Source organism: Lagenorhynchus albirostris, chromosome 15 (genome assembly GCF_949774975.1).
Source record: "Lagenorhynchus albirostris chromosome 15, mLagAlb1.1, whole genome shotgun sequence".
Taxonomy (NCBI): domain Eukaryota; kingdom Metazoa; phylum Chordata; class Mammalia; order Artiodactyla; family Delphinidae; genus Lagenorhynchus; species Lagenorhynchus albirostris.
This window is the reverse complement of record NC_083109.1, coordinates 25,834,577-25,956,472: the sequence shown is the minus strand read 5'-3', so window position 1 is coordinate 25,956,472 and position 121,896 is coordinate 25,834,577. Positions and strand designations below refer to the sequence as shown.

At 48.6% G+C, this 121,896-nt stretch overlaps 2 protein-coding genes across 9 annotated transcripts; both read left to right on the top strand.

Moving 5' to 3' along the window:
• Nucleotides 1-2,622: 2,622 nt before the first annotated feature.
• Nucleotides 2,623-53,035, top strand: MAPRE1 (microtubule associated protein RP/EB family member 1). Of its 8 annotated transcripts, none has more exons than XR_009535780.1 (12): nucleotides 2,623-2,701; nucleotides 7,649-7,772; nucleotides 18,212-18,357; nucleotides 20,064-20,271; nucleotides 24,151-24,272; nucleotides 29,060-29,212; nucleotides 30,862-30,965; nucleotides 42,289-42,375; nucleotides 42,860-42,911; nucleotides 45,303-45,396; nucleotides 51,541-51,782; nucleotides 52,782-53,035. XR_009535780.1 is itself a non-coding variant. In XM_060124857.1 (8 exons), the coding sequence occupies exons 2-7, from the start codon at nucleotides 7,652-7,654 to the stop codon at nucleotides 30,916-30,918; spliced, it is 807 nt and encodes a 268-aa protein (XP_059980840.1). In that variant the 5' UTR covers nucleotides 2,623-2,701; nucleotides 7,649-7,651; the 3' UTR covers nucleotides 30,919-30,965; nucleotides 37,128-37,771. The 8 variants fall into 8 exon arrangements, 3 of the variants coding, with proteins under 3 accessions (XP_059980840.1, XP_059980839.1, XP_059980838.1); XR_009535777.1 differs by having other exon boundaries at nucleotides 45,299-45,396; XR_009535778.1 differs by having other exon boundaries at nucleotides 42,286-42,375; nucleotides 45,299-45,396.
• Nucleotides 44,222-79,419, top strand: EFCAB8 (EF-hand calcium binding domain 8). Its single transcript, XM_060123900.1, is given in 19 exon segments — nucleotides 44,222-44,227; nucleotides 45,228-45,396; nucleotides 51,630-51,766; nucleotides 53,988-54,088; nucleotides 56,519-56,654; nucleotides 59,363-59,468; nucleotides 59,689-59,773; nucleotides 60,308-60,432; nucleotides 62,383-62,456; nucleotides 64,464-64,594; nucleotides 68,280-68,347; nucleotides 68,673-68,824; nucleotides 70,212-70,349; nucleotides 71,739-71,799; nucleotides 71,802-71,848; nucleotides 73,003-73,230; nucleotides 73,997-74,067; nucleotides 74,892-75,096; nucleotides 79,234-79,419. Coding segments are annotated over 19 exon segments (2,067 nt in total). The 3' UTR covers nucleotides 79,261-79,419.
• The last annotated feature ends 42,477 nt before the right edge of the window (nucleotides 79,420-121,896 follow it).

Below are 121,896 nucleotides of genomic sequence, written 5' to 3'. Positions count from 1 at the left end.
CTCTCTCTCTCTCTCTCTCTCTCTCTCTCTCTCTCTCTCTCTCTCTCTCTCTCTCTCTCTCTCTCTCTCTCTCTCTCTGTGTGTGTGTGTGTGTGTGTGTGTGTGTGTGTATGTTTGGATCCTGAAATTACCTGCTGGCCTTTGCAGCCTATGGTACAATTTACCTTTCTTGCTTCTTTCCCTTCTTACTTTTTTCCAGCTTACCTTCCCTCCCTCCATTCTGCCTTCTTTCCTTTCTTCCTTCTTTCTGTTTAACTTTATTACTGGAGTTGGGACTACTTACTCTGAGTCTTTGCATGTGCTGTTCTCTGCCTGGAACAGCCTTCTCCACTTTGCCAGACAGGTCCTCCAGTTCTCACCTCTTCCAGGAAGACTCCTTTGCCTCCACTCTAGGCAGCATTAAGAGACATCCCCTAATCTGAGCCCTCCTTCCCTGTGGACAGATAGAAGAATCCATCTCAGCACAAAGCACTCTGTATTATCATTTCTTACTTTTGCAGTCCTCTCCTCCATGAGCTTGTGAGGTCCTCAAGGCAAATGAGACCTGACACCATTTTTTAGTTCAATAATCTTGTCATACATTTGGAAAACTCGGGTCTTGAAGTTATAGTGTTTTGGTTTTGTTTTCGGAGAGGAGACTCACGATATCTATCTGGGAAAATGAGATTACCTCATACTTTAAAACGGTAGCTTAAAGACGCATAGTAAAGTCTCCCAAATTTCACCTGCTGGATGGAAGTTCTTTTTTCTGTTTACCCTCTGGCCTTTCTCAGTCAAAGCTTAATCTGACCCAGACAACCTTGGCTAACCGCTTCAGGGAGGAGGGTGGAGCCTGAGGAGATCACGTGACCCTCGCTCTTTGGGGAGCTGTCTCCTGGGAGGGTAGATGAGTTTTATTTCAGAGGCCCTCGCTCAGAAACCTGTGATGTCCTGTGTCTCCAGAAACAGGTTCAAACTCTAGACTGGCACTTGAGGCTCTTCTTGACTTGGCTTTCATTCCCCACACCCATTCCTCCCCCACCCAAAATGGCTTTTAGGTACTGCTGACAACAATCAGTTGACAGTAATCGAACGTTGACATTAATCGAAAGGGACTTCGAAATCACTAACATTTATTGAACACACACTATGTGCTAGGAGTGGTCTAAGAACATTACACACATCATTTGATTCTAACTCCTAGCAGAGTCAGGATTTGAATCCAGGCCTGCTGGCTTTGCTACTTATGAAATTCACTGAAACTGTTGGAAACTTAATGTCCTTGTGTATAAGATGATAACACATTATATTGCCCAAATCACTTATGAATATCTTTACTCAATTATCCAGACTTCGTATCAATTCACTATAGTGCTAATATTACTACTACTGCTGTAATCATATGGTTACAGGGCTCTTTGCTGCATCCTCTTGTTTGTCTATTTCTACCCTTACTCTTGTGCTGGGTTAACGTCTCATATTTTAGGACAACTATCAACTCTGAGAAGCCTTCCCATACTCCTCAGGTGAGGTCAGGTCTCATGCTGCACTCTTGGAGCGCTGCGTACCAGAGAGACTACCCAGATGTATACTGGTGGTTAAAATATTGAAGTGCCTCCTGGCCAGTTGATAAATAGCTCCTACCCCAAGCTCCCCAACCTATTCTTCCCTGAACATCTCTCCAGGCCTCAGGGGAGGGAGAGACCCAGCCCAGAAGAGGCCTCCGGGACCCCACCTCTTGCAATGCAGGTGCCATCACTCCTGCCACAGCCTCCTCCTGCCTAACACTGTCTGGTTTGTAATTAAACAGTGATGTGTAATTAGTTATGTGCTTTGCCTTCCCTGCTGGACTGGAAACTTTAAGAGCTCAGAGGCTATGTCTGGTTCTTGGTCATCACCAAAATCCTAGGGCCTGATTGATCAGGGAAAATAAATATTTGTTGAACACAAGAATAAATGATATTTGGACAAGGAAACCAGCTAGAAACCTGGATCAGTCTTTGTGATGCTGGGCAGTTGACCTCTCTGACACTCAGTTTCCTCTTCTGTAAAGTGGGTGTAATTCATTCTTTGAGCAAGTCTCTACTAAGAACCTCTGTATCAGGCTCTGGGACACGGTGGGAACAGGACTGAGAAAAGCCTTGCTTCCGTGGAACTAACGGAAAGGCAGACAATAAAGGCATAAACAAGATGATTATACTAAGAAAAAAACGGATGATGAGGTTGTAGGGTCATTCTAGATAGAATAGTCACAGAATGTGTCTCTGAGGTGACTTTTAAGTCCTTCCTCAAAGCCCGTATTGATTTATTTTTTATCCAATAACTCATTTTTGTAGAAATTCATTGTAAAACCAATTTTTTTGGCTACTGGGGGTGTAGAATTTGTAACTGGATCCCGCCTTCTAGGCGGAGTCACACCGGCACGAGGAGGGATCTCATTGGTTGCGGCAGACCACGCGGCTGCATTGCCCCGGCAGCCGGCGCCCCGCCCCTTGGGCACTCCAGCCGTCGATCAAGTGTCGGGCTCCGCCCCCAGTGCGCGGCTTAGTCCCTCTCTATAAAAGGAGCCGGCGGGCGATGACGAGCCTTTACGTCGGCGCGTAACGGGGGGGTGCGTGTGAGGTCATCGCGCGGGCCGGCGGGCGGGGTCAGGCGGTTTGAACGAGACGAAGACGGAACCGGAGCCGGGTACGGGCAGCGGACGCGGTCCAGCCGAGAGCCGGTGAGCCGGCTAGCGGGCACGGGGCGGCGGCCGGGGGCGGGCGGGCGGGCCTCGGGGCGGGTAGAGCCGGCGGGTTCTGCGAGCGGTGCTCGGGCCGCTCCCCTCAGCGGTGCCGTTCGGGCCGGGTGGGGGAAGGGCGGGGCCGTGACCCGGCGCTCGCTGGCCAAGCTGGGGGAAGCGCGCGGGCCAGGCTGGGGGGCGCGCGCTCTCCGTTCTGCTGGGGGGCGGGGCCTCGGGCCGGAAGTGGGGGCTGCTGCTCGGCGGCGTGGGGGCTTATGGGCTGCGGCCGAGGCGTGGATCCCGGACGGCGGAGGCAGGAGGTTCCGGGGTGGCTGTGCCGGGTAGGGGGCGTGTGTAGTTGAAGTGGGTCCTGCTGGGAGCTCTGAGGACCCCCACTGTAGGAGACGGTGCTGCCTGATTAAGAGTTCGGGTTTTGGATTCATACCTGTATTGAATTCCCTGCTGTGCGATCTTGGGCAGGTGTTTTAATCTCTCTGGGCCTCAGTTTTCTCATCCGTAAAACGGGGGACAAAGATACTACATGCGGAAAGCTCTCGTCGTGGTACATAGCAAAAAAGCAAAAAGCAGGCCAGCTCACTGGACTTCCTCCTTTCTTCATCGGTATTTGTTGAGCGTCCACTAGGTGCTAGGCACTGTGCTAAGCGCTGGCTATACACCCAGGAGCAGGAGGGCAAAGACTTGCTTTCTAGGAGTCTACATTATGGTGGGAAGACAGGAAATGAGAAAATTAATACTTGGAAAAGATAATTTTATATGCTCACTGGGAAGATAATATAACAGGGTGACATGAACAGTGCTTTTTCAGTCCCTGCTTCACAGCTGACCTGGGGTGCTGCAGGGCAGAGTTTGGCTTCTCCTCCATTTTGGGAATGAGACTCCTGAGGCCTGTTGAAGGAAGGTACACCGGCCCTGCCATCCACCTCTGTAATGGGGTATCTCTAAGAGTAGTAATAATAGCTGTTTGCTAATTGGGCACTTGCTGTGTGCCAGGTGTTGTGTGGCATTATGTCATTTAATATTACACTGTCTCTAAGAGTTATTATCTTCAGTTTACAAATTAGGGGACTGAGGCTCTGAGAGATGATTTGCTTTATGGTGTCCAGCAAGTGGCTGAATCCACGTCTGTGACTTTCTTTTTTTTTTTTTTTGCGGTACGCGGTCCTCTCACTGTTGTGGCCTCTCCCGTTGCGGAGCACAGGCTCCGGACGCGCAGGCTCAGCGGCCATGGCTCACGGGCCCAGCCGCTCCGCGGCATGTGGGATCTTCCCGGACCGGGGCGCGAACCTGTGTCCCCTGCATCGGCAGGCGGACTCTCAACCACTGCGCCACCAGGGAAGCCCGTCTGTGATTCTTGAGTCCAGGCCCTTAACCTCTGTATTATGCTGCCTCCCTGAGGATCAGATCTAGAGGGCATGTTTTATCCAATGTGCCCTTTGCGGTGGTGTGTCAAAGTGTGTAGTGGTTTCTGGCACATAAGGAAGCTTAGGACATGCTGTGCTTTCACTCAGATTCTCATTTAATCCTCACCACCACCTTGTGAAGATATTGTTCATCTTTTACAGGTGAGCTCTTTGTGATCCGGAAAGGTGAAGTATTTACTTAGGGTCACATTGCTTTTTTTCTGGTGGCACCTTCCTCCCCCTCTTTCCATAGGGCTCAGTATGGTGCCTTGAAAGTAATAGGTGCTCATCAGCCATCAATGAATCAAAGTGGGTTTGGGGGCCTGCTAGGAGACCTGCTGAAGGAGAAGAGATACCTGGAGAGGCAAGGGGGAGCTTTTTTCAAGGCACTTGAAACATGGATCAAGGAGCCTTTTAAGGGGGTGAGGTTTGCGTGATGGTCATGGGGTCTTCCATTGAGGCCAAGCAGTGGGATCCTTGTAGAGGAAGAGTGAGCTGTCACGAGCTGTAGCTGAGGCTCTGAGAATTGGGCTCTGTTTTGATTGCCTGGAAGAGCCAATTAAGTAGTTGAGTTAGTGGATGTTTACTGCACATCTACAGGGTGCCTAACCCCGGTGGGGTTAGTGGCTGCAGAGTTTGCAGAGCACATGGGGCCAGGTATTAATGTACTGCTAATGAAAGAGTTTTGAATTATATGATGATGAAAGGCCATTAATGTTTTCTGAGCTGGGGTGTGGTCAGGAGACACACGTGGCTTAACCAGCTGCTTACACTTTATGGCAGCGTGACACACACATTACCCGATGTATGTATATATGAATGTCACCAAAATAGATTACAAGTGCTCAGCCTGGGACCGTGGTGGTTTTTATTTGGATGTGTCTCACCTTGGTACCTGATAATAGCATTTTGCGCACAGTATGCATTTCATTTATTCATTCATTTGGGGATTTTAAACAGAGGAGACCCTTGGTCTGATTTTTGATCCAGAAGATTCTCCCTCACTGCTGTGTAAAAACAGTTTGAGTTAGAGACTAATTTGATGGCTGTTGTGGTGGATGGAGATGAGAGATGGTGGTGGCAAGTCTCAGGCACTGTTTTTGGCGCTGGAGATAGGAGGATGAGTGAGACAAGGTCCCTCCCCGCCCTGGCGCTTGTTTGTTTAATACGAAATAATTTTTTGTGCATTATCTCATTTAAACCTCACCTCACCCTTTTCAGATAGGTAGCATTAACTCACAAGATAACTGAGGTGTATTGAAGTTAAGTAACTTGCCCAAGGTTATACAACTAATGAGTGACAGCCTCACGTTCAAACCCAGGCTTCAGATACTCAGCTCTTGGTATGGAGCAAATTGCCTACTGGTCCAGATCTCATCCGGGAGTGATTCAGAAATGAAGAGGTAATGACAGTTGCAGAGGTTTGAATGAAGTGCTGTGGGATTAATTTCCCAGTGGAGTTAGGAACTAAATTGTATTGGCTCCTTGTATAACGTGGTTTTCTCATTTGAGTTTAAGTAATAGTGTTGATAGTTTGCTTTCTGAAAAGAGTTCACACAGACACATTTTTCTCTCTACTGCCAGCCTGAAAACAGGTAGCATTTACTGAGCCCGTTGTGTGCAAGTCAGTGTGCCGAGTGCTGCGGGGAATGTGGGATGTGAGGGCACAGACCTGCCAAGTCATTTATCTCTCTAGACCGCAGTCACCTCTGTTCATAAAAAGGGGATTGGATGGGAGATCTTCATCTTCTGGCTCTCACATTCTGTAGCTGTGTGACTCGTGAGGCGTGCAGGAGACACGTGGAAGTCTAGCTAGTTGCTAGGTGAAGGAATGAAGGGCCACAAGAGAGCATGGCGGCCCATGGTGGTTCCAAATTTGCTCTGAGTTTTTTTCCTCCTGTTGGTCATATTGATGTCACATGAAATGAGGAAAATTTAAATGTCAAGATCATCTTGAAATTTAATATTTTATAGTCATGTGTCCTCATGGTAATTGCCCAGGGATTTCATTTAGATCTGGATACACCTCCCCTTATCTCATATTGCTTGAGTCTTCCCTTCCCACTGTCTGTTCTCCACCAGCTGTCAGGGTGATCTTTTTCTTTTTTTTTCTTTTTCTTTTCTTTTTTTTTTTTTTTAGCCACACCGTGCCAGCGGGATCTTAGTTCCCCGACCAGGGATCGAACCCGTACCCTTGGCAGTGGAAGCATGGCGTCATAACCACTGGTCTGCCAGGGAAGTCCCAGGGTAATTTTTTCAAACTTAAATGAGAGTGTGATTCTACCCCACTTAAATCCCCACAATGGATTCCTTAACAGTTAAAGAATAAAATCTAAACTCCTCAGCACAGCCTGCAGTCCTAACAGGATCTGGCTTCTTCACTTCTTCTCCCACTTCTGTTCCTGCTATCCCTCTGCTCACTGGCCTGTAGGCACCCTTCTTCCACATCTTCGCGGGGCTGCCTCCTTCTGATTCTTAAGCTCAAACATCAACTCCGAGAGGCTTTCCCTGACCACATTCCCCTCCACCTTCATTATGTAAATGGTTGCCTGAAATGACATTTGTGTATGTGGTCAGTGTCAGACTTATACTAGAAAGTGAGCTTCCTGTGGACAGGCAACTTGTCTTTCCTGCATATCTGTTTCCCCTAGAACAGTGCTTGGTAAACATTTTCAGTTAATGTGTTTCTCTGTGCTTGTTGTTTTGAATTGGAAAGCCTGGCAGAAAGGTGAGGGGCAGATTTTCTAGGGGCGGGGAAAGAATGTGGATGATGGGGCCGGGCAGACTTGGCTGCCAATTCCTAGGGCTTCTGTGCTGCACCTTTTTCCTTATCTGTAAAATGAGGAGAATAAAGTGAGCCTTGCAGTGAGTTGTTGGGTTAAGTGACAAGTGTCTGCTAAGCTCCTGGTGCTTAGTAGGCCCTCAGATGCCCTGTCTTCAGGAGGCTCAGCAGAGAATTGGTACTAAGGTCTCTTCACTGTGAGGTCATTGCCAACACCTTGTAGTACTTAGGTTATTGAAAAGGTAATTTACTTTTTTGATTATAAAAGTGGACATAGTCTTTAAAGAAAATTTGGAAAACTTTATAGTGGAAACTAAAGAGAAATTAATACAAAAGCCCACCATCTGAAGAAAACTGGTGTAAACATTTTGATATGTTAGTGGACAAACTTGGATTGACGTTTTCTAAGCAGAGAACATTTTTGCTTGTGCATCAGCCTCCCTTCATAAAACAATCATTCCTTTACTTAGTGTCTTTTGTAGCTTAAAATTTTATGCCAATCACATTAAAACGGGGCCTGAATTTTAGGCTGGCTGATGTTGGGTATTTCATTTCAGGTCATGTTTATTCATGGAAATCCAGGCTTGTGGCTGGAATCCTAGTGTCTCTGGTTTGGCCTGTTGGGGAAGAAGGTGAGGCTTATAAATTGAGTGTCCCCACAGGTCTGCCCTGGTGACTCAGGAAATGCTTGCTCCTTCTTGCTGCCCAATAACACGAGTCCTTCTCTTTTCCTCACATGTGTAGAAGATGGCAGTGAATGTGTACTCAACGTCGGTCACCAGTGATAACCTCAGTCGACATGACATGCTGGCCTGGATCAATGAGTCTCTGCAGTTGAATCTGACAAAGATTGAACAGTTGTGCTCAGGTAAGAGAAATCAGTAGGCCCCTTTTCCAGGAAAGTCTGCGGGTCCTTCAGGGATGCACAGGCCCGTATCTGATTGCAAAAGGTGCAGGTTCAGGTTCTGCGTTGGGGCTGCCCGGTTTCTTTCAGCTCTGCCCTGATTCCACTTCTGAGAGGAACTGTGCTTAAAAAGAGCGTGCTCTGTTCTGGCCTGTGTGTCTACCGTCTCCTGCTGTAGAGGCTCCATTCTGAGGCCTGCAGCTTAGTCCCAGCTTCTCCATCTGCACTGTTGTGCATCCAATTTGAAGTGACTTATTTAAGGACAATAATTATAATTGTTCTAGTTCTATATTAGTTTATCAGTGGTGTTTCTTTTTTTATTTATTTATTATTTATTTTTGGTTGCATTGGGTCTTTGTTGCTGCGTGTGGGCTTTTCTCTAGTTGTGGCGAGTGGGGGCTACTCTTTGTTGTGGTGCGTGGGCTTCTCATTGCAGTGGCTTCTGTTGTTGCAGAGCACGGGGTCTAGGCGTGCAGGCTTCAGTAATTGTGGCATGTGGCCTCAGTAGTTGTGGCTCACGGGCTCTAGAGCACAGGCTCAGTAGTTGTGGTGCATGGGCTTAGTTGCTCCACTGCATGTGGGATCTTCCCAGACCAGGGCTCGAACCCATGTCCCCTGCATTGGCAGGCAGGTTCTTAACCACTGTGCCACCAGGGAAGCCCTCAGTGGCGTTTCTTATTCCCAAGTAGCACAAGCCCAAACTCAGGCAAGTTTGCCATTTCAGCCACAACTTTATTGACCTACTGTTTACTAAGAATCTGGCAGAGAGGTAATGATTTAAAACAAGAACAAAAACATGTTCTGTTTCTGTCTATACTAATTGTATAACCTTTAGAAAACTAGAGAGAAGAAAATAAAAAATGCCGGTGGTTTCATTTTGAGAAAGCCACTGATTGGGTGTTTTCTGTGCACATATATATTTGTATATATTCCAGCTTTTTTTCACTTAACATTAAATTGTGGATATTCTCTAGTTTCTTTCACTGTCTTGGAAATAATTACGTTTAATGGCTGTATACTATTTCTTTCTGTAGATATGGTGGAGTTGTTTAATATCTTCCCAATTTTTGGACATTTAGGTTATTTCCAACTTTTCTTTCTTTTTTCTTTTTTTATAAAATAAATATTTAGTTTTGGCTGAGTTGGGTCTTAGTTGCAGCATGCAGCATTTTTTTTAATTAAGTTTTGTAAACTTTCAGATGATTGTAGAAGTGTACAGGCATACCTCGTTTTTTTGTTGTTTCTGTTTTGGTTTTTTCTTAAAGTTATTTACATTTATTTATTTAGCTGCGTCGAGTCTTAGTTGCAGCACGTGGGCTCTTTGCGACACACAGGCTTCTCTAGTTGCGGCGCATGGGCTTAGTTGCCCAGCGGCATGTGGGATCTTAGTTCCCTGACCAGGGATCGAACCCGTGTCCCCTGCATTGGAAGGTGGATTCTTTTTGATTTTTTTGGCTGCGTTGGGTCTTCACTGCTGCATGTGTGCTTTCACTAGTTGGGTCTAGCCGGTGTTACTCTTTGTTGCGGTGCGCGGGCTTCTTATTTTGGTGGCTTCTCTTGTTGCAGAGCACAGGCTCTAGGCGCACAGGCTTCAGTAGTTGTGGCATGCGGTCTCAGTAGTTGTGGCACACGGGCTTAGTTGCTCTGCAGCATGTGAGATCTTCCTGGACCAGAGGTCGAACCTGTGTCATTGGCAGGTGGATTCTTTTTTTTTTCTCTCTTACATAAGTTTTTTTTTTTTTTTTTTCTTGCGGTACGCAGGCCTCTCACTGTTGTGGCCTCTCCCGTTGTGGAGCACAGGCTCCGGACACGCAGGCTCAGCGGCCATGGCTCACGGGCCTAGCCGCTCCGTGACATGTAGGATCTTCCTGGACCGGAGCACGAACCCGTGTCCCCTGCATCGGCAGGCGGACTCTCAACCACTGCGCCACCAGGGAAGCCCTGGCAGGTGGAATCTTAACCATTACACCACCAGAGAAGTCCCTGGAAGGCGGATTCTTAACCACTGGACCACCGGGGAAGTGCCCAGGGATCTTTAGTTGTGGCATGCGAACTCTTAGTTGTGGCATGTGGGATTTCGTTCCCTGACCAGGGCTCGAACCTGGGACCCCTGCATTGGGAGCGTGGAGTCTTAGCCACTGGACCACCAGGGAAATCCCTCCCCTGTGAGATTTAATCTCAGTTTTATAGATAGTCAGAGAGGCTAGATGTGAAGTTGTACAGTGAGACAGGGTTGCCCAGGAGTCATGCTTATTAAACATCAGTTGCTTTGTTAGTCTTAGGCACTGGCTGTTAGTCTTAGATCCGTGCTGCTTTCCCCCTGCTTTCTGTTAATTTCCTCAGTTTCACTGCCACATCCCCATTTGTTGGAGGCTTTTAAAACACTTGTTTGCCTGGTGATTAATGGGGGGGATGAGGTCATCTTAGTTTTCTTTGGAGCCAGCTTTTTCACCAGCAGTTTCTCCCTAAAAATTACCTCTTTCTATTATAAATATACTCCAAGATGTATTTCACTTAGTTAATTCAAAAATGAGATCTCTTTTCACATGTAGATAAGTTGTATATGTGCTGATCTGGCTCCAGATTTGTCTCATTCAGACAGGGAGCTGTCATGAGTAGTCAGGACTTGGCATGAAGAGACTTCAGTCTGCACTGAGCCATGTGACTTTGGACGAGCCCCATAACTTTAAAAAAAATTATTTTATTCTTATTTATTTTTATTTCTTGGCTCCTCCGTGCAGCATGTGGGATCTTAATTCCCCAACCAGAGATTAAACCCACACCCCCTGCATTGGAAGCACGGAGTCTTAACCACTGGACCACCAGGGAAGTCCCAAGTCCCATAATGTTCTGGTTCCTCATCTATAAACTGGGGTAGTAGGATCTGGTTCACCTTTTGCGCTGTTGTGAGGCTCACCTGTAAAAATAGCTCTCAGATACTGATTCTGCACCAGACCCTTGAGGTGAACCTCGATCTCTCAAGGGGCAGGACACATTCTCGTTTTACACAGGAGGAGACTGCGCGGGGCACAGCTTAGACGTTATAGAGCCTGATTTTGAACCCAGGATCTTTCTGACCACACAGCCTATACTCTTTCTGCTGTATACATGCTGTTTCTTTTAAAAGCATTTGGAGGAGAGTTGAACAAATGTAAATTACATATTATCATTTATAGTGATATTGTCTCATTAAAAATCTGTGAAGAGTTTCAACTTTGCCTGCTGCCTGCCATTTTTCTTATCCTAGATAAAGGGCTTTTCCCCAGTAGAACGTGCAGAATACTTCTTTTTTTTTCTTTGAAAATTTATTTATTTATTTATTTTTGGCTGCGTCGGGTTTTCATTGCTGTGCTCAGCCTTTCTTGTTGCAGCGAGTGGGAGCTACTCTTCATTGCGTTGAGTGGGCTTCTCATTGTAGTGGCTTCTCTTGTTGTGGAGCACGGGCTCTAGGCTTGTGGGCTTCAGTAGTTGTGGCACATGGGCTCAGTAGTTGTGGCTCATGGGCTCTAGAGCACAGGCTCAGTAGTTGTGGTGCACGGGCTTAGTTGCTCTGTGGCATGTGGGTTCTTCCCAGACCAGGGCTCAAACCCGTGTCCCCTGTATTGGCAGGTGGATTCTTAACCACCAGGGAAGTCCCAGTGCAGAATACTTATGCACGTGATTTATAAACAAACTTCTGTTCACAGCTAGTTCACCTCTTGAAAGCCGTGTGGAACTTTTCTCAGAGTATGTAGAAGGTTGTGTTGTGTTTCACATTGACGTGTAGGAAATGGGGTCTCAGCTTCCAGTATGAGACCAAACAGGATGAGCCGCAGACACCGTGTCCCTGAAAAAGGTCTGCTGCCTGGGGATTGGAGTCAGAGAGAAAGTGAGGCTCCTCAGATTCTCGTGTTTACTGAGGCCCGAGGAGAATCCGAGTGACGTTTAACACTGGAGCCTGGTCCCTCCTGATCTTACTTCTGATGAGCAGGGGGTCATGCAGATCAGAATTCTCTACCAAGCCCAAGCTTTGAAAGGTAGAAATAGGTTTTTCCCTTGAGAGGGCAAAGCTCTGAGGTCGTACACTACTCATGTGCTGGCTGCCTGTGAAATGGCTGGGTTTTATCAGCATTGTGGGCTCCCTGCCTCCAGCAGTGAAGTGAGCCATTGCTTAGCCTTGTAGTGAGATAAGGTGAGGATGACTTTCAGTGATAGAGTGGCCGCTTGTTTCAGGATTCATTACATTCCGTAGTCTCTCTGTTTTGGAGAGTTAGTCAAGTATTTTGAAAAGATAGTCATCAAGGGAAAAACCCCGATCACAGAGAAAGATTCTGATGGGATCGCTTGTGTCAGAAGGGGGATGCTGAAAAAAAAAGGGAGTTCCTTGGTGGCCTAGTGGTTAGGATTTTAGGCTTTCACTGCCGTGGCCTGGATTCAATCCCTGGTTGGGGAGCTGAGATCCTGCAAGCCAGGCAGTGTGGCCCAAAAGAAGGGATGGGGGTGGGGGTGCCATTTGCTTTCCATTCCTCTCTTCCTTCGATTCCAGTTCACGATCAGGCCCCTCTGCGCTTTTCCAAGGGCTCAGCGTGGTGCTCTGAACATGTCAGGTGGCCCTCACTGAATGTTCTCGGATCCCCCTTCCTTGCCTTCTCCCCTCCATCCTGACCTCCTTCACAGTTCTGTGCTGTACAGAGTAGAAGAGGTGTTTGGATGCTCCCAGGCAAAAGCTAGGTTTCCTTTTTTCTTAGCTCATTGTGGGGCCCTGCCAGCCCTCAAGTTGATATAAAATAGCTTGTCAGTCTTGCTCCCAGAGCTGCTCTGAGAGTGAGACCAAGAGCCTGACCAGGCCTTACCCATTTTGTTTTCTGCTCAAGTTGGACTCCCTTTTCCAGACACTCCATTTTGGGCCATAATTCCACCATTCTTCTAGTGTCGCAGGCCTGAGAATCATCTTTTTAGGCTAACTCACAAAATTCTCTGTGTCTCCTGCAGGGTCTTTTGCTGTAACCCCTTCTCAGTTTGCAGGCTGCTGCCATAGTGGCCTCCTAACGTTCCCTGCAGGCTCCCCTCCCCCACTCTTCTTTTACTGTATCAGATAGTCTGCAGCCTTTCAAAGAGACCATTTTTTATTGTCACTTCTCTGCTCAAGGAAGTACCTCTTTAAATTATTTTGCCTAATTCTTCAAGTACCTCTTGGTGTTAATTAAAGCAAGAGACAAGAAACTTATTTTCTTCTGATTATAAGTAATGAGGTCTTCTTCATAGAAACATTAAGAAGAAAACCATAATCTGCTGTATTGTCACAAGTGATAGTTATTGTTATCTTTTAGCTGCATTTTTTCCTCCTAATTATGGTTTAATTTATTGAACTCTTACCATAGGCCAGGCACTTTCTAAAGTGCTTTACCTATATAACCTCGGTGTGGGGGGTGGGGGGGAGGTAAGGACTGTCATCACCATTTTATAGATGGAGAAACTGAGACAGAGAAGTTAAACAGCTTGCCCAAGGTTACTCATTTTAGCTGTACGTTCAGTATTTTCTATAATTTTAAAACATAATTGACATACTTTTTGAATAACTGAAAGTCTCAAATGGTTTACAATTCAAAAGGAACAAAAAGATAAACAGCAAAAAGTCTCCCTGTGAAAAGTAAGCCCATCTACTAGCCACCCAGTTCCCCAACCCTGAAGTAACCAGTGTTATCAGCTGGGTGGCCTCCAGAGAGAGTATATACAAGCAGAAACATCCATCTGTCTGTGTTTTGTGTGTGTGTTCTCTTCCCCCCTTTTACACAAGTGGTAGTGTTTAATTGCACTGAACACTCTGGAGAGTGTTCCATATGCATGTAGCAGGTGCCACTTTCCTTTCTTTTATGGCTGTGTAGTGCCATAATTTCCTTGGATCAGTCCCCTATTAATGGACATTTAGTTTGTTTCCAGTCTATTGCTATTACAGACTGTTGCAGTAAGTAACAAATACAAGCACACAATGTTGTATGGTTTTGTTTCTTGCTTTTAAAATTAAAATAGGATTATGTTTCACTTGTTAAAATGTCTCGAGGCCGACTTTTTTTTTTTTTTTTTGCTGTACGCGGGCCTCTCACTGCTGTGGCCTCTCCTGTTGCGGAGCACAGGCTCCGGACACGCAGGCTCAGTGGCCATGGCTCACGGGCCCAGCCACTCCGCAGCATGTGGGATCCTCCTGGACCGGAGCACGAACCCGCGTCCCCTGCAATGGCAGGCAGACTCCCAACCACTGCGCCACCAGGGAAGCCCGAGGTCGACTTTTAATGTCTGCGTTAATGACTCCTCACAGCCTTCTATTTCCAAATTTTATTCATCCTTTAAGATGACTTAAGCCTCACCTACTTCCAAAAGCCTGAACACTTTTACATTTAATAGAGTGTTTCCTTTGTGTAAAACTTTGAGGACTCTTAATCTAGAGTTTTCTGATAGGAAGGCATTTATCCTTTTTTTGGCCGTGACGGAGCATGTGGGATCTTAATTCCCTGACCAGGGATCGAACCCATGCCCCCTGCACTGGAAGTGCAGAGTCCTAACCTCTGGACCGCCAGGGAAGTCCTGAAAGGCATCTATCCTGTGTAGAATATTGACTTCAGCTTTCATCTAATTCTCCAAGGGACCCTTGACCCAAAAGGGTTGAGAGCCAGTGCACTTGAGATATTGCAAGCTTTTGGAGAAGGGGCTGCATTGTGCCCTTGTGTGTTCTGTGCTTGTAGCACAGATCCTGGCAGAATAGGGCTGCAGTCAGCGGAGACTTGGTGGTTGGTGCCATGACACAGCTGGTCCAACGCTAAGTCTGTCTGCATTTTCCAGCCACAGATTTTACATAGACCTGTTCTCCTGCCCCAGATCATTGGGACAGCAGCCATGTAAGAGGGGTCCTCTTCTTTTTTTTTTTTTTTAAATTTATTTATTTTTGGCTGCATTGGGTCGTTGTTGCTGTATGTGGGCTTTCTCTAGTTGTGGCGAGCGGGGGCTACTTTTCGTTGAGGTGGATGAGCTTCTCATTGCAGTGGCTTCTCTTATTGCGGAGCACAGGCTCTAGGCGTGCAGGCTTCAGTAGTTGTGGCATGCGGGCTTCAGTAGTTGTGGCTCGTGGGCTCTAGAGCATAGGCTCAGTAGTTGTGGTGCACGGGCTTAGTTGCTCCAAGGCATGTGGGATCTTCCCGGACCAGGGATTGAACCCACGTCCCCTGCATTGGCAGGTGGATTCCCAAGCACTGCACCACCAAGGAAGACCTGAGGGGTCCCCTTCTTACCCTGCTTATGTTGCCAGCCTTTGTTATTAAGGCAGAGACTGGAAGGAAAGCCCCTTTTAACCTCTTCTGAAACAAGCTGAGACATCTACAGGCCAGGAGTTTTGAGCCCTTTTGTAAAAAAGCAGCTGACAGACTTCTTTGTAAAAAACATTTACCTTCTTTTTTTGTGATTGATTATAAAATAATATTCATTGTAGTACATAATTAATATTTTAAAAATAGAATGTATTCAGTACCAGTCCCCAGAGATGGCCACTGTTCAATCATTTTTGATCTAAAAGCAATAACTTTGTATGGTTTAATGTAATACATTGTGTTTTTTATTTTTTAATATTTATTTATTTAATTTATTTATTTTTGGCTGCATCAGGTCTTAGTTGTGGCACGCAGGATCTTCGTTGAGACATGCGGCATCTTTCCTTGCATTGCGTGGGCGTCTCTCTAGTTGTGGCATGTAGGTTTTCTCTCTCTAGTTGTGGCACACGGGCTCTCTCGTTGAGGCACGCAAGCTTAGTAGTTGTGGCTAATGGGCTTAGTTGCCCCGTGGCATGTGGGATCTTAGTTCCCTGAGCAGGGATTGAACCCACGTCCCCTGCATTGGAAGGTGGATTCTTTACCATTGGACCACCAGGGAAGTCTCCACATTGTGTTTTCTTCTAGTCTTTTTTTTCCTATGCATATATATTAAGGTGGATATTTTTACATATATGAAGACATTTTATAGATATGTTTTTGTATCTTGCTTTTTCTTGTAATATTAAATCTTGAGCTTTTTCCCCCACAATTGAAAAAAAAATGTGCTTTGAATGCTTGCATAATATTCTCTTAGGTGAAGGTGTGCAAATTACATAATTGATTGCTCCTATTTTTGGACATATAGGTTGCTTCCATTTTTTACTCTTGTAAATAAAGTTACACAAGTTTCATGTGTAAATCTTTACTGTATTTTTTTAAAATTGGTATTACTTTATTAAATTCACTTTTTTTTTTTTTTTTGCTGCACTGGTGGCTTGTGGGATCTTAGTTCCCTGACCAGGGATTGAACCCAGGCCCTCGGCAGTGAAAGTGCAGAGTCCTAACCACTGGACTGCCAGGCTATATTTTCTTAAAAATTCATTTCCTTAGGTTGGCTCCCGATGTGTTTATCAGCTGTTTACATTTTTTTGTGTGAATTGTCCAGTTGATTTGTCTATTTTTAGTGGGGTCTCAGCGTTTTTCTTTGTTAAATCTTTTTCAGTCAGAGTGTAGCAGCATGGTATATACCTCTTTCTTCCCTGATTCGGGAAATGCTTCTTTATTCCAGGGTAGGGTGTCCTAATATGGTGGATAATGACATGGAAAAGAGCAATGGACCAGAAGTCAGGATACCTGGGGTCTGGTTCTAAGCTTGGTCTCTTGCCTCTGTAGTCTTTGGCCACAGTTTTTGGTCCTCAGTTTTTACATTTATAATGGCTATAAGGATTCTTCTATCACTAAAATAAAAACAGGTTTTTTCTGAGAAGCAGATGACTGCTGTTTTGAATGGAAAGTCCCACGAATGGCCTGAGAATTTAGTAAATGCACATTATTTTGCTGGTTCAGAAAGAATATCTTTCATGTGTAAAGCAGTGCTGTGGGTATAGATGCTTAATAGATTATCTTCTGTGTGTGTGTAAGTTGATTTGTATGCATCAGGATCCGAACCAGATCTGTATATTGCAATTGGTAAATTATGACTTTTAAATCTCCTTTATTTTTTTAAAATTTATTTATTTATTTTACTTATTTATTTTTGGCTGCGTAGAGTCTTCGTTGCTCTGAGCAGGCTTTAGCTAGTTGCGGCTAGCAGGGGCTACTCTTCGTTGCGGTGCGCGGGCTTCTCATTGCGGTGGCTTCTCTTGTTGCGGAGCACGGGCTCTAGGTGCGCGGGCTTCAGTAGTTGTGGTGCCTGGGCTTCAGTAATTGTGGCTCGTGGGCTCTAGAGTGCAGGCTCAGTAGTTGTGGCGCATGGGCTTAGTTGCTCTTGCGGCATGTGGGATCTTTCTGGACCAGGGATCGAACCCATGTCCCCTGCATTGGCAGGCGGACTCCCAACCACTGCGCCACCAGGGAAGCCCAGTGCCTCCATTTTAAGAAGCATAAATATTGCTAATTCATTGCCAGGTACGTAATTCCCACAGTATATTTCTGTTGGATGAGTAAATAGCCACCTCAAGAATCAGGCTTTCACTTTCTGGTGCTCTTTTCTACTAAGCATGTCACTCTGGTCATTGAAATGCTTCTGCTTTCTTTGTATCTTTCCAAAAATAATGATAATGACACTGTTTATGCCAGATCTGGCAGAGAACCAATTTGGCCTGATGTAAAATAAGTTGAATATGCATATTAAGATGGCCTCGTTCTGCAGAACACCTATTGCTTAGTCGCTGGATTTCTTGCCTCCTTTCCTGAAAGGGCAGTAAGTGCACATGAAGCCTGCCCTGTATTAGGAGAGTGTATTTTGGTAGGCATTAGAGAAGTAACATTCCTGGAAATATTAAGTGCCAAGAAAACACTTTTGGGGGTGGTGATGGATAAAAATGGGCAAGTGGAGGAAAAATCGGGGAGCAAATGAGATGAAATATATGCAATAATTTCTTATAGTGGCCTTTAAAATTGAAAAAATTTAAGTGGAGGAACACAAAAATGTCTTCTATTCACCTTTGTTTATAAAATAATAGGTAAGTTTATTTAGAGATGTAAAAAGCTCAGGGAGGCAAACATCTTAGAAAAAACTTTTTTTTTAAACCTGTGTCAGAGGATGGATCTTTGAAATACAGGGGAAATCCCTCCTCCCGCTGACATTCATTTTTCTTTGTAGTTGTCATTTTATTGTCATGCTGGTTTTCTTATAAAGAATAGTTTTAAAATTTCATGGGAACATTCCTCTTTTCATCATGGGGTTCCAGGTTGCAAGTGTGTTGTAGAACTTACCAGCTAAAACCACAGTCCTATTATCAATTTCGAAGTCAAGTGGTAATGAAGCTTTGGGGTTTTGTAGGTCCACTTCACAACTTTTAAAATTTAGTGGCTTAAGCAGGTTTGGGTAAATTTTCACTCTGCTGCTTTAATAGCTACTGCATTTAATGACCTAGTGTGTATTTTCTTCTGTTACTCATTCAGGGGCTGCCTATTGTCAGTTTATGGACATGCTGTTCCCTGGCTCCATTGCCTTGAAGAAAGTGAAATTCCAAGCTAAGCTAGAACACGAATACATCCAGAACTTCAAAATACTACAAGCAGGTTTTAAGAGGATGGGTGTTGACAAAGTAAGTAAACTTTATTCTTTCATTTAGGGTGTTTCTTAACTAGTGGTAATTACTAAGGATACAGATTCTGGGCCATGACTTTGGACATTTTTGTTTTTCTTTTCCCAATTTATATGGTTATCTTTTCTCCAGTTAACAGAATTTACTGGGAGCAAAGTTTCCCTCTGCTCTCCTACCCGCGGTTCCCTTACGGTCTTCTTTCTTCATTATGAAATTGGTAACTGTCTGAAAGATCAATCTGTAAATCTCTACCCATGATTTTTTTAAAAAATTTTATTACTGTTTACTCTCTATTAGTCTGAGGTCTAACTCGTTTAATCTCTGAATTTACTTCTGTAAAGCATACCATATGGTAGAATAAGTAGCTCTAATAGAGAAGATTCTAGAACTACTTGATTTTTATAGTAAAGTACAAAGAAGATGGCTGGCAGGTGCTGGAATGTTCCCTTTTGCTCCCAAGGTTATTTGAAGCTACCAGAAACACAGACCACCAGGCTTCATTAGGGTAAATAGCTTTGTTTTGGTAGATAACAGATTATTGCAAAATTAAGTAGTTTCCCCCCATTAGAAGGGCTTATCCTTTAAGCCATTTGGGGGGGGGCATTTTTTTTAGTAAAGCTTGTAATCGTCCCCTGATTATCTTACTGCTGTATCTGGTTTTTATTTACTTTGAAATCAGTCTTATTTTTATTTTAGTTTTGTCTCTGTACAATATATAAAATACACATTTGTGTTGGAAGAATATCATTTAGTTATCAGGCATAGTTTAAACTAGGTGTAGCTTATTATATGCAGTAATTTTTCTTTTTATGGAATTTATTTTTTTGAATAAGGAAAATTTTTGAAGTATATAAGTTAGAATAGTGCAGTGATCTCCCATGTACCTCAGTGATTATCAACTCAGGGCCAATTTTGTTTCATGTATACCTCTACCCCTCCCCCTGTACTCGTGGATTATTTTGAAGTGAGTTACAGACATAACATTTTATTTGTAAATGTTTCAGTATCACACAGAGAAATTTTTTAAAAATTATTTGCTCAGATGGGTGGGTATAGTTCAGATTGTAACTGGAATCCTTGAAGAGTTAAAAGATAATTAAGCTCTGGCCAGCAGTCCCACCATTTGAAGTAATACCTGATAACACAGTATTCTTGTACAATAAAAAACTTACAGGTCCTTTGAAGTATGTTTAATAGGACTGGAATTACTTGAAAAACATACCATTTTGTAGAAGTCTATCCCGGGACTGATTCCGTACGTTGACCTATTTTTAATACAGAATTTTTTTTAGCACAGTTCATCGTGGATGCCTGTGGTTAGTTTGTGCTCTGGATTTCATACCTTGTGACAGGCACCGTGGCTGTGCAAGTTCCATGGGAGCTTTACTCTTTACAGTGGAATGACATATCTTAGGATGTGTTTGGATGTGTATATGTGACTTAATGTATGATACTTGTTTCTTTTGCATTTCTGATTTCTTTTGATGGACTTGGAGGGGGACTGGCTGTTGTTAAGTTCTCTGTGGAAGGCAAATTGAATGAAACTTGCTCTACAAACTTCCAGGGGCTTACTTAACACTTAGTTCTTGCCTCTAAAATATTTTTTTCTCCTTTGGCAGAACTTTATACTGATTTGATGGACATGTTTGATGCTTGACAGAAGCTTCTTCTTGCTTTGGGCTAAATAGTCTTTTGTTTCTCTGCAGATAATTCCTGTGGACAAATTAGTAAAAGGAAAGTTTCAGGACAATTTTGAATTCGTTCAGTGGTTCAAGAAGTTTTTTGATGCAAACTATGATGGGAAAGACTATGACCCTGTAGCTGCCAGACAAGGTCAAGAAACTGCGGTGGCCCCCTCCCTTGTTGCTCCAGCTCTGAACAAACCGAAGAAACCTCTCAGCTCTAGCAGTGCAGGTAAAACAAACGAACAAACAAACCAAACAAACCCCAAAAACCCCCACACAAAAAATACCATTTCCAAATACATTCATTCTTATAGTAGTCAGTCAGAAGGGTTTGGGTAGCCGTAGGCTTAGGGAGCTTAAAGAGCATAAGCCCAGCCACATGGCCGAGGCATGGATTGTGGCATCAGGGCCCTGTGTTTGTTCTTAGATCTCTGGAGGCCTGTGTAATCACTTCACCTCTACCCTGCTGTTTCCTCCTCTGTAAAAGGGGAATTTCAGTACTTGCCCCTAGAGGGCTGTTCTTGAGGCCTGAATGAGTTACTGTATCGATTTGGCCAACACACTTTAGTTGGAATAGACGTCCCTCAGGTTAGCTCACATAAAAGAGAGTTAGTTTGAACACAAGGGCATTTCATCTTAGAGCCCTTGGATGGGAAGTTACAACCATACCTGAACTCCCAGGAACTGAAGGAGCTTTCTAGGTCTCTTGGGGACTGCTCTTGGCTCTGTGTCATTGTTCTGTCTGCAGGCCAGCTTCCTGCGCTTACTCACGGCTTCCCTGCCGTCCCTAGAGTGCTAAGTTCTGTGCTGCCAGCAGAATCTAGGAGTCAGGGGGAGGCTGTTTTTAGACACTTTCTTTAAAAGTCTTGTCCTGGTAGGTTTCCCCAAATTGTTTGCAGTAGTACACTCACAGAACATATACTTTGGGGCAGGGTGGATGTTCTGCAGATGCTAACTCCTCCTCAGAAGGTGGCAAGAACGTTACTTAAAGTCGTGTAGTACCTTGAGAGAGGCTGATCCATCTGGTAGGTAGAGAGGGACATTGAGTACTTTGTAATTTTGATAGCTTTATTGAGCTCTGATTCACTTACCATACAATTCACCCATTTAAAGTATACAATTGAATGGTTTTTAGTACATTCATAGGTGTGTTCTACTATTGCCATAATCAGTTTTAGAACATTTTCATTACCCCCCAGAAGAAACCTCATGTGTGCTTAATAGCAGTCACTTCCCATTTTCCCCCAACTCTCCTCCTTCCCTGCCAATCCTAAGCAACTACTAATCCACTCTCTGTCTATGGATTTACTTATTCTGAACATTTCTGAGTGGGATTATAGAATACATAGTCTTTTGTGTCTGGCTTCTTTCATTTAGCATAATGTTTTCAAGGTTCATCCATATTGTATCATATATCAGTACTCCATTCCTTTTTATGGCTAAATAACATTCTATTGTATGGTTGTAGCACATTTTATTTATTCATCAGTTGATGGTGATTTGAGTTCTTTTCAGTTTTTAGCTCTTAGGAACAATGCTGCTATGACCATTCATATACAAGTTTCTGTGTGGGCGTATGTTTTCTCTTGGGGTATATATCCAAGAGTATATACTCTTTTTTTTAAAAATTTTTTTTAACGTCTTTATTGGAGTATAATTGCTTTACAGTGGTGTGTTTCTGCTTTATAACAAAGTGAATCAGCTATAAATATAGATATATCCCCATATCTCCTCCCTTTTGTGTCTCCCTCCCACCCTTCCTATCCCACCCCTCTAGGTGGTCACAAAGCACCGAGCTGATCTCCCTGTGCTATGCGGTTGCATCCCACTAGCTATCTATTTCACATTTGGTAGTAGGTATAAGTCCATGCCACTGTCCCACTTCATCCCAGCTTATCGTTCCCCCTCCCCCTGTCTTCAAGTCCATTCTCTACGTCTGTGTGTTTTTTCCTGTCCTGCCCCTAGGTTCTTCAGAACCATTTTTTTTTTCTTTAGATTCCATATATATGTGTTAGCATACAGTATTTGTTTTTCTCTTTCTGACTTATTTCACTCTGTAGGACAGACTCTTAAGTCCATCCACCTCACTACAAATAACTCAATATCGTTTCTTTTTATGGCTGAGTAATATTCCACTGTATATTTGTGCCACATCTTCTTTATCCATTCATCTGTCAGTGGACACTTAGGTTGCTTCCATGTCCTGGCTATTGTAAATAGAGCTGCAGTGAACATTGTGGTACATGACTCTTTTTTTTTTTTTTTTTTTGCGGTACGTGGGCCTCTCGCTGTTGTGGACTCTCCCGTTGTGGAGCACAGGCTCCGGACGTGCAGGCTCAGCGGCCATGGCTCACGGGCCTAGCCGCTCCATGGCATGTGGGATCTTCCTGGTCCGGGGCACAAACCTGTGTCCCATGCATTGGCAGGCGGACTCTCAACCACTGTGCCACCAGGGAAGCCCCATGACTCTTTTTAAATTATGGTTTTCTCAGCGTATATGCCCAGTAGTGGGATTGCTGGGTCATATGGTAGTTCTGTTTTTAGTTTTTTAAGGAACATCCATACTGTTCTCCATAGTGGCTGTATCATTTTACACTCGCAGCAACAGTGCAAGATTGCCTTTTCTCCACGCCCTCTCCAGCATTTATTGTTTGTAGATATTCTGATGATGGCCATTCTGACTGATGTGAGGTGATACCTCATTGTAGTTTTGATTTGCATTTCTCTAATGATGTTGAGCATTCTTTCATTTGTTTGTTGTCAATCTGTAGCTCTTCTTTGGAGAAATGTCTATTTAGGTCTTCTGCCCATTTTTGGATTGGGTTGTTTGTTTTTTTGATACTGAGCTGCATGAGCTGCTTGTAAATTTTGGAGATTAATCCTTTGTCAGTTGCTTCATTTGCAAATATTTTCTCCCATTCTGAGGGTTGTCTCCAAGAATATATACTCTTGGAGCAGAATTGTTGGGTCATATGGTAACTCTGTGTTTAACCTTTGACAGAACTACCTGACGGTTTTCCAAAGTGACTGAATCATTTTATTTTCCCATCAGCAGAGTATATGAGGGTTCAGATTTCTCCAAATATTGAGTACTTTTATTCTTTAGCTTCTTAGAATGGGGAACTGCATAGATAACCCTGTGCATTTCATGTTTCAGATGCTGCTAACAGGCATGTGGAGACTTGCATTAAGTATTTAGTCTTCAGGTTAAACATATGCTAGAGATCCTCCAGCGGAAATGCCTGTTACTGTGGGTGAAAGGCCTGATGGTTATTGAACAGTTTGGGATGTCAGGAAAATGAGATATTTTTAAGCCTGGCATAATGTACAAGCTTTACAAAATACTTGCTGAATGAATAAAATCATGAATGATAAATTTACCTTGAGGTAGCCCATTCTTGATTATTCTTAATTATTTTAACTTGTAGATAGATTGGCTCCTTGTCGCTTTTTCCTCGTCTTTGTCTGTTTTGGCCATTCATACTGAGAGAAATCTTTAAGTACTGGTCAGTGTGCTGCTTTTCTCTCCTAACCCTTCTAAACACCTTTTAAAAGGGAAGCAGGACGGGGTTTTGAAGTCATTAGTGGTCAAAGCAGGCTCTACCCTCTCATCTTCCCAATCCAAGGAGCCTGAGGTTCTGAGTTAGGAGGCACCTTACTTTCCAGATGGGGAATTGTGGGCACCCCACAACAGCTGGGATTGTGAGCTCCTGGCCTGAAGTTTTCCTTTGCTCCATAAAGCTGCCCTGTCTGTGGATGTGGTTGGAGCTGGGTTAAGGTAGATCATCTGTATGTACCAGGATGACTTTGCCTCTTTCAGATGATAGTCCTGTCCACCCCAGCGGAAAAAAGGCCACGCCAAAGGACTTATTCCCAGCACGAAAGATCGTGGCTAAAATTGGTACTTAAATGTGCTGCCAGGATGAAAAACCACTTTGGGCAAACATGGGGTGCAGTCTTGCATGCTGGGCTCTCTCTGTTGGGTCTCCTCACTGCATAGCTGTGGGGGGCAGTTGGTCACAGCCTCCTTTTGTTGTCTGGTGGGTTCTTTTTTGTCTTGAAATTTCTCCTCTTAAAAAAAAAAAAAAAACAACTCTGCTCCTCTCAGCTCCACAGAGGCCCATTGCAACACACAGAACTACTGCAACCCCTAAGGCTGGCCCGGGCGTGGTGCGGAAGAATCCTGGTGTGGGGAACGGGGATGATGAAGCAGCCGAATTGATGCAGCAGGTAGGCACCTCTTGTGTCCAAGACAGGAGCCACCTTGGGGGAAAGGTGCTTGCTGCCCTGACCAGGGAGGCTTGTCTGTGTTCTTGTGGGAAGACCTGCCTTGTGTGCATACCAAAGCAGTCTTCATGACACGTGTGAGCACTTTGGAGCTGGTGGGCACTGCGAGCCTGGAGGTGACGATGGAAGAGAGAGGGACCCGGCATTTTTGAGTGCTGTTACATCTATTTCTGTTAGAAACCCATGTCTGTTTGGAAACCTGCCCATACGATGGAACCCTTTTGAAAGTCTTTGGAACGCTGTCAGGGTTCTGTGGGATTCGGAGAATGTCTCCTGAATTTTGGCTCTGACAAAAGATAGATTTCCCTTCTAAATGATAATTTAAAAAAAGATTCCGCAGTCTCTCTGCTGAAATCCTGGGCCACTAGAGTATCAAGTTGAGAGTGGAACTGGTATGCAAAGCCTATTGCTTTTCTGTTCTTAATAGGTCGATGATTTGAAACGTCTTCAGGATTAAATATCCTGAAGGTACTTGGGAGAGGTCTCTGTAGATCAGAACAAATTTTAGACTTTTAGACATTTTCTCACTAATTCTTACAGTTTTATTTGTTTGTTTGCTTTTGGATGATTCTCTTGATTAATTCCAGATTTAAAATCAAGGATGCTCTGTGATTCCTGTGACTTCGGGATTGAACCCTTTTACTTTCCTTTTAAAGCCAAGTCCTAAAGCCTGGAGGAAATGGCCTCACTTTAATCCAGAAGCTCTTGTGACCCAGATCATACTTATGGGAAATCAGGACACAAAAGCCTGCTCAAAGATCACATTTGGTCTTTTTCATTCTTTGATTTGTGTGTGCCTCATGGTCACAGGTGCCTTGGGAGCGTGGAAGTGACAGGGTCACCATCCCCATTGTTGTGGCAGCCTCAAGCACCCTGTGGGCACTGTCACTGTGAGTGCATAAGTCCTGGAGAATAAGGAGCCTTCCCTGTAACTGTTGGTGTCCAGGCACAGGTGTACACAGGAAGCAGTCTCAGTGAGAAATAGGGTAAAGAGGTGTCATTGCCGAGGCCTGGCAGCCAGCACTGGGTTGGCCTTGTGCTCTCCAGGAGAAGATGCAGTGGGTTCCATGGGACTGCTGTTCAACTGGTGTCCGGTGTGAGGGAGCACTGACTTTGGGTTGCGTAGATTTGGGGCGCATCCTGGCTCTGCCACTTAACTTCTACTTGGGGCAAGTCAGTTAACCTCTCCGAATTCACTGCCTCGTATGCAATGGGGCTAATACTTTGGTCACGGTATTTGAGCGGATTTCATGAGGTGATGTTTTGCCAAGTACCTGGAAGGGTGTTTGGGATAAATGGGGTAAATGGCAGTGGATGAAAGACAGTTGTGGTTGTTACGGTTCTTGTCTATGGGCTTGATAGAGTGACATAGGTTCTGAAGTATGTTGTTTTTTTTTTTTTTTTTTTGCCGTACGCGGGCCTCTAACTGCTGTGGCCTCTCCCATTGCGGAGCACAGGCTCCGGACGCGCCGGCTCAGCGGCCATGGCTCACGGGCCCAGCCCCTCCGCAGCATGTGGGATCTTCCCAGACCAGGGCATGAACCCGTGTCCCCTGCATCGGCAGGCAGACTCTCAATCACTGCGCCACCAGGGAAGCCCTGAAGTATGTTTTAAAAGTTCATAGGAGTTAGATTTTTTTTGGTGAAACACACAACTGTTAATAGCACAAACAAAACTACCGTTTTTAGAGTGTGAGCGCCAGTGCTCTTTTAAGCATTTTCTTTCATTTTTGTAGCAGCTGTGTGAAGTGTTACAGAGGACAGTGCGGCTTGGAGAGGTTAAATAGCCTGAGTTGAGGTTTGGACCCAGCTCACAGCCAGCTGGTCCAGCCCTGCCTCAGAACTGATTTGTTTGGCCTGAACAGGGTTTTGATTTTTATTATTATTCTTTTTAATATGAAGGATTTTAGATTCTTTCCAGGTTGCCAAAGTCCTGAGCACACCCTGTTACTGACTCCCATGGCTCATTTACATGATGTCTCTAACCCTGAAAGTATTTGAAGTGGTGACCCTTCTTGATAAAGGTGTGGAGGTCTGGGGGACACGACTGATGTGGGGAAAGTAGAGCCACATGGGCTTGGTGGGCTAAGAGGAGAACAGTGTATTCTATATAAATTACCTTGTGGTGTTCATAAACTTTGGGAGATCTGCAATGATTCCACACTGTTAAGTCATCCTGGAGAAATGTTCTTTTAGTTGATTTTAGTCCAAAGCACTGATGTTCAGTAGAAATAGAATGTAAACCAGAAATGTGAGGCACATATAGAACTTCAAGTTTTCTGGTAGCCACATTGAAAAGAGTAACAAGAAACAGGTTAGATTAATTCAAATAACACATTACCCAATATATCTAAAATATTAGCATTCTGACATGCGATCATTACAAATAATTATCAGTGAGATGTTTTACATTTGAACATTGTACTAGGTCTTTGTAATCCAGTGTGTGTTTGATCTTTACAGCCTGTCTCAATTGCACTGGCCACATTTCAAGGGCTCAAAACACCACATGTGGCTCATAGCTGCCTTATTGGCCAGTGCAGGCCCAAAGCATTCTCCTTGGGCTTCTTAGGTTACAGCTGTTACTTAACTATAAGAGAGTGTTCTAAGAGTGACGCTGATTACTGGCCACAGATTTTTAATAACCTTATAAATAAGCAGTTAGAAGAGTGCCAAGTGAAAGCTGATGACTTAGTCTATGCGTGTTGTTTCTTGTGGATTCATAGTTATTGAGTGATGTCAAGGAGGGCTGCTGCTTTGGCCTTGTGGGTGGGACCAATCCGGCTGGGTTCTGGTGCCCTTGTTGATTTGTAGGCCAGAGAAGTGTTCAGTGGGTTTGTGAGGGAGGCACTAGTGTAACGTGTGTGTACAAATGGGCTCCAAGCCACCGTGCCTCGTGAAGCTGTTTTGACTTCCCTTTCCTTCTCTTGTGACTAGAAGGCCTCTTCCCTGGCTCATGGACCTTGGGCTGAAGATCCAAGGCAGCTTCCACTACTGGGGATAGTCTACTCTTGCCCTTTTGTCCCCTTCTTGTACTCACTCCACTTTGGGAGTGACTGACAGTTTAAGGAAAGGCAACAAATAGCAGTTAAAGCAGGGGTGGGGAGGGTGGGGGCAGATGGATGATTTCGTTTTGCTGGTGACTAGGTGGTGTTAGTACTTTATTGAAACTTTCAATTATTTTTACTTATTAAAAAAAATTTTTTTTGGATTACTTTTTGGCCGTGCGGAATGTGGGATCTTAGTTCCCCCACCAGGGATCGAACCCATGCCCCCTGCATTGGAAGCGCGGAGTCTTAACCACTGGACTGCCAGGGAAATCCTTTCAGTTATTTTTAAAAGTGATTTCTGTGGTTGCTAAAGGAATAGTGAGAGGGTGTCTAGAACCTTGACTCTAGTTTGGTCTTTTCAGGCCTTTGATGTTGAACGTTGAAATTAATTCTTTGACAGAATGGTCCTGGTGGTTCCAGTCACCTGCTTCTGGATCATCTCTGGATGCTTCTCAACTGCAGGTTACGAAGGGACAGGATTTGATCCCTTCGGTTGGGTCTGGCTTCTTCATCAGGGAAGCTGGATAAGCTGTTTCCTTGTTTTTGCAGCTAGAAGTTCAGAAGGTAGACTAGATTTCTCTGGTGTTTCTGGCTCTCAGAATTCCCTGCTACCCAAATTGTTCTCAGCAGCTGTACCTTTGATTCCCTGGCTCGGCCTTCCACGGGGCCCTAGCCTGTAAGGCCTGTGAGGATTTTATGCTGCACCCTATGCCATGTATTTTGCATTCGGTGAGAGTTAAATTGAATTCACATTATAGATTTGAGTATACTGGAACGAAGACATACCGTGCTTAAAATACACAAAGGGCTGTGAGAGTTGTTACGACTTCTATTACTTGTGGCTGGATAGAGTCCTGGAGCAAGCACTGAGATTTATTTCTTCATTGCCCCTTTGTGGAAATTAGAGTCCCTCAATGGGGCTCCTGGACGATCCTGCAGCACAAGTGGTGTGAGCTGACAAGATGCTCAGGGGAGCTAGCGGTGGAATGTGGTGGGGTCTGCTCCCTGCCTCTGCTGTCTTCTCTCCCTTTTGAAACTCTCTTGGGAGAGAGAGTGATGCAGGGACCCTCTCATCAGAGGATGCTTTTCTTTTGAGTCATGGATCGCCCCCTAGCCCCAACATACTGGGGGGAGAAAGAACCATTGAGTTTCCATGCCCAGGCCTGCCTCAGTGCTAGCTGTCTTTGGCTAGTATTAGTCATCTTTAGATAGTTTTCCCCTCCTGGCTTATCATTTCTACCCTGCTCCCTTGGACCAGACCCTCTCTTACCATTGACTTCAACTTGCAGAAAGACCTGAACTTGATTGACCAAGTGCCCTGGTAAGGACTCAGTATATGATGGGCAGCCACTCTGCTGGGCCAGGTTGTAGATTCTGCTTCTGTATTTGTCTCAGGCTCCTATGGGTTTTTCTCTTTGATCTTGTCTTAGTCCCTGAGAAGTTCCTGCATGTTCCATGATATAGCCTGTCCTTTCCTGGGAATTGTTATAGTCAGGGTGCCATGAACAAGCCCATGTTATTTATCTGGGGCTGAAGAAAATTGACATTAAACTAAAGTGGGGTTTTGTCCTTGTTAGAGAGTTTGATGAAAGCCCACATCTCCTTTTGGGTTAGAAGTTTATCTGATGTGTTGTTGGTGCACGAATGCCAGGTGTCTAACCCTTTCTAATGTTTTGTGCAGGTCAACGTATTGAAACTTACCGTCGAAGACTTGGAGAAAGAGAGAGATTTCTACTTTGGAAAGCTAAGGAACATTGAATTGATTTGCCAGGAGAACGAGGGGGAAAACAACCCTGTATTGCAGAGGATTGTGGACATTCTCTATGCCACAGATGTACGTATTGACGTGAGGATATTTTCTTGCCATTTTGCCACCTAAGAGAAGATAGAAATATTTTTTCTGGTTGGTTTCGGCAAACTCAGTACTGATGCTTGCTGTGTTTCAGCATAACATTCATCAAAAGACTTCATCTTTGACCCTTAAAGTCAGCCAGAGAGGGCACTACTGCCCAGCTTCAGCCTCTGCCTTGAGGTCTGTGAGCCTTTGAGGCAGGCATAGGGCACTCAGGTGGCTGGCTGCCCTGCTTCTGTAGTTTGTGACCACTGATAGGTCATGAGTGCCACAAGGTGCTCTTAACCCCCCTATCCCCACTCCACCCCTTTCAGCTTGGACCCCTCAGCCTGAGGTCTGCCTTCTTTTTAATAGGGCCCTAGGCGTGCCCTGGAGAACCAGGCACATGACCCCTATTTGATGTCTGCTGCCCACAGCTGTCAGAGTGTACCTTTTTCCTCCCAACCTGGAGTGTATCTGGTTCCTATTTCCCCAAAGTGCTTTGTGGTCAAGTTTCTTGGGATCCATGTGTATTACACAGCCATATCTGCTGATATTAATCATGCTATGTTAGCTGAACAAGGAAAACTGATTTTCCCTAGATTTAGGATTTGACATCTTGCTGTGTCCACTGTTTAATGGCTGCAATTATTTATAATTCTTCTGCATGCCTAGCAAGGTCTTTAGGATCAAACTACAGTATATGTCTACGTGTTTCATAGTATGTGGCAGTATACAAATATAAGGCAGCATTAATGCTGTTACTAATAGTGTGCTCTAAACATATCAAGTGAATTTGGGGGGATTAAGACAGATGACTGAAAAGTTGATAATTTGTTCAATAAATCCTTATTTCGGGCTTGCTCTGTGCCAGATAATACAAACAAAGGGGTTGAAGATATAGGTGTCCTCGATCTAGTCTGAGTATTATTTTAGTAGAGTCATAGCTTAAGTAAATTTAGCCATAGATATTTAGTTAAAAAAAAGATGGGGGTTGAAGGGGAAGTCTAAATTCTTATGGCATTGTGGCCATTAGCACATGCCTGATGCCCTGGAGTAAGTTTGAGGTGGGAGCCATGGGTGTGATGTTTTCCCATGCTTCTGATGTTGGCTCAGCCTTGCAGCTATTACGTGTGTTGTGGGTGTTTTGGGTAAACAGAACACCCACAACACCTGCAGTAGCATGTGTGCATGGTTGCTAAGTGCAGGCAAAAGAATGAATGAAGGAAAAGCTGGCTGTATGGACAGTTATTGAGAGGAGATGGTATGGCACCATTATGGTGACTTCAGGGATTTTTGAGGGTAAATTTTCTTAAACAACTTTACTGACATAATGAACTGCACATATTTAAGTACAACTTGATGTGTGAGATCATCACCATAATCAAGACAGTGTACACATCCATCACCCCTGAAAGATTGAGAGTAAATTTGTGCTCAGTTTTTGCCTTTTGTGGGATATGATTCCACTGCCTAACTAATAAAATAGTGGTCACTTGGCCTTGTGCCATTAAATGCCAAGTGTGTGGTAAAGACAGGACGAACCGTTGACTTTGAGAGGCTTTAAATATGAGGAAAGTGAACCCACAGTAGAAACTGATCTTTCATTCAGCCTTGAGTAATAGCTTTCCCCTCTCATTTTCCCATTTCAGGAAGGCTTCGTGATACCTGATGAAGGGGGCCCGCAGGAGGAACAAGAAGAGTATTAACAGCCTGGACCAGCTGAGCATCATCCGAATTCTTCACTCCAAATCATGTGCTTAACTGTAAAATATTCCCTTTTATTATTCTTAGAGGACTCACTGGTTTCTTTTCATAAGCAAAAAGTACCTCTTCTTAAAGTGCACTTTGCAGAAGTTTCACTCCTTTTCCAATAAGTTTGAGTTAGGAGCTTTTACCTTGTAGCAGAGCAGTATTAACATCTAGTTGGTTCACCCAGGGAACAAAGAGGCTGACCATGGGGCTCACTGTGTGGATGCTGGTAGCACTGATGGCTGGAGAAGGGGGAGACCTCAGTAGAGAAGTGTAAAGACTGGTTTGAATTTTAAGCTAATGTGAAATCTTGACAGAGAACGTTTTAATAAATAAATGCCTTAAGAGTATTTAAAAGATGCTTCCATATTTCAAAATGTCAAATGTAACATGACAGGAGCTTCTGTGTGTTTGACATTGTGTCTGGGAAGGAAGGGCCAGAACCTGGAACCTTTGGGACCTGCTGTTCCCAGCCCTCACGGGGCTGCCTGATCCTCATAGGCCCAGACCTTGGCCCAAAAGGAAAGTTTGAAAAGTTGCTTTGTAAAGCCATTTAGTGTCCTTGACCAGTTGCATCCCTGATAAGAAGCAAGAGGCATTGTTGCCTGGATGAATAGAGGGGTGTGTTTCAGCCCTGAGACATGTTGAGTCGAAGAGCTTGATTTTCATAGAACATTTCTCTGGTGATTTTTCCAGTTATCCCTGATATTTCTATGTACTGTGTTTTGTTGTTGTTGTTTTGTTTTTTTTTTTTTTGAAATGAGGTGTGTCCAGTTTTTAAATCTAACAACTACTTTTGGGGACTTGCCCGCATCTCTGGGATTTGAATGGGGGTTGTGTCCCATTTTACTGTCTTTTAAGTTTACATTTAACATGTTTCTCTTCTCTGCTCCCCTTGCCCACTGGGGACTCCTCTTTGGCTCCTTAAAGTTTGCTGCTTAGAGTGGAAGTTCAGCAGGCAGGTGATCATGCTGCAAGTTCTTTCTGGACCTCTGGCAAAGGGAGTGATCAGTGAAGGAAGGCCACTGCTACCTTGGGATCTGCAAGGCTGGGTGTTTTCGGTACCTGCTGTCCACAGCCCTCCACTGTTATCGGAATACTTTGCCAGTGCACTAATCTCTTCGGAGATAAAAATGTTAGCGTGTTACTAAATGTTAATTTTCTTTTGCAGAAAATACAGTACCATGTCTGAGTTAATTATTAATATTTAAAATATTTCATTCCTTAACTCCCTCATTTGCTTTGCCCACAGCCTATTCAGTTCCTTTGTTCGGCAGAATTCTGCAAAATGTGTTACCCACTACTGAGATTGTTCTGCCCCTGATGTATTTGTATTGATTTGTTTCTGGTGGTAGCTTGTCCTAAAATGTGTGTAGCAAGCAGGTATTTTATGATAAAATTGTTGTGTAGTGCATGCTCTGTGTGGAATTCAGAGGAAAACCCAGATTCAGTGATTAACAATGCCAAAAAATGCAAGTAACTAGCCATTGTTCAAATAACAGTGGTGCTATTTCTCTTTTGTGGCCTTTTAGACTTTTGTTGCCCTAAAATTCCATTTTATTGGGAACCCATTTTCCACCTGGTCTGTCTTGACAGGGTTTTTTGCTACTTTTAAACAGTTTCTAAATAAAATTCTGTATTTCAAGAGTGTCATGTCTTCTGAAATTTGTCTTGCCCTGGGTATATTATTTTAGGTTCAAATGATAAGGTACCCACGCTTCCTTCTTAAATTAGGACTGATCTTTTGAAATCCTTCACTGTTTTTTTTTTTTTCAAATGTGCTTATTTGTAAGGCTGTTTCTTTTTTCTCCATTCTTCACAGTACATTTCTCAGCCTCCTGCTGTTTCACACTCTCATGTTACTGTGAGAGGTCTTTCAGAAGTCCAGGGCTTGGCCTAGCTACCGTGAAACCTTTTCAGGCTGTTTCCTCCAGAGGTATATAGGACAGAGCTTGGTGGATACCATGGGGCAATACTTTTTTTCCCTGAAAGTATGTTTCAAAGGCAGTGAACACAGTCAATCTGTAACCTGAAGTCATCACCATTTTTCTTCCCTTTTAAAATTCTGTGCTGTAAGAAACGAGTTCAGAAGGTGACGTGCTGCCATTTTCAGTATAAAAGAAAGTTAAATGGTCAGAAGGTAGTTTTCTATATGATCTGTAGGGTACCCACCACAATTATGGATGCTCTGTAAACCCAACTAGATGATGATTTTGACTAGGGTTACACCCACGTTACTTCCTGTAGAAGTTAACGGTATGAAACCTTCCTTAAAATGTTACACATCTTCAAGAAGGAATTGGAAACCACATGTGTTTGTAATTTACAAGAGGCTACCTCCAGGAGTGCATGGAGTTTGCGAAGATAATTTTGGGTAATGTCAGCTGAGACGTTACCTTGGGAAGAGTGAAGCTGTTAACTGTGTGTATCTCTGACCTAGTAAGTCCATTGGCCTGACTCTTTAGGCTGAGGCACAGTCTTCTAATGTGACTAATTCAGGTTGGGTCACTGGTGCGGTGAACTTGAATTAGCTGCTTAGTTTGCTTGGCAAGTTCTGTGTTGCATGCAGTATAGGTAAACAGATGGCTGGATTTAGGATTCACTCGTGCTGGTGGTCCTCAAACTGATGGGCTTCAGAATCACCTGTAGAACTTGATTGACATTCATTTCTAAAGTCCAATCCCAGAAATTCTGAGTCAGGAGATTAGAAATCTGCATTTTACTGTATACCTCAGGTGACCGGGGCTTAATGTAGTCCTCAGACCTGTGCTTTTTGGCCTAACATTTATGCCTGCAAGTTCAAGTCTAATTCTGGCAGGGGGGATATCAGATTGGAGTCCTTGTAGGTCCCTCCTAGCTTTGTGACTTTTGAGCTAATTGATCCCTTTTCTTGTTCTGACCTGCTAAACAGGGATGATGGTGTTGGCTGCAGTGCCTCCCTCACTGGGTGCTTGTTGAGATCAGAATGAGCTGAGAAACAAAAGGTGACCACAGCGTTAGGAAGCCCTGCATGGGTTCTTGATCCAGTCTGAAATTGTTTATAGATCAGAAAAGCTTAGGGCACAATTCAGGAGGGTGATCCTTAAGATAGACTTGGAGTATTTTGTAAAGTAAGTAACAAGTTCTTCTAATGTTTCTTTTTCTGCTTGCGGGGATTGATGAGTCCAGCTCCTTTTAGTTTTCAGACTATGATTTTCATCCTGTTTTTCCCCCAGGTGAAATCGTGTTCTAAACACACCTTTCCCCTTTTTCTTTTAAATGAAGATTCATTGATTCAGTAATTGATTCATTGATTTAAAGATAGGTATGTCTTCAGGGTTTACTCTCTAGAATATAATATGGTGTTGGAAAGGAAGCAGTTTTCTTTTGCTATAACCAAAATGAGTCTAGGGAAGTTTTTCTTTAAGGATTGTTCTGTGAGATTTGGTATGAGGAGCTCCTTTTGTGATGTTTACCATAGTTCACCATAGTCTACAAACAAAACCTAGGCTTTAAGCCTGATCAGCCTAATCAGATTAATTTGCTAGTATGTGGGTGACCCAAATCTGACTGCTGTCAACAGAGTGGAAGTAATTGCTTTGCAAGCTGAACCTGAGCCTTCGGTTAGTGTTCGTGAATCACCAGTCATTTTGCTGGTCTGGCACTGTTGCTGTTGTTTTAAAATTAGGAGTATGTCGTACTTTTGAATTCATACATTCCAGTTATAAAATTTTAAAACCCGATGAGTTCATATTTATTTCTTACACTTGCAGCTTTTTTCTCAGTTTTCATATGTGACAGTATAAATGAATATGCAGAGTCCTTGTCCGAAAGAAAGCCCACAGAGGAATTCTGTGCTTTTACATTGAACTTGACTATGCTTAGAACCATTATCCCAGATGCCTTCAGCCAGATTGTTATGCAGGTATAATTTGTGAAGGTCTGTTTCCCTTTTGGCTTAATCTGAGTTGGAAAGCAGTGTTACCTTAGCCTGGAGCACAGAGCTTTCTGTTGAGGTTGTGGTCAGGTTGCCTCATTAATTTCGTTATCTAGGTAAGCAAGTCCAGCCCTACACACACACATTTAAAGTAACCTATATTTCTTTTGTATTGGATGCTCTGATGTTCTGAATTGTAAAATGAAAGTAGCCTTCACAGACATGTTTCTGCAGGTAGGGAGAGGCAAAATCTTTGTCTTGTGATCATTTGAAAAGCAAAGCAAGTTAGCCATCAAAGCCTAGAACTTTGTGAATGGTATCAAGAGATAGATTTAGAATTACAAAGTGATCTGTTAGCAGCTTGGAATTCTGTAGGATGTCTTACCTTAAAAGTTAAAAATTTTTTTCCTTAACTTTTTCCTGGTTTACTTTGAATATTTTTCGCAGTCTGTAGGAATTGGTGAGGATAGGCTTGATGTAGGTATGAGGAAAAGGAGGAAGAGCAGTTTATTCCATTTGCTGATGTCTTTAATTTTTAGTTTTGGTGGGAGAAGGAGATTTGGGAAGCTGTAGTGAGATTCAGTCCATCGGGGTAGGTCTTAACAAAGCTGGCTTTGTGGCTCTTACTAGTTTCCAGCGGGGACAAAGATGAGTTTCTAAGGTTTGGCTTACATGGATGATTCACAAATTGCAGTTTAGACTATTAAAGTTAAGCCAAGGTCAGGCGTGCAAGTGGGTAGACTGAATATATAAAGGGGAGCCCTTCTCCAAAATGAACAAGGGAGAAGTGCTGTGATCAGGAGGCCAAGGACCAGGACCAGGGTCCTTCCCCAGGCCCTGCATCCTTGGTCTGCAGAGCATGGCTTTTCATTGGCTCACTGAAGAGATGAGCGAGGATGGTTTCCCTAGGAACCTTTCTGAGCCAGGAAAAGTTACTTAGGTCTGTAAAAGCCAGTAGGATACCAGAGCCAGAAAGAGTGGGAGAGTGCCCAGTTCCAGCAAGTGTTGCCTCTGGAGGCCAGTTTTCAACAGTTGAGAAAGTTTTGGTTCAGAGACGAGCACAATGTTTCTCAGCATCAACTACATACATTTTGCATGTGAAGTTTTGAAAAAATTTGCACTGACAATGAAATGGTTTGTAAAGTGTACATCCTTTTGTATTTTAATAAAAGTTTTGACTCTAAAAGAAGAGATTTTGACAGATGAAGTGAAAAGTGGCTCAACACATGTGTTTGGCTTTTTTTCCCACAGGCTGCAAGCTGCAGGGAGAGCTTTGCTTAATACATCCATCCCTGAACCACCATTTAGTGCAAGAATCTAAATATATTGCACCCAGGATCTGTCACCGTTTATCCTAGGCTAAGCTTGAGTGACCTTCAGATTTCTTTACTGTCTTGCTTCACAGTTGTTTCATCACGTTCATAGTTATATTTCTCCGATTGGGCCCATTTATATATTTTGGAGTAGTTCTAGTGATTTTAAGATCCAGCATACCTGAGGGTCATCTGGATTTTAGCATTCTAAAGGTTTCTAACCTGATATTGCCTTTTTTTTTTGTATTTTATGTTTTTTTACAAAATAATGTGAATTAAACGTGTAATTATATATGACTGCTGTTTTTACTTTGAAATTTTAAACCCTGCTAGGAAGAATGGAATAACCTGTTTTTTACAGGTAGCTATAGGCTAATCGCAGCTTGCCCCTGTGTGTGTGCCTCCCTCCCTAGTAATTTTAAAGGCTGAGAGAAGAAACAATAATTCAACGTTGAATGAAATAAAAATTATTTTTAGGAATTTCCTAAGAATTTGTAACTCTCTGACTTAATTTTTTTTCTTTCTTTTTTGGGGAGGAGATGGGTAATTAGGTACTGAACCACCCCAAGAATCTGCTGTTTTTCTTGAATCATGGTATTTTGAAATCTTTGGTATGTGAATCCTGAGTACTCTTTGGCAGTGTGGTAGGAAGAGCATTGTTTTAAATGTCATGTGAGTTGAGTTGTTAGTCTCAACTAAAGGTGTGATCTTGACATTAATCCTCAGGGTCCCCTCCAGTTCCAGTGGTCATTGGCTTCTGTCTTGTTTATTCGATTTTGAAAAGAAAAAAGCCTGTCTTCTTAGCTATCAAGTTGCGCCTTAAAATTTTCAATAAATTTTATAAAGCTGAGAAGAATAATTGCAGCTTTACTGAAGAGTAATTCACACATATAAATTGTATGTTAGGTTACAATTTTTGACGTTTTAAATCCCGCAGTGGTAAAGCTGGCGAGGACAGAGTTGGCGCTGCTGCTGAGTGGAGTGGAGCTGCCTTCCCTGGAGCAGTGACTGTGACCTTGAAGCCTTCCGGCAGCATTCCATCTCCGCTTTTAGGGAGCAGAGTAGAATCTCCTTAGGATCGGCAAGTGATGCCTGAACTAGTCTCAAGTAGGACTTTGAACTTTTTTCCAGAATTATTTTGTGCAGAGGTTTATCTACGAGATTTTTTTCTTCTTAAACACCTTCCCTCCTGCTTCTTGAGTTAATAAACTTGAATTATTGATGATCACGATTTTATTCGTCTTAGATGTGGGTTTTCTGAACTTTTCCTTACCTAAGAAGTAGAATGAATGCATCTTACTATTTCCCCTTTGTTCTCATGTTTCTTCTTTGGGAAGGAAAGTTACATTTATTGTGATAGAATTTAGCATATTTTGGCCCATGTAAAAATGTTGATAAACGCAGGGGCTGCTGTAAGTAGAAATGATAACATTGGATTGGAAAATGAAAGCCCCAAACCAAAAGACAGTGGGGAATAGTCAAATCGGCCTTGTCTCTGTTTTTTTTGTTGTTGTTGTTATTTTTTAAATAAACCCTTCTAGTTTATTAATACCTAGTTTAATAAAACTCTGATTTAAAAGACCTGCATCTTTTATGACATTTCATTTCATTGAAAGTCTTTTGTCTCCACTGTTGATGAAATGGGAGCAGAAATTTTTTCTGTATGTGGACGTTCTCTTTGTGGTGAAGATATGGGGAGGGGTCTTGGCTTGGTGAACAGTTAACATTTTGGTAACATCTAGGTCATCGTGAAATGTGATTCAGCTGGGTATCTTTAAGTCTGGAATCCATGTCCCTGGTTGAATTCTGCCCAAGAGATTTGCCTTTGGCCAGCTCATGCTGCTGAATTGTGCCAGGGGCAAGATTGAACAGTGCTGTATCAAGTCCAGGCCTGCCATGAAGTCTGGGTTTATAGGACTCCATCTTACACACAGTGCTCTTGTAGTCTTCCTCTTTTCAAAGAGTTGCAGCTCACGCATCTTATGTTGAGAGAGCTGCTGTGCCTTCCACTGTCCTCCAGCTGTGGGGGCTAGTTGGCCTTTTGGTTTTGCTGCTTTATCATTAAGCTCCCAGGCATTTTCCACAGTTTCCATGAGTTGTGGGCGCTCTGTGCTGTATTTGTCCTATGGGCCGTTCTCCACTCATATTTGTCCTGGCTTTGTGTGCTGTAGCTCCTCCTGTCACTGTCTGCTGTAAGTTCAACTTCATCCGTAAAAAGAATGTCTCAGATTAGATGAAGCATGGCTGTGTGGTTATGGTTTGTGGGATGGATTCTGCTGTTCCGTTTTGTGTTCTGCGTATGGAATTCTATCTCATTTTCCTGGTTCTAAGTGTGGCCAGCTGACCCTGCAGTCAGGTTGAGGCCCTCGGAGTTCACAGAGACTTCATAGAGGAGCTACTTTGGACTTGGGGACAGCTGTCAAGATGTCTCTGTCGAGAAGAAAGTTGAAAACCAATAAGCCTCTGTCAGATATAGCCAGCAGTGTTAACTGGGGAGAGCAAATTGGGTCAGGGTGAGTAAGGGTTTGGGGTTAAAGTCATCTCCAAAAGATTGGACACCTGGGCCCTAAAATCCATTTGCCTGAGATTAAAGGCCGAACAGGAGAGCTGAGCCTGTCTGAGCTAGATTTCCAGGACAGCTTTAACTGCATTTGGCCTTAAGTCATCTGCCCCTGTAAATTCTTACAAACGAATTACTTAGCAAACCAGTTTTTCTCCCATCCTCCGCCTACCTCCCTAGTGGCAGTTCTAAGCTCTCACCCCTGTTTCCAGGTTTGTACCGAACCCCACACCCTGGCCCCCTTCCCCTCAGAGGAGGCTTCCTCTGATCTTACCTGCTCTCATTCCAGATAGATATTTAACTCTACAGCTGAATCTTCTCTTCCTTCCAGTATCAGAGGACTAGTACTTCTCTTTGCTTCTTACTCTTGTGCTTTGCTCTTGGGTGTCTCTGTTGCCCTCAACCAATATTTTTTCCCCTTTGTGGCCTCAGTCCATGAACATACAGAGCTCCTCCCTTTCTCATAAAACTTGTAGTTTTAAAATAATTATTGTAGTTTTAAATAATTATTGTAGTTTTAAATAAATTAATTATTGTAGTTTTAAATAAAATAATTATTGTAGTTTTAAAATAATTATTTATAAAATAATAAAAAGATTTAAATAGTTGTGAGAATAGTATAAAGAACTCCCCTTTGCCCAGACTGACTAATATGGTGAACATTTTGCCGCATTTGCTTTATCATCGTATGCATTTGTTGAACCATCTGAGAATAAATTACAGATATTGTGTCCCTTTACCTTTAAACACCCAAGTGTGTATTTCCTAAGACCAAGGATGTTCTCTTGTATAACCACAGAACAGTTGTCAAAAGCAGGAAACAACATTAATTCAATATTATCTAAGAACGTAGTCATGTTTAAATTTTGCCGATGGTCCTAATAAAGGCCCTTAGACCTTTTCCCCACCCAGTCTAGGACCCAGTTCAGAATCACACATTGCCTTTAGTTGTTAGCTCTCTCAGTCACCTTCAATCTGGAACAGTTCCTTAGTCTTTGTTCTTCATGACACAGATTTTAAGAGTAAAACCCAGTTACTTTGTAGAATGTCCTGCAGTTTGGGGTTGTCAGGTTACGTATGTTTGCGGAGGGTACCGCGGAAGTGGTGATCTTGAGACCAGCGCGGCAGGAGGCAGGGCCTTCAGCTCCCTCATCAGTGATGTTAACTTTAATCACATGTTAACCAGGACCTTAAAGCAAAACAAAGTATACTTGATTTCTGTATACATACCAATGCTTTGCTGCTTAATATAATTGTGGTGATACACGTGCCTTGTGTTAGTGCACCTTTTTGTATTCCTTTATTCTTGGCCTACCTTTTTTTGCCACATTGGCCCCCAACTCCCCATAATCCATATGTACTCATAATTTTGTATGTACTGACAGTACAGTACCCCCTTAGACCCAGGCAAGAAGGGCCTCTGCCCCGGGCTGAGCTTCAGGGCATCCCACTCTGTCCCTCCTCTGGCCATGTCCCTCTCCACCAGATGAGGTAGGTTCGAGGGGCTAAGCGGATGGCCACTCAGGCCCCACCGGTGTGCTGCCCGCTCCCCCCACCCCCCGTCCCCTGCTCTAAGTACTGGAATTCCCCACCCAAATCACTTCGAAGCTGATTCCAGAGTCTTTGTAGGCCTGTTCCTCAGAGCGTCATTTTTGAGGGCAGCCTTGCCAAGGCTTGCAGTGACCATGGAGCAGTGGAGGCATGGGGGAGATGCAGCCTGGGTGTATGGGCTGGGGTGTCCGTCCACATGCCACCATCCACAAGCCCCCTCAGCAGGATGGAGAGGACATGGGGTTGGGCAGAGGGCTTGGAGGCCACACTGCCAAATTCTGTCAGTGAGCTGAGGAATTCAAGAGTTCTAAATTTGAACCTGGCCTTCCAGCTTGTTATGAAAGTGTATTTGTGAAGGTAGGAGAATAGAATGTATTTTATTTAGCAGTGTAATAATTTATAAACGTTTTAAATAACTAGACTTGCTATGTGGACCAATATTTGTTCTTCTGCTCTTGGCCCCATAATTATTAAGGGTAGTCCCATTTACAGATGTGTGTATGTGTACACACGTACTTATATGTATAAGCATGTACCTGTTTGTCATTCTTTTATAAATATTGGCATCATTCTGTGCATTCTTTTTGTATCTCATGGAAATCCCTCCTAGTCGTCTGCCGAAGGTCAGATTCATCCTTTTGATTCCTTGGATAACGTCCTGAGTGCAGGTATACTGATTTATTCAGCCATTCCTCTACTGATAGTCATTCACTTTATTTTTTTGCTGCTCTGAACGATGTTGCAGCAATGACTTTTTTTTTTTGCTGCACTGCATGGCTTGCAGTATCTTAGTTCCCTGACCAGGGATCGAGCCCGGGCCCCAGCAGTAAAAGTGCCAAGTCCTAACCACTGGACCGCCAGGGAATTCCCAGCAACCACTCTTGTACAGCGGTCTTTCACAGATGAGTAAATTGCTACCCACCATTCACTCCCTTGAAATAAACCTTTTTTTTTTTTTTTTTTTTGTGGTACGTGGGCCTCTCACTGTTGCGGCCTCTCCCGTTTCAGAGCGCAGGCTCCAGACGTGCAGGCTCAGCGGCCATGGCTCACGGGCCTAGCCGCTCTGCAGCATGTGGGATCTTCCTGGACTGGGGCACGAACCCATGTCCCCTGCATCGGCAGGCGGACTCTCAACCACTGCGCCACCAGGGAAGCCCGAAATAAATCTTAAAGATTGGTATGAACCTTTTTTGAATTAAAAAAAGAATAGAGAAATGCATGATTTTAGACTATAGAAATTCTCTGTAATCTCACTTGCCAGAAATAATTGACATTACATTTGGAGTTTATTTTTCCAGGCTCTCTTTCCATGCAGGTGGCAACATATACAGGTATATATTCTGAACAGAAATGGACTTATGAATACACCTCTGCAGCTTTCTCACTGGTGACCTTCCATCGCCGTGTTCAGTGGCCTTCATTTCTTATCATCTTGGCTCACTCTGGAGCATCCCAATCTTCCTGGTTGACTCATCCTGTCTTTTGTGTGTTTCCCCTCCTCTCTCTATGCCCTAAATGTAGCCACTCAAGTTTCAGTCCCCGTATTTCTAGGTATTTGTTTTTTATTTCTAATTGGACAGCCCAGCATCACATGCATTAAGCCACTTTCCCTCATTGCTCCGTTTTCTGGAAATGTTTCTGGCATTTCCCTCAGTTACCCTGGTTCCTGGCTTCCAAGTCTCCTTTCCTTTGGCTCTTCTCTCTCCTTTGGTCCTTATAGCTGAGCTGTCGCCAAGACACGGTTAGGTTAGGACACCATGGGCCAGTCTTCCTCCTCCTCTCTTCCTCCATCTTATGCTGATGAGTTTTCATAGTTGCCTTCATGAAAGTTTTCATGCCATCCTAGAGTGCCCTCTTGATTCCTGTTGGTGGTACTTGCTGATGAGGTGGATTGACACTCCAGTAATCCTAACACAATGCTGTCTTCCATCATCTGTGGAGGTGCCATTGACCCAGTGGAAATGTGCCCTTTGTATTCTCATAGCAGAGCTCCATGGAATGGACCCCTCCCACACTCACACCTGACCCCGTGCTGCGTGAGGAGAAGTCCTGCCTCCAGGGGCACTGAGGGCAGGTGCGTGCACACAGTGGAGAGTCAGGGGCCCATCTTGCCCCACCTTTGGTGCATGTGTTTGACCCTTTGGAAATGTGCTTGCCCCAGACCTTATTTCCCTAATCTGTGAATTATAGTTGGACCCCCACATGGCCTCCTAAGCCTTTTCTAATTCTGAAGAAAGGGTGACTCCCTTTAGGAAGCCTCTGGCATTAAGCCAGGAGTATAGTAACCTGAGAAGCCTCAGGGCCCCAGGACAACTCTTTCCCATCAGAGGAAAGGCGGCTCACAGGTATAATAAGCTCTAGAAAAACTCCCTGTTGGAGGATCCCCTATGAGAAGAGGAGTGCTCATCAAATACGGGCTGGGGGTCCATGGGCACGGGGCAGCCATCCTCTCCCTTGACCTTGACTTTTTTCCCACCCTCCTGTGACTCAGCTAGGTCAGCCTCCCACATGGTCCTTACAAAGACTGGAGTTAAAGCAACTATGATTCCCTATTCTAGGTCAAGACCAGTGTCTTCTGAGGACTTCAGAGAGAGCTCTTTATCTCAAAAGGTAAGAAAGCCATCAGAATTGATAACGGGAGGGGGTGTTCCAGAGCCACCAGACATCACTCATGGGCATCCAAGTCTGTCGGTTATCAGCTTATCAGCCTCTGCACGGGGAGTTGCAAGCTGAGATATTTACAAAGTAACAAGTCTACTGCAGTAGGCTGTTTTTCCCTTTTAAAGCATTGTGTGGGCCAAATGCAATAAAACTGAGGCCACCAATTTGCAGTCTCTACATGGACTGTACTTAATTTTGTCCAGCTAAGTTGTGATAATGGTGGGGTGGGCTGTACAAAGTATTATGAAGCCAGATGAGTATTTAGTGTCCATTATGTGCTTGGGGCTGGGGAAAATAGAATTAGTATAGATTAAACCAAGATAATTTTAAAATGCCCTGGCCTTCAAAGAGCTCACTGTGAGATGGGGAGTAATAACAGGAGTTCTCATTGATTGTGTAATACAATTTGTTGGGGCTTCACATGTGTTCAGGTGTCATTTTATCTCACCACAACCCTTCAAGGTGGATACTGGGGAGAGATTTTGCAGATAAGGAAACTCATGGCTCAGAGAAGTGATGTGATATGCCCATGATAAATTAGCTTGGGAGTAGGGAGCCAGGCAGAATTCTAGCCCAGAGAGCTCTGGGACTCTACAGCCGTGTGTTTCCCATCACACCTTGCTGTCACACATATGGATAGACATGCACAGGTGTCAAGCATGCAAGGCAGATAGGAGCAAAGAGTTTGGAAGCACAGAGGTGGCAATGATGACTCTCACCTGAAAGTTATTGAAAAGCTCCTTGGAGGAGGTGTCATTTGAGCCAGAGTTTGAAGCATGGGTAGGAGTTCATCTCTGGGGATGATGGTCTGTGTTGCATAGAGGGAAAGACGTGAGGAGAAGTGGAATGCTGTCTGTGTGTTGTGGGGTGGTGGAGAGCAGTTGGCGTGCCTGGACCATGGTGTCTGCATTACAACTAGAAAGACAGATCAGGGCTACATTGCAAAGGGCTTTGAGTGCCACACTCAGGAGTTGGGGATGATGGGAGTAGCCTGGAAAGTGTCAGCTGGGATCGAGTCGTGATCAGATTTGCCTTCCAGAAAGATAATTTGTGCGAGTGTTTTGGGAGGTGGATTTAAAGGGAAGACCAAATTCTGGTCCCAGTTGGGGAAGGTCATTGTACTTGTCCCAGCAAAAGGCTAGGGTTTAGGGTGGGGCAGGGATGTGGGAGAGGAGGGTCTAGATATAGGAGATGGATCATAGTAAGAATCAATAGGAAGGACAGTAAGAATGCAAGGGAGGCAGAGGGAAGAACCAAAGATGGCGGTGGGATTTCCAACCTCGGGGCCTGCGTGGCTGGTGAGAGCATTAACTAGCTCATCTGTTGGGCTCCGTGAAGGCAGGTCTCCACTCTGTTCGACGGTGTGTCCACAGTGCCTGGCACTCAACGAATATGCCTAGACCCTGAGGGAATGAGGGAAAGTTCACAGTTGGAGGAGCACTGCGTTTGGTGTGACTGGGGTGGGGAGAGTGAGTAGTCCAAACTCCACCTTGTCTTTTGACTTTCTGAACCGAAGTCTTCTTCACTGCCCAAGGCCCAAAGCAGTGCATTTCAGTGGGCAACACCCAATGGTTATCACATAGTCCACACCTGGAGTCTTTTGGGGGAGGTGGCCTTTGATGACCTGAGTCTTCAGGAACCTGCAACACTCTGCTAAGGGTCAAAATGAGTCACGTGTAGGGGCGGCAGAGGGGAAGCTTTGTTGAGGGCTGGGGGGATGGGGAAGGCTGGGTGGAGAATGCGGGAAGGTGAGCAGGAGGTGGCGGAAGCCTAGAGCCCCCGATGGAGGGGACTGCGTGAGCTTGGCTGTCGCACACAGGTGAGCTGACCTGATCCGGGGTGTCTGGGCTGGTCAGCACAGAATCACATTGGCTGGAGAAGATGGAGCTGGATTCCTTGGGCTCTTGAGTTCTGACCACTGAAGATTTGAAACTATATAGTTGCTCAACTGAAGCACCTTGTCGAGTCCTGTGATGTGTGAGGTGGGACCTTGGCTGTGTCTGCTAACCTCGCTGAGCCTCAGTTGTGGCATCTGTAAAAGGGGAACAGTAGTGAACTCCCCAGAGTCAGGAGAAGCGGTCTAGATCTTCCTTGGGCTTCCTAGGCCTAAAAGTGGTTAAAGACTTACTTGTTTGCATCAGTAAGTAACACACCACAACACTACCTACCCCAAAGGTGTGCTCTTTCAATAAGATGTGCTGAAACTGTTCAGCTCAGGAAATCACCCCTCTCAGGGCCTGGTTCCTGTAGTCAACTGTGTTCCAGGTGTCCTCTGCAGGTGGGTCCCAGAAGAACAAGGAGGTTCTCAGCTCCCCGACACCATCCGTCTCCCTTAGCCAGACATCCGACTTCCAACACGAGTCTCAGCTGTTCACTGAGCCACACCTGGCCCAGATGGAGAAAACGTTTCAAGATGAGGTCAACTCGACTGGAGGTGAGGCTACGTCATGGGCTCAGCCTCTGGCTTCTGCACAGGGAGGGACCCAGGACCTGGTGTAGGTGAAGGGTGCAGACTTGACAAGTGTTTTTATATCCAGTATCTCCTTTAAAACTTTTCATCATTATACTGTGTGGGTATTGTAAGCCTACTAGAGGCTATTTGGGACTGAGGAAAAAAATACCCCTAATCCAAACACTTGGGTAATCTCTATCAGCATTTCAGTATGTTTTCTTCCAAACAGTTTCATATGTATGCTTCATTTTCTATTGCTGTGTAGCAATATTCCCACAAAATTAGTGGCTTAAACCAGCACTTGTTTATTATCTCACCATTTCAGTTGGTCAGGAGTCTGGGCACAGCTTAGCTGGCTTCCCTGCTCAGGGTCTCACTAGGCTGCAGCCAAGGTGTCAGCTGGGGTTGCAGTATCATCTGGGGCTTGACTGGGAAGGATCCACTTTTTTTTTTGCTGCGTCGGGTCTTAGTTGCAGCAGGCAGGCCCTTCGTTGTGGCACACGGGCTCCAGAGCGCATGGGCTCTGTAGTTTGCAGCACGTGGGCTCTCTAGCTGAGGCGCAAGGGCTCAGTAGTTGCAGTGCATGGGCTTAGTTGCCCCTCGGCATGTGGGATCTTAGTTCCCCGAACAGGGACTGAACCCGCATCCCCTGCATTGGAAGGTGGATTCTTAACCACTGGACCACCAGGGAAGTCCCGGAAGGATCCACTTCTAAGTTCACCAGGTTGTTGGCAGAATTCATCTCCTTGAAGCTGCAGGACTGAGGGCTCTTGTTTCTTCCTGGCTATTAAAGGGCCACTGTTTTCAGCTCCTGGAGCCGCCCAGTTCCAGGCCCTGTGGGACTCACCAACACGGCTGATTTCAAGACTCAAGTCAGGCAGGAAGATGTGTGCTACAGTCTCATAATCATGCACACACAGTCCCGTATATCCTGTCACCTTTGCCGTATTCTGTTGGTCAGGAGCAAGTCACAGGTTCTGCCACACTCAAAGGCAAGGGATCACAGGAGGGCATGAACACCAGGAGGTGGCCATCATGGGGCCACCATAGGCCTCTCTGCCCCAGATGGCTATGTGTGTTTTCACATGTCTGTAATTGTACTTTATGTAATTTCAGACCCTTCTTTTTCTCTTAATGTTAATTCCTTAAGGGTTTTTTCATACTTTATGTGGTCTTCTGAATCATCATTAGCAGTGAATGCAAGTGCTCTACTGGTTGACTAAGCCATTTCCCTAAATGAAGCATATAGGTTTTATTGAGTTTAAATAACATTGTGAAGAACATCCTTTGTGCATCAAACTTTTTTTCTCTTTAGAGCTTGATTTATGCCCTTGGGAAGATACACATAAACTTAAATTATTCCTATTGGAATACTTAAAGTCATCTTTGTTTCTGCCCACTAGACTCTGAGCGCCAGTGCTGGGGCCATGTCTGCTTGCCCCCTCAAGTTGAGTTTTACAGCCACACCGTGTTTTGGCAGGAAAGGGTAACAAATGGTCAGTTTAAGAAGAGCAAAGTGAGGTGGGGGAGGGACAGTTTGTGTCTGACCTGAAACTGAGATTGTCCCTAATCAGAGTTCTTCGGGTGTCGGTATTTGGCGGCCAGGAGGTGCCACCACTGTGTCTTAGAGGACCCGACAGCCCCAGCTTTAGCCACAGTTTTTATTCTGTTTGTCTTTTGTTTTGAACAGGTAATATAGGCACACAGTTCAAAATTCAAAAGGTGCCGTTATCTCTCCCTCTTTTCGAAGCAGACCACGATGCAGTATTTTTACAATGCTGCATTACAAACGTTTTCCAAAAAAAGAAATTCAAAAGGCACTTTTCTCATGATACCTTTTCTTGGTATACAGAGAAAATGTCTCCCTGGGCCAGACTGTGCTGCTCCATCCAGCATGCAGTCCCTGCAGGCGTTACTGCCTTCTGTTTCCTGTGACCTTCAGAAGCACAGAGTGCCTGTAGTTGCTTCCCCCTCCTTTTCATATGCACTACTGTCTACACTGCTCTATTCCTTGCTTTTTTTCCTCCAGCTTTATTGAGGTATAATTGACAAATAAAATTGTAATGTATTTAAAGTGTGCAAAGTGATGATTTGATATCCGTATACATTGTGAAGGATCTGCACAATTGTCTACTCCTTGCTTTTTTAAAAAATAATTTTTATCCAGTTTCCCTTCTTGAATATGTCTTGACCTAATATGTCTTGAAATCTTTTCCTATCAGTGTAAAAAGAGCTTCCTCATTTTAAAAAACAAAACAGAAAACTGGCCGTGGTTTTAAAATGGAGGAAAGGAAAATTCACTCTTAGCTGATGGAGGGTAAGGGAAAATAGGACCCTTTTTCAGAAACCTTTAAAAGAGGTGAATTCTGAGCATGGGCTTGAAACCGTTTCTCGGGAACCCTGGCCATTTGTGCTTGCCTCGGAGGGAAGAGGGGAGATACATGGTTCTCTTCCCTGTTCTGCAAGTTCCCTTTTTGGGCTGTAGTGGTTTTGCTGGTCTTGAAAGTGTCCACGTACCCCTGGCCCGCTGCCCGGTGGGGCCTGCCTGGGGGAGGCTGCAGGCTGCTCAGGGGTCGTGGGAGAACCATCGGGCTAGGGGGCCCTGCAGCTCGGCCTGCAGGCAGGGGGAACTTACCTTCTGCTCAGGTGCTCCTGGATGGACGTGGGTGGCACACAGTCTGAGTGCCACCCACCCTTTATGCCAACAGACATTTTACCAAGCTCTGCCGGGCCTTCTGGTTTATATAGGCCTCTGCTGGATTTTATTCAGTTCTCCCAGAAGCCCTGTAGCAGGGGTCCTGACTGTCCGTGGGAGGCACCTGGGGGCTCTGCGCAGACAGGCATCAACCACAGGCCCTGACAGAGTGGCCAGTCCTGTGGCACCAAAGCCTGTGCCTTCTCGGGCACCCCCACCATGTGGAGCACCTCAGATGCTAAAATAGATGAAAGAAGGCCCCTTCAGTGAGAGCAGGGCTGTAAGTCCAGTGTGCAGCATCATCCTGTCCTCCATGGTCTGTGTGCTGAGAAGGGCAGGCATGCGCTCTGGACAAGCGTGGGGAACAGGTACTTATTTCCCCTGGAGGGCAGAGTGGAGGCTAGGAAACAACATTTTTCTTTTCATTTCTTTCTTTTCTTTTTTTCAATTGAAGTATAGTTAATTTGCAGTGTTGTGTTAGTTTCAGGTATACAGCAAAGTGATTCAATTACACATATATATTATTTTTCAGATTCTTTCCCATGTAAGTTATTACAAAACAACATTTTTCTTAAGTATTTTTAATTTAGCATTTATTTTTTTAAATGCTTATAAGTATATAAAAAACAGAGATAAATAATCCATTATCCTACCTCTTGGCATTACAAAGAAAGGAAGAGAAAGGGGCGGGGAGCTGGGGGCACTTGGCACTGGAAGAGTACATGGGTAGAAAGTTCAGACAACACAGAGAGGTGTGGGTGCAGTGGGAGCCTCTCCCCCTCCTCCACCCCTGACTCCTGCCCCACTGTGCTCAGAGGAGGTCATCCTTGACCTGCCTGGAGAGGTGAAGTGGGAGTTCCCCAGGAGATGGGGAACAGGGAGGGTCAAGGCAGGGGCCTGGCATAGGAGAGGTGTTGCTGGGCTAGAGGGCGAGCGGGGCATCCTGGAGCAAGGCTGGGGGGCCAGGTGGCCCTGGGGGGCTGGTGGGTGCCCTCGGGTCACAGGGCCCTGAACTCCGGCAGTGGGGCTGATGGGGAGGTGGCACATCTAGGCCTGTTTGAGAAAGGTAAGTGTCATGGTGGCCAGGAGGTCGGGCTGGATGTGGAGCCTGGGGGGGTTGTTGAAAGAGCTTATCATGTGATGGCCTCACATGGGGTCCTGGAGATTATAACAGAGAGGAGAAAGTCTTCTGGTTTCAAATCCCCGCTGCACCACTGTGTGTCCTTGGGCAAATCCCGCACCTCTTGTGCCTCTTGTGTGCTCATCTGTAAGATGGGGAGAATGACAGTGCACCATTCTAGGACCACAGGACTCACCCCTCAGGTGTTCTTCTTGGGTGACTGGGTGGAGGTGATGCCGTTAGCAGAGATGGTAAACACAGGAAATGGGAGCAAGTTTCGGGATAAAGATAAGAAATTGGATTTTAAACATGCTGAGTTGAAAGGGCCGGGGGGACACTTGGAAATATTCAGGGACATGGAGAGAAATTCTCTCCTGAGATGTAGAGATGGGTGAATAGATGAGGTCGTTCAAGGAGAGTGTCCAGCAGAAAAGAAAGGGACAGTGATGGGAAGAGCTGAGGCACGTGACGAGCGACAGGACAGAGCAGGTGACGGAGCCTGGGGGAGACGCAGCAGCCCGGGGAGGCGAGACTGGCTGGTGCTTGGCTGCCAGAAGGGAGGAGGCCCCGAGGGTGGGGTTCGAGGTCACTGGGGCCAAGAGGAGTGAGCTGGCAGGAGTCAGGGAGCCGCCCAGAAAGTCCCTCCTGCCTGATCCTAGGGAATGTAGGGGCCCCCTCCGCAGGGACATGATATTTCCACTTTTGTGCTTCGAGAGCTGTTAGTGAACCATTTGGTGTGAGGGGTGAGCACTTCCTTTTAGCCGTGATGAGCAGGGGACCTGACTGGCTCCCACTACATTTCTTTTCCAGGACACCTTTGTGTCTATTCTCTTGTTATACTCAAATTTTTTTCAGTAAACTGTTTTTAAGAAGGATATTAAAATAATACAGCAGTGGACAATATATACAAGTTCTTAAACACCAATGAAAGGGACTCTCCCTGTAGTGTTGTCAAGAGGAGTTTGTTCATTAAACCCGCACAAAGGCCCTTTGACTGCCAGCTCTTTCCAGAGGGGACAGCTCTGTGCTCGGGGACTGTCCCCTGACATCCATCTGATACACGGAGGGGCTGTTACATGTCACTCAAATGTGTAAGGCCCTTGGCTGTCGCTTCAGGTCAGCAGGATGGCTCCTTCTTTAAGCAGGGCAGCTTTCGTTCAGGCTTTCATTTGTTCCTCAGTTTAGCAGTAAATGTTGCTGTAGTGCCGTGCTGGGTGTTGTATGAGGAGCGTGGAATAGGGTGAGAGCGTGACCCCAGCTTGCTGGGGATGGTCTGGGTGCCACCACTCACCAGCTGTGTGACCTTGGGCACTCGATCCCACCTCTCTGTGCCACAGTTTCCTCACAGCACCCCCACCCCGCCCCCGCCCCCACCTGCCACCATCAGGTGATCAGTAAGAATAAACGCAGATGGTAGTGGTCCCCAGTCATAGTCATCATGTCCCAGTGCCAACAGAAACACTCTGGGAACAAACATTTGCTGCGTGCTGAGGACCCAGTCAGAGAGGGGACAGGCTCAGCCCTGCACTGCCCGAGCTCATGTCCAGGCTGGTAAGGAGGAAGGTTTGGGGGGAAGTAGGAGCCAGGCATGGGGCTGGGCCGCCCCCTTCGAGAGTCCCTGGGAAAGGCTTCCCTGTGGAGGAACCAGATGGTGCAAAGGCCTTGAGGTGGCAGGGTGAGAAATGGTGTGGGGACATGGTGGCTGGAGCAGAGAATGAAGGGGATGGTGGTGAGAGGTGAGGTCCGAGAGGAGCAGCCTTCAGGCCATGGCGAAAGCTCCAGATATTTGGAGGGGGTTCTAGGAGTTCTTTTTAAAAACTGTGATTCTTTTTAAAAAAATCTAGACAGGAGTAATTGATCCATTTGCAGACAGATACCCCTGTAGCCACAAAACCCAGCAGGGGAAGAAATTTTATCCCAGCCCCTCTGCCTGTCCCCTGCCCATCTTTCCCTCCAGCCCAAGTTTGTATTTTCATTGCCTCTAAAAGATGTGTTTCACCTCTTCCTCTATAGCTTTGAATTTATTTATGTCCGTTTGTTGCCATTGTTTACTTATGTTTTTCTTCTTTCTGTATTTATTTATTTATTTTGGAGTTTTCATCAGTTTTCTTTGTCTCAATGCCTGGTCTGTCTGATTTGCTCAGAAATGGGATCTGATCTTTTTTAGTACCCACCCCCGTCACTGCCGTGGGACCAACATGGTGCTTTCACGCGGCAGGTGTGCAGCCAGTATTTTTGGGTGATCGCATGTTGAACAGATGAGATGCAAAAGATGACCCGGCAACGTGATCCTCTGTGTGTTCCCCCTCAGCACCCAGATACCCAGGAACGCTGTGGCTGGTGATGGGGCCGAGGGACTTTTGGTGAAGTGGACGGTGTTCTTCCTTCTCTCTTTTGAAGCCCTGGACATGAAGACTTTCGTTAAGGCTGTGAAGAAGATTCTGAGCAATGCGTCCATCGAGATGATAGAGGCGCTGTTTTTGAAGGTGGACATGAACTGTAACAGCCTCACCTCCGCTGCTTCAGGTGGCTGGAGGGTGCAGTCCTTGGCTGGTCAGTGGGGCACGTGGAGGGCTGAAGAGGGGGGTAGACTCTGGGGGGCTTGCTGGATAGAGGGAACACTTGGAGTCTTTGAGGGGGCCCTCCCGAGACCCCTGTGAGCTGGGCTCACTGCAGCTTGTTCCCCTGCCAGGGTACAGGAGGCTATGTGACAAACGCTAGTGACCCCTGCCCGAGACTGGCTGAGCACACAGCAGTGAGCGGCAAGGACCCCCGCCTGCCACATGGCTCTCCTGCACACCAGCCTCCCATTTGGCTCAGGGGATTCCAGCCGGTGCCACAAACATCTCTTAGCCCTTTATGGTCACTCAGTGGCTGTTAAATCAAAAAATGTCAGGGTTGGGCTTCCCTGGTGGTGCAGTGGCTGAGTCCGCCTGCCGATGCAGGGGACACAGGTTTGTGCCCCGGTCCGGGAGGATCCCACGTGCCGCGGAGCGGCTAGGCCCGTGAGCCATGGCTGCTGAGCCTGCGCGTCCGGAGCCTGTGCTCCGCAATGGGAGAGGCCACAACAGTGAGAGGCCCGCGTACCGCAAAAAAAAAAAAAAGTCAGGGTTTTAGAGCATATTAATAATAATGCTTTTTACCCCTGATTTTAAATGTTCTACAGTGCATGTACAGCATTTAAGAATGCAAAAGAACACAGTAAAGTACAAAAAACCAGTCTGATGTATTGATGTAGCAATGTTGACAACGATAACTAGCATTTACACCAGACATTGTGCTAAGCAGTTTATATATTATTATACTTAAACCTCATAGGAATCCTATGGGGTAGGTGCTGGTAATGTACCTCCATTTGACAGATTGGGAAACTGAAGCAAGAGAGGAATAAATTGGGCCAGGGTTACAGAGCTAGTTAGCAGCCGGGCCAATCTTCAGACCCAGGGATTTTGCCTCAAGAGCCCATGTGTTAACAGCTCTGTCATACCTCCCCCTCAGCCTAGATGTACATTCTGTTTCTTTTTTTTTTTTTTTTTTTTTTGCGGTATGCAGGCCTCTCACTGTTGTGGCCTCTCCCATTGTGGAGCACAGGCTCCGGACGCGCAGGCTCAGCAGCCATGGCTCATGGGACCAGCCGATGCGCGGCATGTGGGATCTTCCCGGACCGGGGCACGAACCTGTGTCCCCTGCGTCGGCAGACAGACTCTCAACCACTGCGCCACCAGGGAACCCCTACGTTCTGTCTCTTTATGTGTGTTTTTTGTTTTCATTTCTCTTAATACTCTATAATAAATATGTTTCCAGCACTCTGTCATCTACACAGTGATCTTTCTTCATAACTCCCTGTTTTTTTTAAATTAATTAATTTATTTATTTTTGGGTCTTCGTTGCTGCGCGTGGGCTTTCTCTAGTTGTGGTGAGTGGGGGCTACTCTTCCTTGCAGTGCATGGGCCTCTCATTGTGGTGGCTTCTCTTGTTGCGGAGCACGGGCTCTAGGCGCGCAGGCTTCAGTAGTTGTGGCATGTGGGCTCAGTAGTTGTGGCTCACGGGCTCTAGAGGGCAGGCTCAGTAGTTGCAGCTCATGGGCTCTAGAGCTCAGGCTCAGTAGTTGCGGCTCGCAGGCTCTAGAGCGCAGGCTCAGTGGTTGTGGCGCACAGGCTTAGTTGCTCTGCAACGTGTGGGATCTTCCCGGACCAGGGCTCGAACCCGTGTCCCCTGCATTGGCAGGTGGATTCTTAACCACTGTACTACCAGGGAAGTCCCCTGTCTCTTGTCATAGCTTCATATGGTGGCCCATTTCGGCCTTGGCCATATTTTCGTGAGGCTGGTCAGTAGAGTCTAGATTTGCCTTCGTGGCCTGGCTTATGGGTCCTCCCCAGCTATTGACTGCTTGATATATGAGCTGGGGCAACTCATCTATACTTATATGGGCCTTAGTCTTATTATCCATAAAGTGGGGTGAATAAAGAGACTCAGATGCAATGGCAAATGTGGAGTGATGTGAGGATTATCTAGGATTACAGAAACGCGTTGAGGGAGGCGCTGCTGTGCTGTCTTCACAAATGCATGCACAGAGGCCCTTTGCCGATCCAGATCCAAGAACAGCTCTGGTGCTTGGCTTCTTCCCTCGGCCAGAGCCTCTGGGGGCTCCCGGAGCCCCTTGGAAGGGGCTGGGAGAGACGGGCGAGGCACTGGAAGCCGGTGCTCTGCCAGTTTGGCCGACGCCCTCCCTGCTGGCGTTTCTTCCTGAGGCAGCAGGAGTACCTGGACTACGTGATGCGTGAGTTCAAGGGGAAGGAGAAGATGATGAGAAGCCAGTGCTGCCTGTGCTTCCACCTTCCCATGAGGATCATACCCCTGTAAGGAGCCTCTCCCTGGGCTCCCTGGACTGAAGGTTGTGTCTGGACCAGGCTGGGGCCAGCCCTGCATCGCCCCTTCCTAAGTCCCCGCGCCTGTCTGTGGGGCCACTGTGGGCCTGGCACCACGCCTGCAGCTCAGTATTCTTTAGCTCGTTTCAGCCTCACAACCCCATAGGTGGGCTTGAGCAGCCCCTCATTGTGTCCCCATTTTTCAGACAAGGAAACTGAGGCTCAGAGAGGCCAAGTGACAGTGGTGGGGTTGCTCTGTTGGACCCTCCGTATCCACAGCATAGACGCTGCTCCCACTTCCTGCTCTGGCTGGGGCTGAGCAGGTCTGTGGTTTCATCCACAGGGTACAGATGGCTCACATAGCGGGGACAGGGCTTTCCCTTGAGGTGACAGGAGTGAGGGCCATCACAGGAGACTGCTCAAGCCCGCACCGGGCCTCGGGAGCAGCCCCTGCATCACTCCTGGCGCAAGTGGCTCCTGTCCCTGCCTTGATTTGTGCCTGACCCGCGGGCGCTCTCCTCCATGTGGCTCCTTCTCTCTCTGTGCCCTGGCCCTGTTTGCCCCCACCCCTCCAAACTCCCTAAGAACGAGGAACATTCTAGTGGATCCAGCCCGTGGGCCCAGGCTTCCTGAGCTGGGCTGCTGCAGGCCTCTTGCTCTCCTCCCGGAGTCTGCCTTGGTTGGGGCACCAGATGCCCCGTGCAGGCGGCCGGGGCCTGGGAGCCAGGTCCTGTGGTAACAGGTGTGGTGGCCTCCATTTGTGGCCTGGTTATAACCAGAGGGGCTGTGGGTGGGTTTGTCTCTGGGGACCACACCCAGAGCAGGCCACGGAGAAGACCACAAGGGTGTCTCTGCCCTCAACCAACCTGAAGTTTAATAGAGAAGATGGTGCGATGAAAACCACGGAAGGGTAACTTTGAAAACAATTTGGTCAAGATTTGAGGAATAGCCAATAAATATGAGTGATGACACACTTTGCAACCGTAAATTTCTACATGGAAACTTTGCTGGGTGTCGTCATACCTTTGCTGGTCTATTTCCTGGGACGTTTGATTCCCCAGGGTGATCCCAAGGGCCTGAAACAAGAAGCTTGTCCCTGTTTTCTCCTGTTTATTTGCTCAACCTCCTAACCTGGAGGGCATGTCCAGCTTGGTGGAGAAAATAGCCAAATAATATTTCATCACCATCAGGAAGGGGTAACTTTGAAAACTGGCTCACCTGGACTGAGCCTGGGCCAAGCTCACCCAGCGCACCATCTCCTTGATCCCGTGGAGGTGCTGTCACTGTGGAGATGAGGAAGCTGAGACCTCAGGAGGGGACAGCTTCCTGGGGCACTCTTCACTTCAGAGCTCTCACCTCTTGGGTCTGTTCCCTACAGTCCCTTGGCCCTGACAGAGGAGGCAGAATTGGAAGGGACGGCTAGAGAGGTGACTGAGAAAATTGATCAGGCTCTGAGCAGAGCCGTGGGCTGAGGGCAAGAGAGAGGGGAGAGCCATGTCCAGATAACGAGTCCCCGTCTCTCGTGCAGAGTCTGTAACACAGTAGAATTTCCCAGTGACGTGGGTTATCCTTAAGTCACGGCTCAGCTCACGTCCATGGCAACGTGTGGAAAGGGCTCTGGCTGGAGTCGGAGTCGAGGCGCCTGGGTTCTAGTCCCAGCTCTGCTGGGAACCAGGACATAACTCCAGGCAGTTAGCCCCTGGCTCCCTGTAAGGTGAGGCAACATCACCTGCCCTGCTGGGGCCCAGAGGTGTGGGCACATCAAGTGGGAGAGAGTGTGCTGTGCTGTGTCTGGCCCTTTAATAGCCAGTTGGCTTAGCCAGCTTGGGGACGGGAAAGAAGCCACTGGAAGGTGGCGTTGAAGTTCGCTGGGAAGGCTGTTCAGTGGCTTCCTGTGAGGCCAGGCATGCCCCAGGAGCTATTAGCTATGCTCAGGGCATGATTTTGGAGATGAAGAGTTGGGTTCACAAGGCCCTGATTTCTCACTGTCCCTTTATCTACTTTTATCTCGTTCTTGGACCCTATTCCCTGCTCCATCTCTAAGCACTTAGAGTAGTTGCTGGAAACACTGTTATTTTGCAGTTTTCCTCACAAGCCCCACTCCACTCGCCTCCTGTGGGCTGTTTTTCCTGTGAAAGGACATCTGGCCCATCCCATCATGAGGAAGCTGACTGGCTATTTCATGGGATAAACTTACTGCTCTGGGAGGCCCGTGTCACCCCAGCATCCCATGTGGGTCTCCTTTCCTTCTGGCCATGGTTGTCAGCGGTGACAGTCCCCTTTGGAGGAGGGGCAGAGCCCACGTCTCACAGAAACTCACCCGAGTTTCTCGTGGTGCCTGTGAGGGAAGCTGTGTCCTTCCTCCTCTGTGCTCTTTGCTCTGGTTTGGTTTGGGCTCCTCTCTCTTATCACCTTCCGCAGGAATCATGGGTGTGAGATTGTGAAAGTGGAGTTCTTAGTCCAGCGGCGCAAGAAGATCGGGCATTTCCTGACTGTCACCAAGGACGGGATCCTGCAGTTCTGGTCGGAGTCCTTCTCGCTGACCAACTCCTTTAGGGTGAGTGGGGCCCACGTGGATGGTTGGAAAGTCTCTGCCTTCATGCCCTGGACCCGAGTGGGCTCCTTCTCTGGACCCGTGGGCTAGACAGCCACACTTGCTCCTGGGAGCAGGTCCTGGCTTCCCCATGGGACCATGAGCCTCGCATTTCTTTTCTGAAAGCAGGATTCCACCTGGATGTCCATTGCACTTAGATGTCCAACAGATAACCTAAACCCACTTTGTTCAAATTGAATGTCACTGTAGCCCTCCCTGCCCACCAGGCTTCCTTCTCCTGTGACTCCAGGTCAGTGAATGGCATCGTCATCCACCAGGGTTCTCGTGTTGGAGATCAACCTCCTTTCCTTTCTCTGTCACACCCATTCCACCACCAAGTCCTGCTGGTTCAAATCCTCTGCTTGGACCAGGGAGGAAGTCGCAGTGACTGTGAACATGGGCTCTGGAGCCCAACTGCCAGACGTAGAGCTCTGACTGTACCACCCCTCAGCTCTGTGACCTTGGAAGTTACTATATTGCTCTCTGTGCATCAGTTTCCTCATCTGTCAAGTGGGGTTAATAATAGTATCCCCTACAGGCAGGGTTGTTGGGAGGATTTAATGACATAATCCATGCCTGGTGCTGGGAGCAGGGCAAGGCACGCAGCAAGCACCCGATAAACATAAGCTGACATCGTCATTGTCATGGTCGTTTGTGCCGTCAGCTCCTGGCCAAGCGCGGTAAATGATAAAATGCTCGGGAAAACCCCTGTGTACTTGCCTTTGCCAGGCCAGGCCAGAGTCTTCCAGCAGATGAGGAGGGCCCAGCTCTGCAGAGAAGGCTGAGTGAGCATGCTCTGTGCCTGCAGAGTGTTTCCTAATTGCATCAGGGGTCATCCTTTGGGGCAGGAGGATTCTGTGTCATCCCCCTGACCCCAGTTGCCAAGGGAGAGAACCAAGGTGTGTGGAGTTCTAGTGACTCTTGGGTGCACTTGGTAGCGTAGGCTCAAAGGGGATTCTCACCTGTACTCCTGAGGCTGGCGTTTCTGGCACATTCCCCCCTCTTTTTCTCTGTGTGCTTATCAGGGGGGCACATTATAGCCTGAGCTCCTGCTTGTGGCTACTACATGGTCACCTCAGCGCTCCTGAGGGCCAAAGCCTGGGAGGGCCAAAGAGGACAGAGGGAGGCTCCCCAAGAAGGCCCACAGACCTGGGCATCCTTCCCTGAGGGGCTGCTTTGGCAAGTAGATGTTGGCAAGAGTGAGCCGCCGAGCACCATCCTCGGGCACTCACTGCATGGCCATGGTTGTGCAGCCGGAAGGCCCTGGAGTCTGGGCTTCACTTACCAGCTGTGCAGCCTTGGGCAAGTCTCTGAGTCTCCCCAGGGCTCTCAGTTTCTGGTGTGAACGCGGGTCTTGGGGGTGATGAGCATTACCATCACCTCCACTGTGTGTGGGTTAGACCCCAGCCCTGGGCCAGAGGGGGGCCTTGGGGGCCCTGGTGCATTGTTTTCCCTGCCCCAGCCGTTAGCTCAGGCCCCTGCTCTTGGTGCTCTGAGCTCTGATGGGACAGTCCGGAGCCTGCGTGGCGCTACTCAGGGAGTAAAATACAAGTTCCGCCGCTGGCCACACCTCACTCATGGCCCGTCCTCTCCAACCCAGACCTGTCGGGCTGGCCCCCTCTTTCCTGGGCGTGGCAGCTCATTTCTGCTGACTTGCCTTTGCTTGTGGTGTCCCCTGCCTGGAGTGCCGGCTCAGATTCTGTCTGTGTAAGCGTTGTGTGAGGTTGGCACCAGGGTGGGCGGCACCCATGCCAGCCCAGCTCCTCCCAACGCCGGCAGCACATGGATGCTTTAGCTGTCATGGTTCCATTCGTTCCTCACAACCTGGCAGGACGGTTTCTCATTAATAAGCCACTTGGACCAGGCAACACTGGCAGGTGGTAAACAAGCTTTGGACAAAACAAACAAAACGAATACCAGTGTTATACGTCAATTACATCTCAATAAAAATCAGAGAAAAAAGATTCAGGCAGAGAGGGGCAGGTCGTGGAAGAGTCGATCTTCCTCTCTCAGACCCTAATTCCTCTCTGGAGGCAACTGCTGTGGCCACTTTGGGGGTGCTTTTCCATGGGCAGCCTGTACACACACCGACCCCTTCTCTTTAAATACACAGATGGTAGCACGTTATAATGCTGCTCTTCACCTTGCTTTTTCACTAGTAACAGGTCTAGGCAACTGTTCTGCATTGTATGTACACAGCTCCCGCGTTCTTAATGTCCGGGCCGTGATCAGTGGTGTGGGTTTGTAAGGCGTCATTTCCAGGCAGACTCTGGCCTGTTGCTGTTGTAGCTGGGCAGCAGTGCCCGTTCCTGCTTACACTTCTCTGTGAGTACCTGCAAACACATCTGTAGATGCCTCTTGGAATGGATCCTGGGATCACAAACTATGCACATTTAAAACTTGATGAGCTTGTCAAACTCCCTAAAGGGTTGTGAGGATGAGTGTTCTTTAAGCTCATTTTACAGATACGGAAACTGAGACTCAGAGAGGTCAGGGAGTTTAGCCAAGACCCCACCGTTCGTAGTTGGTGGTAAGGCTGGGCTCCACACCAGGTCTGTGCCTGGCTCCAGGGGCTTGGGTGGCAGGAGAGGGTTTGCGGGGAGGCTGTGCTCCTGGCGTGCTCTCCCGGGGAGCCTCCCCAGCCCAGGTCTCTTCTGCTCTCCCTCTGGCAGCTTTACCAGATCCATCCGCTCCACAACCAGCAGATGTGGGTCATCGACATGGTGTGTCTGCACAACGTGAACCTGGTTGCGATAGCGTCGACCGACCAGAAGATAGGTGAGTCCCCGAGGTTCCCCAGGCCGGTGCCTGGCCACTGGAAGCCATGCATTTGCACTTGGAGAGCCCTGTCACCCAGCCAACTGTGAGCATGAATTAGAGTCCCCTGGGAGTATTGCTGGGTGGTGAGTAGTGAGGCTTCTCACTGTCACCAGAGACTCCTGAGGCCTGGGACATGGGTTTGGGTTCATGTGTGCCTCCCCTTCTGTCTCTTCCCCAGAGTTCTTTGATATCAGTAACCGTAAATGTGTCCGGGCCTTCACCTTCATCGATCTGGACAGTTGCGTCCTGACCTTGAACTACTGGTGAGTCTCCTGGGAGACCGGGGCAGGGACTTGGCAGCAGTGGGGCTGGGACCCCCAGAAAGCCTCTCTGGAAGCAGCACTGGAAAGATCCCCACCCTCTGTGCCTGTGTCCTCTTCCCCTCAAGCTGCTTCTCTCTTGGGTCCCCTTTCATGGTCACTCAGACCTCGGAGTTGTTGTCGGCCCCTCTTCCTTTCACCAAGTCAGCCATCAAACCCAGCCTGTCCCGCTGTGTCTCTGGGAACATCATGGTCCATCAGTAGGGTGACTTGACCAAGAGCAGCTGAAGGACCAGGGATTCATTTATTCTGGTTAAAAAAAAGTGCTGATTTCTCTTGGACCTGGTTCACCAACGGTCTGGATCTGGGCGGCTGGGCCCACGTTTGTCAGCTGTTGAGGTCAAGGCTGGAAAGTTGTGTGGCATCTGCCCTCGCTCCCAAGGTGGAGAAGGGCCTTGGAGGCTGGCGAGGGGCGGAGGGTTGCACTGGACACACCCAGCCAGCTCCGTGGCCTCTTCTGTCTCCTTCTTTTCCCAGGTCTGACTATCACAGGGCTGTGTTCTGCTATGGGGACACCAAAGGCAATGTCATCATCTTCACCTCCAACGATGTGACCCATGGGCTGTTCAACCCCTGAATCCTCCCCAGGACCTCCAGATGGGGTAGCGGAGGGAGATGGCCCTGGGAGCTCCTTCCCCTCCCTGCTTCCCGGTTCGAGAGTCCCTGGGAAGGCGGTGCACCCACATGCTCAGCTCAGAGCCGCCTGTGGGAGATGGGGTGATGGCGTGACAGCAGGACACGGGACGGGGCTGGGGAGATGGGCAATCTCTCTGGAGGTGGGAAGTAGTGCACGTGAGGGCCGGGACGGAGGTGGGGGCGCTTCAGGACCCTCCTCGTACCAGGAAGAAAGAACCTGTGGCAGCTATGTGACCCGCTCTGGGCCCTGGGGAGGTGGCGCTAGCTTCCTCCATGGCGTGAGGAGGGTTCTGCTCTCCTTGGCTGGGAGCTGCCTGTGGGTGGGTGTTGGGGTGGGGCGGAGAGGCTGCCCAGGAGGCTGCGCTTCCTCGCAGCGCCTGGAGGAAGGCCCGACTCCGCACGAGCAGCGTGAATCAGCACAGGGACACTTGCGGAGCCCTTGGATGCTGAGCGCTTTGGGCAGTCACCGCCTGCAGTTCCCGCCTGCTGCCAGGAGGGGCTGCTGTCGTCACAGCCTGTTAAGGGAGGAGGAGCAGGGGGTTTGGGGGAGAAGCGCTTACACTGGCCCCACAGTGGCTAAGCGTGGCTGAGATCTGAGGCAGGCAGTCTGCGCCAGAGCCTGCACTTGAACCACTTGCTAGGCTGTATCCCAAACCGACTGAATGCTGGAGGATGCTGTCTGGGGCTGCTCTGCCTAGGGGCACGAGATCCCGAGGCCTCGGGGCCTGGGGCTGTCGGGGACATATCTGAACTGGACCCTGCCCGGGATCGAGCCTTCGACCTGCAGTGTCAGACCTCCAGGCCGCTCCGCATCCATCTGGAGGGGGCCCCAGCCCCCAGGGACACTGACTCCTCTCCATCCAGGACTCCAGAATGGCCACTTGGGCTTCTAGCCAGAGTTTCTGAGCAGGGGCTCCAGGGGCCCCCAGGCCTCAGTGACACCTCCTGCCCAGCTTGTTGGGGCAGCATCCGCCGCTGGCCGGACAGAAGGTGGATCCTGCCCTGGACGCAGCAGGGGGCTGGCACCCTGCTGTGTCCTGTCTCGTCTGCCTCTGCCCCTGGTGCCCGACCTGCCCTGACCCAACCCACCGTGGTCGTTCTGTGCCACCCTGGGAATTGGCACAGGAGTTGGTGGTCTTTGAGCTGAGTGGTGGACAGGAAATTGGAGGGGAGGCAGATGAGGCTAGAGTGTTGGATGGGAGTCCCTCCATGCCACATGCTGACTGAAGGCTGGGGACAAACAGGAAGGGGGGCCCAGCAGCATGCTGACTTGGGAGGGGCTGGACAGACCAGCTCTGTATGACCTAGATCCAGTTGCTTAACCTCTCTGTGCCTCAGTTCCCTTATTCAAATGGGGTAAGCACAGTCAGTTCATGGATTTGTTAGAAGGTGGAAGGAGAGAAAAGTGGGAGGGCAAGGCTGTGCTTACTGCGCCAGACACGCTTGCTTTACGACGCATGCGTGCAACTTCTTCTTGGAACTTGTATTTGCCAGACAAGGGGGGGCATGTATTCAGTAGTTTGAAGCATGATTGCAAACTCCCAAATGATTATTTTCAGAATGAATAAGAGCCCAGGATCTCAGTTCATTCTCCACTCCAGCAGAGTCAGAGCTCCCTAATGGAGACTCAACCAGTTGGGGAGAGTGAGGAGCCCTGAAATCTGGTTCCAGCTCTGCTAGGAGCTGGCAGGGGGACTCTGGGCAGCAGTGTTTATTGGCCCCGGTCTGTTTTCTGGGTGCCGAGTTCACCCCACTGAACTTACCAGGACACAGGGAGGCTTGAGTGAACGTTTGGATGGGAAAGCCTTTTGGGGTGCATGGGAGTTGCAAACCAACTCAAGGGGTCTTCTGAGGTCTTGCTTGTTCTACAAACGAGGAGAGCTGGTGACATGGGCCTTGATTTTCTCCCCTATCAGATCACTGGACCGATGTTTCCACACGGAAGCTCTTAAATGAGAAGTCCCCTATGTATAGAAGTTACCGGCTGAGGGTAAGTGGGATCTTTCCTTGGCTGTAACCATAGTAATTAGCTGTACACAGGTAAAAAAACAAAAATGCAGCAGGTGGATCTGCCCTTCGGTCTCTGGCCTTGGGGCTTGGTCTCTGGGGATGGGGTGGAGGCAGCTGCTGGATCCCGTCCGCTCTTTGTGCAGAAGCCAAACCATCCCAGGTGTGACTGGTCTCTCTCACCGCCTTCATTGCTCAGGCACCGGCCCTCCTGGGTGGCTGCAGCGGCTTCTCGCCGTTTCCCCACGTCCTTTCTCTATGCAGTGCTTTCTCCGTTCAGCAGCCTCAGGAATCCTGAGCTAGAAGTACAGTCATGTCACTCCTCTGCTCAAAATCCCCCAGTAGCTCTCTTGTCTTGCACAAAATCTCAAGTGCTCCCCACGACCATCAGGACACGAGCGGACCTGGCCCCTGGCTTGTTCCCAGTCTCGCTTTCTACCTTTCTCCTCCTTTCTCTGACACAGAGACGCCAGCAACCTGGCTGTTCTCTGAACACGAAGCCCTTTCCCACCTCAGGGCCTTGACACATGCTGTTCCTTCAGGCTGCTGTGCTCTCCCCCCACATACTGTACACCTCCCTCTACTTCCCTTGGGTCCCCAGCCAGCCAGCCTGGAACAGCCCTGCTCCATCAGCCTCTGCCTTCACCCCTTCACCTGCAGTGCTTATAGGATTCTGACACCCATTACAGCATGTGTGTTTTCCCCACATCTCCACGCGATTCTCTGACACGAGCTGGGTGTCCTACAATTCAACTCAATTCTGACACTGTTTACCCCAAGATAGCGTCAGATCCCGCAGTTTAAGGGTCCCACAAGACTGCCCTCCCCTTCAGATGCCAATCCCAAGTTCAGGTTGTTACCTGTGCTTCTGACCCACTGGCATTAATCAGAGGTTTCCACGACCCCCTCCTTGGGTTCGATTAATTTGCTAGAACAGCTCAGAACTCAGAGAAACGTTTTACTTTACTAGATCACTGGTTTATTAGAAAAGAATATAACTTAGGAACAGCCAGATGGAAGAGATGAGGATGGCAAGGTATGTGGAAGGGGCACGGAGCTTCCATGCCCTGTCCGGTCTCCACTCTCCCTGCACCTCCACATGTTGTCCTGCCCAGAAGCTCTCAGAACCCCACCTTTTGGGTTGTTATGGAGGCTTCATTACACAGGCATGATTGATTACGTCATTGGCCATTGGTGATCAAATCATCCTCCAGCCTTCACCACGACAGACACTTGGTGAAACAGCTCATGCAAAACCCAGCTCACCTCGCCTCCATTCTTGTCTTGGAGAGGAAAATCTCCAGATTGGGAGGCCAAGCACTGGGCCAGAACACGGAGCCTGTCCAGCCAGGCCATGCCCTTGACCTGTGGGTCCCAGCCTTTATTTTTTTTTCGCTACACCACGCGGCTTGCGGGATCTTAGTTCCCTGACCAGGGATCGAACCCGGGCCCTGGCAGTGGGAGCGCAGAGTCTTAACCACTGGCCCGCCAGGGAAGTCCCAGTCTCGGGGAAGTCCCAATCTCGCCCAACTTGTACCAGATAACATCCTTGCTCACTGCAAACCACTTCCCAACAAACACGGACAGCGGTGGGGCCGGGAAGCGCAGGCTCACCCATGGTGGCCGCCCCGTGGATGACAGCGACTGTGGACTAGGCGGGCTTGGATCCATCCTCCCTCCCACCTTGGCATGGGGCCACAGACAGTGGCATTAGGATGGGCCAGACCTTGCCTGTCCTCTAACTTATAAGCGAGAGTTCACCTGACAGCAGATTTCAGTGCTTGTAACCTGTTCCACTGATAAATGGTGGCCACACACCCCTGATCACATGACCTGGGCTTGGACTGTGGGGCTGGAGCACTTTGTCAGAGCTGTGATAACTAGAGGGGCATAGACTTGGGGATCTTTTGGCCCCTCCAGCCCGTCTGGTGGCTGGGCCTGGATGACCATCCTTGGGTTGGGTCTCCCACCACCACTGCTCTCTTCCCAGGCTCTCCACCCCAACTGGTGTCAACAGGTCAAGTTTATCCCCCAGCTGAACCTGGTGGCTTCCTGTTCAGCCATCGACAAGTCCTCTCTGGTGCTGACCATATTGTCGCCCGAAGTCCCAGAGAGCCTCAAGTAAGGAGCACCTGTCTCCAGGCAGAGGTGGTGGGGCTGGGAGGGGGTGGGTGGTGACAGTGACCCCGGGACTCTGGCTTCACTTCAGCCACAGGTGGCCATCCCTCCTGAGAGGGGACCTGCCTCCGGGACAGTGGCATCTCCTGTGGGCAGTAATACAGTGTCCCGTGGATCATGCTGGGTCCAAGGAAGCACTGTGTGTCCTGTGGGCCAACAGTGAGGTGTGGTGGTTAGAATATGGGCTCTGGAGTCTGTTTTTTTTTAAATTGAGGTTGTCAGTTTTGAAAATTGACATATAACATTATATTAAGTTTATATTAAGACGTATAACATAACGATTTGATGTTTGTGTATATTGTGAAATGATCACAAGTCTAGTTAACATCTATCACCACACACAGTTGCGCATTTTTTTTCCCTGTGATAAGAACTTTTATGGAATCTGGTTTTAATCATTCTGGCATTGGCACCAGCAGCAAAAATATGAGGCCTCTGTTATCCACCAATTTATACACAAAACTCAGCACAGAAGGTAGCACATAGTGTAAGGATACAGTCAGAAAAATGTTTTCTGAATGAAGGAATGAATGTGAGTTGCTTCACCTCTGTGAGCCTCAGTTTTCTTGTCTGTAAAAGGGGGTGATAATAGCCCTTCACTTACCTCAGGGCTTACATGAGTGAGTGTTGTACATAGCATGCGTTCACTAGTTGACCACATTAATTCTTTGGAGATGGTTCTAATCTATTTCCTTCATTCTAGATTCCTCTACCCCAGGGGGCATCTTTTCAGCTTCTGTCTTTTTTATTTTTTAAAATCAGCTGTTGGGAATTCCCTGGTGGTCCAGTGGTTAGGACTCTGCACTTTCACTGCTGGGCTCGAGGGTTCAATCCCTGGTCAGGTAACTAAGACCACGCATGATGAGTGGTGCGGCTAAAAAAAAAAAACTCACCTGTTAGTCACACAGGTATACGTACATATGTAAAAAATTCAAGCACTATAAATAAAGCCGGAATCCTGTGGGCTTTTCTCCCCGTTCCCTTATCCAATCCCCAAGTCCTGGAACTAACTGCAGGTTGGAGGAGGGGTGTGTATGCCTGTGGCGGTGGGGAATCTTCTGTCTTGGTTTTTGTGCTTTGAGTGGGGCGGTGTGGTGGGATTTTGCTTGGAGCTGGTTTGCTGAGGTCCATCTCTCTGCTTTGGTGGGAGTATTACCTCATGTCTGTGATATGTCTTTCAGCTTCTTGTTTTATTGGGTCTCAAGGGCAGGAGGCTATGACAGGCTCCTTGGTCTGCCTGCCACCTTCTCACTCCAGCCACAGGGGGCCCCCTTGTGGCTCACATGTGTTCCTGCCCCCAAGCCTTTGCATTGCTCCTCTCTGCCTGTTTTTTTGTTTGTTTTTGTTTTTTAAACATTTTTATTATGAAAGATTTTTAAACACACAAAAGTAGAGAAATAGTATAATGCTTTAATATCACTAGTACTAGTCCAAGTTAATCTTCACCCAAGTGTCTCAAAAATATCTTTTTACGATTATTTGAAATCAGATATAGACAAGGTTCTAGGATGGTTCTGAGCTGAGGAATGGTGTGCTCTGGTGTGTGGGAGCATCCTTCTGGCTGCTCTATTGCAAGTGGAATGTACGTATGTGGGCAGGAGGGGAGATAGGGACACCAGTGAGGATGCCATTGTAATAATCCAGACTACATGTGATGGTGGTCTGGAGTCTGCCTGGCATGGAGATGGAGAGATTTGAGATATATTTTAGGGGTGGGTTGTAGAATATAGTTATACACATGAGCACACACCCACTTCTTTCTTGTCTGTATGAAGTACACACACTGGCCAGCAGGTGGCACCATTGACTGCTGGCTGGTCTCTTGTTCTGGTGATGCCCTCTTGGGGCGTAGCCTCTGCAGGTGGGGCCTGGCACTGCCAACCCAAATTCTGCCTCTGGAGTGGCCTTGTAGACCTCTTCCCTGCGTCCCCTTTGACCTTCCAGTCCCTTCTCTGCACAGCAGCCATCTGTGCAGAGACCTGGTCTCCTCCAGCCAGCTGTCCTGTCAAAGCCACCTGCTTATTTCCCTGCAGGACTTGCCATGATGTGTACATGTCCGTCTCCCTGTCCCTGTGTTCCTTTACTTTCACAGGCTGCTTTCCTCTAGAAGAAAAGCTCCAGTGAAGGCAGGGGCATCCTGCCTGCGCCTCTGGTCATCCTGGAAGGGCATAGGAGCCAGGAAATCTTTGTTGAATAAATGGGTGAATCAGGCTGAAATGATTTCTAGTAACGTTCTGTGACTGTTCTTCCAGAACATTTCTCTGCACACATAAGCATGGAGGGAGACTTATCTGGTTTGACAATACAGGTGTTTGGTATGCTCTTCTTGAAGTTTTCTAATGTTCTTTTTTCTTTTGGCTGCATGGCACGTCATTCAGGATCTTAGTTCCCTGACTAGGGTTTTTTGGTGAAGTTTTGACTTTTAGAGGAATCCTTCTGGCTGTGGAGTGGGGAGCACAGGGGAGTGGGAGCAAGGCGGGAGGTTAAGAGGCCCTCCTGGGAGGCTGATGCAGAAACGAAGGGGCCCTGGGCTGTGGTGGGATGTGAACAAAGAGGATTTGGGGCCCAGGTGAATAATGAGAGCGCAGGAGAGGGAGCCTCTAGGGTGATAACCAAGCTTAGTTCCCTGGGGAGTAGCAGAGGTGCAGTTCAGGGGCAAGTTCAGTGGAGAGCATGCTGCGTTAGAGGCCTTGGAGTTGAGTTTTGAAGGGAGAGTTTGAGTGGAAAGAGCTGGCGGGGCAGGATGTGTGGATGTGAGGGAATAGCACACGCAAGGCACAGAGCTCCCAGGGCTCTGGGGCCTGTGAGGGCTGTTGGGCCTGACCTTTCCCCTGATCTTCCCAGAAGCCCTGCCTGGGTCCCCTGGCCCTCCTGAGCACCCTGACGGCCTCCTGGCTCCCCAACTCCCATCCCCCGGGCCTCCAGCCCTGCTACACCGTTTCCTGTCCTGGAGCTCTGGTTCCTGAGCCTACTGCCTCTCCCTGCCACGCCCACCCTGGGTCTGAACACTGACACCCCCCACCTTGCCAGCCGTGGGACCTTGGGCAAGCTCCTTAATTTCCTTCTGTGTCCTCATCACGGCACAGGGCTCGTGACAGTCTTCAGGGTTGTGTGAGGGGTCCAGGTGACTCACAAGACAGCACCCAGCACAGGGACCAGCACGTAGCAGGGACACCTTGTTCTCTTCCCCTAGCCTTTGGGGGATCCCCTTCCACCTTTTGGTCTGTGTCATGGGTGGGAGGACAGCCGTCTCCCACCCATGTATAGTATAGTGAAGGTGCAGATCGAGTTAGGTTCGCCCTTGGAGCGAGGCGAGCATGGTGCAGCTGCGGGAGTTGCTCCTGCTCCGCGGCTGCTTTCGCCTTCCTGTGCAGGCGAGAGGTGGGCGTCTCCTCCAGGTACTGCTGGTTTCGGGCTGAGCGGGGGCTGCCGCTCTGCTGGTGGTGCTGGCCCTGCCTTGGGGGCAGGGTGAGCCCAGGGCAGGGTTCTGGGGGCCGCTCTCTCCTTGGGTGGAGACGTGGTGACTTCTCCCTGGCCTCCCGGCGGCCCTGCCTCTAGCTCCTCCACACCCCAGCCTCAGAGGCTCTCCGAGGCCTCCGGTCACAGCCTTCCCCCTGTGCTGTTGTAGGTTTTCAGTGCTGAATTTAAGAAAAGGGATTCTTTGCTTTGATTACTGCCCAGAAAAGAGTGTCCTGGGTAAGTAACGTTTGTATCACGTGAGGCTGCTGGTCTGGCAGAACTAGGGTGAGGGCTGCTGGGGAGGTGGGGCCCACCAGAGCGGAGGCGGAGGCCCTGCAGCGTCTGCCGCCAGCCACTCTGGTCCCCGCCCCTGGGCACCTGGGGTGGAGTGGTGACAGGGGCTTGCTTGGCATGGTGGCAGAGGGGGCGGGACGAGAGGGGCAGAGGGATGGATCATAGCAACGCCCCCCACCTGCCGAGCCTGGCTGGAGTCCGAGGCCTGGCCCCAGGGCAAGGTCCCAGCGCAGGCCCCCAGTGGCTGATACCCGGTTTTCAACTTCAGTGGCTGGTGGCCATGACCCCCTCATCCGCCTGTGGAACCCCTTCTTCTCGAAGAAGCCTGTGTGGCTGATGAAGGGGCATGAGACCTCGGTGACACACACTCTCGTGAACAGCAAGCACAGCAGCATCCTCCTCAGCATCTCCAAGGACAGGGTGTCCTCAGGGAGCTCGGCCCTGACGCCCGCCACTAGCTCCTGTTCCCCGGCAGAGATGCTGGCCCAGGGAGAACGATCGAGCTCAGCCAGCCAGGGAGCTGGCTGGCAGTTGGCAGGAGCCTGAGGCCCAGGGCAATGGGGTGACCTCCCTGTCCATGGTCCCACCCTGGCCTGAGGCCTAGAGGCAGGTACCCCAGGTGGCACCATGAAGGGGCTGTGGGTCTCTGACCACCCCCATAGGGTCCTGAGCCCAGCTCTGAGCAGCCCACCAGAGTTGGGCAGGGCCTTTCCCTTTACGGGGTCTCAGTCTCCTCATCCAGAGAATGGGTGTTGAGTGGTTTAGAGAAGAGCTGCTGGTGAAAGAGCAGAGGAATGTCTGGCGCATAGTAGGTGTACAACAGATGTGAGCCTTTCCCTCCCCACAGACCCAAGCTTGCTCCTCTCAGCTCTCCCAGTGACCACTGCTTGGCTGCCCTGGCTGCAGGGCCTGACTAGACCTTTTTCAAATGCCCGGGGTTCCCCTGATCAGGCCCGCTCCTCTGCTCCTCTGAGCTGTGGGTTTAGGGTCTCTCCCCACCTGCTGGGGGACGCAGGCCAATGGTTCCAGGTGCCCTCCTTCAGGGGACAAGTCTGTGTCTTCTGGGACTCAGTAGATCAGGAGCTGGCAGGGCCCTGGTTCACCAGGCCACGCTGCCCACACGTCCCCACACTTGGTACTGTCTGGAATTCTCTTGGCAGCGCTGGGAGCTGGGCATCGGCACCTCTGATGAAGGCTCCGAGGCTGGGGGGGTCGGGGACAGAAGTAGACTTGCCCAAACCTTCATGGGCAGCGATGGGCAGAGCCACGGTGTGGACGGCAGTCTGTGGACTCCACGCCCATGCTGTGTCCAGCTTGCTGCTGGCGCCCCGAGTGAGGAGTGTCCTGGAGGGACTTGCACGGGGCCCCTCTGGGGACACTTCTTCAACCTGGGAGGAGGTTGAGGGGGACAGGTGAGCCTTTTGGGCAACGATGTTGGCAGCTCTTTCTGTGCCCTGCCTGGCTTTACTCGAGGGAGGCTGCGGTGGGAGCTAGTGAGGGTCTGCAGGGGCAAGTGCTGCCTGTGAGGTCTTCATCCTCAGCCGATGAGCAGCAGCTGCTCGAGCAGGGCAGAGACCCTGGGGGAGGCTGGGCAGGAGGCGTGCCTCGGTTTCCTCCTTTGAGCATAAGCACAGCGTCTGTCATAGGGCTGTGATCCATGGCAGTCACTTAGCGTGGTGGGTGTGTCTTGGAAGTGCTTGCACTGGGTGCCCTGGCCCCGCTCCCAGGAGAACCCCAAGGCCTCAGGTGCCAGCTGCACCCCCGAGAACCCACTCTTGGCCTCTTTGCCTGTTTCTCACCCCCGCAGAATATTCGCGTGCGGGACATGCAGGACCATGAATGCCTCCAGTCCTTCTGCGGGAAGCATTTTGCCCTGGGACACTGCCCCATCACCAGCGCATACTTCCACAAGGATGACGACAGCCTCACCTGTAGCACCTACTCAGCGCTGCACGAGAGGGAGGTGGGACCATGTCTGCACCCAGAGGGGAGGGGCTGCAGCCGCGTTCTGCAGTCCCATGGGACACCGAGGGGTGGTCACATCCCGTCAGTCCTGAGACTGCTTCGTGCCATGAGGACAAAGCTGCTGGACTCTGTGGCCTGGTCCTCAAAGCTCTCGTCTCCTGGGATTTCCTGGGGGACTGTTTCTAGGCCCTCAGTGGTCACCCTCTACGCTGCTGTCCTCCTGACCCGTGCTTCCCCCAGACTCTCCTCAAAGCCCACCTTGAGGCCCGGGCTGGCTTAGAAGACCCCGCCCGCCCCCACCGCTCCAAGCTCCCCTGCCTCCCCTTGATCACGGCCCTTATAACTCTGTCCTGTCGTGGTTACATGCCTGTCCCTCCTGCCAAATCGTGAAGCCCAGGAGGGCAGGGCCCACCCCCGAGCAGCCCCTCTGAAGGAGAGAGCCTGGAGGGACCTGGCGTGAACACCGTCTATGAACCATGACTTAGCTGGTGCCCATGTGAGGTCTGTCCCGGCTCTGGAGGACAGGACAGCCTGGGAGAAGCACAAAAGGGGCTGACCGTCCAGGGTGACAGGGGGACCTGTGACAAGATGGGAGCTGAGGGGACTGCAAGGACAATCAGCAGCCAGTAGAGGGGGAGGTTCTATCTAGAAAGGGAGGTGAGGGTGTCACTTGTGGTTGGGAGGAAGGGGAAGCCCCACTGAGACCTCCTTCCCTCTGTTGGCCGGTGACACACACGCTGTCCTTGTGCCCTTGGCTGGCTCTCCCAGGTGGCAGGTTTTTCTTGAGAAGAGAGTTGGTGGGTTCCTTCGTCTCTGCTGAGTGTCAGACTGGCTGCCAGCATTTGTTGAATTAAATAGACCTTTGAAGTTCATTTCAAATCATCACACATTATCAGCCCTCTGCTCTTTGTCAGGAGCAGAGAATATGTTAATTAGGCACTGTCCCATCCCTCAAGGAACTTATGGGGTAGTAGGAGAACACATAACTTTAGTAGAAAATGCTGTGTGTTATGATGGAGATGTGTGCCAGGTGCTTCATCGAGCACAGAGAAAGGATCCTTAGCCTAGCCTGAGGCAGAGGTAGTCAGGGAAGGCTTCCTGGATGAGGGGACACCAGATTGAGGCTTTATGCTTTTCAGAAGTTATAAAAGGGACCTTGGACTTGGATTTTGATCTTGTGGGAACACGAGGCTTTGGGAGCCCTGATCTCAGGAAGTGGGGGCCATGGAGTTGGGGTGAGCTATCAGCAAGCCTGTGTGTAGTTGAGGATATCTTGATGTCTCAGGTTACTGGAAGTTTCTCCCTGGGGCACATCACTGAGGGCAGGCCCCTTCTGACTGCCCAACTGTCTGCCCCTCCTCACCTGTAGATTGGCGTCCTAAAAGGGTACCTGGAGACGCAGGGGCCTGGGAGAGCAGAGGAGAAGACCACGACTTACAGCCCCTGTGCGCCATCCTCTACAGCAAGGTTTTCAAGCAGGTAAATGGTCAGCAGCTCGTCTCTGAGGCCAGCAGGGGGTGGGGTGGGGCAGGACGCTCATAGCTTGGGTGGTGGTGCAGGACAGTGGGAGGTGGGCGAGCAGCAACCCTGCAGAGGGGTCACCCCGGGTAAGATAGGAGCTCCACCACGTGGTCAGCAGGTCACCAAACTCCTGTGAGCCTGTGCACCCCTGGCTACTGCCCCAGGTCAGTTCTGGACAGGCAGCCTTCTTTATACAGTGTGAGATGGAACACAAGGTGTGAGCTGCTCTTCGAGGCTCCCTGGGTGGGTGTGGGTGCTGCTCCTGGGGGCCATTTCCAGGGAAGCCCTGGTTCAGCACTGTCCATCGTGGGAGGGGAGGGAGGCCCAGGCTGTGGACAGCCCCCTGGTCCTGAGTAGAGATCTCTGCATTGGGCAGGGCAACTGGGAATGTGGATTCTGAAGTGTGGGGACAGAAAGGGCTCCTGGGCCCTCTGCCCACTGCCACTGGGACCCCTTTCCTGGCCCCACTGCGTCTGCTGCAGCATGGCCTTGGTTGCGCGAGGCCAGAGCTCACCTCTTTGGGTTTCCCTCTCATTTGGACCCCTGGCACCACCACCCCTCATACCTTAGGGCTCTTCAGTGCCTTCCAGCAGTTTCAAAAAAATCCCCCTTCCCCAGCTTTTCTAGATGTTCTCATCAGGAAGGTTGGTCTGAAGTAGGCTCACCTGTTACTGTTTCATTGTAATAGTTGTCGCCTTAGGTGGAATGATGTACCTTTACTCAACATTTCCCTACTTAGGGGACAGTTAGTGTATTTCCTGTTGTTTTTTTCTATCCCCCGTGATTAATGACTTTGCAGTAAATTTTTTTTCTGAATTAGAGATTATTTTCTCTGGATAGATTCTGATAAATGCCATTTCTGAGTTAAAAGGGATTTCACCAGACTGGTTCCTTCTGAAAAAACTGTGCCTGTTTGCACCGCCGTGGGCCTCAGGGCCGAGGAAAGCCTGTTTTCAAGAGTGGCTTATCCCGCAGCAGGAGGGCCCAGAGCGCCTGTCTTCTCGGTACACAGAGTGGCAGCGGAGCTACCCGCAGTCACGCCAGCTGGAGGCTGCCCTTGGGAGCGGGGGCCCTCTCCTCTCCAGGAGCCCTGTCTGTGTGCTCCCCCACAGGTGGTGAGTGGCTGCCTGAGCGGCGTGGTGAGCGTGTGGGAGGTCGTGACGGGCAAAAGGATGACGGGGTTCTCCGTGACTGGCGACCAGCGTGTGGAGCTGACCGCCGTGCCCCTGGATGAGCCAGAGGCGTGCCTGCTCACGGGTCTGCGTGATGGCGCCATGAAGATGTGGAACTCCAGCGCTGGTGAATGCCTGCTGACCTTCCCCAGCCCGGACCAGATGGAGGTCAGTCTGGTCCATCAGCTGGGGCCTGGGGGCCCCTCACAGCTCCTGTGACCCTGAGACATGCTGTTGTCCATGCCTCTCTGAAAGGTTGTGCACACAGACTGCCTGGCCTCGTGCCTGCCTGACCCTTTGTGTCCTTGTGCAAAAAATGAAGACAGGTAACAGGGCCTGTCCTTCATAGGTGTTCTACAAATGTTAGCTACTCTTGCTCTTTTGGTGTGTTAGCACTTCTTACCCTACCTCTTAGAGCTTTGGATGGCATTGCTAGCAGTGGGGTCACATGATTCAGAGCCACCCGTACCCCTGTTTGGGAAATGACTGCCAGGGTTATAGGGATGGTCTGTGGGTGTGGCAAAGTGCAAAGCCAGCAGTCCCACTTTGGGACTTGAGCCCGTTAGTAACCCCTGTGACACAGTCCTTTAACCAACTCAGAAGGAGCACTTGGCCGAGAAGCCGGGGATTTAGAGGACTGGTCCAGATCCTATCACTCAGTCGTTTGACCTTAGCCAAGTCACTTGTCTGTTTCCCTGCTATCCCCCTGTAAGAGGGACATGGATACCTACCCAATCTTCCCCCTCCAAGGCCATCAAATGGATAATGGGATGTGAGAGCACTCTGAAAAAAATATGGTGGTATCACCTCTAGGGAATTCTCATCATTATGGGGAGTTTTGATTTCTTGCTTGGTATAATTAGGAAGACATTTGGGGCCTGGAGCCATTTCCTCTGAGGTACCTTAGAGTTCTGTCTTCTTTCAACTTCAACAGATTAGTGGGATCGTCCGTATGAACAAAGTGTTCTACGTGACCGGATGGAGTAAGAGAATCACTTACTTCACGTGAGTAGCCAGGGTGCACATGGGAGGTGAGGGCAGCTAACTGTTCTCTCTTGACTTCAGATGGGTTCCTCCATTCCTAGCTTTGCTGGTGGTTGGAACACCAAGCAGGAAATTAGTGCTGGGTGATGTCTGTTGCTTCACCTTCTCATCTGTCCATTTATTCATCACTCCATGCAGCCGATATGTTCTAGGCTTTGTACTAGGTGCTGGGGACGGGTATAAACAAGCATATGGAGTCTTCATCCTCCTGGAGCTCCCAGGGGGAGGCAGACACTAATCAAATAACTTCATTTGTGATAGTCTGTTGAGTGCTATGGAAAAAAGAAAAAGTACAGGTTTCTATGGGGAGGGGACAGAAATCTGATCTAGTCTCAGGGGCCGTCAGAAAAGGGTCAGCTGAGGATGTCGGGTGGAGTGGGATCTGAAGAGTGAGCAGGAGGGGTCTCAGTGAGGCAGTGAGGGGCTAGGGACAGGAGGGACGTTGCAGGCAGAGGGAACAGCATGTGCAGGGTCCCTTCCTCTTCAGAGGGCTTTTCTAGGCCCATGGTTTCCCCTTCTTTCAACCTGAATCCTTACTCAGGTGTCTGAATGGGGCACATCTGTAAGACTAGTGTATATAAAGCCCCTAGGACCGGACCTTTATAGCAGGCACATAATAGGTGCTTAGTAAATGCAGTCGCAGGGCAGAGCTTCATCCCTGATCCACACCTCCTCTGGAGTGTCCTCCTCTGGGTCAGCGCTCCAAATCCTAGAGGCCATGAGGGTCTCCCAGGAGACCAGTAAGGCTGAGCTCTCAGCCCTTCTGCCTCTGGCCATGTGTGCAGGTTCCACAAGACCAAGCCGGTGCTCTTGTGCTAACACTGGCAGACCTTCCACACGGAGGATGTCCTGAGCATGGCCAGGTACCAGAACCAGTTCCTTGGAACCTCCTTCTACAATGGGAACATCCTCTTCTGGAACATCAGCATGTTCGGGCCCATCCTCCATTTCAACGCCTCTCAGAGCCCCTTGCCCTCGCTGCCCAAGAGGGTAAGGTCAACAGAAACAAGCTGTCGTCTTCCTTCTCTCTCAGCTGTGGGCCAGAACCACGTAGGGCTTGGGGGTGGGTAGGGGACACCCTGGGAAGTGGAGGGAATGGTGGTGGCTTGTTCTGGAGGAGGTTGGGAGCTAGGGACGTAGGTGGTAGTTTTTATAATTATCCTCATTTGACAGATGAGGAAACTGAGGCACAGAGAGGTTAAGCATCTCGCCTAAGGTCACACAGCCAAGAAGTAATAGATCCAAATCCAGGCAGTCTGACTCCAGAGCCTGGTGGTGCTAGTCCTGTTCTCCCGAGATTACTGTCCCCTTGAAGGTGGCTCACTTCTGACCCATCGCTACTACAGCTTACTGCTCCGGTCTCACTGGGCTCTTGGTAGGACTTAGGAAGCCATACAGTCTCTGAATGACCATATCTTTGCAGATTAAAGCTGGAAGGGGCCTTTGGGGTCACCCCGTCCAGTAGTTTTCCAAACATGTTGTGGAGAGATGCTTGGAGGCTATTACAGCGGCTTCTCCAGAGCACTTCAGCTTTTTATCTATTTTACACTTTGGAGTTTCCCTTCAGATTAAAAAATACCTCAGAAATACTTGGAGGGCTTCCCTGGTGGTGCAGTGGTTGAGAGTCCGCCTGCCGATGCAGGGGACACGGGTTCGTGCCCCGGTCCGGGAAGATCCCACATGCCGCGGAACGGCTGGGCCCGTGAGCCATGGCCGCTGAGCCTGCGCGTCCGGAGCCTGTGCTCCACAACGGGAGAGGCCACAACGGTGAGAGGCCCGCGTACCGCAAACAAACAAACAAACAAAAAAAACATTCTTGTTAATAACGAGGCCGGTTCTCATAAAAACTATGGAAATAATGCCAAGTTGCATATGAATGGCTCCCAGGTCCACTGGTTGCTGGGAGGGGGCAGGGAGTGGCAGGAGGTTGAGGTGACCCCTTGAAGCCACCCTGACCATGGAGACCATTAGAGGCAGGCCCTGGGACTGGGTGCTGGAGGGTTCCCAGGGGCTGGTGAGGAGCCTGCCTGATGGCCAGAGGGATGGGTTCTGCTGCAGGACAAGGGCCTGTCCAGGGTGCTCTCCCAGGAGATAGTGTATTTCTGATTTATCCGCCCTCCTAATGTCCAGCTGAACCCTTGCCAGCCTCTCCACCTGCCTCCCCCTGCCTGTATGGAGTCTCTCCCTTGCAGGTTCCATCCCTGTGCCCTTTGCGGCTTGAGCAGCCGGCCCGCTTCTAGCACAGCGTCACCCCGTCCCCGAGTACTGGACCTCCTATCACCCCCCTGGGGCCAGAGGTTAACAGTGATCATTTACCTTGGTAATCATTTACCCATCATTTACAGAGCACCTACTGTGTGCCATGCTCTGTGCTGAGAGCTCCATGGGTGGAACCGTGATAGACACTCACAGTAGATACTGGCTTTAGCACTTCCATAAGCTCTTAAGTAAATACTAGAACAGGTGAGACTCAGCTATGACAAAGATTATGCACATAAGGGATGAGTGACTGATTGAGGGAACAGGAACAAAAAAATATTTACATCTGCATTTCTAATCGTATACAGTGATGACATGGAACACGCTATCAGAATTTATAGAATTTTCTTACAATGTTTCTAAAGTTTCCCAGAGTTTTTCCTTTACAGGATTTCAGATATTTTATAATTTTTTTCAAGTTTTAAAATTGTGGTAAAATACATGTAACATAAAGCTTATCATCTTAACCTTTTTAAAGTGCACAGTTCAATGGTATTAAATACATTCATAATATGGTGTAACCATCACCACCATCCATCTTCACAGTTCTTTCCATTTTGTAAAACTGAAATTCTGTACCCAGTAAACACTAACTCCCCATTCTCCCCTCCCCCAGCCACTGGCAACCTGTCTACTTTCTGTCTCTATGAAGTTGACTAAGTATCTTATAGAAGTGGAATCATACTGTATTTGTCTTTTTGTGACTGGCTTATTTTATTTAGCATAATGTCCTCAAGGTTCATCCAAGTCATGGCATATTGTGGAATTTCCTTCCTTTTTAAGACTGAATAATATTCCATTATATGTATAGGCCACATTTTGTTTATCCATTCATCTGTTGATGAACACTTGGGTTGCTTCCAGCTGTTGTGAATAATGCTACTATGAACATGGGTGTACAAGTATCTCTTTGAGACCCTGCTTTCAGTTCTTTTGGGTAAATATCCAGAAGCAGGATTGCTGGGTCATATGGTGATTCTATTTTTAATTTTTTTGTGAACTGCCTTACTGTTTTCCACAGTGGCTGTACACACCTTCCCACTAATAGTGCACAAGGGTTCCAGTTTCTCTGCATCCTCATCCACACTTACTGTTTCTGGTTTTTGTTTTTTTGGTTTTTTTTTTTTGATGATAGCCATCCTAATGGGTGTGAAGTGGTATCTTATTGTAGTTTTCATTTGCATTTCCGTAATGATCCGTGATGCTGAAACACTCTTGTGATGGTCAAGTGTGGGATTTCTCATCTCCCACATCATCTGATACAACAGCCATAATTCTGTCCCCATTGTACAGATGGAGAGACTGAGAGGGCTGGGTCTTGCCCAAGGTCACACTCAGGTCAGGGGCAGAGCTTGACTTGAAGCCAGGAAGCTGGGTCATGTATGGGCATCAGACTGCCTGGGGTTGAATCCTAGTGCTGCCATTTGCTGGCTGTGACTTCTGGCAAGTCATTTTTTTTTTGCTTGGAGACTTCATTGTCCCCATCTGTGAAATGGGGACTCATGGAGCTGCTGTGAGGGTGCCTGGGTACCCAGCACATGATTGATAATTGCTAACTGAGCTTCAGACATCAAACCCTAGCCCACCCTCACTTTTCGGGGCCAGAGGACACTCAGACTTGGGCCGGGGGCGTGAAGAATAAACTTTAATCTCTCTTGGAGTGGGGCCTCTAGTTAGGCTGCTCTCTGGGTGGGGTCACAGAGCCGTGCACACGCACTCGGTATAGGCAGGTGAAGCGTGGGTTCCCCCAGTTGCTTGATATCTTCATCTTGACTGCTCCAAAAGTCCTGGGAGGGTGGTTCTAGAAAAGAGTCACAGACGGGGGGCAGCTCGCCATAGGCCCCCACCCGGCCTGTCCAGAGGAGTGTTTGGGAGAGAAAGGGAACCCTCCATTTCCTCAGGTGGGGAAACTGAGGCTCAGAGAGCAGAATGTCCCAAAGCCACACAGTAAGTTGCTACTCAGGGGCTGGGATGGAAGGGGATGAGGCCAGAGGACAGATAGACTGTGATGAGGAATGCGTCCCAGCACAGTACGTACGTGCTCCGGGACCCTGGGCAAACCACGGCCTCTCTGGGCTTCAGTTCCCCATCTGTAAGAGGGAGCGGTAATATCTGCTTCTCAGGGTTGCCGTAAGCATGAAATGAGATCTTGGGGCCAGATGGCTTACTGGCACCTGGCACACAGTAGGTGCTCTGTAAGTGCTTTGCCCTCCCCTTTTTGCACCCTCCCCAGAGGGGATGGAGCCCAGTGCAAAAGGGGGCCTTGGCCTGTGAGATCTCACTGGATGGTCTCAACCTACCAGGGAATTACACCAGGGGAAACTGAGGCCCAGAGAGAAAGGGAATGGCCTGAGATCACAGAGAACGTTTGGTTGGGTCAGGATTTGGGTCAGGGTTAGCCTGATTCCCAAGCCTAGACATCCCACTGAGCCTCAGGGCCATTCCAGCAGCCACCCTCTGGTCCTGCTTCTGTCCCCCACTCCCTCCCCTCCAGGCCTCAGCTTCCGCACCTGTGGTTGGACCAGGTGCTGATCATGTGGCCCCCAGTATGGAGACTCTAAGTTTGAGGCCAGCAACCCTGGCCTGACGGGCCCCACCTGCTCAACACCTGCTGTCCCTGGGAGGAACCACAACGGGAGGGATCCTGGGCAGGTCAGGGAAATGGAAGCGAATAGGTCTCCTCAGGGTCCTACCCTAGGCCCTGGGCAGTAGCTCTATCACTCTGGGCCTCAGTTTCCTCATCTGTCAGTGGGTTAGTGACAACTGTGCACCTCCTCGGGCTGCTGGGAGATGAAGTGGGGGCCCCTGGGTAAAGCCCTGCACGCAGTGTGTGTTCATCAGGTGCTCAACGTGGGCAGCTTTTCTCAGGTACCTGGAGCTGGAACATCTGAATGATGTTTTCTGGCTGAAACTGGAACGCTCCCAGAAACACCTCCTTCTTTGGGGAAACTTCCATGCCCTGGAGAATCAGAACCACAAAGAAAGTGTCAGGCACAGGTAGGACATCTAGAGGGTGCTGCCTTCTCCTAGCCGAGACTTGCACACCTCCCAGGATGGGGAGCTCCCTACCTCTTTGGGCACCGTTCCATTGCAGCACAGAGTAATGAATAGGAAAGAGCATTGGACTGGGAGTCAGAAGGTTAGGGATCCACTTCTAACTCTGCCATAGACTTGCAGGGTTTGATGTTTCCCTGCCCTTTCTCTGAATCTCCAGTTTTCTTATCCGTAAAATGGGGGCTTAATGGTCTCTGAAGACTAAATTGGCTCTGAAAAGCTTGGGTTGAAATAAAGTACTGTTTACCCCCTTTCCTTGAAGGCTGTGATCTGACCCCAACCCTGGCCATTCCCAGCCTTAAGGTCCAGCCCCTGCAGGCTTCGGGAATTGTGCAGACAGTTTATCACAGTGCCTGGAATACTGCCATTATGAGCTGTCCCCTCCCTCAGTTAAGCATCGCTCCCAGCCAGGGCATGCTCACGTAGATGACGAAGTCCTTGGGGGCAGTGTCCAGGCTGCCTGACAGTGAGATGGTCTTGGGGATGTGCTGCAGTGTCAGGTTGGACAGGTAGACCTTCTGGGCCAGTTGGATGGTCACCTGGCCTCTGTCACCCGAGAAGGCCCAGCAGTTGCCAGGTGTCATGTTGGGCTAGAAGTGGCAGATGCAGTGAGGGCTTTGCTGGGTGGGTGGGTGGGTGGGGGAGAGCAGATTCCTCATCCCACCCTGGGTTCCTAGACCTCATCGGCCCTCCTGGATGAGCCAGATCCTTCCTGTCTACAAAGCTTGGCTCGAGTACCACCACCACCAGGAAGATTCCCTGACTATAGGTAGCAAGGATAAGCCTTCCCCTCAGCCCGGTGCAGCGAGGGCAGGGGCCTTCTCAGGGCCCTGAGGGTTCCTGCCCTCAAGACTTGAGGGCTGGGGGAGGGGCACTTTCCAGTGCCAAAGCAGGCTGTCCTTGCCCCTGTGCCTGCACCCCCAGGGGTCCCTGCTGTCTGCACTCGCCTCTTGCCCTTGCTCCCTGACTTTTCCCCAGAGCCCCCCTCGCCCCATCAGTTGCCCCCTTTCTCTGCCTCTGCACCCCGCTCTCTTGTTCCTACCCCTGCCCCAGGCCCCCACCCCCTGCACTCTCGCTCCAACCTCTGCCTTCAGTTCCTGCCCCCAGGCCCCTGACCACACCCCTGCCACTCTCCCCAAGTCCTGCCATTCCTCCTGCCTCAAGGATCACGTCCGGGGGCTGTGCATAGTTCCACAGCCGGATCCAGTTCCAGTAAGAGCGAGCCTTGTCGTGGTTGTATGTGGCTGACGTTTGCTCATAGTCGATGGAGGCCCCTGTATGGGAGGTGATGGTGCAGGGTTGGGGGGAGAGGTGTCTCAGCTGAGCAGCCCTGGCTTCTGCCTGGTGGAGGGGAGACTCACTATGTGCCGGGGGAGCACTTTGGAAGAGTCATTGGTGCTCTCTGGACTTTAGTGTTCTCCTCTGGGAAATGGGAGTAATAATAGTAACAATAATAGTAGTAATGATAGCATCCATTTCATAGGGTTGTTGTGAGGTTACAAGGAGTTAATACACCAAACTGTTTTTCCAGCAGCGCCTGGTGCGAAGTAAGGTGCTTGCTCACTTACGTCAGCCTAGTTACTATAACCCGGTTATTATTACTATGGCCATGATTATACCCATTTCACAGAGGAAGAAACTCCGGGCCCGAGAAGTTAGACTGATACTTTCTGACCCTACATCTCCTTGGGCCTGCGGGTGCCTGCGTGAGCTGGTACTGTCTGCACAGGGCAGCCCACCCTGCCGGCCCACCTCCCTGCTTTCCACACAGCCCCTCACAGGGGCATCTTTCACGTCGGTTCCCTTAGTCTGGAACGCTTTTCCCTACTCACCAGGTCTCAACCCAGCGTTCTCCTTCCCACCCCTCTACTGCAGCCACTGGCTTTATTTTTCCAAGGCACGATTCCCAACTGTGATTGGTCCGTGGTCAGTCTCCCCAGCCGGGCAGGGACAGCTCTGCTGACCCCTGGATTTGGAGGATGATGGGTGGGGGAGGGCTGGGGAAGGGCCTCCCCTCCCCACCTCAGCTGCCATGGGAGAAAACGGAAAACTGTAACAAGGAGACCAGCTGGGAGGCTGAGGTTAGCTCTGAGGACAAACTTCCCAGCAGCAGGGTGTGCCCCAGACCAGAACTGAAATCACCCTCTGAAGGGTTTCTAAGGAAACTGGAGGTGGGCCGATTGGTGGGGCAAGGGGGAGGGGGAGGGGGGCAGGGGGAGGCACTCACCTATCGACTTCAGGGCAAAGTCCGGCTTTTCAATGTAATCTCCTTGGATCATCTTCATTATTTTCTGGGCCATTTTTTGCTGAGAAGGCAGAAAACCCAAGCTGTGCACTGGTGCGTTCTTACGGATCATGGTCCACAGGTGTGTTCACACCAGGTGATGTGTGCCTTCAGGACTCCCTCTTGTCCCTACCTGCTTGCCCCTGCGTGGTCCACACACAGGGCTGCCCAGTGCTATGCTGTGAGGAAGCCAAGGGCCAGCCCTATCCCACCCATGGGGTTACTTAGTATTTTCACACCCACGGTGATGGGATGTCACACACGCAGGACCAGGGGTCTCAGTGAAGTTAAGGGCAGGGGAGCTGGAGTCAGACCTTTCCTGCTAAGAGCCCTTGGGCTATTTACCGCCCCCTGAGTCTCGATTTTCTTGTCTGTGAGATGGGCTGATAATCACGTCCACCTCCTACTTTTGCAAGGATTAGAGCTGAGACTCAAAGCCGCTACTATATGCCAGGACTGTCTTCGGCTTCACGTGTGGTCACTCTTATGCCCCCACAGCAACCCTAGGAGGTATGTACTATTATCATCCCCATTTTAAGGAGGAGAACCCTGAGGCACAAAAGGGTAACTTGTCCAGGGTCACACAGCTGTTAAGAGGCAGACCCGGGACCTTGGGTTCTGGAGTTCAGGCTCTCAACCACTATGCTCTGTTGCCAGAGAAAGACCGCAAAGCATTTAGCATAGTCGGTGCTCAGTAATCACTGGCTATTATTCTGTTAGACTCTTCACAGCTGTGACAGATTGTATTTTCTAAAAATGGCTGCAAAAATGTCTCCCGTTCCCCGCTCCTCCTTCAGTGTGGCTTTGACACCCTTCTCATGGAGACGTGGGACTTCAGTTCCCTCCCCATCGGTCTGGATGGGCCTGTGACTATGGCAGGAGTGATGCTGTACGACTTGTGGGCTCAGTCCTAAAAGGTGAACCGCCTGCTTCTCTGGGGACGCTCACTCTTGAAAGCCAGTTGCCGTGTTGTGAGGAAGCCCGTGCCATACGAAGGGACCACTATGGGTGCTTTAGTCAACAGCCCTGAGTTCCCAGCTGACAGCCAGCATCAACCTCCAGACAAGTGAATAAAGATTCCTCCAGATGATTCCAGACCCAGCTATTGGGTCACCCCTAGCCTTCAGGTCTTCCCAGCTGAGGCCCCAGACATCATGAAGCAGTGACAAACCATCCCCGCTGGGTCCTGTCTGAATTCCTGACCCACAGAATCTCTGAACATAATAAAATGGTAGTTTTGCACGACTATGTTTTAGGTTGGATTGTCATGCAGCAGTGGTAACTAAGATGATAGCTAGAGTGTTATAGGGCAGTGATTATTACTCTTTCGTTGATGTGGAAACTGAGGCACAGAGAAGTAAGAGCTGAACTCCAAAAGGTAAGAAGAGATTTTGCTCATAAAAAGATAAAAAAAGAAAAGATATTGCATCTATAAAATAAGAATAGGAAAATAAGAATATGAAAAGGAGCACCGAGAGAACAAAGAGGAAACCGTTACGAATTCAGAATACATTAGCAGAAATGAAAAATTCAGTAGAAGGTTTGGTAGATAAAGTGACAATGTTTTCTCAACTGTAGAGCAAAAAGATAAAGAGAGGAAAATGGGGTGAAAAGAAAAAAATCCCAGAGTATTAGTTTAGGAGTTTGACATCCACATAATGAGTAGTTTCAAAACTGAGAATAGAGCAACCAGGGCCAGGGGGAAATCATCAATTTAATCACATGATTAAAGAACATTTCTTTTTTTTTTAATTGAAGTATAGTTGATTTACATTGTTATGTTAGATTCTGGTGTACGGCAAAGTGATTCAGTTATACACATCTATATATTTTTCGAATTCTTTTCTATTATAGGAAAAGATGTTGAATATAGTTCCCTGTGCTGTACAGTAGGATCTTGTTGTTTATCTATTTCACATATAGTAGTGTGTATATGTTAATCCCAAACTCGCCCTCTAATTTATCCCTCCCCCCTTTCCCCTTTGGAAACCGTAAGTTTGTTTTCTATGTCTGTGAGTCTGTTTCTGTTTTGCAAATAAGTCCATTTTTATCATATTTTAAATTCCACATGTAAGTGATATCATATGATATTTGTCTTTCTTAAAGAACATTTCTTAGGACTAAAGAACACATGTTTCCAAATTAAAAGGGTTCCAAGTGTGGCCAGCCCATAGGCATATTATTGTGACATTTCAGCTATAAGGTAAGATGTAGGGCTTCTAGGTAAGATGTAGTAAGTTACAGAGAACCAATGATCCCACTAAAAACAACTAGAAAAAGCCAGATAGTTTACTAAATCATATTTTAAAACCATCACTGAGCTATGAAAGAAACAGGAACAGAGGGACTAAAATTCTAGAGAGGGGACAACCACTCTAAAATGTGCTGACATTCTTAAAAAAATCCCTGGGGCATTTGATGATTCTGGGCATGGGTTGAGGATCTGAGTTTGGGTCAGACAAGGGGCTGCTACTGGTAAAAGAGAAAGTAGCAAAGTTTTTAACAGTTACATACAGTGGGTGAGACAAAATTGGAGATTTGAGGAGCCTTGACCATGACCACTTTCCTCCATTAGATGCTAACTGAACCCCAAGACTATGTAAGAAGCTAAAGGGCTACTTTGAAAGCTTCTGAAAGGCAGAATAAAACTTCCTGGTCTCACAAGCCTTAGTGAACAAAGTCCCTCTGAGGAAGTGGACCCCAAAACGAAACAAGCAAGAGGTTAAAGCCTTAGAACAGTGATTCTCCTTATTGTGTGCCAGAATCACTGAAGGACTTGTTGAGACATAGATAGCTGGTCCCATCGTCGAAGGATATGATTTGGTAGGTCTGGGTGGGGCCCATTAATTTGAAACTGTTAACATTTTTCCAGTTAATGCGGATGCTGCTGGAATAGGGGCCTCACTGTAAGAACTCATGCCCTAGAAGAAATGCTAAATCAATACTGAGTAGCTACAGCTCTGCTTACCTGAGGGCACTAAACCAATTATGGGTACAATTAGAGGCTGAGAATCCAAGCTTGACCCTGGCAGGTAAGGCTTCCAGTGGGGTCAGAGATTTTGTATCCAAAATTGGAAACTCAAAGCCCAGAAATAAATCCACCCACCTATGGTCAATTAATCTTTGACAAAGAAGGTGAGAATATATTGATACAATGGAGAAAAGACAGTCTCTTCAGCAAGTGGTGTTGGGAAAGCTGGACAGCTACATGAAATTAATGAAGTCAGAACACAGCCTCTCACCATACACAAAAATAAACTCAAAATGGCTAAAAGACTTAAATATAAGATATGATACCATAAAACTCTTAGAAGAGAACATAGGCAAAACATTCTCTGACATAAATTGTACCAATTGTTTTTCTTAGATCAGTCTCCCAAGGCAAAAAAATAAAGCAAAAATAAACAAATGGAACCTAATCAAACTTATGAGCTTCTGTACAGCAAAGGAAAACATACACAAAATGAAAAGACAACCTACAGACTGGGAGAAAATATCTGCAAATGATGCGACCAACAAGGGCTCAATTTCCAAAATATACAAACAGCTCATACAACTCAATAATAAAAAACCAAACAGCCCGATCAAAAATGGGCAGAAGACCTAAATAGACATTTCGCCAAAGAAGACATACAGATGGCCAACAGGCACATGAAAAGATGCTCAACATTGCTAATTATTAGAGAAATGCAAATCGAAACAACGAGGGACTGCCTCATACCAGTCAGAATGACCATCATTAAAAATTCTACAAATAACCAATGCTGGAGAGGGTATAGAGAAAAAGGAACCCTCTTACACTGTTGGTGGGAATGTAAATTGGTGCAGCCACTATGGAAAACAGTATGGAGGTTCCTCAAAAAGCTAAAAATAGAGTTGCCATATGATCCTACAATCCCACTCCTAGACATGTATCCAAACAAAAGTATAATTCGAAAAGATACATGCACCCAATATTCATTGAAGCACTATTCACAATAGCCAAGACATGGAAACAACCTAAATGGCCATCAACAGATGAATAAAGAAGGTGTGGTACATATACATATATAAAGTGGAAGACAACTCAGCCATAAAAAAGAATGAAATAATGCCATTTGTGGCAACATGGATGGACCTAGAGATGATCGTACTAAGTGAAGTATGTCAGAAAGAGAAGGACAAATACTATATGATATCACTTATATGTGTAATCTAAAATATGACATGAATGAACTTATTTACAAAACAGAAACAGACTCACAGACATAGAGAACAGACTTGTGGTTGCCATGGGGGAGGGGAGGTGGGGGAGGGATGGACTGGGAGTTTGGGACTAGCAGATGCAAACCATTATATATAGAATGGATAAACAACAAGGTCCTACTGTATAGCACGGGGAGCTATAATCGATATCCTGTGGTAAACCATAATGGAAAATTATGAGAAAGAATATATATGTATGTATGACTGAATCACTTTGCTGTATAGCAGAAATTAACACAACATTGAAAATCAACTATATTTTAATAAAATAAATTTAAAAAAATTGGAAACTCAAGAGGCCTCAAACACATGGCAGTCTTTCCCATCAAGACATTTACCAGGACTTCCCTGGTGGTGCAGTGGTTAAGGATCTGTTTGCCAATGCAGGGGACATGGGTTCGATCCTTGGTCCGGAAGATCCCACGTGCCATGGAGCAACTAAGCCCGTGCGCCACAACTACTGGGCCTGCACTCTAGAGCCCACGAGCCACAACGACTGAGCCCGCCCGCCACAACTACTGAAGCCCGCAAGCCTAGAGCTCAAGCTTCACAACAAGAGAAGCCACCACAATGAGAAGCTCGCACACCGCAACGAAGACCCAGCACAGCCAAAAAAAAAAAAAAAAAAAAAAAAAATTACCAATTTTTGAAACTGCACGGGCAGGAGGCTAGAGGGTTAAACTGAAAACCTCTGACTAAATCCTATAAAAATTGCAGTCCAGGTCTGAACCAGTTCAATGCATGTTTACATAGAAGTGATCAGTATACTTCATCTTCCTTACAAAGAAAAGGGGGAACTCTCCCTGTTTGAAATTATAATTATCTGGAGCATCTAGTTCTTTTGTAAACAATGTCCAGAAAACACTAAAAAATTACCAGACATGAAAAGGCAAGACGATAAGATTGATACTCCAAAGAAAAAACGGAAAATAGGATACCATAGATGATCCAGATATTAGATTTAGCAGACAAGGATTTTAAAATAATTGTGACCAGTATGTTAAAATAAAGGAAAAGACGGACAGCATAGATGAAATGATGGAGAATTTCACCATAGAATTAAAATCTATGAAAAAGAATCAAATATATATTCTAGAACTAAACAATACAATATATGAAATTAAGAACTTAATGGAAAGTTTTGAGTAGATTGGACAGAACAGACTACAGGATTATTAGTTAACCTGAAGAAATATGAAGAGGAAGTATCAAAACTTAAGCACATAGAGAAAAAGAATGAAAAAACAAGCAAACCAGGTAATAATACAGGAATTATGTGGAAAGCACTCTAAAGTTTAGCATAGATGTAATTGGAGTCCCAGGAGAGGAGATAGATAATGGGGTAGAAACAATATTTTAAGAAATAATAGCTAAGAATTTTCCTAAACTATTGAAAAAAAATCAACCCAGAGAGTCAATAATTTCAGCAACCCCCCAAGCAGATTAAATATAGAACACTGGAGGTAAAAAGAATATCCTACAAACTCTCAGGAATGAAAACAGATCACACTCAAAGGATGAATAATAAGAGTGACATTAAACTTCTCTAAAGCAATAGTATAAAATAGAACACAATAGTGGACGTCTTTCAGAATCCTCAGGGGAAAATTTCCTATCTAGGATTCTATTCCCAGCCAAACTATCAATCAAGTGCAAGAGTAGAGTAAAGATGTTTTCAAACACGCAAGTTCTTAAAAAAATAATATACCTCTTATTTTGCTCTTTCCCAGGAAATTATTATGGGATATGCTCCACCAAAACTTGGGATATGAGGAGTGGGGCATCAAACAAAGAGAGGTCAGGTGATTGGGGCAGAATGGCCAGCATCTCACCTCATCTGACATGGCTTCCATCTTCTGGAGCTTGGCAATGAGCTGATTCAAGTTACCTCGGAGGTCCTGGATTTCCCCAGCATGATGTTGCACCTTTTCTTGGTACATCCTTATGAGGAAGGAGTGAGAATATGGACTGACCAATTTGTGATGATGCTGCTATTACCCTCAGCTTCTACCTTTGCCAGTCAGCCCACAAAGAACTAGCTTCACATTTTTCCACTCTCATGGGCCCATCCCTGAACCTACCCAGAAAGTTCTTACCTCTAAAATATTACTCATGCTCTTCCTTCTGCTTGGACTATCCAACTATCCTTAAACCCATCTCATTCCTTCTAAATATTTGAGTATTTTGTCTGCATTTAAGGATGCTGCCACCAGGTGGTATCTTTTTGGTTAAAATTTCTTATTTGCTGAGCACTAACTATGGGCCAGGAACTATTCAAGACAGTTTACATCTTCTTTAATACCCATAATTACCTAGAACAAGGTGGATGTTATACCTCACTCATAAATGGGGAATCAAAGGCCCAGAGATGTGACGTGACTTGCATAAGTTTAGCCAGGTAGGAAGTAAGGAAGCTGGGATTTAAACCCAGGTTTTCTGGCAGAGCCCACATTCTTAACCAATACGTCTCAGGTCCTGGCTATAGCTCTGGTTTTTAGGTGATAATAGGACTATTTAGCAGACTCTTCTTACCTCAATCTCTGCAGTGGACCATTTATGCTCTCATCCTGGTGGGGTGTTGAGGAAAGCAAGGGATCTTCTTCAGATGACCTAATCTGGGCCCAATAGAGTTTCATCCATCCATCCTCCCACAACCATAAATCCATCCACTCATCCACTTTCCTATTTATTCTTCCACCCACCGACCCACCCATCCACCTGCCATACATTCAAAATCCAATTTACCCTTCTTTTCATTCATCCATCCACATACACTTCCATCCACCCTTTCCCATCCATCTGCTCCTCCATTTATCCAATCTTTCTTATCCATCTACCCTCCTATCCATCTGCCTTACCTTATCCATTGACCGTCTCATCAATCCATGCACGCATGCATCCCTCTACCCTCCCATCTATCTACCATCCCACTCAACTATCTATTCATCCATCTATCCATTTACTCAGGCTATCCCATCTGCCCTCCCATCCATCCACTCTCTCATCTGTACACTCTTCCATTCATCCATCCATTTTTTCCCCCCATCCCTACATCCATTACTTCCATCCCCCATCCATTCACATTCCCATCTGGCCATCAAGACATCCAGCGTTGATCGTGTCCACCCTGTGCCTGGCATTGAGGTGGACATTGCTGGAATGAATCAGACCTGGCTCTGCCTTCAAGGACTCCTAATACAGTTGGGGAAATAGTTATTACCAAAAAATTGCATTTATGTTTACAGAAAATTGTGGGAGAGGGGAATGTGACTACCTCTGCTTAGGTGTTCCTGGAGGAGGTGACATTTTAGCTGGATCTTGAAGCATATATATGATGAAGTTCATGAGGGGAGAAGAGCAGAGGGAAGGACAGGCCCATCAGATCCCCTTTCTCTCTCTAGGGCTCTTTTCTGTCCTTAGACAGGGAGCTCTGGCCATTGGTTTCCTCCTCCTTCTTCTCCAGGAACCACAAAGCAAATGGTCTCATCTCAGTTAAGCAGAAGAACAAACTGCCTTGAATAGAGAGAAATGTGTTCCCTGGCCTCACCATCCCACTCTAGGTGGGGGCCTTGACAAAGAAGAGATGGGTCACTTCTGGGAATGAGTGACAGGAGAGGCATCCTGGAGGAGGAACTATGCCTCTGGTCCTCAAAAGTCACATTTTGGCAGGAGAAATGGGTTCCGGGTGGGTGGCATGGCAAAGGCAGAGATTTGGAGCTGGAATGAGTCAGGAACTGAGTAGGGTCCAGTTGTGACCCTAAGAGTGAAAGGAGCTTATGAAGGCGACATTGACTGGCTGGGGTGAGGCCAGTCAGTGGTGGGGCCTGAAGAGAGCACACACTCACCTGCCAGACATCCATTTTGGACAGCAAGTGCATAGAAAACATCCAGAATCCTGTGGGGATGGGGGAATGAGAATGAGCCATTTAAGGTGAAAGGTTAAGAGCTCTGGAGTGAAGCCATCTGGATTCAAATCCCAGCCTTGCCACTTACTAGCATTTGGGAGAAGTTACTTAATCTCTCTACACTTCCGTTTCCTCCTCTGTAAAATGGGAATAGCAGTCATATGCACTTCATGATTGAATGATATCATATATGCAAAGTGTCTCCCATAAACCAAATAATCTGTCTCCTTTCTCTCTCCTGTCTCAATCTTACTGGGGATAATTGACAAAGAGAAGAAAAGGGGGTGTGGTCTCCCCTGCATTTTATGATATCTGTGCTGCCTGAAATCTCATTATCCAAGCCATTATTAAAAGCTTGTAAAACCCATTGGTTGTTCATGATAAAACACTCAACAAACCAGGAATAGAATGGAGCTTTCTCAGTCTGAAAAAGGCCATTTATGAAAACCCACAGTTAACATCATACTTAATGGTGAAAGACCGGAGGTCTGCTCTTGCCAGTTTTCTTTTCCTTCCTTCCTTCCTTCCTTCCTTCCTTCCTTCCTTCCTTCCCTTTTTCTCACTTTCTTTCTTTTTCTTTCTTTCCTTCTTTCTTTCATCTTCCTTCTCTCCTTCCTTCCTCCTTCCTTCCTCCTTCCTTCCTCCTTCCTTCCTTCCTTTCTTTCTTTCTCTTTCCTTCCTTCTTTCTTTCTTTCATCTTCCTTCCTTCTTTCCTTCCTTCCTCCTTCCTTCCTTCCTTTCTTTCTGTCTTTCTTTCCTTTCTTTCTTTCATCTTCCTCCCTCCATCCCTCCCTCCCTCCCTCCCTCCCTCCCTTCCTTCCTTCCTTCCTTCCTCCCTTTCTTTTGACAGCACCGTGCAGCTTGTGGGATCTTAGTTCCCAGACTAGGGATTGAACCCGGACCCTGGCAGTGAAACCAATGAGTCCTAACCACTGGACCACCAGGGAATTCCCTGCTCTTGCCATTTCTATTTAACATTATCCTGGAGATTATAGCCAGGTCAGTTAGTCAAGAAAAAGAAATAAAAGGCAGATGACATGATGTTGCATATAGAGATCCTAAAGTATACAAGACTGGTGTCTTGCCCAGTGTCAGCAGTAACACATGAATTTGGCAAGGTTGCAGGATACAAGATCAGTACACAAAAATCAATTGTACAGTTGATCCTTGACAACAAGGAGTTGAACTGTGGAGTTCACTTACATACAGATTTTTTTCAATAAATATACCTTCGGCTCTCCATGTTGGGGGGTTTCACATCTGCAGATTCAACCAACTGCTGATCGAAATTTCCATCTGCAGTTGGTCAAATCTGGGGATGCAAAACCTGCAAGTAAGGAGGGCTGACTGTATTCATTGTACCACATGAATTTATATAAGGGATTTGAACATCTGCAGACTTTGGTATATACAGGGGTTCCTGGAACCAGTCCCCCTGAGGATACTGTATTTCTAAACACTAGCAATGAACAATCTGAAAATGACATTAAGAAAACAATTCCATCTATAACAGAATGTCAAAGAATAAAATACTTAGGAATAAATTTAACAAAAGAAGTACAAAATTTTCACTCTGAAAACTACAAAACACCATTGAAAGAATTAAAGGAGGCATAGAGTTATTCATCAATAATGGAAAGACAGCCCAATGTTCATAGATTGGAAGACTTAACATTGTTCAGGTGACACTACTCCCCAGATTCATGTGTGGATCAATGCAATCCCTATGAAAACCCCAATGGCCTCTTTTGTAGAAATGGAAAAGTTGATCCTAAAATTCATATTGTAATGTAAGGGACCCACAATAGCCGAAACAATTACTAGATTTCAAAACTTACTGTAAAGCAACCAATCCAGGGTAGTACTAGCAAACAGATAGACATATAGGTCAATAGCATAGACTGAGAGTACAGAAATAAACCCTCATATTTATGGTCAATTGATTTATCAGTAAGAGTACCAGACAATTTAATGGAGAAAAGAAGTCTTTTCAATAAATGGTGCTGGAACAATTGTATATCTACTTCAAAAGAATAAGGTTGGACCCTTACCTCACACCATATACAAAAATTAACTAAAAAATGAACCATGGACCTAAATGTAAGGGCTAAAACAATAAAAATTTTAGAAGAAAACATGGGAGTAAATCCTCATCACTTTGGGCTAGACAATGGTTTCTTAGATATGACACCAAAAGCACATATCACAAAAGAAAACACAGATAAATTGGACTTAATCAAAATTTACAATTGGCCTTAATCAAAGGACTTTATCAAGAAAGACAACCCACAGAATAAGAGAAAATATCTGCAAATCATATATCTGATAAGGGACTTGAATCCTGACTAATAAGGAATTTTTAGAACTCAAGAATAAAAAGTCAAACAATCCAATTTAAAAATGGGCAAAGATCTGAATAGACCTTTCTCCAAAGATGATATACAAATGGCCAATAAGCACAAGAAAAGATGCTTAACATTATTAGTCATTAGGGACATGAAGTAAGAACCATAATGAGATATCACTTCGCATGACCTAGGATGGCTGATAAAAGACAGACAATAATGATTGGAAGGGAGATCAGCTCAGTGCTTAGTGTCCACTTAGAGGAGTGGGATAGGGAGGGTGGGAGGGAGATGCAAGAGGGAGGAGATATGGGGATGTATGTATATGTATTGCTGATTCACTTTGTTATACAGCAGAAACTAACACACCATTGTAAAGCAATCATACTCCAATAAAGATGTAAAAAAAAATCATGATTGGAACCCTCACACATTGCTGGTGGGAATGTAAATGGTGCAGCCATTTGGAAGAGAAGTTTGGCAATTCATCAGATAGTTAGAGTAATCCAGCAATTCTACACCTAGGTATATACCCAATAAAATTGCGAACACGTGTCCATGCAAAAATATTACAGGAATGTTCATGGCAACTTTATTAATAACAGCCAAAAAGTAGAAACAACCCTAATGTCTATCAGTTGATGGATGGATAAACAAAATGTGGCTTACCCATACAATGGACTTTCAGCCATAAAAAGGAATGAAATGCTTACGTATGCTACAAAATGGATGAACTTTGAAAACACTGTAAGTGAAAGGAACCAAAAGACAACATATTGTATGATTCTATTTATATGAAATGTCCAGAATAGGCAAGTCCATAGAGTCAGAAAATAGATTAGTGGTTGCCTAGGTCGAAGGGGAGGGGGCATGGGGAATGGCTGCCAGGGACTGGGAAGTTTCTTTCGGGGGCAGTGAAAATACTGGAATTTGTTAGTAGTGATGGGTGCACTACTTTGTGAATATACTAAAAACTGCTGTATTATACACTTAAAAATGGGGTTATTTATGATATCCTTAATAACCTTAATAAAGCTATTTAAAAGAATCTTATCTGTTGGGTTATGTTGCCTAGGAATTTCTAATTTCCTAGGAAATTCTCCCCCCGCTCCAAACCCCGTGGTGCCCTTAAGTGGAAGGAGGAGATTCCTTTGCTTGAAAAAGCAAAGCTGTGATGCGGTGATGGTGGTGGTGTCTGGTAGGAAGCCATAGAGACCCAGAGAGAGAGAGAGAGAGAAATGAATATCATACATGGTCTGGGGAGAGCTTTACAGTTTTCAAAGTTTTTCTTAGCTTTCAAAAGATTTTCTTGGTCATTGTTTCATTTAATCTTCCGAGCAACACTGATTAGACAGATGAGGAAACTGAGGCTCCAAGAGGGGCAGTGTCTGACCCAGTGTCACATAGTCAGTGCCAGAGCCCTCACTCTTTCCCTTCCCAGGATGGGCAAGAGCCCAGGGATACCTCCACCTGGGATGGGGCAGGGCTCTGGATACACACCAAAAGCGCAGAGGATCAGAACACCTGTCTTTCCCATGAGCTTGCAGAGGGACAGATTGCATCTGGAAGACAGAGAAGCAGTGGTCAAGGCGAGGTAGGGCTTTGCACAGCCTAGTAAGTCTTAGCCTGGCTCTTGCCCCGTTCCCACCCCAAGAGACAGGCTCCTTTCTGGGCAATGACACTCTCTCCCTAATGCTGGCCATATTCTGTGGCTCCACAGCATCTCAGAGGAAAGAAAGCTCTTACCTCAGTATCTGGGGCCATCAGAGATCAGCTCACAGTGGTCACCCATGTCCTTCTCACTCCCTCCATCTATATACTGTTTGTCCCCTCCCTTCTTCTCTCCTGGGAAGTGCACCCTTCAGGATTTTGTTCAAATGTCCCCTCTGCCTACAACCTCCAGAGTCAACACTCCCAGCTTGGCACTGTTTTTGGTGTCTGCCTGCCCCACCCAACTGAGAGCTCATGAGTGATGGAGGCCAGGTTGGGCCCAGAGTAGGCATTAAGGAAGCGTTTAGAATATAAACTTTAAATGAACGAATGAAGTGGAAAACTCTTGCAGGAATTTAGAGGCATTTGCATGGGCAGGGAACAGAAAGGGAAAGAATGGGACAGGCATTGCAGGCGGGAAGAGCGGCCTGTACAAAGGTATGGAGGTGGGAAGAGGAATAGTGGGTCCAGGGAGTGAGAATCCTAGCTGGCCCATTGCTGGCCCAATGGATCCACAGCAGAAAACAGAATAAGAGGAGCTTGGAAAGAAAGAGAGGGACAAGATTTCAGAGGGCTACAGGCTGATGTGCTGGAGCGATGGGGAGCCACACTGGGGTCTGGGGTGAGGTGATGCGATAAAAACCAGGTTTGAGATAGCTTATCTGAGGGGAGGTCCAAACCAGTGACGGGGCTGCCATGGTCACCAGTGCACGGTTCCAGTCCCCATAACCCTCCCCTCCCCTGCCCTTGCTCACCTGCAGGTGTTGAACAGAACCTGGTGGGCCTGAGTCCTCAGGAAGCAAGCCAGGCGGCTGATCCAGGCTGTGGAGAAGACAGGGAAGCAGTGAGTAGCTGCACCCTCATTCTTATCCTGCAACAACTCACAGGGGTGAGACCCTGTTGTTGGGAGACCCTCTCAATTTGCCATTCGAGCCCAGGACAGTCCTTTGCTCTACTTATGGGTAAGCACCAGCTTGGAGTGAGTACTGGAACTATAGTAAACCCGCTAGCAACCGGTGGTTAATAAACACTTACAAGTGACTCAGGTACATGAAAAGTCTGAGATGTCCTTCCTAATGTCCATTCCCAGACACTGAGAGCTTCTCAGTAGAAGAGTCCTTGTCTGGTTCATCCCCGGGTGCCTAGCATTGCCCCGCATTGGGGAGCTAGGCAAAAAGTAGGGGTTCAGGATGGATGAATAGGTGGAAGGATGCATGGATAAATGGAAGAATGGGTAAGAGAACGGCTTGGAAGATAGATGAATAGGAAGATGAATGAGGATGGGAGAATGAGAGGGGGGTTAGAAGGATGAATGGGTTGATGACTGGATGGATATGAATATTAACAAATAAAGGTGTGGGTGAATTGATGGATGACTCGGTGAACGGACTGGAGGGGTGGATGAACTAATGGGATACATGGATATCCCAGAAGGTGGATATGTGAACAGATGGTTGGATACATGACTGAGTGGATGAATAGTGGAAGTGTGGCTGGATGAACATAGAAGACTGATCTTTAGGGTGTGGTCAGAACCATGTCCTTGAAGTGAGGGTGAGTTGCATCAAATCATTCCCATGACTTCAGAGGCCAGCCTGGTGGCAGAGTAGAAAAGGCCTGGCAGTTAGCTTCTCCTCCAGACAGCAAGTCTCTCTCTTAGTCCCTCTCTCCAACCGTCAGAGAGCCTCGCTGGAATGACACCCCTGACACCTCTGAAGGGAAGACCCCCAGAGCTCAACCTGCAGCCTGACTTGAGGCTGGGCCCTCTTCCCAGGCCCATGTTGATGGCCCAGGCAGCTCTTCTGTGTATACGTACACATACATCCCAGCATGCACTGGGTCAGGCCTGAGGCATTGATGCGGATAGGCAACAGGAAGGTGTCACCTGCAGAGAGCACAGGGCTGTCATGTCACTGCCAGCCTCTGGGATATGGTGCCTGCAGACACCGGGGGAGCATCCCTGCCCCCTGCCATGCCCCTCCCCTTGCTGGGTGACCCTGGGTTGTCCATTTGACATCTTTGAGCCTCAGCCCCTCACTGCCCACAATGACCCTGGGATCCCCTCTCCCCTCCCTTCTCACTTGTGTTTGACAAATCCTCCTCTGTCATCCTGCGGGTGTTCCGGCCTCGTTGGGTGACCCTGGCAACAACAAGATTCACAATTGCATTTTACAACTTACAAGGAGTGTGGAGTCCCCATTTTCTAGATGGAGAAACTGAATTGTAGAAAAGTTTGCTCAAGAACACAGGACTGCGAATCAGGGAGAGACCCAGGTCTGGCTGACCCCCGATGCAGGTCTCTTTAGAGGAAAGGACTCAGTTTGCTATGGCAGTCTTCCAAAAGCCACTCCCTCCTCTTACTGGCAGAAGGCTGGTTTTGGTCCCTTGTCCCCTTCTCCCCCGAGTGATTTAGATGGTCCTGATTGGTCTCAGCCTGTTGTATTCTCAGTCCCCTTGCTGTTGGCACAAGGATGGGGAAGTCTGCAGGGGTGAGGTGTGGGGGTGGATACAGGGGTCTGGGACTTGGGGGAAAAGTTTTCTCACTGCTAAGCTGATACCTACAGGATGCAATACCCACTCTCCTTCCACCCTATATGACCATGCTTCTGTGTGACCCCTGGGACAGTGGTAGCCATCTTGTGACCATGAGCAGAGGCCAAAAGGGAGAGCAAAAAGATGGCAGGAGGGACTTCCCTGGTGGCGCAGTGGTTGAGAGTCCGTCTGCCGATGCAGGGGACACAGGTTCATGCCCCGGTCCGGGAAGATCCCACATGCCACAGAGCAACTAAGCCCGTGTGCCACAACTACTGAGCCTGCACTCTAGAGCCCATAAGCCACAATTACTGAAGCCCAGGCACCACAGCTACTGAGCCCACGGGCCACAACTACTGAAGCCTGCGTGCCTAGAGCTTGTGCTCCACAACAAGAGAAGCCACTGCAATGAGAAGCCCACGCACTACAACGAAGAGTAGCTCCCACTCGCCGCAACTAGAGAAAGCCCGCGCAAAGCAACGAAGACCCAACACAGCCATAAATAAATAAAAAAACTTAAAAAAAAAAAAAGATGGCAGGAACCTGCATCTTGGCTGGCACTGCAGAACCTCAGAATTAATGTTCTCTGGAGCCCCCCATATCTTGGGACCTTTGAATATGTGAGATAAATTTTCTTTATTCCTTTAAAAATTTTTTAATTGAAATATAGTTGTACAATATTTTATAAGTTACAGGTGTACAGTACAGTGATTCACAATTTTTAAAGGTTATAGTCCATTTATAGTTATTATAAAATATTAGCTATATTCCCTGTGTTGTACACTTTTCTTTCTTTTCTTTTTTTAAAATTTTTATTGGAGTGTAGTTGCTTTACAATGTTGTGTTAGTTTCTACTATACAGAAAAGTGAATCAGCTATACGTATACATATTTTCTTTATTTCTTAATGTAATGGTCTCCAAACATCATTTTTTGTTATACTCCCAATGTTATTTATATATATGTATAGCTATACACACACATATATATATATATATATATATATATATATATATATATATCTACAAGTGTGCTGATATATTATTTGCCCTTTCAAATGTACAAGCTTTATTTATACCTGCCTGAGGAATATAAATTAAAAGAGGATGAGCTAAAGGAAAATACACACTGAAGTTCTAATAATTTTTCCCCTTACCCCAGTGAACTGTTTTGTACACCCTCTTGGGATATACACCTGTTCTGGGGGCCCAGATGTAGGCATCATTTTGAGCTGGAATTTCCATCACCTGCAGCCAGAGGTCTCCTACAGATAAAGATGGCAGAGATGTGTGTTTTCTCATTTACTATCTGTCTCCCTCACGTGAGCTCCACAGGGGCAGGGACCACACCCATCTGGTGCAACGCCATGCTCCCAGCACTCTACCCAGTGCCTAGCACACAGAAGGTGCTCAGTAAACGCATGCTGAAAAGATAACCACTCCACCACTTCCTGGCTGGGAGACTTTAGGAAAGCCACTGTCTAATCTCTCTGACCTCAGGTGCTGCATCTGTAGGCGCAGCTGGTAATGCCCGCTGGCTTCCATGAAAAGGCTGAGGGGCAGCATTTTGTAAACTGTCAAGGGCTGGGCAGAGGGAGGGGATGCTGTCCTCACCTTCTGGATCTGACCTCCTTGGGGACGTGGACCACATTTCTGCGTGGGTCACATGAGTTCCCAGGGCTCCTTGAGGACCGGGGCATCGATGTCCTTCTCTAGGATGGGGAATTGGTGGCAGGGCTCTCTGGGAGTCGGTGAGGAGGAAATGGCTACTCCTGCTGCCACCTCCTAGCGTTCCCTGGAAGGTGCCATGTGGAATCTTCCCTGGGTCAAGGGGAGCTGTTGGCACTGTGACCTCACAGAGCAGGTGGGGATGGTCAGCCCAGTCTCTAGCTTGGCCCTGGAACTTCCCCTTGGAGGAACCCATTCTGACCAACTTTCCACTTTAAAGATGGAGAAATTGAGGTCTCAAGACAAGGAAGGGCCATGCCAGGGATTCTGGGGCTGGACAGGGGAGAGACCTGGCATGCCAATATCCAGGCCATGCTTTTTCTTGCTCCCAGGCCCCTTTCTGCCCCAATCTTCCCACATTCTTAGGCTGTACATGAATTTATTCTGTAATGTCGAGCTTCTCCTTGGTGTTTTGTATTTTACATAATACAAAATGATGTTTATGTGTTGTTGTCTTAATAAAGTTCTACTTTTTACTGGTGAAAAAGAAGAGCATACAGAAGGCTGTGGTTTTTCAGTCAGTCCTGCCTGTGAAGAGCCTATTTGGATTGTGGAGCTAAAAATGAATTCACTTCTTCCCCCTGGTGGCAGTTGCTCAAATTGCAGGCTAAGTACCTGTGGTAAATAGAGTAACTGTCCTCCAAAGAGGCTCACATACCAAAACCTGAACATGTAAATATTTTAGGTTATGTAAGGGGAACTGAAGCTTGCAGATGAGATTAAGGTTGCTAATCAGCTAACCTTGACATGGGAGAATATCCTAGATTATCCAGGTGGGCCCAGGGTAATGATAGGGGTCCTTATAAGTATAAGAGGGAGGCAGAAGAGGAGAGAGATGACAGCATAAGGAACCTAACTTGCTGGTTCTGAAGATGGAGGAAGGAACCATGAGCCAAGGAATGAAGGCCAGGAAGTGGATTCTCTTCTAGAGTTTCTAGAAAGGAACAAAGCCCTGCCAATACCTTGATTTTAGCCCAGGGAGACCCATTTTGGACTTCTGACATCCAAAACTGTTAAGGTAATAAATTTGTGTTTTAAGTTACTAAGTTTGTGGTAATTTGTTATAGCAGCAATAGGAAACTAAGACAGTGCCCTGAAGAATATTTGGTGAAGGGGAAGCCCTGAAATGCTGCCACTGTCATTGTTACAAGGGCCTTTCATTGGTGCATTCATTTAGTCATCGAGCAAGTATATATTAGGCTATTTGTTAAGCACAGGGGTGAGCAGAAGCAGCTCCTATTCTCGGGGTGGAGGGTAAAGTGGCTGCAGAACAGCCTGCACATAGCAGGTGCTCATGGAACAGTGCTTGTCATTGCTGGTTGGGAGGTGGGCTGGTGAGAATCTCCCTCCTTTGTTTCTACTGGCTGTCACCCAGTGTCCCCTGGTGCTTGAAGTGTGGAGGAAGAGGAAGTGTTCATGCCTAGAGCAAACACTGAGAGTGGCTTCGGTCAATATTTGTGCTGCCTTCCGCTGAGTCTGCTGTTTGCCTCAGCTACAGCGAAGACCAGGAGGGCTGGTCTTATGCATCAGTGGATAAACTGAGGCCAGAGGAAGGATATCAGGGAGCATGCAGCTGGCTCCGTTCATTCCTTTCTGCCTAAAGAATGGGGCAGGGGAGCATGGGCTAGGAGGCAGGGCTGGTCCAGGGGAACTCTGGTCTCTAAGGGGAGGGCTGGATGGTTTCTGCACTTCCTGTCAGCTCTGTGGGCACTAGTGGGGACCCAGCGTGGGTGGGCCTGGACTCTGAGCCTGGTATATGGGCTGGTGTGGAATCAGTGGGAGCCATGGAGGGCTCTGGAGTGGGGGAAGGCCCTGGGGACCCTTGTGTCTGTACCCCAGGTGAGCCATGCGGAAGAATGGAAGGGCCTTCCCTGCAGTTCTGCCATCACCTACTGTGCACACATGTACGTGCACACACAAACACATATGCATACCCCGAATGTCAGGAACCAGTCCACTATGCACACATATACACACACGTACAGACCCACAGACACACTCAGTATACTAAGCCCACCTAAACATATTGTACACAAAACTCCCCACACCTGCACTCATGTAAACAGGCACGTGACACCATAAACTAAGACGGCAACACGTCCATTTCATGTGCACACCCACACACAAACACACACTTTCCTCTGATGCCAGTAATTATGACCTAGTACATGTGTGTATGCATGACTACGCACACACAACCACACACAACCATAAGGACACACATACCCCTCAGACACGCATGTATAGACAAACCCATTCAGGGGCACACGGTTCCCTGGGCCCCGTATAGCCAAGGCGGAGGCTGGAGTTTGTAACGCGGAAAGAGCAGACGGGCTCAGTCCTCTGTGAGTGGGATGTGCATCTGGAGAGAGGCTGAGTGTTAAGTAGCAGCACTGGGTCCTCCACACGCTCTCGTCTGCCGCCCTTTGAGTTCGGGTTCCACGTCTGATGAGGGCGAAGTACGTGTGACCAGGAACAGGGCTCAGTCGGTTGGGGCTCAGGTAGCCTCCTAGAAGAGCTGGGTTTCCGCTTGGAGGCACAGGTGGAGAGGTCAGTCATCCCCCTGGCTTTGGGCATCCCTTTCCTCCTGGGCCTGGCCCAGGGGCGATGAGGGGACCTCCCGGGGGCAGCCCTCCTTCTAGAGATCTGCTGATCTTTGAGGCCCCAATGCTGCCCGGCCCCAGGGTCTTGCAGTGGTTGGCAGCGGGCTTGCTACGTGGACGTGGCAGCCCCCCTCCCCCCCACACACATGTGGGATCACACACTTCGGCAAAGGCCATGTTTGCAGGGAAAACACTTGCAACCACGAGCAAACCTGCCCCTCCCTGGATCCCCCACAGTGGGTCCTGTGTACCGGGGAGCCTCATAAAGCAGTTTCCACACGTGCCCCGGGCCGCGGAGGGCTTGGCTGGGACTGAGAACCCACCTACCCCGGGAACTGCCTGAGGTCGGAACAGAGATGGGGCTGGCACTCCTCCAGGGAGGAGCCTTGACTTTTCCATCTGGTCAGTGGGGATGCTACTTCCAAAAGTCTTCTGCAGAAGGGTCCATCCCTGGTCTTGCTGTGGGACACTGGGCAAGTGCCGCCTCACTGGGCCTTAGTTACCCACCTGCGCAGTGGCCCCCTGGTCCCGCCTGACTCCCTCTCCCCAAGTCCACCCAGCTGGGCTGGGTCGGGAGGGGCCGGGGGCCATGTGAGAGGCCTACACTTAGGACATTCCTCACCTGGCACAGGATGAGGTGAGGATTGAACCACCCTGGGTCCTCCTCTGGCTGGGTTCGAACAACTGGGCACCAGGCTGGGCTGGATTCCTGGCATCAGACGACACAGCCCTGGGCCTTGGAGTGCTGGGCCTGGGCTCCCTCCTTGAGACAGGAAGCTGCCCTCAGTCTCCACATCTGGGCATCTCTCCATCCTCCTTTGGCACAACTTGGGTCCTGTACCGGGTCCTAGTTTGCTGTGTGGCCCTAGGCAAGGCCTTGTCTTCTCTGGGCCTTGGGGGCCGTTTCCAGACCAGATGCCCCCGTGGTTTCTGATGAAGCAGGCTGGGAAGGGGATTCTTGCCCGTGCAGAGATGCAAAAACTGACGTGTGGCAGGTCGTAAGCAGGACTGGGATCGCCACTCACAGCTTGTGACGTCCTGGCTGGGGTAGGTTTAAGCTGCCCAGGGCAGGACCGCTCTGGACAAGTTCCCTGATGCTTGTCCCCACCCCAGCGCACAGATCCTGGGGGGCAGGGGCCAGGGCTGCCATGGCTCGGGCACGCGGGCTGGGCCTGCTGTTGGCGTTGCTGTTGCCCATGGTCAGTGCCTCCAGGCCAGACACCGTGGTCAGACTCAACAAGGAAGTGCTGAGCTACGGTAAGAGACGTGCCGCCAGGCTGTCCTGCGTGTGTCTCTGCATGAGCATGTGCTTGTGAGTCCATGTCTGTACGTGTGTGTACGATCCTAATTGTACGCGTGCACCAATGAACTCAAAGCCCCACAGGGACCTGGATTTTCTCTCTTCTGCCGCTGTGTCCCCGGCCCCCAGACAGTGCTGCTGAACAAGTATTTATTAATGAATAAATAAATGAATGCGTGAGTGGGAGTTACATGCTGTGCCCGGTGTGCACATGTGCTCCCGTTGCCAAGTGATGTGAGGATGGGTCGGTTTGAGGGGCTCCTTTTGCTTGTGTGCGTCTGGTATAAGTTTGAAAATCCATGGAGATGTGCCCCCGTGTGTTGGGGAGGGTGCCTAACCACTGGCCTGTGTGCAAGGGCCACAGTGCAGGCCTGAACACGTGTACCGCTGTGGCTGTGCACCCTGGGTGTGTGTATGCCTGGGGGCCTGCATGTGCACGCGTGCTGGGGAGAGGCACATCTAGCGCTGCTGGGCTCACAGTGAGAACCAGCCCCTCTCTGGGCCCTTTTTGGGCGAGGCCTGTGTCCCATGTCTCTGTTCCTTCCTTCCAAGTCCTGTCCAGTCCTAGGGCAGAGGGCAAAATGAGGACATCTAGGCCCAGGAAGGGACAAAAGCTGTCCACCAGCTCTACCCGGGGAGGCTTTTGGGATCCCACCAAGGCTGGGTCAGCGGTGAGAGATCAGAAGCTCTTTTCCCCAAAACCAGACCAAACTCAGATAATAACGTGAGAAACTCAGGTCAGATAGTGGAGGGGACTTTCAGGGGTCCCAGGTCACGAAGCAGCGAGGCAGTGGCTCAAGGAAGCTGCAGGGTCCCCGTGGGGCACACACAACCTTCTGGAACCTTGCATCCGGGCAGATGGGCAGACAGTGAAAGGGGTCAGTGATCCGTGTTAGTGTGGCACGTGGATGACTGCAGGCAGAGACAGGAGGCCTGCTGCCCTCCCCTGGCTCCCTCCCTCTGCTGTGCTGTGAGAGCCTCCTTTGTCCCCAGACAGCCCTCTCCCTGCCGCCGGGTGCACCTGCCTGTGTGTTCTCAGCGGAAGCAAACTGCCGAGAACACATGCACACACCTCTTCCGTGGCCAGGCTGGTGGCTTTTTACTCCCGTCCCATCCCGCAAGCCCCAGAACTCAAGCCTCTGTCAGGGGAGCACTGTGGATGGAGTCCAGAGGTCTGGATGTGAATCTCAGCCGCAGACGGTCAGGCAGGAGAGGGGCCTCGGGAGCATGGAGATCACCACCTTTATGCTCTAGGGTCTGCAGAAACTGAGGCACAGGGACTCCCCAGGTCCCACAGCGAGTCCGAGGGAAGTTCGGGCCTCTGGGCTCTTCCTTTGATCCTCCCGGCCTGCACCACAACCTCTCATTTTAATTCTGCTCGTGTTTAATTGTTTAGTTAGCGCCTCTGTCAGCCCAGCAGCCCAGGTACGGGAGGAAGTCCAGGGCCTTGAGGGCCGGGTGCCTTGGCCCAGATCTGAGTTCTCCTGGCCAGGGTGCCCAGTGCTCGGAAAACTGGGCCTAATAATGTACTGACGTCACAGAATTTTGAGGAAAACTAAAGCCCGCAGAACAGTGTCTGGCACAGACGAGCGCTGTGGAAGCGCTAGCCATTATTACTACAAAAAACAAATAGCCATGGGAGCTAACACTTACTGTGATCTGAGTCAGTCTTTACAAGGACCCCATGTGACAGGCACCATTCTAGTCATTGCAGATGAATAGGCGGGGGAAATGAGGCACGGCGCAGCCACGCAGATGGCGAGTAGCAGAGCTGGGATTTGCACCCAGAATCTGAGGGACTCCAGAGCCCTCAGCCTCCAGGTGAGGCGGTCCCCACCCCATCCCCGCAGGACTGGGAAGTGCTCCTTCTGCCTACAGGCTTGTGGAGGCTCCGGGGAGGTGGGGTCTGCTCAGATCCTTGCAACAGGGCACAGGGTGTGACTGTTTTCGAGGAAAGGGTAGACACGTAGGGTTTGGAGAGGCAGAAGTGAGAGGTGGAAAGGCACGTCTGGAGGGGCCTGGTGGGGTCGTGCACCCCAGGCTGGCACATGGGGAGCCAAGTGGCCCCCATGTGCCCGTGGACAAGGCCACCCCTTCCAATCTCTGAGTTCTCTCTGCCCAAGGTGTGGGGCGGATGGTGGGCCGTGTGGTCTCTCTCGGTGTCTCCTGAGGACAACCTGACCTCACCCTGCTCTGGCCGCTCAGTGGCTGAAGCCGAGAAAGCCCCTCTCCAGCGCCCCCTGCAGGTCACTGTCCCGCATTTCCTGGACTGGAGTGGAGGGGTGTTCCAGCCCACCAGGTGAGTGTTTCCCTGACCAGGTTAGATACTCCCACCTGCCGGCTGAGTGGGTACAAGAGGATTTACGAGACGTGACCAGGCATGGGGGCCTGGTGCCTCTCCTGGGTCCCCAGGGCTGGCAAGACTCTTGGCTACTTCCTCCAAAAGCCAGACACTGAATCTGGACACAGACCTGAGCTAGTTTACCCCTGCAGCGCCCTGTAATGCGGAGGCTCAAAGGCAGAGGTGGTGGAGGCACCCCAAACTCAGACACGTTTAGGGGCCGGGCTAACTGTGGGAACGCAGACTCGTTATCGCCAAGACTCTGGATTTCCAAGAGAATCCATATATACATATGTGTGTGTGTATATATATATATATTATATATGTATAAGAACTCATATATGAATATATATGTTCTTATAAAAAGCACATATATTTTCTGACTCTTGCTAGCAATAATTTTATTTCTTCATCATTGTGGTCACCATCATCAGCAACAAACATGCAGTTTCTTCCTTCTTCATACGTAGCATCGTAAAATGGGTGCTACAATCTGCCTATGGTACAAAGTTTATAAATGCGGTACACCGATACAAAGTTGAAGCCATTAAAAAGAGCTTAGGGCTTCCCTGGTGGCGCAGTGGTTGAGAGTCTGCCTGCCGATGCAGGGGACGTGGGTTCGTGCCCTGGTCAGGGAGGATCCCACATGCTGCGGAACGGCTGGACCCGTGAGCCATGGTCGCTGAGCCTGCGCGTCCGGAGCGTGTGCTCCGCAACGGGAAAGGCCACAACAGTGAAAGGCCCGTGTACCACAAAAAAAGTAAAAATAATAAAAATTAAAAAAATATTAGAATTATTTCTGTGCATTATATATATTCAAACTTGGAGCTGGGCATTCTTATGTTAACTCCTCTGAGCTGACACTGCCATTTTATGAGGGCTCACTGTGGGCCAGCCTCCAAGCAGGATGTTTTCACATGATTGTCTCCTAGAAAACTCAGCACAGCAGCCCTGTGAGATAGGTACCACCAATCTTGTGTCCATTTTACAGAAGAAGAAACTGAGGCTCAGCATGGGGAATGACTGGCCCAGGGTGTTGCAGTAAGAGGGTACAGGGAGCCAGAGTTCACGGTCATCTGCTGCAATGTCTGTGACCCTGAATGGAGTTTGGGAGTGCATCTGGCCTGCCCCAGGTGGGGCCATCTCATGTTGAGTGCAGGCCCCGCCTGTGTTAGACGGTCAGCAGGCTCTTGCCAGGGGGGAGGGCGGTGGTTGTGGGGTCTTGCATCAGTCAATGTGGGCTTGCTGGGCCACAGTGCCACTGTGGCTCAGGACTGGTGTCCCTGCAGTGTCCCAGAGCCCCTGCATCTGATGCTACCCCTGGCACTGCTGGCCAACACCCCTGTGAACCAGGGCTCCATCGGGACCCCCGTGGTCAGCATCTCCGGCTGCTTCTCTCTCTTCGACAAAGCCATCGTGCTTGATGGCTATAACAGGTGGGTGCCTGTTGGGGGCTGGGCTGCAGGATCCCAGACACCGAGACCGTGGTGTCATTTCTTGAACTTTCTACTTCATCCAATCACCAAAATGGACCTGAGCAGCACACCCACCCGCCTCCTCAGTATCACACCTATTTTATGGCGAGCACACGGAGGCTCAGAAGGGGGAGGAAGTGGCCTGAGGTCACACAGTGAGTTTGTGGCCAGAGCCCACGTCCCCACTACTGCCCTGCACCACATGACAGTGCACAGTGGCCATCAACCTACTGTATGGGGAGGGAGTCTGGGCTGGCAGCCACTGTTAGGGACCTCAGAGGGCTGCCCCTCCCTGCAGAAATGAGGAGTCTGAGGCCCGGGGAGGGGCGGGGCCCGCCAGGTTCTCCCCGTGAGTCAGGGGGCTGCTCCTGTTGGCATCTAAAGCAGACAGTCGCTCTACTTCTGGAGCACCTGCTGTGTGCTGGGTGTGCTCTGGGCCCCTTCTGTGCATCAGCTCACAGTAGTCCTACCAGGTAGGTGGAAGCATTTCCCTCATTTTACAGGAAAGCAAACGGAGGCATAGAGTGGTTAAGTGACTTGCCTAAGGTCACACAGCTGGCAAACGGGTTCAAACCCTGGCAGCCTGACAAAACCCCACCGCTGCGAATTCCTCTGCATTAGGTCTACCCTCCCGCCCGTGGATGGGGGCTCATGGTGAGGCGGTTGAGTGCTTCAGAGACTTAAGAGGGTGCGACATTTACGCAAAGACTGGACTTCTTCCTCAGAGAAGGCTTGGGTGTAAATCTATTCCCACCGGGGTCCCATGAGCAGCCCGTGTAACTCACAGCCCCCCACGACCCCTCACGGTCCTCATGGGCGGGGGCTGCTCGTGGTTCATGGACGGGGAGACGGAAGTCCAGAGTTTGATGCTGTTGAGAACATAGATGCCATCCTCCCACCTCCCCAGGAGGCCATTCAGTGAGGCTGGGAAGTGGCTACGGTCAGTATTTTAGGAGACCAAGGAACCGTGATTTCCAATGGATCCGCACAAAGAAACACTGACTCAGACCCACCTCTCAATGAGGAAGGGACTTTAGTAGGTGCGTCGCAGAGAAATGGGGCCCACGCAGGAAGCAGACCCGGGCCGCCAGCCCCACCCCCGCCTCACCGGGCTCAGTGGCCATGAGGCCAGCTGGCCAAGGACGTGGCCGTGTCCGGCTTTTGCAACCTTTTGCAACCCTCTGTCTCCCCCGAGCCTGGCCTCATTCTCGCATCTCGGCCACTTCCAAACCTTGAGACCAATGACCCCCTTCTTGATGTCTCAGTTCCTCCTCTGTGGGGACAGTCGTGCCTGTACTGTGCCCGGCACATGGCAGGGTGTGGAGTGGGAATCACTGGCCCCTGGCTGAAGGGATAGTCTTTCCTCTGGGACCTGTGGTTTTGCGGAGAGACAGGCCCCAACGTGCCGACCTGGAGCTCAGGGGCCCTTCCTGGTCTCTTCTTTTTGGGCCTCTCACTGTTGTGGCCTCTCCTGTCGCGGAGCACAGGCTCCAGACTCGCAGGCCCAGCGGCCATGGCTCACGGGCCCAGCCGCTCTGTGGCATGTGGGATCTTCCCGGACCGGGGCACGAACCCGTGTCCCCTGCATCGGCAGGCGGACTCTCAACCACTGCGCCACCAGGGAAGCCCCCTGGTTTCTTCAGCACAGCCCCTGTGCTGCTGGCCCCGCTGCAGAATCACATCAAAGCTGTGCTGAGGAACAAGGTAAAGGACCTCCCACCAGATCCCACGGAAGGCGGGCGTCGCTCACCTCCAGGCGCGGCTAATGAACGGGGGATCCCAGGCATGCGGGAGGTGGGGTGCTAGTGTTTTTCTTTTTTCTTCGGTAGAAGGCCCTTCGTGGGGCTCCCCGAATTTCCCCATGAGGGCAGGGAAGAGGCTGGGGCAACGGTTCTGTGCAATGACGTGGGGACCCAAGCAGGGCGTGTGTTTGGGGCTGCAGGGGAGGGAGGCTCATCTTCTCGGACCAGCCCCAGGGCCGAGCTGGAGCGTGGGGTGGGGACGGTGCTTTCAGGGCTGCGTGGCTTGTGAAAAGAGAACACAGTGAGAATGGGCAAGGGCCTGGGCACCAGAGCCAGATGTGACCTGGCTTCCAATCCTGGTTTCCAATCCTGGCTTCCAAGCCCTGGGCTGAATTTGGCCCCAAAGCAGCACAGTCCCCGGAACAAAGAAACCATAGGGAGTCAAGCATCAGCACTTCCAGGCTTCCACCAGGAAGAGAAGCACATCACTTCCGCTGACATTTCATCGGCCAAAGCAGGTCACTTGATCTTGCCTGACCTCAAGCGGTAGGGAAGTGTGATCAGGAGGAAAGGAAAAACAGGTATATCGTTGAGCACAGTAATGTCTTCCACACTCTCCCGTGTCCTCCTGTGTAGGTGAGGCTGGAGACGTGGCTGAGGGGCAGTGAGGCTCCCGCTGCCATAGAGATTTTGCAGAAATACTAGGCACCTCATGCCTTCAGGTCCAAGCTGGGGAGGCACGGATGCAGCAGCAGCCCACAAAGTGAGCAAGGAAGCTCCCAAATCAGTTCTTTACAGACAAGCCCTTGGTTTCTAGAAATAAAGCCCAGTGACTATACATCCAATGAAACCTAGATCTTGGCCCTGTATCGTCTGCTCAAAGCAACTGCTCCCCAAGCCCCATCCCACGGCTCCTGGAAACCCTATCTGCCAGACAGTGAGGGAAGCAGCCATCGTCTCCATATTAAAAACAATCAGACAGCATTCTATAGAGAGGCTCCCCTGCCACAGGACAGCTTTATACGTCACCAACCTCAACTCTAGCACCAGGAGGTCATTAAAGAGCAAGAACTTTGGAGTCAGGAGAATGGGGCTCACATTCCATCACTGTCACTTGGTTGACTCATTGGACCCCTTAGCCTTCTGATGCTCAGTTTTCCCGTCTATAAAATGGATAATAATAATAATACTCTCAAATGAGTGTGAGGCTATTTAAATGAGATCATTTATTTTCTGAGGTGCTTAGCACTGAGGCTGGCACACAGTAAGTGCTTAATTCGTGCTTGCTGTGGTTAGAGCTAATTTCTAGAGTGTGAGCCTAAGGGACCTCTTGCCTCTGTTGACCTAGAGCAAATAGACTGCCGGCTATTTCTTCAGCAGAGATGGGCTTATTCAGGCACAGCAGGAAATTGCAATCTGGGGTCTGCCACCGTGGTGAGCCATGTGCAAGTCCCCCCGCAGCAAGGGAAGGAGAACCCTTTTATAGAGGGGGGAAAGGAAGTTGCTGGGGCTGCAGTGAACAAAGAGTCTGTGGCTTTTCATGGGCCGAGGAGTCTTTCTTCTTCCTGTTGGGCTCTGCTATTGTTGTGGGATGGGACAGCTCCCCTTTCTGGTCTCCCAACGCTAGTTAATTGAGGTTTCTGTTTGTTAACTTTTACACCTCTGATCAGAGCTAAACTGAGAACAAGGAGGGGCCCTTGGCATGCTGGCAAGGGAATGCCCAAGGGATCTTTCCTAGAGCAAGGCAGGGGCAGATCTCCCAAACAGCTCCATGTCTATGTTTAGAGCCACACAGCACATTTAGAGCAGTTTTAACAGACTTATCTGATCCCAGCTTCTAGCCTTGAAGGGGCATATAAATACTGAAGTCCCTTTTACACAAGTAAGATATTTCTTCCTCCCAGTGATTTTTTTTTTTTTTTTTTTTAATTTGAAGTGGGCCTCTCACTGTTGTGGCCTCTCCCATTGTGGAGCACAGGCTCCGGACGTGCAGGCTCAGCGGCCATGGCTCATGGGCCCAGCCGCTCCGCGGCATGTGGGATCTTCCCGGACCGGGGCACGAACCCGTGTCCGCTGCATCGGCAGGCAGACTCTCAACCACTGCGCCACCAGGGAAGCCCCTCCCAGTGATTTTTAAAAAGCCTTTTCCCCCCATGTCTTGTTTTTTCTTTCACTTAAATGTTGGGGAGCTAAACTATTTAGTTTATTTGCAACAGTTTATTGTAACCCAATGTATTGTGTTTATTGCTGGCTGCATCATTCATTCATTCACTGAGTGGCTACAACGCTGCCCTCCTGGAACTTAGATCCTCGTCCACAAGACAGACCTATAATAATAAGGCCTAAGGAAACAAGAACAAGTAAATTAGTAAAAAAAAAAAAAAAAAAGGCTATTTTGAGGTCGTCTTGAGGGTTATAAGGGGGATAAACGGGGACACATATCAGGGAGGGAAGGGGGAGGGGGAGGCACTGCTGGGTGGGCAGCGAAGGTCTCTCTGAGGAGGAAGCATCATCAGAGACCCCTCTAGGGGTCTCTAGGTCTATCACCCTTCCTTTCCCCAGGATCCAGGGTCTCTTTCTCTCCTGGTCTCCTTGGTAACACCCAAATCCTAGCTCCTGGGAAGGGGGCTCAAAGAGAAGTAGGTCAGGACTTCCTGTCCAGTCTGCCCTGGGAAAGGCTAGAGGGGAGGAAGTCCTGCCTCAAGAGGGCGGCAGGAACTTGATTTCCAGGCCAGTGGCTAAGGCTGCTCTGTTCCTACTTCCAATGTTAGAACCCCTCCTACAAATCCTTATGAATTCATCCATTTGTTTCTGCTCCTACCTCCACCTTTCTACCCCCTCCCATCATCTTTCCTCTGAACCACTGCTCCGGCCTCCTCGCTGGTCTCGCTTCTTCCAATCTTGCACCTACTATCCTTTCTCCACTCAGCGGCCAGAAGGTTGGTTTTTTAAAACTGCACGTCCAGTCATCTCCCTTTTCTGCTTCAAGCTCTTCTATGGACTTTTCATGGCACCCAGAGCAAAATGCAGACCCCTCACCACTGCTCACAGGGCCCTGCCAACTCTGCCCCCACCCCCTTCTTCAGCCCCATCTGTCCACTGGTCCTGTGCTGGAGGAGGGATGGTGAAGCCCTCCGCACGACCCTCATACCCCTTCCTCAGACATTAAAACACACCCACAGCCTTCAACAAGTTTAAGTTTCCTGCTGTTCAATTTTTGAAAGAATTGAAACTTTGAGGGTGTGTACATTTTGGGGTTATAAATAACTCATTTCATTTCCCATCGGCTATGACTTCTCAAAAGTCAAAGGGCATGCTCAGGCATTCTTTCAAAGTGAGAAAGTGGATTTGGAAGAGTAGGGAAGGAGAAAGAGTTGCGGATCAGATTAGAATCTGGGCAGAGTAGCTTGGGGTGGACGATCCAAGTGGTAAAGAGTGGTCTGGCAAGCTGGGACTTCTGGGGCAGTGCCGGGTATAACAGAGGAGTGAGGCTCGATGAGAGTCTTCAACACCTGGCCTGATTGTTCAGGCCTCAGACCACACTGCCCCCTCCTCCTTCGGCTCACGGTGAAATGGACCAAACCATCACTACATCTTGAGTTGACAGTGACAAAACCAAATGAACTGTTAATTTAAATTTAAAAGTGAGAAGAGGCTCTGTTAAGCATCTCCACCAGCTTTGGATGATACTGAGTTTCCACGGATAAACCAAGGATGATGCTCAAAACTGCAGGGATTCCAGTTCTCTGCGTGTGAGCGAGGCTGCTCCTTGAAGCACTGCAGCGCAGCAAACTTCATGGCAGGACATGCAATGAGACTTCTTAGGTAACTCCACTGCTGTCCTATTTCAGCTGCAGTTGATGAATAACAAATGCTAGAAGCCCTCCAAAGAGCTCACTTAGTAGGTGTTTCTGCTACTAATCTTGAGTAACAAACCATCTGAAAACTTAACGGCATAAAGCACAGTTTTAGTGTTTGCACAGATTCTGTGGGTCAGGACAGCTTATCTCTGCTCCAAGACATCAGGCCTCAGCTGGGAAGAATGGCTGGGGTGACTTGCTGTCTGGGCGATGGAGTCACCTGGGGGGTTCCTCACTCAGCTGGCTGGTGGTTGATGGTGGCTGTCATCAGAACACCTACATGTGGCCTGTCCGTGTGCTGGGTTCAAAGGCTGAGCATCCCAGAGGCACAGAATGGAAGCTGAATGGCATTTTTATGATCCAGTTTTGGAAGTCACGTGGTGTCACATCTGTTATACTCATTTAGTCAAATCATTCGCAAAGGTCCTTCCAGATTCATTGAAATGGCTACTTCATCAGAGTCTTGTCACAATGTCACAGAGTCCTGCGAGTGACCCTACTGCCTCTGAAATTCCTTTCTTTCCTTCCTAACGTCACCACCCTGGCCTTCAATCCCACACCTAAAATCTCAGTTGTAGGCTCACTAGGAGAAAGAGTAGTCTTCTAGTCCAATCCTTCCATTTCTCAGATGAATCTGGTGAGGTTGAGAAAGGGCAAGGGCATCCCACAGATTGACGTAACAGGCACAGCATGGGATGCTGGCATGTGTGATAAAATTGCCTCTGAGGCTGCTGGTTCCTGGGAAATACTCTGTTCCCGTTATTCATCACTGATCACTAACCACTCCAAAACCTAGTGGCTTAAAAAGCCCGACAACTTATTATTTATCACGCTTCTGTGGGTTAACTGAGCAGCTCTTCTGTCACATGTGGTGTTGGCTGGGGCACTGGGACGGCTGGAACGTCCAGTGTTGGGCCTAAGGACTTCCCTTCGGCCCGAACAATTGTTTGGCATCTGTCAGGCATTCAGAGAGAAGGTTGGGTCCTGCCAGTGTCCTCCCGTAGAGCCTGCTTGTCCCAGGCCCTAGGTGGGCCATTTGCATTGGCCTTTGATGCCCTGGCAAGTCCTGCCAGTCCCTGCTTGTGCCCAGGTCCCACCTTGGGGTTGGGCACCAAGACCCTACCACCAACCCCAGAAGCACCTAGAAGCAGTGTGGAGTGGACTGCAGTCCCTACGGGCACCAGACCAGCCCTGGACTCCCAGGCTGAGCCCTTCTAGTTTGTACTGTGGAGCCTTGACCTCTCTCTGACAACTCAAGAAGCTAAGTCCTTTGAATCAACAAATCATCACCATCCAGGTCATCACAGCCATTTACGGAGCCAGGGTGCGGCACTGAGCGCTCACAGCTGTCGCCGTGGCGGTATGATTACTTCTCCTTCCTGTTCTGCAGACGAGGTAGGGGAGGCTCTGAGGGGCTAAGCTGCCCGTTGGCATGCAGTATGTGTGCGGCAGGGCTGACACTCTTTCCTAGGCCTACGACGCTGAAGCTGGGGCTCTACTGTCCAATGATGACAGAAGTCCCCACCATATGGGATTGTCATGAGGTTTAAATACAGGGTGCGCGGGAAGGAAGGAAGGAGTAGGGCACATACGAGATATCGATGTTTTCAAGTGTTTTGCTGCTTCGGGGTTGTCGAAGGATAGACCTCAGAGAGTTCAGAGAGAAGTTGCCGACGATGACCCCTCCTGCGCTGCGGGGAGGTTGGGGGCGCTGGCTGCGGGGAGGATGTCTGAGCGGCGTGGGTGGTGTGATAGGAGCAGGTCGCTGAGCTGTGAGTGACAACAGAGGAGCTGGTGTGCTGAGCGGCTGGACACCAGCAGCTCCAGGACACCCTGGACGGCAGGCAGCGAGGGTGGGCTTGGGGACGCAGGCGGTAGAATATTCCGGGTCGCACCGAACAGGCTTCACAGGGGCACAGTCGGGGTGTCAGGGGCTCTGGGGGGACAGCAGGAGGTGGTTCACTGCGGGGGCGACAGCAGTGAGGGCTGTGGGGGTGGCAGCGGGTGGCAGGGATGCTGAGGGTGGACAACCCTGCAGCAGCTGCGCTTTGTCCGGGGACGCCATGCGGGCCTAGGAGACTTCGTGGCCGGAGCAGCAAGGACGGCGCCGCAGTGCTAGGGAGGGGGCCGCGGCGGGCAGGGATGGGAGGAATCTTGCCTTTGGCAGCCAGTCCCTGCAAGTGAATGCATCTGGCTGTGGTCTTGCCGGAGGTGCGGCCAGCCGCGTCAACAAGGACACCAAGGGCTGAGTGCTGGAGGCGGCCTGTCAGCGAGGTTCCCTTGTTCGGAAAACATTTCCTAGCTGGTGGGGGGGGGTTGGGTGGGGGTGGCGACAGCTTGGGTGGCAGTGGTGGCGGTGGTCTCATGGGGGAGTAACAAGGAATTGGCAGAGCGAGAGGAAGGCTGAGGAGAGTATGTGTGTGTGTGCGTGCGCATGTGTGTTCCCTGCATGCGCTTTTCTGTGTCTTGGCTTTGCCTGGAGGTGATGTTATCCCTGTATTCCAGTGGTCCTTTTGCCGAGACCTCCACCGGGGATCCGGGGAGCGTTGCTCACAGATGATGTCACCTGGAAAGCAACGGACCGCATGGTGGACTGCACTCCCTGGCCAGTGGTTCCACATTCTGTGCTGCTCCAGACGCCGGGGTGTCACTGCTCTGCGCGGCCCTCCCCCTGCCAGCACCATCCCAGCCCGAGAACGCCTCTTCTTTGAGTATGCCCTTCCTGAGACCCCTTCGGCCCTGTGCATCCCCGTGCTTCCGGACATGGTGGGAGCCCCCAGCTAACACCTGAAAGCCATTTGGGAACCTCGGAGAAGGCAGCACCCACAGTAAAAAAAAGCCTTCGGGCTTCGGGCGTTATCGGGTGCGTCTTTGGATCAAAGCACGAGGGGGAGAAGGATGCTCCAAGTTTAAACCCATGAATGCAGGTCAGGTTTGACGGGGGGAGAGGGTGGAAGGGGAAGGAGCACCCTTGACTAAAGGCCTAGCAAGTGCCAGGAATTTCCCACCCGTTGTCTTGTGAAATTGCCACAGCCATTCTGGGGGATAAAGGGTGTGATCCGCACTTCACAGATGAGCATGTGAGCTCCGGGAGTCTAAGCGACTTGCCGGGAACCTGGCCTGGGTCTGGCTTCAGAACTTGCTCTCTTCCACTGCAAGCCCAGAGGGTTTGGGGAACAGAAAAAGCAGTAGTCTGATCAGAGCAGGTGGGCAGCCTGGAAGGCTGGCCAAAGAGCTTGAATTTTCTCTGGTAGGCAGTGGGGAGCTATGGAAGGTCTTGCGGTGGGGGTGGGGGGTGGAAGGAACCTGACGTTGGTGTTGGATGTGCCGAAGTGGACAAGGCAGACCGCGGTGGGAAAGGCTGGAGCCTCAGTCAGGGCCTTGAAGGAAGAGAGGAGGCCACTGGGAGAGGCCTGGTCACCTGGATATTGGCATTTCCTTCTCCCAGGACTTCCCTGTGTGAAGAGGATGGCCACCCAGTCTGAGCCTCTGAGGTTCCCCACTGCCGAGCCCCGAGGTCTAAGCTTGGGCACGGAAGGCTCCCGTGCGCCCAGCCACCACCTTCTTCCTGCCACACCGAAGAGTCTCTGACTGGACGCAGGCACTCCACCAGTGTTGTCCAGTCTCGCTCTCAAATGGTTACACTTCCCATTTTGCACATGATTCTGGCGTAGAGTCAATGTGTGTGATTCAATGACACAGTCAACCTAAAAGCCCAGGTGTGTGTTGCTGGGCACCTGACAGATGCTCAAGAAATGCAGATCTTTAAGCACAGCCTTTGCTGTTTGGGAAAACGGAAACGGAGGTCCAGAGAGGCAACGGGACTAGCCCAGGGCCACATGCCGGGAGTAGTATGGCAGGCTCAGGACCAAGTGCCCTGAGTCCACATCAAAGCTCCTTCTGCATCATCTCCGGGTCTCAAATCCTGGTGAGCACAGAATCCCCGGGCAGCATGTAAAGATGCAGGTTCCCAGGCCCCCTACTCCTCAGAGCTTCTGACTCAGTAGCTTCAGGATGGGGGACTGGAATCTGAGTTTAACAAGTTTCACAGATAGATTGGGGGAAAGGCTTTGAGGAATATTACTTTAGTCTGCCATCCCCATTGTGCAGTCAGGGACAGAGGCTGGGAAAGGGCAAGCAGGTGACAGGGTTGGTTTTAGACCTGATACTCAATGCTCAGCCCTGAACTCGGTTGGGCTTGCCTTACTTGTAGGGTGTTTCAAGGGATTCCCCCCAAGCCCTTAAGTCTGTTCCTCTCCCCTGCATCGAGGTACGGACCAACTGTGACAGAGTTAACCAGCCTTCAACTCCCACCCCCAGTCGCTTTCCAGGCAAGAGGTGACTCTGAAAAGTGCAAACACAGAAGTTGCCATGGCCTGGGCTTGATAAAAACAAACGAGGCAGGGGCTTTCCTGGTGGCGCAGTGGTTGAGAGTCCGCCTGCCGATGCAGGGGACACGGGTTCGTGCCTCGGTCCGGGAAGATCCCACATGCCGCGGAGAGGCTGGGCCCGTGAGCCATGGCCGCTGAGGCTGCGTGTCTGGAGCCTGTGCTCCGCAACGGGAGAGGCCGCAACAGTGGGAGGCCCACGTACCGCCAAAAAAACAAAAACAAAAAAACAGGCAGTTGCCTTAGGGGAGCTGCGGGGCCAGCGATAAAGAGCCCTTGTTCTGAGCCCTGAGCTGACCCTCAAGGGCCCCGCCCCTGCCCCTGCCCCACCTGAACGCTGACAACCCACCTATTAGCCTGCGTCTCTCCCTGGGGAATTCTGCGTCTTTCTCCCAGTCACTGAGGCGGCACCCTCAGGGCTCTCTCTGTCCTCCCTCTACCCGCCTTCTTCCTCCATCTCAGACTTGCTCCAGCCCCCCCTCCAAGTTGCTGGGACCTTTCAAACTGTTCTGTTGTCCCTGTCCCGGTTCAGTCCTTGTTCCCTGGTTTCTGGACCAGAAAAGTCTCCCAGCTCCTGTCGCTACCCTATCGTGAGCCACACATCTGATTCTTCATCTAATGAGCAGCTGCTGTATTCCAGGATGCATGAGTAGGGCGGCCTCCCCTCCCTGCGATGCTTTGAATTTCGGCAGCTCTACTGCCCGGGGAGCCACGTCTGAGCCTGGACGTCTTTGCCCAGGCTGTGTGCTGGCACCTTGGCTCCCACACAGCCTCTACCCTCTGGGGTCCTATCCTCTCTCCAGGGTACTGCCGGGAGCCAGGTGTAGGCCTCGCTGCTTCTTCCCAGACTTGGGCAACCTGTCTCTCACCGGAAGGTTCCAAAGCAGGTTGTAGCTGTGACCTCATTTAGCCTTCATCTGGGAACTGTGAGGCGAAGGAGGGATTGGGATTCGCGTTTCACAGAGGTGGGAACTGAGGCACGGGCAAGGTGTGACTTGCCAGGGCTACCTGGTGAGGAAAAGGCAGTGCTTGATGGCAACCCAGGCCTCCTGAGCTCGCCTGCGGGGCTCTTTGTGCAAATCCTAACAGCAACAGTGGATGAGTTTACTTGGTGCCTGGCAGCGTGATAAGCTCTTGGCGTGAGATTCATTTAGCCATCACAACAGCGCTTCACAGCAGGTGCCGCCATTAACTCCACCTTATAGATGAGGAGACCGAGACTTTATAGATGAGGAGACCGAGACATTAACTCCACCTTATAGATGAGGAGACCGAGACTCAGAGAGGGGATTTGCGGTCACCCAGCGCCAGAGAGCAGAGCTGAGATTTGAATGCAGGTTATCCTGACTTTGCTGCACATGCTTCCAACCTAAGCCACAGAGATGATGGGGTGACATTTAAACCCAACCAAACATGGGGTCCTGCAAAGTGACCAGAGGAGGTGGGGGTGAAGTTGATAGCTGGCAGCCCATGTTGCACCAGGGGTGTTCAAACTGAGCCCTCTCACCAGTTGGCTTCTGCCTGGGTTGAGGTGATTATACTATAGTATAATCGAGATGGAAAAATTAGTGAGGGCTTCTGGACAGCCCAAATAGAAAAACAGAGGAGAGTGGGGCTACTTGGGTTGCAGGAAGGTGGGATTCAGAAGCCCTGCCACTCGGGCTCCCTCACCCCCAAGATAGCCTAATTAACGAGAATAATAATGGCAAAATGGTGATAAAGCACTACCGAAGACAGATGTAAAGTATTATCACAACAGCAGCTAAGATCCTCTGAGCACTTGCCTTGTGCTGGGTACCACATGGCCAAGCCCTTTATTTTCTTATGCTTTTATTTCGTTATTCTTGTCCCCATTCTACAAAGGAGGAAATCGAGGCTTAGTCAACTTAGTGAAGCAGTCTGAGAACACACCGATAATAAAGGGAAGACTCAGGATTTAAACCCAGAATCCACAGACACACCTTCCAGGCATCACTACGTTGTGAGTCCAGCAGGTTGGAGCAGGGATATAAAAAAACTGTCCTGGGTTCATTTATAGGATATTTATGAGAATCCATTTACTGATTCTCAATTTTTCTATGCTCTCTTTCCCAAGAACCCTCTTTTCAAGAGTGGCTTCGTCCACAAACCTTCCCACCTTCCCTTCCTCAAGTGTTCCTTCCCCCTCCTTATGAAGCATTTTCTCTTTGCCCCAGTCCGTACTCAAGAGCATTGCCTTGGAACATCACCTCCAGGACTTGGAATAAATGGGCTATGAGTGATCCTAGAATGTCCAGGAAATAAGCCAGGTGGTTTTCAATTTTCTTTCAACAAAAGAAGAGTGTTACTACTGTTCCTAGTCTTAATCTGCTTGGAGTTGTTGAGAAACGTTTTTTGATAATACAACCCCACGTGATTTTTGTCATATACATTGAAAGCAGTTCAAAGAATTGAGCAACACTGTTTTAATCAAACTCCTCTCATGTCCATCTGCTTATTTGTTGAAAAAGTATACAGAATTTTTTGTAGCACTTAGATCTCTAAAAATGAAAATTAGGTCTCTGATGGGTGGTGAACCCTGCCTCCTTCTAGCAATGAGTAAAGTAATTCACAGATAAAGCAACTAACTGGGAAAAAAACTGTCCATTTCATTAAAACATCCATTTCTCAACCAATACTTCTCTGTGTTAAATTATTATTAAAAATTTTAATAGAATGCATGTGACCATTAATTGTAATGATAATGAAGGGCAGAATATGTGACCCCAAAATAACCTACTTTGGCCTGTAGATTATTTTGAGCTGAAGGCAGTCACGCCCAGCATACAGACTCAAGAAAAACTTTTACGTCTCCCTTAACCACCTGAAATAGTTAGACAGGGGGTCTGGTTCAGAGAGAGAGCTATTACCGGAGATAACTTTTATCTGAATACATCTAACTACCAAACACCTCCTCTTCTTATTGTCCTGTGAATTACCCTCCTCCCCTTTGAAGCCCCAGGCCACTGTCCCATTCCTTAGCTCAGGGCGGCATAAAAGTGTCAGCTGCTGGATTTGGCCTCGGTTCTCATTATTTTTATGGAACTCCCATACATACATAATTAAATTTGTTTTTCTCCTGTTAATCTGTCTTACATCAATTTAATCAATAGGCCAACCAAAAGAACCCAGAAGGGTAGAGAAAAAAGTGTTCCTCCCCTACAATAACAATCTAAAAGATTATTTTTAATATTTAGTGCCTTACGGTCAAGGGGGAATTTGAAAAAAAATTTAATCAAGATACATATTGTTGATGCAAAGAAGCACATCTCTCTCCTTGCCTGTCCTACCTCATCCCCTGTTCTTTTCCCACTTGTCGGCTTCAAGAAAGCTTTGCTGGCCTCCTAACTATTCCTCTAACACACCAGCACCTTTCCTACCCCAGGGCCTTTGCACATGCTGTCCCTCTGTCTGGATTGCTCATCCCCCTAGACATAACTATGGGTGCCTCTCTTACCCCCTGCAATCTTCTGTAAGTCACCTTTTCAGTAAGGTCTTCTCTGACCTCTGTGTCTAAAATTTCTCTCCCTCCCTCTCAATCCTTTATATTCCCTGCCTGGCTTTTCTCTCCCTTAGCACCATCCTCTTCTTCTTATAAGGACACCAGGCTTACTGGATTAGAGCTGACCCGCATGACTTCATTTAACTTAGTCATCTCTGTAAAGACCCTATTTCCAAATACAGTCACATTCTGAGGTCCTGGCAGTGAGGCTTCAACATATCAATTTGGGGGGTGTGGACACAATTCAGCCCATAATACGTGGGAAGCTTCACTTTAACCAGTTCCCCCAGCTCTATGCTTATGATGGTGCACTTTATGTCTGTATGCTCTGCTTCAAGAAAGGTGTGAGAGGTACATGGTTTTTAAAAATTCTATAACTCAGTACAAACAAAAACGTTTGGAGTCCTCTCAGGTTGAAGTTGCTCTGATTAAAAATTATAGTGTAGGGCTTCCCTGGTGGCGCAGTGGTTGAGAGTCCGCCTGCCGATGCAGGGGACGCGGGTTCATGCCCCGGTCCGGGAGGATCCCACATGCCGCGGAGCGGCTGGGCCCGTGAGCCATGGCCGCTGAGCCTGCGCGTCCGGAGCCTGTGCTCCGCAACGGGAGAGGCCACAACAGTGAGAGCCCCGCGTATCGCAAAAAAAAAAAAAAAAAAAAAAAAAATCATAGTGTATCTTCCGAGGCTGTGGAGTGATGTGCCGCATAAACCCTCGCGGCTGCGAACAGTCAGAGGAAGGGAGGGCCCACTAGATGCCGCATCCAGATTGTAGGGCAGAGCCGACGGCAGGTTGGGGATGAGAGCTGGCCAGTCAGGTTTGCCCCACCATCAGCAGATACCCCTCCTGCCAACCCTCCCATATGGCCATCTCCAGACCCTGATATGCCTGTTTTAGAGATGGTGTAAAATGAGGCTTGAGAACGGAAGGGATTTACCCAGGGAGGCATCCTGGCTCTTCGGCTCTGCAGGCACTCACCCCTGACTCAGCCTGGTCACGCTGGCCTATCCCTCAGGCCTCGCATCACCCCACCCTGGCAGGGCCGTTTGTCTTCCTCCTGCTAAGTGAGGTGTGAAATAGGCCAAGAGCCTACAGGCAGGGCACAGACCAGCCAGCCCTCCCAGGCAGCCTGCCCAGCCCACGTGCCCCTTGGCCCAGCACCTTGTGACTGGGTACAGTCTGGGTGCCTGGGAGGGATAAGGGAGTGGGCTTAGGAGAGGCCTACAGGGGTCAGAGGAGCCTGGTTTGCTGTGTGACCTTGCTGGGCCCCTTTGCCACTCTGGGCCCTGGCATCCTCTCCTCTGATTCCTCTCTACCCAGGATGGGCCCCGGGAGAGTCACACTGAGGATGAGCGAAAAGCAACAGAGACACCCATCCTCGTGGCCATAACAGCCCCTTCAATGGGTACCACCCTTTACAGTTTGCAAGTTACCCTCCCGTCCATCAGGGTACCGCTAAGGCCAGTACCTAGGGGGTAGCTGAGACCCAGCAACAGGAAGGGATACATTCAAGGTCCCACACCTGGCCTGTGGGACCCTAAGGTCCCAGTGCAGACTCCAGGTGCAGCCTGGGGGCTCCCAGACTCCCTCAGTGCCCCTTGGGAGGAGGGAGAGTACTGGCATTATTTCTGGCATTTCCAGAGAAGTAGTGGACCTTCTGTCAGCCAGCACCAGGATTTCTCAGGTATGCCAAGATTCCTTGGGAATGTTGGTAAGTTCCCTGGAATTCCCAAGGGATTCCTGCAGCTTCCTCAGAGACACTGACATTCTTTTTTTTTTTTGCATGTATTTTTTTTAAATTGAAGTATAGTTGATTTACAATGTCATATTAATTTCTGGTGTACAGCAAAGTGATTCAGTTATACATATATATTCTTTTTCATATTTTTTTCCATCATGGTTTATTACAGGACACTGAATGTAAGTCCCTGTGCTATGCAGTAGAACCTTGTTGTTTATCTATTTTATATATGGTAGTTTGTATCTGCTAATCCCAAACTCCTAATTTATCCCTTCCCCACCCTCTTTCCCCTTTGGTAACCATAAGTTTGTTTTCTATGTCTATGAGTCTGTTTCTGTTTTGTAAACAAATTAATTTGTATCATTTTTTTTTTTCATTTCTCCTTAGTTGAAAATTTTATTCAGTGTGTTTACTCTGACATCAAATTCACCATTGGTCTCAAAGAAATTGCAAGAAATGTTCAGGTCATCATAGCATGAACAACTATCTTAGTTTGGCCAGGACTGAGAGGATTTCTGGGAGAAGGGTAGTTCAGGGCTGAGACCAGAATATTCCCAGGCTAATGGGACAAGGTGATCACCCTCCTGGGTATCATATTTCAGATTCCACATATAAGTGATATCATATGGTATTTGTCTTTCTCTTTCTGACTTCACTTAGTATGATAATCTCTAGGTCCATCCATAATGGCATAATTTCATTCTTTTTGCGGCTGAATAATATTCCATTGTATATATATACCACATCTTCTTTATCCATTCATC

Excerpts from the sequence above, each read along its gene's own strand:
- MAPRE1 (XM_060124857.1), top strand. The coding sequence starts at position 7,652 with ATGGCAGTGAATGTGTACTCAACGTCGGTCACCAGTGATAACCTCAGT. Across the intron at positions 7,773-18,211 it reads GATTGAACAGTTGTGCTCAG|GGGCTGCCTATTGTCAGTTT; the intron begins GTAAGAGAAATC and ends TTACTCATTCAG. Across the intron at positions 18,358-20,063 it reads AGAGGATGGGTGTTGACAAA|ATAATTCCTGTGGACAAATT; the intron begins GTAAGTAAACTT and ends GTTTCTCTGCAG.